The 144,179-nt window shown below is 44.4% G+C and overlaps 2 protein-coding genes and 1 long non-coding RNA gene across 3 annotated transcripts in view; all 3 read right to left on the bottom strand.

The window, feature by feature from the left end:
* Positions 1–3,239: 3,239 nt before the first annotated feature.
* On the bottom strand, positions 3,240–5,934 carry LOC123727835 (uncharacterized). Its single transcript, XR_006759763.2, has 2 exons — positions 5,715–5,934; positions 3,240–5,312 (listed from the first exon to the last, which is right to left on the bottom strand). It is a non-coding gene; the product is annotated as an uncharacterized LOC123727835 (long non-coding RNA).
* Positions 5,935–6,102: 168 nt separating this feature from the next.
* Positions 6,103–113,309, bottom strand: LOC106605879 (rap guanine nucleotide exchange factor 5). The gene is made up of 18 exons (XM_082959700.1): positions 112,791–113,309; positions 95,781–95,920; positions 94,770–94,882; positions 57,404–57,477; positions 51,666–51,818; positions 51,150–51,247; positions 46,491–46,521; positions 44,600–44,678; positions 43,836–43,985; positions 40,444–40,541; positions 40,075–40,197; positions 39,590–39,768; positions 39,191–39,281; positions 31,727–31,777; positions 31,227–31,314; positions 8,585–8,649; positions 8,380–8,434; positions 6,103–6,412 (listed from the first exon to the last, which is right to left on the bottom strand). The coding sequence occupies exons 1-18, from the start codon at positions 112,986–112,988 to the stop codon at positions 6,294–6,296; spliced, it is 1,905 nt and encodes a 634-aa protein (XP_082815826.1). The 5' UTR covers positions 112,989–113,309; the 3' UTR covers positions 6,103–6,293.
* A 16,193-nt stretch (positions 113,310–129,502) lies between these two features.
* Positions 129,503–144,179, bottom strand: part of si:ch211-254p10.2 (ferroportin) — a 14,706-nt gene continuing 29 nt past the window's right edge. The window contains exons 1-7 of the mRNA XM_082959701.1: positions 144,125–144,179; positions 143,736–143,895; positions 143,016–143,131; positions 142,466–142,592; positions 140,386–140,664; positions 133,739–134,431; positions 129,503–132,414 (exon numbers count right to left, since the gene is read on the bottom strand). The exon at positions 144,125–144,179 is cut by the window's right edge and continues 29 nt beyond it. Of these exons, the coding sequence (XP_082815827.1) occupies positions 132,149–132,414; positions 133,739–134,431; positions 140,386–140,664; positions 142,466–142,592; positions 143,016–143,131; positions 143,736–143,895; positions 144,125–144,130 (1,647 nt within the window). The 5' untranslated portion in view covers positions 144,131–144,179 and the 3' untranslated portion in view covers positions 129,503–132,148. The remainder of the gene's footprint in view (positions 132,415–133,738; positions 134,432–140,385; positions 140,665–142,465; positions 142,593–143,015; positions 143,132–143,735; positions 143,896–144,124) is intronic.

The following is a 144,179-nucleotide window of genomic DNA, read 5'->3' on the forward strand; positions in this document are numbered from 1 at the left end:
GGCTTGGGTGTAGAAGCTGTTAAGGAGTCTTTTGGACCTAGACTTGGCACTCCGGTACCGCTTGGTGTGCGGTAGCAGAAAGAACAGTCTATGAAATGGGTGCTTGGAGTCTTTGACAATTTTTTGGGCCTTCCTTTGACACCGCCTGGCATATAGATCCTAGATGGCAGGAAGCTTGGCCCTTGTTTAGTTGGGGTACACGCCATCTGGGGTAAAACGCGTTGTCGTGCCCTCTTCACGACTTTCTTGGTGTGTTCGGACCATGATAGTTTGTTGGTGATTGTTGGTGATAACAAGCTAGGATTTGAAAAAGTACTAATTTCTATGTTATATAAGCAATAACTGACATACTTTTCTCTGTATGTATTTTTGAATTACTTTCAGTATTACACCAATGAAAATTAAAATGTCAATATGAACAATGAAGAACTAAAGAAAACTTACTTGTTGGTGTACATAAATATGTTTGAATTACTACCCAAGAAGGAGCAGGATTTGTCGGGAACTTGTGCCTCTATTTGGACCATGTAATTCAGTATGGAGAGCATATTTCATTGGAAGGTCAGCTAACTGAATGATACACAATAGCGTCTGGAGCAGAGTCCCAGGCCTGGCATTCCCAGGAGATGTGTGCACGGCGCCTATTGACTTTTAAATGAGCTGCGTTTGACATTGACCTTTTTCTACACCAGAGACAGAATACTAACAGACTGCTGTAATTCATTCAGGGCATGGTGATGTAGAGGAACTTATTCACAGAGATCCTACTGATATCTCTCTATGAAGAGCAGCTTCAGATTAGACCAGCCCTCCTTTATTTCTCTATGCTCTGTGTTATAGAGTCTGGTTATCAAGCCCTCTGGACTGAATTAAACCACACACAGAATGAGCAGACAACAACAGGATCATGTGATCCAGAGAAGAGGGGAAATGTAGCAAGTGAAGTTGACTTTCAGGATGAGCTAGATTAACTAGATGAACAAAACAAAACAACCCATAACCTAAATATTCTAAACGTGGGGTCAGTAGTTTGATTGTACTGTCATTGAGTCATAGCCAGTGTCCCAAATGGCACCCTATTCCCTATACAGTGCACTTATTTTGATCAGGGCCCATATGGGGCTTATATAGAGAATAGTGTGCCCTTTGGGGTGCACCAAAGCCCCCAGGCGGGAGGTATAATGTCAGTGTTGGTGATGGATCTCTCTGGAGCTCTACTGTACGTCAGCGTTATGAGGAAATATCACCCAGGGTTCACAGTCAAGGTTCTGATCGTATTCTCACCCAGAGAGGAATCTATTTTTTTTTAAATCTTCACAGAGAAAAGAGCATGCAGCACCTCAGAGATTAAACTAGTAGCCTATGCAATAATGATAATTAACCCTATATACAACTAACCATTTCATAATGTTCAGTTTAAACAGTGTACATTTAAATATGATCAATTTTATTGTTTGACATTGCTGATGTACACGGGGTGTTGTGGCTTGGGAAGGTGGGAGGTGGTGGTAAAATCACAAAGACGCCTCAAGCTGATGAGATGACAGTTGCCTGCTGGTGATAAAGGCTACGTCGCCGTCTGTTGGTCTTGTTCCATAGTACTCAGAGGGGAAAGACGTGACTCCTCTTTAAAGGTCCAATGCAGCCATTTGTATCTCAATGTCAAATCATTTCCCGGTAACAATTATGTACCTTATTAAAATGGTCAAAAATAAACAAAAATTTGTCTTACCATCTTAGCAAAATGCAATTTCTCAAGCAATAATTTTGCTAGGACTGTCTGGGAGTGGTCTTAGAGACGGTCATAATTGGAGGAGCCTAATGGGAGGGATGTGTAACCTGAAAATGTCCTGTTATTGGCAGAGAAGAGGGCAAACTCTTTGTTATTGGTCTATTAACTTATACAGCATGGTGATGTCACCAGGCGGTTCAAAAACCCCACCCAGCCACACAAGCTGAAATTCCACACAAGCTGACATTTCAGGAGGCCTTTTCAAACAGCTCTTACACTAAAAGTTCATTATCATAATTCTCCCAATTTCACAGTATTATTCCAACCTCATAGTGTGGAAATATATAAAAAACACAGGACCACATTTCTAACTGCACTGCCCCTTTAAAACCACACACCTGTGTGAAACGGATATGACTGATGCACATTTTGTGTTGTTAAACTCATTAAATTACACACTTCTATGAGCACATTCACCAATTAACGTCACCACGGTAATCTTTAGTTGGAGTCCCACATAGAAGGATTCTGTCTTCTCACCCGGTAACCAACGCACTCCGACGCAAATAGCTGTTGTCTTGCACTTAATTCCTTCCTGGGAGCCAAAGTGGCTTCTACACTGTCAGGCTACAACAGCAGAACAGCCAGCAGATGGAAGATTGATTCTGTGGGTTTGTTGTATCCTCCACGGGGAAATGAAGCCTTCCCTTCGCTCTCTAGGGTTGTGTCCCAAATTGACAACCTATTCCCTCCCTACATAGTGCACTACTTTGGACCAGATGTAGTCCAAAAGTAGTGCACTATATAGGGAATAGGGTGCCATTTGGGACACAGCCTAGGTCTTCATCTGCCTCCTCTCTTCCCCCCATTAGCGTGCGGCGGCGGCAGCTAGGCAGTGATTATGTGACGGGTAAATGAGGGGGTGCCCAGGATGTTGGGGAGGAAATGGCAGGGTGTACAGCCTGGCCCAGCAGGGGGAATGTTAGCAGAGGCATGTTAAAGGCCACACAGGGCACCTGGTTAAGGCCAATGAGGGCATCGGGCTGGGGCACAGATGCTTCTAGGGAACTGGAGGAAAGCTGGTCTTGTTTGTTGTTGTACTAGGCTGTATGCAAAGTGTGCAGATAGTAATATTTGATAGATTTTTGTTTGGTGAATAGCAACCTTGAGGATGAAGACTGAATATTTAAGGCATTATTTCTGAGAGAGCATGTTGTATTTTAGTTACGAAACCTGAAACCAAAAAAAGTTATTTAAAAAAAAATCTGAGTTAAGTGTTAACGTCAATGTCTGTGTTCATCGCTTGACCATATAGTGATAGTAGTTTCAGATTATGAATCAGCGTGAAGCGAACCCGCGCACATGCGCAGACGCTGTGCGACTGTGAGAACCAAGTCTTGCATCTCGCTCATCTCAATTCTGCGGTGCTGCTCGTGGCTGCGTCATTTCACTGAGTCTACCTAAATATGCATCCGCACTTCTTTCCAAAGAAACTCAACACACTGTATTCATAAAACAAAACATTTGATTTATTATTTAACATCTCAAAATAATTGTAAAAAATGAAAAGCATAAAGAAAATAGTGATGAGAGAGAAGAGCAGTGACTTTGTATTGCTTTTGTTGCCCTTTTGGAAATAATATTTGTTAGTACATGCTGATTTGGGCATTGTAGCGACATGTAGAATACAACTACTTCACAAGGAAATGTTTTTTGTTACATGCATATTTTACTTGGTGGTCAATCCATGGCTTTACCACATCATGCAGACCAGTTCCTAACCCATTGTAACCCCACGGCAGGTAAAAAACAGCAAAATTATACCCTATTCCCTACATAGTACACTACCTGGTCAAAAGTAGTGCACAACGAGCAAATAAATAAGTATATTATTATAATAATAAATAATTCTCCACTCTCCATGTCCAACCAGGGAATGCACAACATACTACAGTATATAGATGGAATCTATAGTACATGACCAGCCTCTAAACACTATACACACCATAGATATAGAACTGTTCCATCTCTGTGATACACACGTTACATATCAGGGGAAACCACAACAGGAAAGCTGATGGTGCTATTGATGGTCTATATCATGGTCTAATTTCTTTTCAAAACCAGTGAAACATTCACAAAGACGATTCTCTAGAATAGGATACAACATCCTGTAGGTGGATACATGTACAGTTTATTACAATGTTGGGAAGCCATTTCTATAAGATGAACTAATACTGAAAGAAAAAGGCAAAGGCATTTTAACTGGACAAGAATGTTCAAAGGCAAAAGTGTTGACTTGGTGTATTGCTGTTTCTTTATAGTGCCAGATACAGAGACATGACAGGCAATGTAAGGATCTGATGCCTCAAGCTATGTCTCTGATTGTCCACAGCTAAGACCATAACTGTGACATAACCCTTCTACTACTGTTGAGGATGGTTTTATTACATTATCTGTAACATAACCTTTCTGCTGTTGAGGATGGTTTAATTACATTATCTATAACTGTGACATAACCCTTCTACTACTGTTGAGGATGGTTTATTACATTATCTATAACTGTAACATAACCCTTCTGCTGTTGAGGCTGGTTTTATTACATTATCTATAGCTGTAACATAACCCTTCTACTGTTGGGGATGGTGTATTACATTATCTATAACTGTAAAATAACCCTTCTGCTGTTCAGGATGGTTTATTACATTATCTATAACTGTAACATAACCCTTCTGCTGTTGAGGCTGGTTTTATTACATTATCTATAACTGTGACATAACCCTTCTACTACTGTTGAGGATGGTTTATTACATTATCTATAACTGTAACATAACCCTTCTGCTGTTGAGGCTGGTTTTATTACATTATCTATAGCTGTAACATAACCCTTCTACTGTTGAGGCTGGTTTTATTACATTATCTATAGCTGTAACATAACCCTTCTGCTGTTGAGGCTGGTTTTATTACATTATCTATAGCTGTAACATAACCCTTTTACTGTTGGGGATGGTGTATTACATTATCTATAACTGTAAAATAACCCTTCTGCTGTTCAGGATGGTTTATTACATTATCTATAACTGTAACATAACACTTCTACTGTTGAGGATGGTTTATTACATTATCTGTAGCTGTAAGGTTTATTACATTATCTATAACTGTAACAAAACCCTTCTGCTGTTGAGGATGGTTTTATTACCTCTCACTTTACTCAGAAAAAACATATACAAGAAACAGAATTTCAGTCATTGAGCCTATTTTGAATGCTAATTTTTTTCAGCATTTGGAAGTGATATTTATGCAATAATGACACACACACACACACACACACACACACACACACACACACACACACACACACACACACACACACACACACACACACACACACACACACACACACACACACACACACACGTTTCAATATAGTTGTTTAAACCCATTTAGCTTAATAACAGCAGTCTAGTGTGTGGTGGTCCTGCACTGGAGGTCTGTCAAGTGTAGTGTCTTGGTGTTCAGGTCCACAGAAGGTTGATGCTTTCATTCATTGTGTGTAGATAGATAATCAAGGTGTGGTCACCTGTTTGGAAGCAGATAACAACAACCTGAAGCTATCAATACAGAGTGACTGAAGCAGGGTCCGTATTCATAAAGCATCTCAGAGTAGGATCATTGGTGTAGTGGAGGGTAAACGCAATGTACCCATTTTTTTGGGGGAGGGCCCCAACAATGTACCCACCTTTCACAGAAAAATGCATTGAAAGAATAGGAAGCGTTACTTTTTTCACTGTGACCAGCGATCCAAGTTTATCCACCTATTTATCTACCAGGACATCACTGAGTAGGAGTGCTGATCTAGGTCTCTGTCCATTCATTATGATCCAAAAGGCTAAACTGATCCTAGATCAGCACTCCTATTCTGGGATCCTTTGATCAATACGGGTCCAGATCTATTTGTTAAACTGAGAAGCTCTTTGGTTACCTCTGCTCCATCGTTGCTCAGTATTCCAGTATGCCTTTTGGCGCCATCTTGTGGTTGGCCAGCACCACACAGTCATCGCTCTGTCGGCTCTGGCCAACCCTTTACCTCGGGCTTTCGTTCCAGCCCTGCATTAACCAACCTAATTCAACTCATCAAAGTCCTGCTGTGTGTGCAGCTGATTAATAGAATCCGGTGTGTGTGTGTGTGTGTGTGTGTGTGTGGGGGGGGGGGGGGGGGGTGGTGTGTGTGTGTGTGCGTGTGTGTGTGGGGGGGGGGGTGGTGTGTGTGTGTGTGTGTGTGTGTGTGTGTGTGTGTGGGGGGGGGGGTGGTGTGTGTGTGTGTGTGTGTGTGTGTGTGTGTGGGGGGGGGGTGGTGTGTGTGGTGTGTGTGTGGGGGGGGGGGGGGGGGTCTGTTAGAGCTGGGCTCTATAGGGTTGGCCAACACATGTTTCTCTAAGTTGATAACAGAGTCCTGAGGGGTGTTTCCAGAGACTAGCTGGTACCCTTCTCCTTGGTGGTCTGACGTTGAGGGGTGGAGAGAGGGAGGGAGGCAGGCTCAGAGAGTGTATGTGTGGTCTATCTATACACGGGGCTCCAGTCTGTGGGACAGCTCAAACAGAGTCTGCTGATTGTCAATGATGTGAAGGTAGTCGACATAGGCCTGCACCTCCGGACTGCTCTTCTGGGGCATCCCGTTCCCTAGGAGGTAAACCACAAAGTAAATATACACACACACTTACAGACACACACACACACACACACACACACACACACACACACACACACACACACACACTTACACACACTTACACACATGCTAGCTGAGCATTATCCATGACAGGAGATAGTTGTTGGTACACAGTCTTCATTACTGTAAGTGACTGTGTACCGTAGGGGGTTCTCAGCATTAATGACTCAATCAATTTACTATAGTAACACATAATGCTGTTATTGATGAACTGATGATCTAATTGGATACTGTTATTCTGCTGACTGCTGTAGTTGAGTCGTCTTTACTGTACAACAACTGTAGAAAGTCAACACTGTGACCTGTCTACTGTGTTATAGTGGATGACTGTAGAAAGTCAACACTGTGACCTGTCTACTGTGTTATAGTGGATGACTGTAGAAAGTCAACACTGTGACCTGTTTACTGTGTTATAGTGGATGACTGTAGAAAGTCGACACTGTAGAAAGTCAACACTGTGACCTGTCTACTGTGTTATAGTGGATGACTGTAGAAAGTCAACACTGTGACCTGTTTACTGTGTTATAGTGGATGACTGTAGAAAGTCAACACTGTGACCTGTTTACTGTGTTATAGTGGATGACTGTAGAAAGTCAACACTGTGACCTGTCTACTGTGTTATAGTGGATGACTGTAGAAAGTCAACACTGTGACCTGTTTACTGTGTTATAGTGGCTGACTGTAGAAAGTCAACACTGTGACCTGTTTACTGTGTTATAGTGGCTGACTGTAGAAAGTCAACACTGTGACCTGTCTACTGTGTTATAGTGGATGACTGTAGAAAGTCAACACTGTGACCTGTCTACTGTGTTATAGTGGATGACTGTCGAAAGTCAACACTGTGACCTGTTTACTGTGTTATAGTGTATGACTGTAGAAAGTCAACACTGTGACCTGTCTACTGTGTTATAGTGGATGACTGTAGAAAGTCAACACTGTGACCTGTCTACTGTGTTATAGTGGATGACTGTAGAAAGTCAACACTGTGACCTGTTTACTGTGTTATAGTGGCTGACTGTAGAAAGTCAACACTGTGACCTGTTTACTGTGTTATAGTGGATGACTGTAGAAAGTCAACACTGTGACCTGTTTACTGTGTTATAGTGGATGACTGTAGAAAGTCAACACTGTGACCTGTCTACTGTGTTATAGTGGCTGACTGTAGAAAGTCAACACTGTGACCTGTTTACTGTGTTATAGTGGATGACTGTAGAAAGTCAACACTGTGACCTGTTTACTGTGTTATAGTGGATGACTGTAGAAAGTCAACACTGTGACCTGTTTACTGTGTTATAGTGGCTGACTGTAGAAAGTCAACACTGTGACCTGTCTACTGTGTTATAGTGGCTGACTGTAGAAAGTCAACACTGTGACCTGTTTACTGTGTTATAGTGACTGACTGTAGAAAGTCAACACTGTGACCTGTTTACTGTGTTATAGTGGATGACTGTAGAAAGTCAACACTGTGACCTGTCTACTGTGATATAGTGGATGACTGTAGAAAGTCAACACTGTGACCTGTTTACTGTGTTATAGTGGATGACTGTAGAAAGTCAACACTGTGACCTGTCTACTGTGTTATAGTGGCTGACTGTAGAAAGTCAACACTGTGACCTGTTTACTGTGTTATAGTGGATGACTGTAGAAAGTCAACACTGTGACCTGTTTACTGTGTTATAGTGGATGACTGTAGAAAGTCAACACTGTGACCTGTTTACTGTGTTATAGTGGATGACTGTAGAAAGTCAACACTGTGACCTGTTTACTGTGTGTAAGTAATGACATGAGTATGGAGGTTCAAGGATAGCTCATCAAAGTTGATTGTCATTTCTGATCAAAGACTGTGTGAGAGTAAGACGCCACACACACACACACACACACACACACACACACACACACACACACACACTTCACCCACCCATGTGATCCTCCTGACAGTGTCTGATGAGACGCACCGTGTCGGCTATCATGTGCTGCAAGAGGAGATGGACACCATACACATCAAATACACATCCATCACATATTTTAGATGACCTGGTTCTGCGTTATAGACTGTCTATAGTTGAGGAAACATTGGGTACACTGACATGTTCAACCCCCTCCGTCATACTTGAGCAACTTACCAGCTTTTCAAAATTGACCAGGTTTTCGAGAAACGTTTTGTTGCCCTCGTGAATGAAGGTGATATCTAAGAGAAAGGGAACAATATAGCAGGGTTAAAATATTGAGTGCTAGATAATCGATCCTGATTTAGTTTAGCTCACAATATTTCTGTCTGCATTACAGACCACTGCAGGGTTCAGGAGGTGTGATGACAGTAACGTTACAGACCACTGCAGGGTTCAGGAGGGAGTGATGACAGTAACATTACAGACCACTGCAGGGTTCAGGAGGGAGTGATGACAGTAACATTACAGTAACATTACAGACCCCTGCAGGGTTCAGGAGGGAGTGATGACAGTAACATTACAGTAACATTACAGACCCCTGCAGGGTTCAGGAGGTAGTGATGACAGTAACATTACAGTAACATTACAGACCCCTGCAGGGTTCAGGAGGGAGTGATGACAGTAACAGTACAGACAACTGCAGGGTTCAGGAGGGAGTGATGACAGTAACATTACAGTAACATTACAGACCCCTGCAGGGTTCAGGAGGTAGTGATGACAGTAACATTACAGTAACATTACAGACCCCTGCAGGGTTCAGGAGGGAGTGATGACAGTAACATTACAGACCACTGCAGGGTTCAGGAGGGAGTGATGACAGTAACATTACAGTAACATTACAGACCCCTGCAGGGTTCAGGAGGTAGTGATGACAGTAACATTACAGACCACTGCAGGGTTCAGGAGGCAGTGATGACAGTAACATTACAGACCACTGCAGGGTTCAGGAGGGAGTGTTGACAGTAACATTACAGTAACATTACAGACCACTGCAGGGTTCAGGAGGGAGTGATGACAGTAACATTACAGTAACATTACAGACCACTGCAGGGTTCAGGAGGCAGTGATGACAGTAACATTACAGACCACTGCAGGTTTCAGGAGGCAGTGATGACAGTAACATTACAGTAACATTACAGACCACTGCAGGGTTCAGGAGGTCAGTGATGACAGTAACATGACAGTAACATTACAGTAACATTACAAGCCCCTGCAGGGTTCAGGAGGCAGTAATGACAGTAACATTACAGAAACATTAGACCACTGCAGGGTTCAGGAGGCAGTGATGACAGTAACATTACAGACCACTGCAGGGTTCAGGAGGCAGTGATGACAGTAACATGACAGTAACATTACAGACCACTGCAGGGTTCAGGAGGCAGTGATGACAGTAACATTACAGTAACATTACAGACCACTGCAGGGTTCAGGAGGGAGTGATGACAGTAACATGACAGTAACATTACAGGCCACTGCAGGGTTCAGGAGGCAGTGATGACAGTAACATTACAGTAACATTACAGACCACTGCAGGGTTCAGGAGGCAGTGATGACAGTAACATTACAGTAACATTACAGACCACTGCAGGGTTCAGGAGGGAGTGATGACAGTAACATGACAGTAACATTACAGACCACTGCAGGGTTCAGGAGGCAGTGATGACAGTAACATTACAGTAACATTACAGACCACTGCAGGGTTCAGCAGGCAGTGATGACAGTAACATTACAGTAACATTACAGACCACTGCAGGGTCCAGGAGACAGTGATGACAGTAACATTACAGACCCCTGCAGGGTTCAGAAGGTAGTGATGACAGTAACATTACAGACCACTGCAGGGTTCAGGAGGCAGTGATGACAGTAGCATTACAGACCCCTGCAGGGTTCAGGAGGCAGTGATGACAGTAACATTACAGTAACATTACAGACCACTGCAGGGTTCAGGAGGCAGTGATGACAGTAACATTACAGACCCCTACAGGGTTCAGGAGGGAGTGAAGACAGTAACATTACAGTAACATTACAGACCACTGCAGGGTTCAGGAGGTAGTGATGACAGTAACATTACAGACCCCTGCAGGGTTCAGGAGGGAGTGATGACAGTAACATTACAGACCACTGAAGGGTTCAGGAGGGAGTGATGACAGTAACATTACAGACCACTGCAGGGTTCAGGAGATAGTGATGACAGTAACATTACAGTAACATTACAGACCACTGCAGGGTTCAGGAGGCAGTGATGACAGTAACATTACAGAAACATTAGACCACTGCAGGGTTCAGGAGGCAGTGATGACAGTAACGTTACAGACCACTGCAGGGTTCAGGAGGCAGTGATGACAGTAACATGACAGTAACATTACAGACCACTGCAGGGTTCAGGAGGCAGTGATGACAGTAACATTACAGTAACATTACAGACCACTGCAGGGTTCAGGAGATAGTGATGACAGTAACATTACAGACCACTGCAGGGTTCAGGAGGTAGTGATGACAGTAACATTACAGTAACATTACAAACCCATGCAGGGTTCAGGAGGCAGTGATGACAGTAACATTACAGTAACATTACAGACCACTGCAGGGTCCAGGAGACAGTGATGACAGTAACATTACAGACCCCTGCAAGGTTCAGGAGGCAGTGATGACAGTAACATTACAGTAACATTACAGACCACTGCAGGGTTCAGGAGGCAGTGATGACAGTAACATTACAGACCACTGCAGGGTCCAGGAGACAGTGATGACAGTAACATTACAGACCCCTGCAGGGTTCAGGAGGCAGTGATGACAGTAACATTACAGTAACATTACAGACCACTGCAGGGTTCAGGAGGGAGTGATGACAGTAACATGACAGTAACATTACAGTAACATTACAAACCCCTGCAGGGTTCAGGAGGCAGTGATGACAGTAACATTACAGAAACATTAGACCACTGCAGGGTTCAGGAGGCAGTGATGACAGTAACATTACAGACCACTGCAGGGTTCAGGAGGCAGTGATGACAGTAACATGACAGTAACATTACAGACCACTGCAGGGTTCAGGAGGCAGTGATGACAGTAACATTACAGTAACATTACAGACCACTGCAGGGTTCAGGAGGGAGTGATGACAGTAACATGACAGTAACATTACAGACCACTGCAGGGTTCAGGAGGCAGTGATGACAGTAACATTACAGTAACATTACAGACCACTGCAGGGTTCAGGAGGCAGTGATGACAGTAACATTACAGACCCCTGCAGGGTTCAGGAGGTAGTGATGACAGTAACAATACAGACCACTGCAGGGTTCAGGAGGCAGTGATGACAGTAGCATTACAGACCCCTGCAGGGTTCAGGAGGCAGTGATGACAGTAACATTACAGTAACATTACAGACCACTGCAGGGTTCAGGAGGGAGTGATGATAGTAACATGACAGTAACATTACAGACCACTGCAGGGTTCAGGAGGCAGTGATGACAGTAACATTACAGTAACATTACAGACCACTGCAGGGTTCAGGAGGCAGTGATGACAGTAACATTACCGTAACATTACAGACCACTGCAGGGTCCAGGAGACAGTGATGACAGTAACATTACAGACCCCTGCAGGGTTCAGGAGGCAGTGATGACAGTAACATTACAGTGACATTACAGACCACTGCAGGGTTCAGGAGGGAGTGATGACAGTAACATGACAGTAACATTACAGTAACATTACAAACCCCTGCAGGGTTCAGGAGGCAGTGAAGACAGTAACATTACAGAAACATTAGACCACTGCAGGGTTCAGGAGGCAGTGATGACAGTAACATTACAGACCACTGCAGGGTTCAGGAGGCAGTGATGACAGTAACATGACAGTAACATTACAGACCACTGCAGGGTTCAGGAGGCAGTGATGACAGTAACATTACAGTAACATTACAGACCACTGCAGGGTTCAGGAGGCAGTGATGACAGTAACATGACAGTAACATTACAGACCACTGCAGGGTTCAGGAGGCAGTGATGACAGTAACATTACAGTAACATTACAGACCACTGCAGGGTCCAGGAGACAGTGATGACAGTAACATTACAGACCCCTGCAGGGTTCAGAAGGTAGTGATGACAGTAACATTACAGACCACTGCAGGGTTCAGGAGGCAGTGATGACAGTAACGTTACAGACCACTGCAGGGTTCAGGAGGCAGTGATGACAGTAACATTACAGTAACATTACAGACCACTGCAGGGTTCAGGAGGCAGTGATGACAGTAACATTACAGACCCCTGCAGGGTTCAGGAGGGAGTGAAGACAGTAACATTACAGTAACATTACAGACCACTGCAGGGTTCAGGAGGTAGTGATGACAGTAACATTACAGTAACATTACAGACCCCTGCAGGGTTCAGGAGGGAGTGATGACAGTAACATTACAGACCACTGCAGGGTTCAGGAGGGAGTGATGACAGTAACATTACAGACCACTGCAGGGTTCATGAGATAGTGATGACAGTAACATTACAGTAACATTACAGACCACTGCAGGGTTCAGGAGATAGTGATGACAGTAACATTACAGACCACTGCAGGGTTCAGGAGGTAGTGATGACAGTAACATTACAGTAACATTACAAACCCCTGCAGGGTTCAGGAGGCAGTGATGACAGTAACATTACAGAAACATTAGACCACTGCAGGGTTCAGGAGGCAGTGATGACAGTAACATTACAGACCACTGCAGGGTTCAGGAGGCAGTGATGACAGTAACATGACAGTAACATTACAGACCACTGCAGGGTTCAGGAGGCAGTGATGACAGTAACATTACAGTAACATTACAGACCACTGCAGGGTTCAGGAGGGAGTGATGACAGTAACATGACAGTAACATTACAGACCACTGCAGGGTTCAGGAGGCAGTGATGACAGTAACATTACAGTAACGTTACAGACCACTGCAGGGTTCAGGAGGCAGTGATGACAGTAACATTACAGACCCCTGCAGGGTTCAGGAGGTAGTGATGACAGTAACAATACAGACCACTGCAGGGTTCAGGAGGCAGTGATGACAGTAGCATTACAGACCCCTGCAGGGTTCAGGAGGCAGTGATGACAGTAACATTACAGTAACATTACAGACCACTGCAGGGTTCAGGAGGGAGTGATGATAGTAACATGACAGTAACATTACAGACCACTGCAGGGTTCAGGAGGCAGTGATGACAGTAACATTACAGTAACATTACAGACCACTGCAGGGTTCAGGAGGCAGTGATGACAGTAACATTACAGTAACATTACAGACCACTGCAGGGTTCAGGAGGGAGTGATGACAGTAACATGACAGTAACATTACAGTAACATTACAAACCCCTGCAGGGTTCAGGAGGCAGTGATGACAGTAACATTACAGAAATATTAGACCACTGCAGGGTTCAGGAGGCAGTGATGACAGTAACATTACAGACCACTGCAGGGTTCAGGAGGCAGTGATGACAGTAACATGACAGTAACATTACAGACCCCTGCAGGGTTCAGGAGGCAGTGATGACAGTAACATTACAGTGACATTACAGACCACTGCAGGGTTCAGGAGGGAGTGATGACAGTAACATGACAGTAACATTACAGTAACATTACAAACCCCTGCAGGGTTCAGGAGGCAGTGAAGACAGTAACATTACAGAAACATTAGACCACTGCAGGGTTCAGGAGGCAGTGATGACAGTAACATTACAGACCACTGCAGGGTTCAGGAGGCAGTGATGACAGTAACATGACAGTAACATTACAGACCACTGCAGGGTTCAGGAGGCAGTGATGACAGTAACATTACAGTAACATTACAGACCACTGCAGGGTTCAGGAGGCAGTGATGACAGTAACATGACAGTAACATTACAGACCACTGCAGGGTTCAGGAGGCAGTGATGACAGTAACATTACAGTAACATTACAGACCACTGCAGGGTCCAGGAGACAGTGATGACAGTAACATTACAGACCCCTGCAGGGTTCAGAAGGTAGTGATGACAGTAACATTACAGACCACTGCAGGGTTCAGGAGGCAGTGATGACAGTAACGTTACAGACCACTGCAGGGTTCAGGAGGCAGTGATGACAGTAACATTACAGTAACATTACAGACCACTGCAGGGTTCAGGAGGCAGTGATGACAGTAACATTACAGACCCCTGCAGGGTTCAGGAGGGAGTGAAGACAGTAACATTACAGTAACATTACAGACCACTGCAGGGTTCAGGAGGTAGTGATGACAGTAACATTACAGTAACATTACAGACCCCTGCAGGGTTCAGGAGGGAGTGATGACAGTAACATTACAGACCACTGCAGGGTTCAGGAGGGAGTGATGACAGTAACATTACAGACCACTGCAGGGTTCATGAGATAGTGATGACAGTAACATTACAGTAACATTACAGACCACTGCAGGGTTCAGGAGATAGTGATGACAGTAACATTACAGACCACTGCAGGGTTCAGGAGGTAGTGATGACAGTAACATTACAGTAACATTACAAACCCCTGCAGGGTTCAGGAGGCAGTGATGACAGTAACATTACAGAAACATTAGACCACTGCAGGGTTCAGGAGGCAGTGATGACAGTAACATTACAGACCACTGCAGGGTTCAGGAGGCAGTGATGACAGTAACATGACAGTAACATTACAGACCACTGCAGGGTTCAGGAGGCAGTGATGACAGTAACATTACAGTAACATTACAGACCACTGCAGGGTTCCGGAGGCAGTGATGACAGTAACATTACAGTAACATTACAGACCACTGCAGGGTCCAGGAGACAGTGATGACAGTAACATTACAGACCACTGCAGGGTTCAGGAGGCAGTGATGACAGTAACATTACAGTAACATTACAGACCACTGCAGGGTTCAGGAGGGAGTGATGACAGTAACATGACAGTAACATTACAGTAACATTACAAACCGCTGCAGGGTTCAGGAGGCAGTGATGACAGTAACATTACAGAAATATTAGACCACTGCAGGGTTCAGGAGGCAGTGATGACAGTAACATTACAGACCACTGCAGGGTTCAGGAGGCAGTGATGACAGTAACATGACAGTAACATTACAGACCACTGCAGGGTTCAGGAGGCAGTGATGACAGTAACATTACAGTAACATTACAGACCACTGCAGGGTCCAGGAGACAGTGATGACAGTAACATTACAGACCCCTGCAGGGTTCAGAAGGTAGTGATGACAGTAACATTACAGACCACTGCAGGGTTCAGGAGGCAGTGATGACAGTAGCATTACAGACCCCTGCAGGGTTCAGGAGGCAGTGATGACAGTAACATTACAGTAACATTACAGACCACTGCAGGGTTCAGGAGGCAGTGATGACAGTAACATTACAGACCCCTACAGGGTTCAGGAGGGAGTGAAGACAGTAACATTACAGTAACATTACAGACCACTGCAGGGTTCAGGAGGTAGTGATGACAGTAACATTACAGACCCCTGCAGGGTTCAGGAGGGAGTGATGACAGTAACATTACAGACCACTGAAGGGTTCAGGAGGGAGTGATGACAGTAACATTACAGACCACTGCAGGGTTCAGGAGATAGTGATGACAGTAACATTACAGTAACATTACAGACCACTGCAGGGTTCAGGAGGTAGTGATGACAGTAACATTACAGTAACATTACAAACCCCTGCAGGGTTCAGGAGGCAGTGATGACAGTAACATTACAGAAACATTAGACCACTGCAGGGTTCAGGAGGCAGTGATGACAGTAACGTTACAGACCACTGCAGGGTTCAGGAGGCAGTGATGACAGTAACATGACAGTAACATTACAGACCACTGCAGGGTTCAGGAGGCAGTGATGACAGTAACATTACAGTAACATTACAGACCACTGCAGGGTTCAGGAGATAGTGATGACAGTAACATTACAGACCACTGCAGGGTTCAGGAGGTAGTGATGACAGTAACATTACAGTAACATTACAAACCCATGCAGGGTTCAGGAGGCAGTGATGACAGTAACATTACAGTAACATTACAGACCACTGCAGGGTCCAGGAGACAGTGATGACAGTAACATTACAGACCCCTGCAAGGTTCAGGAGGCAGTGATGACAGTAACATTACAGTAACATTACAGACCACTGCAGGGTTCAGGAGGCAGTGATGACAGTAACATTACAGACCACTGCAGGGTCCAGGAGACAGTGATGACAGTAACATTACAGACCCCTGCAGGGTTCAGGAGGCAGTGATGACAGTAACATTACAGTAACATTACAGACCACTGCAGGGTTCAGGAGGGAGTGATGACAGTAACATGACAGTAACATTACAGTAACATTACAAACCCCTGCAGGGTTCAGGAGGCAGTGATGACAGTAACATTACAGAAACATTAGACCACTGCAGGGTTCAGGAGGCAGTGATGACAGTAACATTACAGACCACTGCAGGGTTCAGGAGGCAGTGATGACAGTAACATGACAGTAACATTACAGACCACTGCAGGGTTCAGGAGGCAGTGATGACAGTAACATTACAGTAACATTACAGACCACTGCAGGGTTCAGGAGGGAGTGATGACAGTAACATGACAGTAACATTACAGACCACTGCAGGGTTCAGGAGGCAGTGATGACAGTAACATTACAGTAACGTTACAGACCACTGCAGGGTTCAGGAGGCAGTGATGACAGTAACATTACAGACCCCTGCAGGGTTCAGGAGGTAGTGATGACAGTAACAATACAGACCACTGCAGGGTTCAGGAGGCAGTGATGACAGTAGCATTACAGACCCCTGCAGGGTTCAGGAGGCAGTGATGACAGTAACATTACAGTAACATTACAGACCACTGCAGGGTTCAGGAGGGAGTGATGATAGAAACATGACAGTAACATTACAGACCACTGCAGGGTTCAGGAGGCAGTGATGACAGTAACATTACAGTAACATTACAGACCACTGCAGGGTTCAGGAGGCAGTGATGACAGTAACATTACCGTAACATTACAGACCACTGCAGGGTCCAGGAGACAGTGATGACAGTAACATTACAGACCCCTGCAGGGTTCAGGAGGCAGTGATGACAGTAACATTACAGTGACATTACAGACCACTGCAGGGTTCAGGAGGGAGTGATGACAGTAACATGACAGTAACATTACAGTAACATTACAAACCCCTGCAGGGTTCAGGAGGCAGTGAAGACAGTAACATTACAGAAACATTAGACCACTGCAGGGTTCAGGAGGCAGTGATGACAGTAACATTACAGACCACTGCAGGGTTCAGGAGGCAGTGATGACAGTAACATGACAGTAACATTACAGACCACTGCAGGGTTCAGGAGGCAGTGATGACAGTAACATTACAGTAACATTACAGACCACTGCAGGGTTCAGGAGGCAGTGATGACAGTAACATGACAGTAACATTACAGACCACTGCAGGGTTCAGGAGGCAGTGATGACAGTAACATTACAGTAACATTACAGACCACTGCAGGGTCCAGGAGACAGTGATGACAGTAACATTACAGACCCCTGCAGGGTTCAGAAGGTAGTGATGACAGTAACATTACAGACCACTGCAGGGTTCAGGAGGCAGTGATGACAGTAACGTTACAGACCACTGCAGGGTTCAGGAGGCAGTGATGACAGTAACATTACAGTAACATTACAGACCACTGCAGGGTTCAGGAGGCAGTGATGACAGTAACATTACAGCCCCTGCAGGGTTCAGGAGGGAGTGAAGACAGTAACATTACAGTAACATTACAGACCACTGCAGGGTTCAGGAGGTAGTGATGACAGTAACATTACAGTAACATTACAGACCCCTGCAGGGTTCAGGAGGGAGTGATGACAGTAACATTACAGACCACTGCAGGGTTCAGGAGGGAGTGATGACAGTAACATTACAGACCACTGCAGGGTTCATGAGATAGTGATGACAGTAACATTACAGTAACATTACAGACCACTGCAGGGTTCAGGAGATAGTGATGACAGTAACATTACAGACCACTGCAGGGTTCAGGAGGTAGTGATGACAGTAACATTACAGTAACATTACAAACCCCTGCAGGGTTCAGGAGGCAGTGATGACAGTAACATTACAGAAACATTAGACCACTGCAGGGTTCAGGAGGCAGTGATGACAGTAACATTACAGACCACTGCAGGGTTCAGGAGGCAGTGATGACAGTAACATGACAGTAACATTACAGACCACTGCAGGGTTCAGGAGGCAGTGATGACAGTAACATTACAGTAACATTACAGACCACTGCAGGGTTCCGGAGGCAGTGATGACAGTAACATTACAGTAACATTACAGACCACTGCAGGGTCCAGGAGACAGTGATGACAGTAACATTACAGACCACTGCAGGGTTCAGGAGGCAGTGATGACAGTAACATTACAGTAACATTACAGACCACTGCAGGGTTCAGGAGGGAGTGATGACAGTAACATGACAGTAACATTACAGTAACATTACAAACCCCTGCAGGGTTCAGGAGGCAGTGATGACAGTAACATTACAGAAATATTAGACCACTGCAGGGTTCAGGAGGCAGTGATGACAGTAACATTACAGACCACTGCAGGGTTCAGGAGGCAGTGATGACAGTAACATGACAGTAACATTACAGACCACTGCAGGGTTCAGGAGGCAGTGATGACAGTAACATTACAGTAACATTACAGACCACTGCAGGGTTCAGCAGGGAGTGATGACAGTAACATGACAGTAACATTACAGACCACTGCAGGGTTCAGGAGGCAGTGATGACAGTAACATTACAGTAACGTTACAGACCACTGCAGGGTTCAGGAGGCAGTGATGACAGTAACATTACAGTAACATTACAGACCACTGCAGGGTCCAGGAGACAGTGATGACAGTAACATTACAGACCCCTGCAGGGTTCAGGAGGTAGTGATGACAGTAACATTACAGACCACTGCAGGGTTCAGGAGGCAGTGATGACAGTAGCATTACAGACCCCTGCAGGGTTCAGGAGGCAGTGATGACAGTAACATTACAGACCACTGCAGGTTTCAGGAGGCAGTGATGACAGTAACATTACAGTAACATTACAGACCACTGCAGGGTTCAGGAGGGAGTGATGACAGTAACATTACAGTAACATTACAGACCCCTGCAGGGTTCAGGAGGGAGTGATGACAGTAACATTACAGACCACTGCATGGTTCAGGCGGGCGTGATGACAGTAACATTACAGACCCCTGCAGGGTTCAGGAGGCAGTGATGACAGTAACATTACAGACCACTGCAGGGTTCAGGAGGCAGTGATGACAGTAACATTACAGTAACATTACAGACCACTGCAGGGTTCAGGAGGGAGTGATGACAGTAACATTACAGTAAAATTACAGACCCCTGCAGGGTTCAGGAGGGAGTGATGACAGTAACATTACAGACCACTGCATGGTTCAGGCGGGCGTGATGACAGTAACATTACAGACCACTGCAGGGTTCAGGAGATAGTGATGACAGTAACATTACAGTAACATTACAGACCACTGCAGGGTTCAGGAGGGAGTGATGACAGTAACATTACAGTAACATTACAAACCCCTGCAGGGTTCAGGAGGCAGTGATGACAGTAACATTACAGAAACATTAGACCACTGCAGGGTTCAGGAGGCAGTGATGACAGTAACATTACAGACCACTGCAGGGTTCAGGAGGCAGTGATGACAGTAACATTACAGACCCCTGCAGGGTTCAGGAGGGAGTGAAGACAGTAACATTACAGTAACATTACAGACCACTGCAGGGTTCAGGAGGTAGTGATGACAGTAACATTACAGTAACATTACAGACCCCTGCAGGGTTCAGGAGGGAGTGATGACAGTAACATTACAGACCACTGCAGGGTTCAAGAGGGAGTGATGACAGTAACATTACAGACCACTGCAGGGTTCATGAGATAGTGATGACAGTAACATTACAGTAACATTACAGACCACTGCAGGGTTCAGGAGATAGTGATGACAGTAACATTACAGACCACTGCAGGGTTCAGGAGGTAGTGATGACAGTAACATTACAGTAACATTACAAACCCCTGCAGGGTTCAGGAGGCAGTGATGACAGTAACATTACAGAAACATTAGACCACTGCAGGGTTCAGGAGGCAGTGATGACAGTAACATTACAGACCACTGCAGGGTTCAGGAGGCAGTGATGACAGTAACATTACAGACCACTGCAGGGTTCAGGAGGCAGTGATGACAGTAACATTACAGTAACATTACAGACCACTGCAGGGTTCAGGAGGGAGTGATGACAGTAACATGACAGTAACATTACAGTAACATTACAAACCCCTGCAGGGTTCAGGAGGCAGTGATGACAGTAACATTACAGAAATATTAGACCACTGCAGGGTTCAGGAGGCAGTGATGACAGTAACATTACAGACCACTGCAGGGTTCAGGAGGCAGTGATGACAGTAACATGACAGTAACATTACAGACCACTGCAGGGTTCAGGAGGCAGTGATGACAGTAACATTACAGTAACATTACAGACCACTGCAGGGTTCAGGAGGGAGTGATGACAGTAACATGACAGTAACATTACAGACCACTGCAGGGTTCAGGAGGCAGTGATGACAGTAACATTACAGTAACGTTACAGACCACTGCAGGGTTCCGGAGGCAGTGATGACAGTAACATTACAGTAACATTACAGACCACTGCAGGGTTCAGGAGGCAGTGATGACAGTAGCATTACAGACCCCTGCAGGGTTCAGGAGGCAGTGATGACAGTAACATTACAGACCACTGCAGGTTTCAGGAGGCAGTGATGACAGTAACATTACAGTAACATTACAGACCACTGCAGGGTTCAGGAGGGAGTGATGACAGTAACATGACAGTAACATTACAGTAACATTACAAGCCCCTGCAGGGTTCAGGAGGCAGTGATGACAGTAACATGACAGTAACATTACAGACCACTGCAGGGTTCAGGAGAAAGTGATGACAGTAACATTACAGTAACATTACAGACCACTGCAGGGTTCAGGAGGGAGTGATGACAGTAACATGACAGTAACATTACAGGCCACTGCAGGGTTCAGGAGGCAGTGATGACAGTAACATTACAGTAACATTACAGACCACTGCAAGGTTCAGGAGGCAGTGATGACAGTAACATTACAGACCACTGCAGGGTTCAGGAGGCAGTGATGACAGTAACATGACAGTAACATTACAGACCACTGCAGGGTTCAGGAGGCAGTGATGACAGTAACATTACAGTAACATTACAGACCACTGCAGGGTTCAGGAGGCAGTGATGACAGTAACATTACAGTAACATTACAGACCACTGCAGGGTCCAGGAGACAGTGATGACAGTAACATTACAGACCACTGCAGGGTTCAGGAGGCAGTGATGACAGTAACATTACAGTAACATTACAGACCACTGCAGGGTTCAGGAGGGAGTGATGACAGTAACATGACAGTAACATTACAGTAACATTACAAACCCCTGCAGGGTTCAGGAGGCAGTGATGACAGTAACATTACAGAAATATTAGACCACTGCAGGGTTCAGGATGCAGTGATGACAGTAACATTACAGACCACTGCAGGGTTCAGGAGGCAGTGATGACAGTAACATGACAGTAACATTACAGACCACTGCAGGGTTCAGGAGGCAGTGATGACAGTAACATTACAGTAACATTACAGACCACTGCAGGGTTCAGGAGGGAGTGATGACAGTAACATGACAGTAACATTACAGACCACTGCAGGGTTCAGGAGGCAGTGATGACAGTAACATTACAGTAACGTTACAGACCACTGCAGGGTTCAGGAGGCAGTGATGACAGTAACATTACAGTAACATTACAGACCACTGCAGGGTCCAGGAGACAGTGATGACAGTAACATTACAGACCCCTGCAGGGTTCAGGAGGTAGTGATGACAGTAACATTACAGACCACTGCAGGGTTCAGGAGGCAGTGATGACAGTAGCATTACAGACCCCTGCAGGGTTCAGGAGGCAGTGATGACAGTAACATTACAGACCACTGCAGGTTTCAGGAGGCAGTGATGACAGTAACATTACAGTAACAGTACAGACCACTGCAGGGTTCAGGAGGGAGTGATGACAGTAACATTACAGTAACATTACAGACCCCTGCAGGGTTCAGGAGGGAGTGATGACAGTAACATTACAGACCACTGCATGGTTCAGGCGGGCGTGATGACAGTAACATTACAGACCCCTGCAGGGTTCAGGAGGCAGTGATGACAGTAACATTACAGACCACTGCAGGGTTCAGGAGGCAGTGATGACAGTAACATTACAGTAACATTACAGACCACTGCAGGGTTCAGGAGGGAGTGATGACAGTAACATTACAGTAAAATTACAGACCCCTGCAGGGTTCAGGAGGGAGTGATGACAGTAACATTACAGACCACTGCATGGTTCAGGCGGGCGTGATGACAGTAACATTACAGACCACTGCAGGGTTCAGGAGATAGTGATGACAGTAACATTACAGTAACATTACAGACCACTGCAGGGTTCAGGAGGGAGTGATGACAGTAACATTACAGTAACATTACAAACCCCTGCAGGGTTCAGGAGGCAGTGATGACAGTAACATTACAGAAACATTAGACCACTGCAGGGTTCAGGAGGCAGTGATGACAGTAACATTACAGACCACTGCAGGGTTCCGGAGGCAGTGATGACAGTAACATTACAGACCCCTGCAGGGTTCAGGAGGGAGTGAAGACAGTAACATTACAGTAACATTACAGACCACTGCAGGGTTCAGGAGGTAGTGATGACAGTAACATTACAGTAACATTACAGACCCCTGCAGGGTTCAGGAGGGAGTGATGACAGTAACATTACAGACCACTGCAGGGTTCAGGAGGGAGTGATGACAGTAACATTACAGACCACTGCAGGGTTCATGAGATAGTGATGACAGTAACATTACAGTAACATTACAGACCACTGCAGGGTTCAGGAGATAGTGATGACAGTAACATTACAGACCACTGCAGGGTTCAGGAGGTAGTGATGACAGTAACATTACAGTAACATTACAAACCCCTGCAGGGTTCAGGAGGCAGTGATGACAGTAACATTACAGAAACATTAGACCACTGCAGGGTTCAGGAGGCAGTGATGACAGTAACATTACAGACCACTGCAGGGTTCAGGAGGCAGTGATGACAGTAACATGACAGTAACATTACAGAAAACTGCAGGGTTCAGGAGGCAGTGATGACAGTAACATTACAGTAACATTACAGACCACTGCAGGGTTCAGGAGGCAGTGATGACAGTAACATTACAGTAACATTACAGAACACTGCAGGGTCAAGGAGACAGTGATGACAGTAACATTACAGACCACTGCAGGGTTCAGGAGGTAGTGATGACAGTAACATTACAGTAACATTACAGACCACTGCAGGGTTCAGGAGGGAGTGATGACAGTAACATGACAGTAACATTACAGTAAAATTACAAACCCCAGCAGGGTTCAGGAGGCAGTGATGACAGTAACATTACAGAAATATTAGACCACTGCAGGGTTCAGGAGGCAGTGATGACAGTAACATTACAGACCACTGCAGGGTTCAGGAGGCAGTGATGACAGTAACATGACAGTAACATTACAGACCACTGCAGGGTTCAGGAGGCAGTGATGACAGTAACATTACAGTAACATTACAGACCACTGCAGGGTTCAGGAGGGAGTGATGACAGTAACATGACAGTAACATTACAGACCACTGCAGGGTTCAGGAGGCAGTGATGACAGTAACATTACAGTAACATTACAGACCACTGCAGGGTTCAGGAGGCAGTGATGACAGTAACATTACAGTAACATTACAGAACACTGCAGGGTCCAGGAGACAGTGATGACAGTAACATTACAGACCCCTGCAGGGTTCAGGAGGTAGTGATGACAGTAACATTACAGACCACTGCAGGGTTCAGGAGGCAGTGATGACAGTAGCATTACAGACCCCTGCAGGGTTCAGGAGGCAGTGATGACAGTAACATTACAGACCACTGCAGGTTTCAGGAGGCAGTGATGACAGTAACATTACAGTAACATTACAGACCACTGCAGGGTTCAGGAGGGAGTGATGACAGTAACATGACAGTAACATTACAGTAACATTACAAGCCCCTGCAGGGTTCAGGAGGCAGTAATGACAGTAACATTACAGAAACATTAGACCACTGCAGGGTTCAGGAGGCAGTGATGACAGTAACATTACAGACCACTGCAGGGTTCAGGAGGCAGTGATGACAGTAACATGACAGTAACATTACAGACCACTGCAGGGTTCAGGAGAAAGTGATGACAGTAACATTACAGTAACATTACAGACCACTGCAGGGTTCAGGAGGGAGTGATGACAGTAACATGACAGTAACATTACAGGCCACTGCAGGGTTCAGGAGGCAGTGATGACAGTAACATTACAGTAACATTACAGACCACTGCAAGGTTCAGGAGGCAGTGATGACAGTAACATTACAGTAACATTACAGACCACTGCAGGGTCCAGGAGACAGTGATGACAGTAACATTACAGACCCCTGCAAGGTTCAGGAGGCAGTGATGACAGTAACATGACAGTAACATTACAGACCACTGCAGGGTTCAGGAGGCAGTGATGACAGTAACATTACAGTAACATTACAGACCACTGCAAGGTTCAGGAGGGAGTGATGACGGTAACATGACAGTAACATTACAGACCACTGCAGGGTTCAGGAGGCAGTGATGACAGTAACATTACAGTGACATTACAGACCACTGCAGGGTTCAGGAGGCAGTGATGACAGTAACATTACAGTAACATTACAGACCACTGCAGGGTCCAGGAGACAGTGATGGCAGTAGCATTACAGACCCCTGCAGGGTTCAGGAGGCAGTGATGACAGTAACATTACAGTAACATTACAGACCACTGCAGGGTTCAGGAGGCAGTGATGACAGTAACATTACAGACCCCTGCAGGGTTCAGGAGGGAGTGAAGACAGTAACATTACAGTAACATTACAGACCACTGCAGGGTTCAGGAGGTAGTGATGACAGTAACATTACAGTAACATTACAGACCCCTGCAGGGTTCAGGAGGGAGTGATGACAGTAACATTACAGACCACTGCAGGGTTCAGGAGGGAGTGATGACAGTAACATTACAGTAACGTTACAGACCACTGCAGGGTTCAGGAGATAGTGATGACAGTAACATTACAGACTACTGCAGGGTTCAGGAGTTAGTGATGACAGTAACATTACAGTAACATTACAAACCCCTGCAGGGTTCAGGAGGCAGTGATGACAGTAACATTACAGAAACATTAGACCACTGCAGGGTTCAGGAGGCAGTGATGACAGTAACATTACAGACCACTGCAGGGTTCAGGAGGCAGTGATGACAGTAACATGACAGTAACATTACAGACCACTGCAGGGTTCAGGAGGCAGTGATGACAGTAACATTAAAGTAACATTACAGACCACTGCAGGGTTCAGGAGGCAGTGATGACAGTAACATTACAGTAACATTACAGACCACTGCAGGGTCCAGGAGACAGTGATGACAGTAGCATTACAGACCCCTGCAGGGTTCAGGAGGCAGTGATGACAGTAACATTACAGTAACATTACAGACCACTGCAGGGTTCAGGAGGCAGTGATGACAGTAACATTACAGACCCCTGCAGGGTTCAGGAGGGAGTGAAGACAGTAACATTACAGTAACATTACAGACCACTGCAGGGTTCAGGAGGTAGTGATGACAGTAACATTACAGTAACATTACAGACCCCTGCAGGGTTCAGGAGGGAGTGATGACAGTAACATTACAGACCACTGCAGGGTTCAGGAGGGAGTGATGACAGTAACATTACAGACCACTGCAGGGTTCAGGAGATAGTGATGACAGTAACATTACAGTAACATTACAGACCACTGCAGGGTTCAGGAGATAGTGATGACAGTAACATTACAGACTACTGCAGGGTTCAGGAGTTAGTGATGACAGTAACATTACAGTAACATTACAAACCCCTGCAGGGTTCAGGAGGCAGTGATGACAGTAACATTACAGAAACATTAGACCACTGCAGGGTTCAGGAGGCAGTGATGACAGTAACATTACAGTAACATTACAGACCACTGCAGGGTCCAGGAGACAGTGATGACAGTAGCATTACAGACCCCTGCAGGGTTCAGGAGGCAGTGATGACAGTAACATTACAGTAACATTACAGACCACTGCAGGGTTCAGGAGGCAGTGATGACAGTAACATTACAGACCCCTGCAGGGTTCAGGAGGGAGTGAAGACAGTAACATTACAGTAACATTACAGACCACTGCAGGGTTCAGGAGGTAGTGATGACAGTAACATTACAGTAACATTACAGACCCCTGCAGGGTTCAGGAGGGAGTGATGACAGTAACATTACAGACCACTGCAGGGTTCAGGAGGGAGTGATGACAGTAACATTACAGACCACTGCAGGGTTCAGGAGATAGTGATGACAGTAACATTACAGTAACATTACAGACCACTGCAGGGTTCAGGAGATAGTGATGACAGTAACATTACAGACTACTGCAGGGTTCAGGAGTTAGTGATGACAGTAACATTACAGTAACATTACAAACCCCTGCAGGGTTCAGGAGGCAGTGATGACAGTAACATTACAGAAACATTAGACCACTGCAGGGTTCAGGAGGCAGTGATGACAGTAACATTACAGACCACTGCAGGGTTCAGGAGTCAGTGATGACAGTAACATGACAGTAACATTACAGACCACTGCAGGGTTCAGGAGGCAGTGATGACAGTAACATTACAGTAACATTACAGACCACTGCAGGGTTCAGGAGATAGTGATGACAGTAACATTACAGACCACTGCAGGGTTCAGGAGGTAGTGATGACAGTAACATTACAGTAAAATTACAAACCCCTGCAGGGTTCAGGAGGCAGTGATGACAGTAACATTACAGAAACATTAGACCACTGCAGGGTTCAGGAGGCAGTGATGACAGTAACATTACAGACCACTGCAGGGTTCAGGAGGCAGTGATGACAGTAACATGACAGTAACATTACAGACCACTGCAGGGTTCAGGAGGCAGTGATGACAGTAACATGACAGTAACATTACAGACCACTGCAGGGTTCAGGAGGCAGTGATGACAGTAACATTACAGTAACATTACAGACCACTGCAGGGTTCAGGAGATAGTGATGACAGTAACATTACAGACCACTGCAGGGTTCAGGAGGTAGTGATGACAGTAACATTACAGTAAAATTACAAACCCCTGCAGGGTTCAGGAGGCAGTGATGACAGTAACATTACAGAAACATTAGACCACTGCAGGGTTCAGGAGGCAGTGATGACAGTAACATTACAGACCACTGCAGGGTTCAGGAGGCAGTGATGACAGTAACATGACAGTAACATTACAGACCACTGCAGGGTTCAGGAGGCAGTGATGACAGTAACATTACAGTAACATTACAGACCACTGCAGGGTCCAGGAGACAGTGATGACAGTAACATTACAGACCCCTGCAGGGTTCAGGAGGCAGTGATGACAGTAACATTACAGTAACATTACAGACTACTGCAGGGTTCAGGAGGCAGTGATGACAGTAACATTACAGACCCCTGCAGGGTTCAGGAGGGAGTGAAGACAGTAACATTACAGTAACATTACAGACCACTGCAGGGTTCAGGAGGTAGTGATGACAGTAACATTACAGTAACATTACAGACCCCTGCAGGGTTCAGGAGGGAGTGATGACAGTAACATTACAGACCACTGCAGGGTTCAGGAGGGAGTGATGACAGTAACATTACAGACCACTGCAGGGTTCATGAGATAGTGATGACAGTAACATTACAGTAACATTACAGACCACTGCAGGGTTCAGCAGATAGTGATGACAGTAACATTACAGACCACTGCAGGGTTCAGGAGGTAGTGACGACAGTAACATTACAGTAACATTACAAACCCCTGCAGGGTTCAGGAGGCAGTGATGACAGTAACATTACAGAAACATTAGACCACTGCAGGGTTCAGGAGGCAGTGATGACAGTAACATTACAGACCACTGCAGGGTTCAGGAGGCAGTGATGACAGTAACATGACAGTAACATTACAGACCACTGCAGGGTTCAGGAGGCAGTGATGACACTAACATTACAGTAACATTACATACCACTGCAGGGTTCAGGAGGGAGTGATGACAGTAACATGACAGTAATATTACAGACCACTGCAGGGTTCAGGAGGCAGTGATGACAGTAACATTACAGTAACATTACAGACCACTGCAGGGTTCAGGAGGCAGTGATGACAGTAACATTACAGTAACATTACAGACCACTGCAGGGTCCAGGAGACAGTGATGACAGTAACATTACAGACCCCTGCAGGGTTCAGAAGGTAGTGATGACAGTAACATTACAGACCACTGCAGGGTTCAGGAGGCAGTGATGACAGTAACGTTACAGACCACTGCAGGGTTCAGGAGGCAGTGATGACAGTAACATTACAGACCACTGCAGGGTTCAGGAGGCAGTGATGACAGTAGCATTACAGACCCCTGCAGGGTTCAGGAGGCAGTGATGACAGTAACATTACAGTAACATTACAGACCACTGCAGGGTTCAGGAGGCAGTGATGACAGTAACATTACAGACCCCTGCAGGGTTCAGGAGGGTGTGAAGACAGTAACATTACAGTAACATTACAGACCACTGCAGGGTTCAGGAGGTAGTGATGACAGTAACATTACAGTAACATTACAGACCCCTGCAGGGTTCAGGAGGGAGTGATGACAGTAACATTACAGACCACTGCATGGTTCAGGCGGGAGTGATGACAGTAACATTACAGACCACTGCAGGGTTCAGGAGATAGTGATGACAGTAACATTACAGACCACTGCAGGGTTCAGGAGGGAGTGATGACAGTAACATGACAGTAACATTACAGTAACATTACAAACCCCTGCAGGGTTCAGGAGGCAGTGATGACAGTAACATTAAAGAAACATTAGACCACTGCAGGGTTCAGGAGGCAGTGATGACAGTAACATTACAGACCACTGCAGGGTTCAGGAGGCAGTGATGACAGTAACATTACAGACCACTGCAGGGTTCAGGAGGCAGTGATGACAGTAGCATTACAGACCCCTGCAGGGTTCAGGAGGCAGTGATGACAGTAACATTACAGTAACATTACAGACCACTGCAGGGTTCAGGAGGCAGTGATGACAGTAACATTACAGACCCCTGCAGGGTTTAGGAGGGAGTGAAGACAGTAACATTACAGTAACATTACAGACCACTGCAGGGTTCAGGAGGTAGTGATGACAGTAACATTACAGTAACATTACAGACCCCTGCAGGGTTCAGGAGGGAGTGATGACAGTAACATTACAGACCACTGCAGGGTTCAGGAGGGAGTGATGACAGTAACATTACAGACCACTGCAGGGTTCATGAGATAGTGATGACAGTAACATTACAGTAACATTACAGACCACTGCAGGGTTCAGCAGATAGTGATGACAGTAACATTACAGACCACTGCAGGGTTCAGGAGGTAGTGATGACAGTAACATTACAGTAACATTACAAACCCCTGCAGGGTTCAGGAGGCAGTGATGACAGTAACATTACAGAAACATTAGACCACTGCAGGGTTCAGGAGGCAGTGATGACAGTAACATTACAGACCACTGCAGGGTTCAGGAGGCAGTGATGACAGTAACATTACAGACCACTGCAGGGTTCAGGAGGCAGTGATGACAGTAACATTACAGTAACATTACAGACCACTGCAGGGTTCAGGAGGCAGTGATGACAGTAACATTACAGTAACATTACAGACCACTGCAGGGTCCAGGAGACAGTGATGACAGTAACATTACAGACCCCTGCAGGGTTCAGGAGGCAGTGATGACAGTAACATTACAGTAACATTACAGACCACTGCAGGGTTCAGGAGGGAGTGATGACAGTAACATGACAGTAACATTACAGTAACATTATAAACCCCTGCAGGGTTCAGGAGGCAGTGATGACAGTAACATTACAGAAATATTAGACCACTGCAGGGTTCAGGAGGCAGTGATGACTGTAACATTACAGACCACTGCAGGGTTCAGGAGGCAGTGATGACAGTAACATGACAGTAACATTACAGACCACTGCAGGGTTCAGGAGGCAGTGATGACAGTAACATTACAGTAACATTACAGACCACTGCAGGGTTCAGGAGGGAGTGATGACAGTAACATGACAGTAACATTACAGACCACTGCAGGGTTCAGGAGGCAGTGATGACAGTAACATTACAGTAACGTTACAGACCACTGCAGGGTTCAGGAGGTAGTGATGACAGTAACATTACAGTAATATTACAGACCCCTGCAGGGTTCAGGAGGGAGTGATGACAGTAACATTACAGACCACTGCAGTGTTCAGGAGGGAGTGATGACAGTAACATTACAGACCACTGCAGGGTTCAGGAGATAGTGATGACAGTAACATTACAGTAACATTACAGACCACTGCAGGGTTCAGGAGATAGTGATGACAGTAACATTACAGACCACTGCAGGGTTCAGCAGGTAGTGATGACAGTAACATTACAGACCACTGCAGGTTTCAGGAGGGAGTGATGACAGTAACATGCTGTGTTTTCTGAGGCACCTTTCAGTAGCAGAGGAAGGAAAGGGATCTTCGGCGTCTTGGTCTTCCTGAAAGTGTCCCTGTAGGCTTTGTGGTTGAGAGACGGGTCCTGTGAAGACATGTTGAGACAGATGTGATGCTTGTCTTTGGGGAGAAACGCGGTCTTCTGCGTCCCAAATGGCAACATATTCCCTATATAGTGAATACTTATGATCAGGGCCCATAGGGATCTGGTCAAAAGTAGGACACTATGTAAGGCATAGGATGCCATTTGGGACTCAAACATGTACACTGCAGAAGCCCTCACAACCCCTAACATCTGTTACTGTGTCCCAAGAGACCAGACCTAGTGATAATTATCAAGCCTCCTGCTTTTATTAACTCAACAGTGAAAACATATAGCCTATTTAATGACCAGATGACCCAATATGTTCCTAGTACTATACATACAACCCAGAATTCCATGGATAGTCCCATTCATTATTATAGGATCTCTACACAATACAAAATCATGAACTTACCGTCAACATCTCCAGCTCCAAAAACACTTTTTTCAATTTTCCTGGAACTTTCTGATGGAAAGAAAAACAGGTTGAGTTGCCACAACATTTACTGGATCTCCTCAGACCTCCTCCTTGTCCTGTGAAAAGATTTGCACACCCTCCTCCCTCATACAATATTATTACCACCATAAATAACAATGACTGTGGCAACCCTGTGTTTATAAACGTAGATATCAACTTTGCTACTTCAGCATGGTTTGTTGGTACAGTTGATGCCACGCAGGGATATGGGCCAGAAGGTTGAGGGTTCGTCGACCACCACAGACGAGCTCACTCTCCCTGCTTGTCTCATTACACTACGATCAGAGCCGGCAGCAGACAATGATCAGCTAAGAGGAAATCAGATTTTTAACAGTTTGATGCTATATTTATAATTATATAAAATATTTGCAGTGAATTTTCCACCAGTGGAGGCTGCTGATGGGAGGACGGCTCATAATAATGGCCAGAACGGAGAAAATGGAATGTCGTCAAACACCTGGAAACCATGCATTTCATGTATTTGATACCATCCCACTAATTCTGCTCAGGCCATTACCACAAGCCCGTCCTCCCCAATTAAGGTACCACCAACCTCCTGTGTTTTCCACCAACAGGTTTCTGTGCCAATGCACCACACACAACCAATATGAAATGCATAAATGCATACTGCTTACTGACTGAGCGCTTATCATCATGGTTTGTGTTTTCAACTCCACAAGTAGAGAATGTCTATCTGACAGAGAACATCCCCCCTACCTTATAGACTTACTCAGTATCGAAGGCTTGGCTTCACAATCTACGAATGTCATTCAACTTTTTGCTGTTTTGTAACAGATGTCTCTTTCCATTGATCGAATGGCCGTTGCTCAGTTAAGATGCTGGAATTACACTGAGTGTACAAAACATTAGGAACTGCTCTTCCCATGATATAGACTGACCAGGTGAATCCAGGTGAAAGCTATGATCCCTTATTGATATCACTGTTAAATCCACTACAATCAGTATAGATGAAGGGGAGGAAACAGGTTAAAGAAGGATTTCTAAGCTTTGAGACAATTGAGATATGGATTGTGTATGTGTTCCATTCAGAGGGTGAATGGGCAAGACAAAGATTTAAGTGCCTTTGAACAGGGTATTGTAGTAGGTGCCAGGCACACCAGTTCGTGTGTCAAGAACTGCAATGCTGCTGGGTTTTCACAATCAACAGATTCCTGTGTGTATCAAGAATGGTCTACCTTCCAAAGGACATCCAGCCAACTTGACACAACTGTGGGAAACATTGGAGTCAACATGGGCCAGCATCCCTGTGGAACGCTTTGGACACCTTGTAGTGTCCATGCCCCGACGAATTGAGGCTGTTCTGAGGGCAAAATGGGGTGCAACTCAATATTAGGAAGGTGTTCCTAATGTTTTGTACACTCAGTGTATAGTGGGGGGGTGCAACTCAATATTAGGAAGGTGTTCCTAATGTTTTGTACACTCAGTGTATAGTGGGGTGGGGGGGTGCAACTCAATATTAGGAAGGTGTTCCTAATGTTTTGTACACTCAGTGTATAGTGGGGGGGTGCAACTCAATATTAGGAAGGTGTGCCTAATGTTTTGTACACTCAGTGTATAGTGGGGGGGGTGCAACTCAATATTAGGAAGGTGTGCCTAATGTTTTGTACACTCAGTGTATAGTGGGGGATGCAACTCAATATTAGGAAGGTGTGCCTAATGTTTTGTACACTCAGTGTATAGTGGGGGGGGTGCAACTCAATATTAGGAAGGTGTGCCTAATGTTTTGTACACTCAGTGTATAGTGGGGGATGCAACTCAATATTAGGAAGGTGTTCCTAATGTTTTGTACACTCAGTGTATAGTGGGGGGGTGCAACTCAATATTAGGAAGGTGTTCCTAATGTTTTGTACACTCAGTGTATAGTGGGGGGGTGCAACTCAATATTAGGAAGGTGTTCCTAATGTTTTGTACACTTGGTGTATATTCGAGTGGAGTGGATGAATGTGAGCAGGTAGCCTACAGGAGACTTTTGAAGTAGCGTTATCAGGCTGAAACATTGTGACTATATTTAGGCGTTAGGTTCTAGGTCTAGAAATAGATGGGAAAGGAGGCAGAACGCATGAACCTGTTAGGGCTAGGGGTCAGTATTTGCACGGCTGGATAAAAAAAATGTACCCGATTTAATCTGGTTACTAATCCTACCCAGTAACTAGAATATGCATATACTTATTATATATGGATAGAAAACACTCTAAAGTTTCTAAAACTGTTTGAATGGTGTCTGTGAGTATAACAGAACTCATTTGGCAAGCAAAACCCTGAGACATTTTCTGACAGGAAGTGGATACCTGATGTGTTGTATTACCTTTAAACCTATGCCATTGAAAAACACAGGGGCTGAGGAATATTTTGGCACTTCCTATTGCTTCCACTAGATGTCACCAGCCTTTACAAAGTGTTTTGAGTCTTCTGGAGGGAGATCTGACCGAACAAGAGCCATGGAACGATGATGGCCCATTAGACACCTGGCGCGCGAGTTCATGTTGGGTACCCTCGTTCCAATACGTTATAAAAGAGAATGCATTCGTCCACCTTGAATATTATTCATGTTCTGGTTAAAAAAGGCCCTAATGATTTATGCTATACAACGTTTGACATGTTTGAACGAACGTAAATATATTTTTTCCCCACGTTCATGACGAGAAGTCCGGCTGGCTTAGATCATGTGCTAACAAGACAGAGATTTTTGGACATAAATGATGAGCTTTTTTGAACAAAACTACATTCGTTATGGACCTGTGATACCTGGAAGTGACATCTGATGAAGAGAATCAAAGGTAATGGATTATTTACATAGTATTTTCGATTTTAGATCTCCCCAACATGACGTCTAGTCTGTATCGCAACGCGTATTTTTCTGGGCGCAGTGCTCAGATTATTGCAAAGTGTGATTTCCCAGTAAGGTTATTTTTAAATCTGGCAAGTTGATTGCGTTCAAGAGATGTAAATCTATAATTCTTTAAATGACAATATAATATTTTACCAATGTTTTCTCATTTTAATTATTTAATTTGTGGTACTGACTTGACTGCCGGTTATTGGAGGGAAACGATTTCCTCAACATCAATGCCATAGTAAAACGCTGTTTTTGGATATAAATATGAACTTGATAGAACTAAAAATGCATGCATTGTCTAACATAATGTCCTAGGAGTGTCATCTGATGGAGATTGTAAAAGGTTAGTGCATCATTTTAGCTGGTTTTATGGTTTTGGTGACCCTGTCTTTGAATTGACAAAACATTACACACAACTCTTGTAAATGTACTGTCCTAACATACTCTAAATTTATGCTTTCGCCGTAAAACCTTTTTGAAATCGTAAAACGTGGTTAGATTAAGGAGATGTTTATCTTTCAAAGGGTGTAAAATAGTTGTATGTTTGAAAAATTTGAATTTTGACATTTATTTGGATTCAAATTTGCCGCTCTTGAAATGCACCTGCTGTTGATGGAGTGCACCACGGGTGGGACGCTTGCGTCCCACCTAGCCCATAGAGGTTAAGTTCCCTGAATAACTGGGCCTGCTGGGAGCACAGGCCTACGTGGAGAAGACTTAGGAGAATGATGATCCGTATCAGAAGTAAAAATCCAGCCAGACTGGCCTGCTACTGTGCTTTTCTAGAATCTGTCCAGAGTCGACCCACAACTGATCCATGGAATGAAACATTCAATTAACAAGGCTATTGCGCCATTATTCAAATGGGATTTTCACTGCCGATTACAGCCTAGAGTAGAATTGTACTCAATTGAAAACAGTAATGCACTTTTTCATTGCATTGTGGTGTTGTACTGTACTATAATCTAGGTAAGATAACTGTATTGTCCCTAAACAAGATCAACAGGGAAGTTTTTTGAGCCGCATGTTTCAGGTCTTCACTGTTCTTTGATGATGTAATGATGCCTCTCAGCTACTCTTCTATCGAGTGGATTTACATTGAACATTGGTGAAGATTTGAATGATTTTATGTGTGGTATGATTGCTAATTAGCATTTTGCAGATCTGGATAAACATCCACCCACCGCTATTGTCGCTATGAATAGAGGACAGGATAGACAGTTGACTGGTAGACTATATATGATTCATCTACTACTGTAGTCACTATGAATAGAGGACAGGATAGACAGTTGACTAGTAGACTATATATGATTCATCTACTACTGTAGTCACTATGAATAGAGGACAGGATAGACAGTTGACTGGTAGACTACATTGACCTATGGTTTAGTAAGAGTGTAGAAAAGCATAGTGCATAAGGGATGTACCAAAACACCTCCTCTGTGCCCAATAAAAACACACTACCCTCCTCTGTGCCCAATAAAAACACACTACCCTCCTCTGTGCCCAATAAAAACACACTACCTTGCTCTGTGCCCAATAAAAACACACTACCCTCCTCTGTGCCCAATAAAAACACACTACCCTCCTCTGTGCCCAATAAAAACACACTACCCTCCTCTGTGCCCAATAAAAACACACTACCCTCCTCTGTGCCCAATAAAAACACACCACCCTCCTCTGTGCCCAATAAAAACACACTACCCTCCTCTGTGCCCAATAAAAACACACTACCCTCCTCTGTGCCCAAAAAAAACACACTACCCTCCCCTCTGCCCTCCCCTCTGCCCAATAAAAACACACCACCCTCCTCTGTGCCCAATAAAAACACACTACCCTCCTCAATGCCCAATAAAAACACACTACCCTGCTCTGTGCCCAATAAAAACACACTACCCTCCCCTCTGCCCAATAAAAACACACTACCCTCCCCTCTGCCCAATAAAACCACACTACCCTCCACTCTGCCCAATAAAACCACACCACCCTCCACTCTGCCCAATAAAACCACACTACCCTCCACTCTGCCCAATAAAACCACACTACCCTCCCCTCTGCCCAATAAAAACACACCTACCCTCCTCTGTGCCCAATAAAAACACATTACCCTCCCCTCTGCCCAATAAAAACACACTACCCTCCTCTGTGCCCAATAAAAACACACTTCCCCCCTCTATGCCCAATAAAAACACACTACCCTCCCCTCTGCCCAATAAAACCACACTACCCTCCCCTCTGCCCAATAAAACCACACTACCCTCCACTCTGCCCAATAAAAACACACTACCCTCCTCTGTGCCCAATAAAAACACACTACCCTCCCCTCTGCCCAATAAAAACACACTACCCTCCTCTGTGCCCAATAAAAACACACTTCCCTCCCCTGTGCCCAATAAAAACACACTACCCTGCTCTGTGCCCAATAAAAACACACTACCCTTCTCTATCAAATTTCAAATCAAATTTATTTTTATATAGCCCTTCGTACATCAGCTGATATTCTCAAAGTGCTGTACAGAAACCCAGCCTAAAACCCCAAACAGCAAGCAAAGCATGTGAAAGAAGCACGGTGGCTAGGAAAAACTCCCTAGGAAAAACTCCCTAGAAAGGCCAAAAACCTAGGAAGAAACCTAGAGAGGAATCAGGCTATGAGTTGTGCAAGTTGTGACCGGCTATGCCCAATAAAAACACACTACCCTGCTCTGTGCCCAATAAAAACACACTACCCTGCTCTGTGCCCAATAAAAACACACTACCCTGCTCTGTGCCCAATAAAAACACACTACCCTGCTCTGTGACCTATAAAAACACACTACCCTGCTCTGTGACCTATAAAAACACACTACCCTCCTCTGTGCCCAATAAAAACACACTACCCTCCTCTGTGCCCAATAAAAACACACTACCCTCCTCTGTGCCCAATAAAAACACACTACCCTCCTCTGTGCCCAATAAAAACACACTACCCTGCTCTGTGACCTTTAAAAACACACTACCCTGCTCTGTGACCTTTAAAAACACACTACCCTCCTCTGTGCCCAATAAAAACACACTACCCTGCTCTGTGCCCAATAAAAACACACTACCCTCCTCTGTGCCCAATAAAAACACACTACCCTCCTCTGTGCCCAATAAAAACACGCTACCCTCCTCTGTGCCCAATAAAAACACACTACCATGCTCTGTGCCCAATAAAAACACACTACCATGCTCTGTGCCCAATAAAAACACACTACCATGCTCTGTGCCCAATAAAAACACACTACCCTCCTCTGTGCCCAATAAAAACACACTACCCTCCTCTGTGCCCAATAAAAACACACTACCCTGCTCTGTGCCCAATAAAAACACACTACCCTGCTCTGTGCCCATAAAAACACACTACCCTGCTCTGTGACCTATAAAACACACTACCCTGCTCTGTGACCTATAAAAACACACTACCCTGCTCTGTGACCTATAAAAACACACTACCCTCCTCTGTGCCCAATAAAAACACACTACCCTCCTCTGTGCCCAATAAAAACACACTACCCTCCTCTGTGCCCAATAAAAACACACTTCCCTCCTCTGTGCCCAATAAAAACACACTTCCCTCCTCTGTGCCCAATAAAAACACACTTCCCTCCTCTGTGCCCAATAAAAACACACTACCCTGCTCTGTGCCCAATAAAAACACACTACCCTCCTATGTGCCCAATAAAAACACACTACCCTGCTCTTTGCCCAATAAAAACACACTACCCTCCTCTGTGCCCAATAAAAACACACTACCCTGCTCTGTGCCCAATAAAAACACACTACCCTCCTCTGTGCCCAATAAAAACACACTACCCTCCTCTGTGCCCAATAAAAACACACTACCCTCCTCTGTGCCCAATAAAAACACACTACCATGCTCTGTGCCCAATAAAAACACACTACCATGCTCTGTGCCCAATAAAAACACACTACCATGCTCTGTGCCCAATAAAAAAACACTACCCTCCTCTGTGCCCAATAAAAACACACTACCCTCCTCTGTGCCCAATAAAAACACACTACCCTGCTCTGTGCCCAATAAAAACACACTACCCTGCTCTGTGCCCAATAAAAACACACTACCCTCCTCTGTGCCCTATAAAAACACACTACCCTCCTCTGTGCCCAATAAAAACACACTACCCTCCTCTGTGCCCAATAAAAACACACTACCCTGCTCTGTGCCCAATAAAAACACACTACCCTGCTCTGTGCCCAATAAAAACACACTACCCTGCTCTGTGCCCAATAAAAACACACTACCCTCCCCTCTGCCCAATAAAAACACACTACCCTCCCCTCTGCCCAATAAAAACACACTACCCTCCCCTCTGCCCAATAAAATCTCAAATAAAATAATCCTCAAAGCAACAACAAAACGTTAGACAACTCTCTCCTATTTTGAACTAACCAGTACATTTCAAACTGTCCCTTGGCAAAAGACAATCAAGACTAGTTTATTTGAAAAGCTTAAAAGACATCCCATCACAAATAGTCACATACAGAAGCAGACAAACACTGACCTCCCAGGTCTGACTTAGGCGGCTAACTGCTGCTGTGTTCAGACCCATAACGATGGCAAAGAAAGAGTTGAGGTTCCTCTGGGCTTTACAGCTGAAGAAACAAAGAGTGACACTGTTAACACCAGCTTCATACAGTAATGATACAGGAATACAAACTGTAATTCCTCACTAAACCACAGGAGGGGGCATCCTGTCCATGCATACCTCACTATAATAGAGTATTGTGCAGAGTTCTGTAGTTGAAGTATTGGGCCCTTAGTGAAATGGACCAGTCATACTGCTCTACTTCTGTAGAAGAAAACTTTAGCACATTTTGAGGATGTAACAACTCTGCTCTAAATGCTGGATCCCACTATGTTGTGGTCAGAGAGGAGAGGAGAGGAGAGGATAGGAGCTCACTGGGCAGCGATCTTGATGAACTTCTTGATGAGTTGGACTCTGTTGCAGAGCGTAGGACACATCAGGACTTCTGTCATCACCCACAGCTGTACCTCATTGCAGCGCTGCAGCAGCAGCTCCAGCGCCACCGTGTGGCCACCGCTGGCATGACGGCTGAACGTGAAGTACACCAGCTCTTGCTGTAGTGGAGAGGGGCAGGACAGGGCAGGGCAGGACAGGGCAGGGCAGGGCAGGACAGGACAGTACAGGACAGAGCAGGACAGGGCAGGACAGGACAGTACAGGACAGGGGTGAGCTTGTAGAAAGCTTTGAATCACTAATATATTTAATTGTGTCCTAAATGGCACCCTATTCCCTTTATAGCGCACTACTTTTGACCAGAGCTCTATTGGCCTGGTAAAAACAAAAGGTGCACTATAGTGAATCGGGTGCCAATTGGGACGCATGCATAGTGTAGGTGATGGACAAAAGATGATGTCACGGACCTCATGTATTGAGTTGAAGACACTCCAGTCAAAGTTTGTAAGGGTGACAGCCACGTCCCATGTGTTCATACTCAGCATGCGAGCTGACCTCTGTTGTAGCTCTGCGTTGTCTGTGAACGGGTTCTGAGAGGAGAAATGAATATGATATATGTTCTGTCGGGTTATGTAAGAACATGTTCTTTTCTGGTGTGATATGACCCTGTGGGATATAGGCTGGAAGCATATCCAGTAGGAATCAGGTATATAATGTGATAAACCAAATGCAGAAGTAGCTTGATAGGAGGCCTGAGGACTGTCACCTCTGCTAGATTCATTCACATTGTAGCCTGCTGAGGAACTGCATTGAAGTGGACTCATTGTGATTCCTACCATGACTTCACTCAGATCCTTTCTGCACACATGCAGCCTCCCCACTGCTGTCAGCGAATCAGAGTAGAGCCTGTCCTGAGGCTTCAGGAGGAGTTTCTCTGGAGAGAGGAAGCATCACACACAGCACAGCCATTATAAATATGTCAGCCAGCGTGTCACCTGCTATCTGGGGTAGATAAGTGTCCCAGTGCCGGGTTGGTTCTGTTCTGCAGGACTCAGTCAGTGTAGGGTTGGTTCTGTTCTACAGTAGTCAGTCAGTGTAGGGTTGGTTCTGTTCTACAGTAGTCAGTCAGTGTAGGGTTGGTTCTGTTCCACAGTAGTCAGTCAGTGTAGGGTTGGTTCTCTTCTACAGGACTCAGTCAGTGTAGGGTTGGTTCTGTTCTGCAGTAGTCAGTCAGTGTAGGGTTGGTTCTGTTCTGCAGTAGTCAGTCAGTGTAGGGTTGGTTCTGTTCTACAGGACTCAGTCAGTGTAGGGTTGGTTCTGTTCTACAGTAGTCAGTCAGTGTAGGGTCGGTTCTGTTCTACAGTAGTCAGTCAGTGTAGGGTTGGTTCTGTTCTGCAGGACTCAGTCAGTGTAGGGTTGGTTCTGTTCTACAGTAGTCAGTCAGTGTAGGGTCGGTTCTGTTCTACAGTAGTCAGTCAGTGTAGGGTCGGTTCTGTTCTACAGTAGTCAGTCAGTGTAGGGTTGGATCTGTTCTGCAGGACTCAGTCAGTGTAGGGTTGGTTCTGTTCTGCAGGACTCAGTCAGTGTAGGGTTGGTTCTGTTCTGCAGGAGTCAGTCAGTGTAGGGTTGGTTCTGTTCTGCAGTAGTCAGTCAGTGTAGGGTTGGTTCTGTTATACAGGAGTCAGTCAGTGCAGGGTCGGTTCTGTTATACAGTAGTCAGTCAGTGTAGGGTTGGTTCTGTTCTGCAGTAGTCAGTCAGTGTAGGGTTGGTTCTGTTATACAGGAGTCAGTCAGTGCAGGGTCGGTTCTGTTATACAGTAGTCAGTCAGTGTAGGGTTGGTTCTGTTCTGCAGTAGTCAGTCAGTGTAGGGTTGGTTCTGTTATACAGTAGTCAGTCAGTGTAGGGTTGGTTCTGTTCTGCAGGACTCAGTCAGTGTAGGGTTGGTTCTGTTCTGCAGGACTCAGTCAGTGTAGGGTTGGTTCTGTTCTGCAGGACTCAGTCAGTGTAGGGTTGGTTCTGTTCTACAGTAGTCAGTCAGTGTAGGGTTGGTTCTGTTCTACAGTAGTCAGTCAGTGTAGGGTTGGTTCTGTTCCACAGTAGTCAGTCAGTGTAGGGTTGGTTCTGTTCCACAGTAGTCAGTCAGTGTAGGGTTGGTTCTGTTCTACAGTAGTCAGTCAGTGTAGGGTTGGTTCTGTTCTACAGTAGTCAGTCAGTGTAGCCACAGCGGCTGACAACAGAAAACGACTACATGTCAGGACAGCAGGACTTTGTTCATTCCTGCTCGCTTTAGGTGGACAGACTTTATATGTGTATACTGTATCCTAGTCCAGGCTCATCCTATATAACTACTGCTGTACACACCTTTTCTATTCATATACTGTCTTTACACATCATTATATGTACATAATATACATGCACAGTATCAGTCAGAAGTTTGGACACAACTACTCATTCAAGGGATTATCTTTATTTGACTATTTTGTATATTGTAGAATAACAGTTAAAACATCAAACTATCAAATTACACATATGGAATCATGTAGTAACCAAAAATGTATTTTATACTTGAGATTATTCAAAGTAGCCACCCTTTGCCGCCTTGATGACAGCTTTGAACACTCTTGGCATTCTCTCAAACAGCTTCATGAGGAATGTTTTTCCAACAGTCTTGAAGGAGTTCCCACAGATGCTGAGCACTTGCTGGTTGCTTATAATTTACTCTGCGGTCCAACTCATCCCAAACCATCTCAATTGGGTTGAGGTTGGGTGATTGTGGAGGCCAGGTCATCTGATGCAGCACTCCATCACTCCCCTTCTTGGTCAATTAGCCCAAATGGGCATTGTCCTATTAAAAAACAAATGATAGTCTCACTAAGCACAATCCAGATGGGATGGTGTATCGCTGCAGAATGCTGTGGTAGCCATGCTGGTTAAGTGTGCCTTGAATTCTAAATAAATCACAGACAGTGTCACCAGCAATGCAGCCCCACACCATCACACCTCCTCCTCCATGCTTCACGGTGGGAACCACACATGCTGAAATCATCCATTCACCTACTCTGCATCTCACAAAGACATGGCAGATGGAAGCATAAAATCTCAAAGGACAGATTTCCACTGGTCTAATGTCCATTGCTCGTGTTTCTTGGCCCACACAAGTCTCTTCTTCTTATTGGTGTCCTTTAGTAGGGGTTTCTTTGCAGCAATTCGCCCATGAAGACCTGATTCACTCAGTCTCATCTGAACAGTTGATGTTGACATGTCTGTTACTTGAACTCTGTGAAGTATTTATTTGGGCTGCAATCTGAGGTGCAGTTAACTCTAATGAACTCTAATGAATCTTCTGCAGCAGAGGTAACTCTGGGTCTTCCTTTCCTGTGGCGGTCCTCATGGGGGCCAGTTTCTTCATAGCGCTTGATGGTTTTTGCGACTGCACTTGAAGAAACTTTCTTGAAGTTCTTGAAATGTTCCGCATTGACTGACCTTCATGTCTTAAGGTAATGATGGACTGTCATTTCTCTTTGCTTATTTGAGTTGTTCTTGCCATAATATGGACTTGGTCTTTTACCAAATAGGACTATCTTCTGTATACCACCCCTACCTTGTCACAACACAACTAATTGGCTCAAACGCATTAAGAAGGAAAGAAATTCCAGAAATTAACTTTTAACAAAGCACACCTGTTAATTGAAATACATTCCAGGTGACTACCTCATGAATCTGGTTGAGAGAATGCCAAGAGTGTGCAAAGCTGTCATCAAGGCAAAGGGTGGCTACTTTGAAGAATCTCAAATATAACATTGCTTGTTCTGATATTTCCTGAGTTCTCTGTATTTTTTGGGATTCTGTGTGTGTGTGTATTGTGTTTTTATTTATATTATGTTTTGTATTGCTAGGTATTACTGCACTGTTGGAGCTAGAAACACAAGCATTTCGCTGCACTTGTGGTAACATCTGCAAATCTGTGTACGCGACCAATAAACTTTTGATTTGATAGGATTTCAACAAGCAGGCAGTCAGACAGACAGACCATTGGAACTCTGGTGAATCCCTGTGTGTGTTATGTTGTGGTTAGTTACCTCAACGGTAAATGACAACCAACAGGACCAGCTACTCCAGGTATGGTTAGGTTAGGGTAAGATTAGATACCTCCAGGGTAGGTGACAGTCAGTAGGATCATTTCCTCCAGTGTGTTGTGTATGGTTAGGTTAGGGTTAGATTAGATACCTCCAGGGTAGGTGACAGCCAGCAGGACCAGCTCCTCCAGGGGGACATCCAGTCTCTCAGCCACCTCCTGCAGCAGCCCCTGGGCCACAACACTGGCCAGGCTCCTCACACTCAGATATGAGTCCATGCTCACGTACACATGACACAACACTGAGGAGGGAGGGAGGGAGAGGGAGAGGAAGGAAGGAAGGAACGAGAGACAGAGCGAGAAAGAGAACACTGTTTATCCCATAGAAGTAGAACGAATGGAGTTCGAACTACTGACCATAGCAATTTGAATGGTCAACTTATCGGTGTTCTCAAATGGCTAACCTGCTACATAAAGTGGTACATGAGGTGATGTGTGTGAAGAGGCTGGACCGACTGACACTTTTCTGAACAATGAAATTCTCAATGCTTTCATGTTCAATGATGTCATAATTCACATGCATCACCTCATGTACTGACATCATTGAACATGAAACCATTGGGATTTTCATTGTTCAGAAAAGTCTCATTCTGCCCAGCCTCAAGGATTTCCATTGTTACTCTGTCTACTCACAGTGCTTGCTACCTTAAAAAGAATGGCTCTGAGATGCTCTATACAGAACGTCATCAGCCGACACAAACTTTGGAAACAATGCATGTTGGGAGGAATGTAGGAAGAAGAAATAGAAAGACAGGGGCTGCATCCCAAATGGCCATAGGGCCCTGCTCAAAAGTAGTGCACTATATAGGGAATAGGGTGCCATTTGAGACGCAGGCAGATTTTAGGACCGACTCACCTTCCCTGGTCTCCCTTTGTGTTCTTCTGGTCGGGAGCCCGTTCTCTTTCAGGCTCAGTTGGTGGGAAAGAGCTTTGCTCTAAATAGAAGGACATACAGGGAATTCAGAACACATTCATACTGTGTGAGTAAACATTCTAACTCTTCTGGACTCTTGTGGTTTCTGCAGGAAACAAGAGGACAATAGTATTTAATGACCCAAACGGTTGCAAATAGGCCATAAGGAAACCTGGCTGTTCAAAAGTAAACACATCCCTACAACAGGGATCTCAACTAGATTCAGCCGCGGGCCCATTTTTTTCTTGAGCGGATGATCAGGAGGCCAGAACATAATTACAAATAATTTGTAGACTGTAAATTGACCGCAAGAAGCCCAAACTGTCACATCCTGACCAGAAAAGGGGCTGTTTGTTATTGCAGGTTGGTCAGGGCGTGGCAGGGGTTGTTTGTTTAGGGTGTTTCGGGGTTGTTTGGGTTATGTTCTATGTTAGTGTATTTCTATGTTATTTCTAGTTGGTATATTTCTATGTGGTGTTTATTGGGTTGACCTTCAATTGGAGGCAGCTGCTTTTCGTTGCCTCTGATTGAAGGTCCTATTTATAGGGGTGTTTGTTCTATGGGGGTTTGTGGGTAGTTATTTCCTAGTTTAGTGTTTGTTGCACCTGACGGGACTGTTTGGAGTTGTTTGTTTTTGTATACGTGTTTATTTAGTTTTTCCTTCTTCAAATAAAGATGAGTATACATTTTCCCGCTACGTTTTGGTCTACTCACTACGACGGCCGTGACACAAACAGACATAATATTTTACTAAAACATTATTTCAAACCTTGCTTACATTTGTATTCAATCACATATGTATATCTCTGTATTATGCGTGGAAATACTTTCTAACTGTCACGACACCGACGGAAGGTGGCGCCCCTCCTCGCCCGGGCGGCGCTCGGCGGTCGTCGTCGCCGGCCTACTAGCTGCCACCGATCCTCTGTTTCACTTTCTGTTGGTTAGGTCTAGGTTAGGCACGCACCTGTTTTGTATTAGTTGTTAGGGGGGGGGGTATTTAGTCTAGCTAGGTAGGATTGTTTTTTTGTGCGTGATTGTTCTATGTCAGGACGTATGTTGTTTGAGGAACAAGTGTTACCCTCTGCCTGTGATTTCCGCAGAGGTTATTGTGGGCTGCGTCCCTGCATTGTGTTGGGCTGGGTTTTTGAGCATTTGTTTTATGCGGCCTGCCCTACCTAGTTTTCGGTCTGAGTGGATACCCATTAAAAGTGTGTTTACAGATTTTTCTGTCTCCTGCGCTTGACTTCACCTCTCCTGCTTCCTTGAGCCACCCCCTGACACTAACAGATTTCCAGAATGAAAAACCACGGTGCTGATTTGCTGGAGTTTTAACTCAGAAAACTTGGGGGCCAACTCTTACCACAGGGGGTTGGTGGAACCTTAATTAGGGAGGATGGGCTCGTGGTAATGGCTGGAGTGGAATAGTATCAAGTACATCCAACACATGGTTTCCATGGTTTCCATGTGTTTGATGCTATTCCATTCACTGTCCTCCCCTCAGCAGCCTCCTGTGACTCATACAATAGCTCCATTACCTCTCATGCAGTTTAGCCTCTTGCCTTTCTGTGGGGTGAATACTCATATCATGCAGTTTGACCTCTTACCTTTCTGTGGGGTGAATACTCATCTCATGCAGTTTTGGCCTCTTACCTTTCTGTGGGGTGAATACTCATCTCATGCAGTTTTGGCCTCTTACCTTTCTGTGGGGTGAATACTCATCTCATGCAGTTTGGCCTCTTACCTTTCTGTGGGGTGAATACTCATCTCATGCAGTTTGGCCTCTTACCTTTCTGTGGGGTGAATACTCATCTCATGCAGTTTGGCCTCTTACCTTTCTGTGGGGTGAATACTCCTCCGCTGTACTGGAGAGAGAAACAAAATCAAACAATTAGACCATGAGACAAGAACGACAAAAAAAAACATACACACACTCGTTTTGAACCGTTTCAATCAACTCTTTTTTTTTTTTTTTTTTTTTTTTTCACCTTTATTTAACCAGGTAGGCAAGTTGAGAACAAGTTTTCATTTACAATTGTGACCTGGGCAAGATAAAGCAAAGCAGTTTGACACATACAACAACACAGAGTTACACATGGAGTAAAAACAAACCTACAGTCAATAATAGTAGTAGAAAAATACGTCTATATACAAAGTGAGCAAATGAGGTGAGATAAGGGAGGTAAAGGCCATGGTGGCAAAGTAAATACAATATAGCAAGTAAAACACTGGAATGGTAGATTTGCAGTGGAAGAAAGTGCAAAGTAGAAATAGAAATAATGGGGTGCAATGGAGCTAAATAAATAAATAAATAAATACAGTAGGGGGAAGAGGTAGTTGTTTGGACTAAATTATAGCTGGGCAAAGTACAGGTGCAGTGATCTGTGAGCTGCTCTGACAGCTGGTGCTTAAAGCTAGTGAGGGAGATAAGTGTTTCCAGTTTTAGAGATTTTTGATGTTCGTACCTGTCATTGGCAGCAGAGAACTGGAAGGAGAGGCGGACGAAGGAGGAATTGGCTTTGGGGGTGACCAGAGAGATATACCTGCTGGAGCGCGTGCTACAGGTGGGTGCTGCTATGGTGACCAGCGAGCTGAGATAAGGGGGAACTTTACCTAGCAGAGTCTTGTAGATGACCTGGAGCCAGTGGGTTTGGCGACGAGTATGAAGTGAGGGCCAGCCAACGAGAGCGTACAGGTCGCAGTGGTGGGTAGTATATGGGGCTTTGGTGACAAAACGGATGGCACTGTGATAGACTGCATCCAATTTATTGAGTAGGGTATTGGAGACTATTTTGTAAATGATGTCGTCGAGGATCGGTAGGATGGTCAGTTATATGAGGGTATGTTTGGCAGCATGAGTGAAAGATGCTTTGTTGCGAAATAGGAAGCCAATTCTAGATTTAACTTTGGATTGGAGATGTTTGATGTGAGTCTGGAAGGAGAGTTTACAGTCTAACCAGACACCTAGGTATTTGTAGTTGTCCACATATTCTAAGTTAGAACCGTCCAGAGTAGTGATGCTGGACGGGCGGTAGTACTGTGATTTTAACCTGGTAGTACTGTGATTTTCTATTTATCAACTACTAACCTGGTAGTACTGTGATTTTCCATTTATTAACTAGTAACCTGGTAGTACTGTGATTTTCCATTTATCAACTAGTAACCTGGTAGTACTGTGATTTTCCATCAATCAACTAGTAACCTGGTAGTACTGTGATTTTCCATCAATCAACTAGTAACCTGGTAGTACTGTGATTTTCCATTTATCAACTAGTAACCTGGTAGTACTGTGATTTTCCATTTATTAACTAGTAACCTGGTAGTACTGTGATTTTCCATCAATCAACTAGATTAGTCAAGGCTAGGTGACATGAGTCACGGTCCTGATTAGAAAAGTCAAGGTTAGGTGACATGGGTCATGGTCCTGATTAAAGGTGCAATATGTAGAAAACGGTCCACCATTTCCTGGTTGCTAACATTCAAATAGGTTGCCTAATTTCAGTTTGACAAAACAAGCAATGTATAGTGTAGAGAATCATTGTACCATCTAAACCGCTGTGAAATATATTTTCAATAACCAAAAATATTGTATTTTCAGCTGTTTGAAGCTGGTGTACAAAACCCAAAGTAATCTCAAAAACAGGAAGCACAGAAATAGCACACATAGAACAGATTTACCACTCCTTAGACTTGCTTTCAATTACAATAACAGATCTATAACTCACATTTCTATGTGAATTTGGTAGGGAGGGAGTAGGTGAGGAGAAGGAACGTAGGAGGGATGAGGGGAGGGTTGACATGGGATGTGTCCCACTCAATGGACACATGTTCTATATTCTGGGTGTTCTTGGATGTGTGCGTTTGTCAGCAAGGAAGGAATCCTCAATGCTATTGGCAATATTAGAACCAACAGTAGAAATGGAACAACAGGCCTCTCTGTCACAGGTTGTGCTTTCCCAGATATTCTTCCTACATGTCTTAGACCCCTGATACAGAAGGAGAGGAACTCAGAGACCCCAACAGCACAACAACACAGCCCCAAACAGCACAACAACACAGCCTCAAACAGTACAACAACACAGCCCCAAACGAGACGACAACACAGCCCCAAACGGGACGACAACACAGCCCCAAACGGGACGACAACACAGCCCCAAACGGGACGACAACACAGCCCCAAACGGGACGACAACACAGCCCCAAACGGGACGACAACACAGCCCCAAACGGGACGACAACACAGCCCCAAACGGGACGACAACACACTCCCCAAACGGGACGACAACACAGCCCCAAACGGGACGACAACACACTCCCCAAACGGGACGACAACACAGCCCCAAACGGGACGACAACACACTCCCCAAACGGGACGACAACACACTCCCCAAACGGGACGACAACACACTCCCCAAACGGGACGACAACACACTCCCCAAACGGGACGACAACACACTCCCCAAACGGGACGACAACACACTCCCCAAACGGGACGACAACACACTCCCCAAACGGGACGACAACACAGCCCCAAACGGGACGACAACACAGCCCCAAACGGGACGACAACACAGCCCCAAACAGTACAACACAGCTCCAAACAGCACAACAGCACAGCCACAAACAGCACAACAACAACAGCCCAAATTAGCACAACAGCCCCAAACAGAGCAACAACACAGGCCCAAACACTGCAACTACTCTTAATTTATCAATGGATTAATTTAGTATGAATACAGTTGAGATCATAAAAACAGCCCTCTACAGTACATGTTTCCATTCATGGGTGGTGGTGTTGGAGGACACATGACTCTCTCTGCCTCTAGGACAGTTGATCTATATTCATAAGTGTTTTCAGTTTTGACTCACTCTTTTAGTACAAAAAAACGCATCTCAAATGTCACCCTATTCTCTTTACAGGCCAATAGGGAGTAGTGTGATAGGCCTATAGGGCTCTGGTCAGAATTAGTGCACTATACAGGGAAAAGTGTGCCATTTGACATGCACACAAAGTCACATTTCCTGTTTACCAGCTACATGTTCGGAATTCACACTTAGGAGAAATAATCCACGCATACATTACACATAAACACACTATATATCCAAAAGTGTGTGGACACCCCTTGAAATTAGTGCATTCGGCTATTTCAGCTATTTCAGCCACACCTGAAATAGCCAGTGTATAAAATCAAGCACATAGCCATTTCCATAGACAAACATTGGCAATAGAATGGCCTTACTGAAGAGCTCAACATGGGGCTGTCATAGGATGCCACCATTCTAACAAGTCAGTTAGTAAAAATGTGTGCCCTGCAAGAGCTGCCCTGGTCAACTGTAATTGCTGTTATTGTGAAGTGGAAATATCTAGGATCAACAACGGCTCAGCCGCGAAGTGGTAGGCCACACAAGCTCACAGAACGCATAGCTCTTCTGTCCTCGGTTGCATCACTCACCACTGATTTCCGAACTGCCTCCGGAAGCAATGTCAGCACAAGAACTGGTCATCGGGAGCTTCATGAAATGGGTTATTGTGGCCGAGCAGCTGCGTACAAGCCTAAGATCACCATGCGCAATGCCAAGCATCGGCTGGAGTGGTATAAAGCTCGCCGCCATTGTAATCTGGAGAAGTGGAAACTGGAGTTCTCTGGAGTGATGAATCACGCTTCACCATCTGGCAGTCCGACAGACTAATCTGGATTTGGCGGATTCCAGGAGAACGCTACCTGCACGAATGCATAGTGCCAACTGTAAAGTTTGGTGGAGGATGAATAATGGTCTGGGGCTGTTTTGCATGGTTTGGGCTAGGCCACTTATTTCCAATGAAGGGAAATCTTAACGCTACATTATACAATGACATTCTAGACGATACTGTGCTTCCAACTTTCAAATCAAATAAAATCAAATGTATTTATTAAGCCCTTCTTACATCAGCTGATATCTCAAAGTGCTGTACAGAAACCCAGCCTAAAACCCCAAACAGCAAGCAATGCAGGTGTAGAAGCACGGTGGCTAGGAAAAACTCCCTAGAAAGGCCAGAACCTAGGAAGAAACCTAGAGAGGAACCAGGCTATGAGGGGTGGCCAGTCCTCTTCTAGCTGTGCCGGGTGGAGATTTGTGGCAACAGTTTGGGGAAGGCCCTTTCCTGTTTCAGCATGACAATAACCCCCTGCACCTCAACCCATCAAACACCTTTCAGAAGAATTTGAACGCCGACTGTGAGCCAGGACTAATTGCTCAACATCAGTGCCCGACCTCACTAATGATCGTGTGGCTGAATGGAAGCAAGTCCCTGCAGCTATGTTCCAACATCTAGTGGAAAGCCTGGAGGCTGTTATAGCAGCGGGGGGGGGGGGGGGGGGGGCAACTCCATATTAATGTCAATGATTTTGTAATGAGATGTTCGACGAGCAGGTGTCCACATACTTTTGGTCATGCAGTGTAACTAATTCATCATATAAAATGTTTCCATTATTCAATTCCTATGGCCACTCACTGTCTGCGATGCAGCCGCAAGAGTTTCTGTAGGTCCTTCTGCTCCTTCTCTAGAGTTGGATACTCATAAAGGTCATCCAGGAGGAAACGATACAATGTCTGAAACACAAAGACAACATCTAATGTCTGTTTTCAATGTCTGATACACAAAGACAACATATGTCTGTTTTCAATGTTTGAAACACAAAGACAACATCTAATGTCTGTTTTCAATGTCTAAAACACAAAGACAACATCTAATGTCTGTTTTCAATGTCTGATACACAAAGACAACATCTAATGTCTGTTTTCAGCCTCCCATATACAAAGACAACATCTAATGTATGTTTTCACCCTCCCATATCATCATGATATCACTTATTTTAAGGTCATCTCACAGTCCCATATCCTTAGCCTGGCCCCACATTTGTCTTGCCAACTCCTTATAAATGACTAGAGGAGTTTGAAAGAAAGCACAAACAAATCTGGAAACAGGCTATAATATCCCTTCTTCTTCTCCTCCCTCGCTCTGTCATACCTTCATGAAGAGTTTAACATGCTCGTCTTCTCGTAGGAAGTCTCTGTACAGTGTTGTCCACTGTGTCACCAGGTGCAGGACCTGACGTTTCCTGTCCAGAACCTCCTTCCCTTTGTCTTTCCCCTGGTGGTGTCTCCTTGAACAATAGGTGGGCTCCATGAGTTAAGGCATCAGCACAGCAGGAGAGCGGGCTCACAGTAGGCGTTGTGTGTATTGACATTAGCTAGGCCAACAGGATCAACACCGCTATTTTTAATGTAGTCTAGAGGTAAGGGTGGTATACTGTAGTCTAGAGGTAAGGGTGGTGTACTGTAGTCTAGAGGTAATGTACTGTAGTCTAGAGGTAAGGGTGGTATACTGTAGTCTAGAGGTAACGTACTGTAGCAGGAGAGCGTTGTGTGTATTGACATTAGCTAGGCCAACAGGATGAACACTGCTATTTTTAATTGTTCCAAGCTGTGAGGTGTATGTGTGTAGTGGGTTTAAGGGTGAGGTGTTTGTGTGTGTGTGTGTGTGTGTGTGTGTGTGTGGTACAGAACAGTCGGTAACTTTAGAGGTAAGGGTAATGTACTGTAGTCTAAAGGTAAGGTACTGTAGTCTAGAGGTAAGGGTGGTGTACTGTAGTCTAGAGGTAAGGGTGGTGTACTGTAGTCTAGAGGTAAGGGTGGTGTACTGTAGTCTAGAGGTAAGGGTGGTATACTGTAGTCTAGAGGTAAGGGTGGTATACTGTAGTCTAGAGGTAAGGGTGGTATACTGTAGTCCAGAGGTAAGAGTTGTGTACTGTAGTCTAGAGGTAAGGGTGGTATACTGTAGTCCAGAGTTAAGGGTGATATACTGTAGCCTAGAGGTAAGTTACTGTAGCCTAGAGATACGGTACTCTAGTCTAGAGATAAGGTACTGTAGTCTAGAGGTGAAGTACTGTAGTGTAGAGGTAAGGTACTGTAGTCTAGAGATAAGGTACTGTAGTCTAGAGGTAAGGGTGGTGTACTGTAGTCTAGAGGTAATGTACTGTAGTCTAGAGGTAAGGGTGGTATACTGTAGTCTAGAGGTAACGTACTGTAGCAGGAGAGCGTTGTGTGTATTGACATTAGCTAGGCCAACAGGATGAACACTGCTATTTTTAATTGTTCCAAGTTGTGAGGTGTATGTGTGTAGTGGGTTTAAGGGTGAGGTGTGTGTGTGTGTGTGTGTGTGTGTGTGTGTGTGTAGTACAGAACAGTCGGTAACTTTAGAGGTAAGGGTAATGTACTGTAGTCTAAAGGTAAGGTAATGTAGTCTAGAGGTAAGGTACTGTAGTCTAGAGGTAAGGGTTGTGTACTGTAGTCTAGAGGTAAGGGTGGTATACTGTAGTCTAGAGATAAGGGTTGTGTACTGTAGTCTAGAGATAAGGGTTGTGTACTGTAGTCTAGAGGTAAGGGTGGTATACTGTAGTCTAGAGGTAAGAGTTGTGTACTGTAGTCTAGAGGTAAGGGTTGTGTACTGTAGTCTAGAGGTAAGGTACTGTAGTCTAGAGGTAAGGTACTGTAGTCTAGAGGTAAGGTACTGTAGTCTAGAGGTAAGGTACTGTAGTCTAGAGGTAAGGTACTGTAGTCTAGAGGTAAGGTACTGTAGCCTAGAGGTAAGGTACTGTAGCCTAGAGGTAAGGTACTGTAGCCTAGAGGTAAGGTACTGTAGCCTAGAGGTACGGTACTGTAGCCTAGAGGTAAGGTACTGTATTCTAGAGGTAAGGGTGGTATACTGTAGTCTAGAGATAAGGGTGATGTACTGTAGTCTAGAGATAAGGGTGATGTACTGTAGTCTAGAGGTAAGGGTTGTGTACTGTAGTCTAAAGGTAAGGTAATGTAGTCTAGAGGTAAGGTACTGTAGTCTAGAGGTAAGGGTTGTGTACTGTAGTCTAGAGTTAAGGGTGGTATACTGTAGTTTAGAGAAGGATTGTGTACTGTAGTCTAGAGGCAAGGTACTGTAGTCTAGAGGTAAGGTACTGTAGTCTAGAGGTAAGGTACTGTAGTCTAGAGGTAAGGTACTGTAGTCTAGAGGTAAGGTACTGTAGTCTAGAGATAAGGTACTGTAGTATAGAGGTAAGGTACTGTAGTCTAGAGGCAAGGTACTGTAGTCTAGAGGTAAGGGTGGTATACTGTAGTCTAGAGATAAGGGTTGTGTACTGTAGTCTAGAGATAAGGGTTGTGTACTGTAGTCTAGAGGTAAGGGTTGTGTACTGTAGTCTAGAGGTAAGAGTTGTGTACTGTAGTCTAGAGGTAAGGGTTGTGTACTGTAGTCTAGAGGTAAGGTACTGTAGTCTAGAGGTAAGGTACTGTAGTCTAGAGGTAAGGTACTGTAGTCTAGAGGTAAGGTACTGTAGTCTAGAGGTAAGGTACTGTAGCCTAGAGGTAAGGTACTGTAGCCTAGAGGTAAGGTACTGTAGCCTAGAGGTAAGGTACTGTAGCCTAGAGGTAAGGTACTGTAGCCTAGAGGTACGGTACTGTAGCCTAGAGGTAAGGTACTGTATTATAGAGGTAAGGTACTGTATTCTAGAGGTAAGGGTGGTGTACTGTAGTCTAGAGATAAAGGTGATGTACTGTAGTCTAGAGATAAGGGTGATGTACTGTAGTCTAGAGGTAAGGGTTGTGTACTGTAGTCTAGAGGTAAGGGTGATATACTGTAGTCTAGAGGTAAGGGTGGTATACTGTAGTCTAGAGATAAGGGTTGTGTACTGTAGTCTATAGATAAGGGTGATATACTGTAGTCTAGAGGTAAGGGTGGTATACTGTAGTCTAGAGGTAAGAGTTGTGTACTGTAGTCTAGAGGTAAGGGTTGTGTATTGTAGTCTAGAGAAAAGGTACTATAGTCTAGAGGTAAGGGTTGTGTACTGTAGTCTAGAGGTAAGGGTTGTTTACTGTAGTCTAGAGGTAAGGGTGGTGTACTGTAGTCTAGAGGTAAGGGTGGTGTACTGTAGTCTAGAGGTAAGGGTGATATACTGTAGTCTAGAGGTAAGGGTGGTATACTGTAGTCTAGAGATAAGGGTGGTGTACTGTAGTCTATAGATAAGGGTGATATACTGTAGTCTAGAGGTAAGGGTGGTATACTGTAGTCTAGAGGTAAGAGTTGTGTACTGTAGTCTAGAGGTAAGGGTTGTGTATTGTAGTCTAGAGAAAAGGTACTATAGTCTAGAGGTAAGGGTTGTGTACTGTAGTCTAGAGGTAAGGGTTGTTTACTGTAGTCTAGAGGTAAGGGTTGTATACTGTAGTCTAGAGGTAAGGGTGGTGTACTGTAGTCTAGAGGTAAGGGTGGTGTACTGTAGTCTAGAGGTAAGGGTTGTATACTATAGTCTAGAGGTAAGGGTTGTGTACTGTAGTCTAGAGGTAAGAGTTTCGTACTGTAGTCTAGAGGTAAGGGTGGTATACTGTAGTCTAGAGGTCAGGTACTGTAGTCTAGAGGTAAGGGTGGTATACTGTAGTCTAGAGGTAAGGGTTGTATACTGTAGTCTAGAGGTAAGGGTGGTATACTGTAGTCTAGAGATAAGGGTTGTGTACTGTAGTCTAGAGATAAGGGTTGTGTACTGTAGTCTAGAGGTAAGGGTTGTGTACTGTAGTCTAGAGGTAAGAGTTGTGTACTGTAGTCTAGAGGTAAGGGTTGTGTACTGTAGTCTAGAGGTAAGGTACTGTAGTCTAGAGGTAAGGTACTGTAGCCTAGAGGTAAGGTACTGTAGCCTAGAGGTAAGGTACTGTAGCCTAGAGGTAAGGTACTGTAGCCTAGAGGTAAGGTACTGTAGCCTAGAGGTAAGGTACTGTATTCTAGAGGTAAGGTACTGTATTCTAGAGGTAACGGTGGTATACTGTAGTCTAGAGATAAGGGTGATGTACTGTAGTCTAGAGGTAAGGGTTGTGTACTGTAGTCTAGAGGTAAGGGTGATATACTGTAGTCTAGAGGTAAGGGTGGTATACTGTAGTCTAGAGATAAGGGTTGTGTACTGTAGTCTATAGATAAGGGTGATATACTGTAGTCTAGAGGTAAGGGTGGTATACTGTAGTCTAGAGGTAAGAGTTGTGTACTGTAGTCTAGAGGTAAGGGTTGTGTATTGTAGTCTAGAGAAAAGGTACTATAGTCTAGAGGTAAGGGTTGTGTACTGTAGTCTAGAGGTAAGGGTTGTTTACTGTAGTCTAGAGGTAAGGGTGGTGTACTGTAGTCTAGAGGTAAGGGTGGTGTACTGTAGTCTAGAGGTAAGGGTGATATACTGTAGTCTAGAGGTAAGGGTGGTATACTGTAGTCTAGAGATAAGGGTGGTGTACTGTAGTCTATAGATAAGGGTGATATACTGTAGTCTAGAGGTAAGGGTGGTATACTGTAGTCTAGAGGTAAGAGTTGTGTACTGTAGTCTAGAGGTAAGGGTTGTGTATTGTAGTCTAGAGAAAAGGTACTATAGTCTAGAGGTAAGGGTTGTGTACTGTAGTCTAGAGGTAAGGGTTGTTTACTGTAGTCTAGAGGTAAGGGTTGTATACTGTAGTCTAGAGGTAAGGGTGGTGTACTGTAGTCTAGAGGTAAGGGTGGTGTACTGTAGTCTAGAGGTAAGGGTTGTATACTATAGTCTAGAGGTAAGGGTTGTGTACTGTAGTCTAGAGGTAAGAGTTTCGTACTGTAGTCTAGAGGTAAGGGTGGTATACTGTAGTCTAGAGGTCAGGTACTGTAGTCTAGAGGTAAGGGTGGTATACTGTAGTCTAGAGGTAAGGGTTGTATACTGTAGTCTAGAGGTAAGGGTTGTGTACTGTAGTCTAGAGGTAAGGGTTGTGTACTGTAGTCTAGAGGTAAGGGTTGTGTACTGTAGTCTAGAGGTAAGAGTTTCGTACTGTAGTCTAGAGGTAAGGGTGGTATACTGTAGTCTAGAGTTAAGGGTGGTATACTGTAGTTTAGAGATAAGGATTGTGTACTGTAGTCTAGAGGCAAGGTACTGTAGTCTAGAGGTAAGGTACTGTAGCCTAGAGATACGTTACTCTAGTCTAGAGATTAGGTACTGTAGTCTAGAGGTGAAGTACTGTAGTGTAGAGGTAAGGTACTGTAGTCTAGAGATAAGGTACTGTAGTCTAGAGATAAGGTACTGTAGTCTAGAGATAAGGTACTGTAGTCTAGAGGTAAGGTACTGTAGTCTAGATGTAAGGTACTGTAGTCTAGAGATAAGGTACTGTAGTCTAGAGGTAAGGTACTGTAGTATAGAGGTAAGGTACTGTAGTCTAGAGGCAAGGTACTGTAGTCTAGAGGTAAGGGTTGTGTACTGTAGTCTAGAGGTAAGGGTGATATACTGTAGTCTAGCGATAAGGGTTGTGTACTGTAGTCTAGAGGTAAGAGTTGTGTACTGTAGTCTAGAGGTAAGGGTTGTGTATTGTAGTCTAGAGAAAAGGTACTATAGTCTAGAGGTAAGGGTTGTGTACTGTAGTCTAGAGGTAAGGGTGGTGTACTGTAGTCTAGAGGTAAGGGTGGTATACTGTAGTCTAGAGGTAAGGGTGGTATACTGTAGTCTAGAGGTAAGGGTGGTATACTGTAGTCTAGAGGTAAGAGTTGTGTACTGTAGTCTAGAGGTAAGGGTGGTATACTGTAGTCTAGAGGTAAGGGTTGTATACTGTAGTCTAGAGGTAAGGGTTGTGTACTTTAGTCTAGAGGTAAGGGTTGTATACTCTAGTCTAGTGATAAGGGTGGTGTACTATATTCTAGAGGTGACCACCACAGCCTGAAGTAGAAGGATATTGTACCAGAAGAGCTTGACACAGATCACTGGTTGACATGAACACCAGGTATGTCAACAGGAAGTCATCCAGGAGGGGCTCTGTAAAACAGGAAACACATAATTTACAACAGCATCCAATAGAATTGGCTAAAACTCAGTAGTGGAAAAAGTACTCAATAGTAATACTTAAGTAAAAGTAAAGACACCTTCATAGAAATGACTCAAGTAAAAGTGAAGTCACCCAGTAAAATACTACTTGTGTAAAAGGCTAAAAGTATTTGGTATTAAATATACTTAAGAGTCAAAAGTAAATGGAATTGCTAAAATGTACTTAAGTATCAAAAGTAAAAGTATAAATAATTTCAAATTCCTTATATTAAGCAAACCAGACAGAACAAATAGCCAGGGGTACACTACAACACTCAGATATAATTTACAAACGAAGCATTTGTGTTTAGTGAGTCCACCAGATCAGAGGCAATAGGGATGACCAGGGATATTCTCTTGATAAGTGTGTGAATTGGACAATTTTTGGGTGTCAGGCTAAATGTATGGAGTAAAAATTATATTATTTTCTTTAGGAATGTAAAAGTAAAAAAAAATATAAATAGTAAATTACACATACTCAAAAAAACAACTAAAGAAGTACTTTAAAGTATTTTTACTTAAGTATACTGCTCAAAAAATAAAGGGAACACTTAAACAACACAATGTAACTCCAAGTCAATCACACTTCTGTGAAATCAAACTGTCCACTTAGGAAGCAACACTGATTGACAATACATTTCACATGCTGTTGTGCAAATGGAATAGACAACAGGTGGAAATTATAGGCAATTAGCAAGACACCCCCAATAAAGGAGTGGTTCTGCAGGTGGTAACCACAGACCACTTCTCAGTTCCTATGCTTCCTGGCTGATGTTTTGGTCACTTTTGAATGCTGGCGGTGCTTTCACTCTAGTGGTAGCATTAGACGGAGTCTACAACCCACACAAGTGGCTCAGGTAGTGCAGCTCATCCAGGATGGCACATCAATGCGAGCTGTGGCAAGAAGGTTTGCTGTGTCTGTCAGCGTAGTGTCCAGAGCAGGAGGCGCTACCAGGAGACAGGCCAGTACATCAGGAGACGTGGAGGAGGCCAACAACCCAGCAGCAGGACCGCTACCTCCGCCTTTGTGCAAGGAGGAGCAGGAGGAGCACTGCCAGAGCTCTGCAAAACGACCTCCAGCAGGCCACAAATGTGCATGTGTCTGCTCAAACGGTCAGAAACAGACTCCTTGAGGGTGGTATGAGGGCCCGACGTCCACAGGTGGGGGTTGTGCTTACAGCCCAACACCGTGCAGGACGTTTGGCATTTGCCAGAGAACACCAAGATTGGCAAATTCGCCACTGGCGCCCTGTGCTCTTCACAGATGAAAGCAGGTTCACACTGAGCACATGTGACAGACGTGACAGTCTGGAGACGCCGTGGAGAACGTTCTGCTGCCTGCAACATCCTCCAGCATGACCGGTTTGGCGGTGGGTCAGTCATGGTGTGGGGTGGCATTTCTTTGGGGGGCCGCACAGCCCTCCATGTGCTCGCCAGAGGTAGCCTGACTGCCATTAGGTACCGAGATGAGATCCTCAGACCCCTTGTGAGACCATATGCTGGTGTGGTTGGCCCTGGGTCCCTCCTAATGCAAGACAATGCTAGACCTCATGTGGCTGGAGTGTGTCAGCAGTTCCTGCAAGAGGAAGGCATTGATGCTATGGACTGGCCCGCCCGTTCCCCAGACCTGAATCCAATTGAGCACATCTGGGACATCATGTCTCGCTCCATCCACCAACGCCACGTTGGACCACAGACTGTCCAGGAGTTGGCGGATGCTTTAGTCCAGGTCTGGGAGGAGATCCCTCAGGAGATCATCCGCCACCTCATCAGGAGCATGCCCAGGCGTTGTAGGGAGGCCATACAGGCACGTGGAGGCCACACACACTACTGAGCCTCATTTTGACTTGTTTTAAGGACATTACATCAAAGTTGGATCAGCCTGTAGTGTGGTTTTCCACTTTAATTTTGAGTGTGACTCCAAATCCAGACCACCATGTGTTGATAAATTGGATTTCCATTGATTATTTTTGTGTGATTTTGTTGTCAGCACATTCAACTATGTAAAGAAAAAAGTATTTAATAAGATTATTTCATTCATTCAGATCTAGGATGTGTTATTTTAGTGTTCCCTTTATTTTTTTGAGCAGTGTAGTTTACACCACTGCTAAAACTTATTCAAATCCAATGTAATTGGATAGAATTGAATGAATTGAATACATTTATTAAACATTTTAAATTTAAAGCTTGTATGATCATTAAAGCTACCTTCAAGTATCAGTAGGTTTCTTCAAAGATGCAGACCATCCAAAAATGTGCTCATAAATAAATATATATATATATATATATATATATATATATATATATTTATTTATTTATTTCTGTTCTCTGAAAAGTGAATTCCACCCTCTGACCTCTTTTGTAACGTTGATCTTTTCCCATATGAATCTAAACTCCTCCCACCGCCTGTTACGGTTGGCTCCAACGCCATCCAGCTCTCTGCTCCACCTACAGCCTCTCTATGTTCCCACTGTGTCCAGCTCTCCTTCCACCTACAGCCTCTCTATGTTCCCACTGTGTCCAGCTCTCCTTCCACCTACAGCCTTTGTGTTCACACTGTGTCCAGCTCTCCTTCCACCTACAGCCTCTCTATGTTCACACTGTGTCCAGCTCTCCTTCCACCTACAGCCTCTCTATGTTCCCACTGTGTCCAGCTCTCCTTCCACCTACAGCCTTTGTGTTCACACTGTGTCCAGCTCTCCTTCCACCTACAGCCTCTCTATGTTCACACTGTATCCAGCTCTCTGCTCCACCTACAGCCTCTCTATGTTCACACTGTGTCCAGCTCTCCTCCCACCTACAGCCTCTCTATGTTCCCACTGTGTCCAGCTCTCTGCTCCACCTACAGCCTCTCTATGTTCACACTGTGTCCAGCTCTCCTTCCACCTACAGCCTCTCTGTGTTCCCACTGTGTCCAGCTCTCTGCTCCACCTACAGCCTCTCTATGTTCACACTGTGTCCAGCTCTCCTTCCACCTACAGCCTCTCTATGTTCCCACTGTGTCCAGCTCTCCTCCCACCTACAGCCTCTCTATGTTCACACTGTGTCCAGCTCTCTGCTCCACCTACAGCCTCTCTATGTTCCCACTGTGTCCAGCTCTCCTTCCACCTACATCCTCTCTATGTTCCCACTGTGTCCAGCTCTCCTTCCACCTACAGCCTCTCTATGTTCCCACTGTGTCCAGCTCTCCTTCCACCTACAGCCTCTCTATGTTCCCACTGTGTCCAGCTCTCCTCCCACCTACAGCCTCTCTATGTTCCCACTGTGTCCAGCTCTCTGCTCCACCTACAGCCTCTCTATGTTCCCACAGTGTCCAGCTCTCCTCCCACCTACAGCCTCTCTATGTTCCCACTGTGTCCAGCTCTCTGCTCCACCTACAGCCTCTCTATGTTCCCACTGTGTCCAGCTCTCTGCTCCACCTACAGCCTCTCTGTGTTCCCACTGTGTCCAGCTCTCCTTCCACCTACAGCCTCTCTATGTTCCCACTGTGTCCAGCTCTCCTTCCACCTACAGCCTCTCTGTGTTCACACTGTGTCCAGCTCTCTGCTCCACCTACAGCCTCTCTATGTTCCCACTGTGTCCAGCTCTCCTTCAAACTTCAGCCTCTCTGTGTTCCCACTGTGTCCAGCTCTCTGCTCCACCTACAGCCTCTCTATGTTCCCACTGTGTCCAGCTCTCCTTCCACCTACAGCCTCTCTATGTTCCCACTGTGTCCAGCTCTCTGCTCCACCTACAGCCTCTCTATGTTCATACTGTGTCCAGCTCTCCTCCCACCTACAGCCTCTCTATGTTCACACTGTGTCCAGCTCTCCTTCCACCTACAGCCTCTCTATGTTCCCACTGTGTCCAGCTCTCCTCCCACCTACAGCCTCTCTATGTTCCCACTGTGTCCAGCTCTCTGCTCCACCTACAGCCTCTCTATGTTCATACTGTGTCCAGCTCTCTGCTCCACCTACAGCCTCTCTGTGTTCCCACAGTGTCCAGCTCTCTGCTCCACCTACAGCCTCTCTGTGTTCACACTGTATCCAGCTCTCCTTCCACCTACAGCCTCTCTATGTTCCCACTGTGTCCAGCTCTCCTTCCACCTACAGCCTCTCTGTGTTCCCACTGTGTCCAGCTCTCCTTCCACCTACAGCCTCTCTATGTTCCCACTGTGTCCAGCTCTCTGCTCCACCTACAGCCTCTCTATGTTCCCACTGTGTCCAGCTCTCCTCCCACCTACAGCCTCTCTATGTTCCCACTGTGTCCAGCTCTCCTCCCACCTACAGCCTCTCTGTGTTCCCACTGTGTCCAGCTCTCCTTCCACCTACAGCCTCTCTATGTTCCCACTGTGTCCAGCTCTCTGCTCCACCTACAGCCTCTCTATGTTCATACTGTGTCCAGCTCATTTAGTACTGACCTGGAAGAACACCATGGAGTTTTTCAACCACTACACTATTGAAAGTATTGAAAGTAATGTCTATTGAAATTAATTTCTTCATTGAGCAATGTGTAAAACGTATTAGCAAACCTGTGGACGGACACAAAATAAGAACCAATCTGGCAACCCCAATGCATTGTGGGGAAAAAAGTTACATATGAAAATATTAATACCATCATTAAGAAAAGCATCCCACATGCAGAGAATTTATGAATATTTATCCCCTACACAATGTCTAAGTGTTGTGATAGCAATATGCAAAAGCACATTAGCTTAAAAAAATCATTAAGGAAAAAGGATTTTAATTAGATAAGGGTGACAGGTCTCAACCAGTGAAAGTAATGACTCCTAATAATCAGTGAAAGATCCTCGTGCAATGTGAAAATGACTCTGGAACACATATAGAGCCCGTCCCGATTGGCAACTTATTCCCTTGTGTTCCACTTTTGACCAGGGCCCATCTAGGGAATTGGGTCCTATTTGGGACACAGCTTATAGACTTTGGAAATGAGAATGTTAATTAATGAACACGGGAATTTAACACAGGTTGACAGAGAGAGAGAGAGATTGAGAGGGGATCTGAATGTGTGTGAGTTGATCTTTCTACTGGTCCTGACCTAGTCGACTCATCATTATTCTAAGTTACTCAGGTAATGACTCACACGCTTTCCAATGATTGTTCCATTTTCATTTGCTCCCTGGATACTTAAGCTGTGTCCAATGACTTTCTCCTTCCCCTGTAGCCTGACGTTACTGGACTGTTCTGTCTGCTACAGGAAGTACCAGGGAAGATAAGGCAATAGGTTGTCAAGCTGCTGCTTGACTCTCTAACCGCCGGTGCAGTCGATGCTCTAAATCAAATTAGATTTGTTGTGGCAATCTGATGTTTGCCTAGCCTTAACCCATTCCTTTTATGTGTTTTCAAGCATCATTGACGTCGCTGCGTCCTTGTGTGCAGACATCTCAAGGTTACAGGACATGTCATTCCTAGATATTGGCTTTGATTTCATTCTTAACAACGTCTCTGAACGTGGGTTCAGGTGAGGATGATCTAATCAACAGATTTGTCAATGTGAATATACCAACTCAGCTGGAAAATCTATTCATTTTAGTTTTTTTAAAATAATTTGTAGTGTGTTTCTTTGGTGAAAGTGCACCATTGTGAAAATAAACCGTTCCATTTGAGAGGAATTTCAAGGGATCTCATCAGAGAACTAGTCTGTGATTATTTGCTGTGTTTGTCAGTGGCATTAAGAGGTTTGTTGTTTGTAACTGCATATTTATGTCTTGAGCGTCCCGGAAACTATTATTACGTAGGAAACAGGAGAAGAAGACATTTGGAAGTCCAAAAGCTTGGGGTGGGTTGACATTCTGTGTCGTGCAGGGCCAGAACTGATCGTCCAAGTTATGCAAGTCATTGAGAGGAAGGAGAGTGCCTGTGCCTGTGAGTGTGTGTGTGTGTTTGTGCATGCCTGTGAGTGTGTGTGTGTCGGTGCATATGCTTGTGAGCGTGTGTGAGTTTGTCTGTGCATGCCTGTGAGTGTGTGTGTGTCTGTGCATGCATGTCAGTGTGTGTGTGTGTCTGTGTGTGTCTGTGCATGCCTGTGAGTGCGTGTGTGTCTGTGGATGCATGTCAGTGTGTGTATGTCTGTGCATGCCTGTGAGTGCGTGTGTGTCTGTGCATGCCTGTGAGTGTATGTGTGTCTGTGCATGCCTGTGAGCATGTGTGTGTGTTTCCAGAAAGGGTGCCATGCCGCCAGGCCACAGAGTAAAGACAAGCTGTTCAAATCCTATTAGTCAGAATGTATTCCCTCCTCAGCTCTGTGTAAGTGTGCCTCACAGCCCAGTATTGTACATTCTCCCCTTTAATTTCACACTTACTTCCCAGGGCTTTGTGTGCTGCGTTCAGCTCCACAGAACACTACTCCCACCCTCACGTCATTATGTTAATCCACAGCACAGCATACAGCTGTAGACACATCAGTCACTCAGCTCTTTATGAGGAGAAACATGCCCACAGAGCTACATTCAACACACACACTAAAACACTGCATACTGGTACTGGCTACTACAGCAGACAACTCCCAAGACCCAGACACACATCTTGTATGATGTGCAAGAACACACACACACACACACACACACACACACACACACACACACACACACACACACACACACACACACACACACACACACACACACACACACACACACACACACACACACACACACACACACACACACACACACACACTTCTTGTACAGTTGTGAATAAAATGACATTAAATTAAATCTCTTGTGCCTGTTCTTTCCAGATAACCCTGACCTGACTCGTCTGAGAAGTATCCATAATAAACACTACTATCCACTGACCTGACCCGTCTGAGCAGTATCCATAATGAACACTACTATCCACTGAGCTGACCCGTCTGAGCAGTATCCATAATAAACACTACTATCCACTGACCTGACCCGTCTGAGCAGTATCCATAATAAACACTACTATACACTGACCTGACCCGTCTGAGCAGTATCCATAATAAACACTACTATCCACTGAGCTGTAGGATGGACCAGCAGTATCCATAATAAACACTACTATCCACTGAGCTGTAGGATGGGAAAGCAGTATCCATAATAAACACGACTATCCACTGAGCTGTAGGATGGACCAGCAGTATCCATAATAAACACGACTATCCACTGAGCTGTAGGATGGACCAGCAGTATCCATCATAAACACTACTATCCACTGAGCTGTAGGATGGACCAGCAGTATCCATAATAAACACTACTATCCACTGAGCTGTAGGATGGACCAGCAGTATCCATAATAAACACTACTACCCACTGAGCTGTAGGATGGACCAGCAGTATCCATAATAAACACTACTATCCACTGAGGTGTAGGATGGGCCAGCAGTATCCATAATAAACACTACTATCCACTGAGCTGTAGGATGGACCAGCAGTATCCATAATAAACACTACTATCCACTGAGCTGTAGGATGGACCAGCAGTATCCATAATAAACACTAATACCCACTGAGCTGTAGGATGGGCCAGCAGTATCAGTAATAAACACTACTACCCACTGAGCTGTAGGATGGGCCTGCAGTATCCATAACAAACACCACAGTGTCTTCTGATCCCTCCTGTCTCAGCCTCCAGTATTTATGCTGCAGTAGTTTATGTGTCGGGGGGCTAGGGTCAGTCTGTTACATCTGGAGTATTTCTCTTGTCTTATCCGGTGTCCTGTGTGTATTTAAATATGCTCTCTCTAATTCTCTCTTTCTCTCTTTCTGTCTTTCTCTCGGAGGACCTGAGCCCTAGGACCATGCCTCAGGACTACCTGGTATGATGACTCCTTGCTGTCCCCAGTCCACCTGGCCGTGCTGCTGCTCCAGTTTCAACTGTTCTGCCTGCGGCTATGGAACCCTGACCTGTTCACCGGACGTGCTTGTTGCACCCTCGACAACTACTATGATTATTATTATTTGACCATGCTGGTCATTTATGAACATTTTAACATTTTAACATTTTGACCATGTTCTGTTATAATATCCACCCTGCACAGCCAGAAGAGGACTGGCCACCCCTCATAGCCTGGTTCCTCTCTAGGTTTCTTCCTAGGTTTTTGGCCTTTCTAGGGAGTTTTTCCTAGGGAGTTTTTCCTAGCCACCGTGCTTCTTTCACATGCTTTGCTTGCTGTTTGGGGTTTTAGGCTGGGTTTCTGTACAGCACTTTGAGAATATCAGCTGATGTACGAAGGGCTATATAAAAATAAATTTGATTTGATTTGATTTTGATTAATAACCACTGAGCTGTAGGATGGACCAGCAGTATCCATAATAAACACTACTATCCACTGAGCTGTAGGATGGGCCAGCAGTATCCATAATAAACAATACTATCCACTGAGCTGTAGGATGGACCAGCAGTATCCATAATAAACACTAATACCCACTGAGCTGTAGGATGGGTCAGCAGTATCCATAATAAACACTACTATCCACTGAGCTGTAGGATGGACCAGCAGTATCCATAATAAACACTACTATCCACTGACCTGACCCGTCTGAGCAGTATCGATAATAAACACTACTATCCACTGACCTGACCCGTCTGAGCAGTATCCATAATAAACACTACTATCCACTGACCTGACCCGTCTGAGCAGTATTCATAATAAACACTGCTATCCACTGACCTGACCCGTCTGAGCAGTATCCATAATAAACACTACTATCCACTGACCTGACCCGTCTGAGCAGTATCCATAATAAACACTACTATCCACTGAGCTGACCCGTCTGAGCAGTATCCATAATAAACACTGCTATCCACTGACCTGACCCGTCTGAGCAGTATCCATAATAAACACTACTATCCACTGACCTGACCCGTCTGAGCAGGATCCATAATAAACACTACTATCCACTGAGCTGACCCGTCTGAGCAGTATCCATAATAAACTCTACTATCCACTGAACTGACCCGTCTGAGCAGTATCCATAATAAACACTACTATCCACTGACCTGACCCGTCTGAGCAGTAGCCATAATAAACACTACTATCCACTGAGCTGACCCGTCTGAGCAGTATCCATAATAAACACTACTATCCACTGAGCTGACCCGTCTGAGCAGTATCCATAAAAAAACACTACTATCCACTGAGCTGTAGGATGGACCAGCAGTATCCATAATAAACACTACTATCCACTGAGCTGTAGGATGGACCAGCAGTATCCATAATAAACACTACTATCCACTGAGCTGTAAGATGGACCAGCAGTATCCATCATAAACACTACTATCCACTGAGCTGTAGGATGGACCAGCAGTATCCATAATAAACACTACTATCCACTGAGCTGTAGGATGGACCAGCAGTATCCATAATAAACACTACTACCCACTGAGCTGTATGATGGACCAGCAGTATCCATAATAAACACTACTATCCACTGAGGTTTAGGATGGGCCAGCAGTATCCATAATAAACACTACTATCCACTGAGCTGTAGGATGGACCAGCAGTATCCATAATAAACACTAATACCCACTGAGCTGTAGGATGGACCAGCAGTATCCATAATAAACACTAATACCCACTGAGCTGTAGGATGAGCCAGCAGTATCCATAATAAACACTACTATCCACTGAGCTGTAGGATGGACCAGCAGTATCCATAATAAACACTACTATCCACTGAGCTGTAGGATGGGCCAGCAGTATCCATAATAAACACTAATACCCACTGAGCTGTAGGATGGACCAGCAGTATCCATAATAAACACAACTATCCACTGAGCTGTAGGATGGGCCAGCAGTATCCATAATAAACACTAATACCCACTGAGCTGTAGGATGGGCCAGCAGTATCCATAATAAACACTACTACCCACTGAGCTGTAGGATGGGCCTGCAGTATTCATAATAAACACTACTATCCACTGAGCTGTAGGATGAGCCAGCAGTATCCATAATAAACACTACTATCCACTGAGCTGTAGGATGGACCAGCAGTATCCATAATAAACACTAATACCCACTGAGCTGTAGGATGGGCCAGCAATATCCATAATAAACACTAATACCCACTGAGCTGTAGGATGGGCCAGCAGTATCCATAATAAACACTACTATCCACTGAGCTGTAGGATGGACCAGCAGTATCCATAATAAACACTACTATCCACTGAGCTGTAGGATGGACCAGCAGTATCCATAATAAACACTACTACCCACTGAGCTGTAGGATGGACCAGCAGTATCCATAATAAACACTACTATCCACTGAGGTGTAGGATGGGCCAGCAGTATCCATAATAAACACTACTATCCACTGAGCTGTAGGATGGACCAGCAGTATCCATAATAAACACTAATACCCACTGAGCTGTAGGATGGGCCAGCAGTATCCATAATAAACACTAATACCCACTGAGCTGTAGGATGGACCAGCAGTATCCATAATAAACACTACTATCCACTGAGCTGTAGGATGGACCAGCAGTATCCATAATAAACACTACTATCCACTGAGCTGTAGGATGGACCAGCAGTATCCATAATAAACACTAATACCCACTGAGCTGTAGGATGGGCCAGCAGTATCAGTAATAAACACTACTACCCACTGAGCTGTAGGATGGGCCTGCAGTATCCATAACAAACACTAATAACCACTGAGCTGTAGGATGGACCAGCAGTATCCATAATAAACACTACTATCCACTGAGCTGTAGGATGGGCCAGCAGTATCCATAATAAACACTACTATCCACTGAGCTGTAGGATGGACCAGCAGTATCCATAATAAACACTAATACCCACTGAGCTGTAGGATGGGTCAGCAGTATCCATAATAAACACTACTATCCACTGAGCTGTAGGATGGACCAGCAGTATCCATAATAAACACTACTATCCACTGACCTGACCCGTCTGAGCAGTATCCATAATAAACACTACTATCCACTGACCTGACCCGTCTGAGCAGTATCCATAATAAACACTACTATCCACTGACCTGACCCGTCTGAGCAGTATTCATAATAAACACTGCTATCCACTGACCTGACCCGTCTGAGCAGTATCCATAATAAACACTACTATCCACTGACCTGACCCGTCTGAGCAGTATCCATAATAAACACTACTATCCACTGAGCTGACCCGTCTGAGCAGTATCCATAATAAACACTGCTATCCACTGACCTGACCCGTCTGAGCAGTATCCATAATAAACACTACTATCCACTGACCTGACCCGTCTGAGCAGTATCCATAATAAACACTACTATCCACTGAGCTGACCCGTCTGAGCAGTATCCATAATAAACTCTACTATCCACTGAGCTGACCCATCTGAGCAGTATCCATAATAAACACTACTATCCACTGAGCTGACCCGTCTGAGCAGTATCCATAAAAAACACTACTATCCACTGAGCTGACCCGTCTGAGCAGTATCCATAATAAACACTACTATCCCCTGAGCTGTAGGATGGGCCAGCACTATCCATAATAAACACTAATACCCACAGAGCTGTAGGATGGGCCAGCAGTATCCATAATAAACACTAATACCCACTGAGCTGTAGGATGGGCCAGCAGTATCAGTAATAAACACTACTACCCACTGAGCTGTAGGATGGGCCTGCAGTATCCATAACAAACACTAATAACCACTGAGCTGTAGGATGGACCAGCAGTATCCATAATAAACACTACTATCCACTGAGCTGTAGGATGGGCCAGCAGTATCCATAATAAACACTACTATCCACTGAGCTGTAGGATGGACCAGCAGTATCCATAATAAACACTAATACCCACTGAGCTGTAGGATGGGTCAGCAGTATCCATAATAAACACTACTATCCACTGAGCTGTAGGATGGACCAGCAGTATCCATAATAAACACTACTATCCACTGACCTGACCCGTCTGAGCAGTATCCATAATAAACACTACTATCCACTGACCTGACCCGTCTGAGCAGTATCCATAATAAACACTACTATCCACTATGCTGACCCGTCTTTGCAGTATCCATAATAAACACTACTATCCACTGACCTCGACCCGTCTGAGCAATATCCATAATAAACACTACTATCCACTGAGCTGACCCGTCTGAGCAGTATCCATAATAAACACTACTATCCACTGACCTGACCCGTCTGAGCAGTATCCATAATAAACACTACTATCCACTGACCTGACCCGTCTGAGCAGTATCCATAATAAACACTACTATCCACTGACCTGACCTGTCTGAGCAGTATCCATAATAAACACTACTATCCCCTGAGCTGTAGGATGGGCCAGCACTATCCATAATAAACACTAATACCCACAGAGCTGTAGGATGGGCCAGCAGTATCCATAATAATCACTACTACCCACTGAGCTGTAGGATGGGCCTGCAGTATCCATAATAAACACTACTATCCACTGAGATGTAGGATGGGCCAGCAGTATCCATAATAAACACTACTATCCACTGAGCTGTAGGATGGACCAGCAGTATCCATAATAAACACTAATACCCACTGAGCTGTAGGATGGGCCAGCTGTATCCATAATAAACACTAATACCCACTGAGCTGTAGGATGGGCCAGCAGTATCCATAACAAACACTACTATCCACTGAGCTGTAGGATGGACCAGCAGTATCCATAATAAACACTAATACCCACTGAGCTGTAGGATGGGCCAGCAGTATCCATAATAAACACTAATACCCACTGAGCTGTAGGATGGGCCAGCAGTATCCATAATAAACAGTACTATCCACTGAGCTGTAGGATGGACCAGCAGTATCCATAATAAACACTAATACCCGCTGAGCTGTAGGATGGGCCAGCAGTATCCATAATAAACACTACTATCCACTGAGCTGCAGGATGGGCCTGCAGTATCCATAATAAACAATACTATCCACTGAGCTGTAGGATGGGCCAGCAGTATCCATAATAAACACCACTATCCACTGAGCTGTAGGATGGGCCAGCAGTATCTATAATAAACACTACTACCCACTGAGCTGTAGGATGGGCCTGCAGTATCCATAATAAACACTACTATCCACTGAGCTGTAGGATGGGCCAGCAGTATCCATAATAAACACTAATACCCACTGAGCTGTAGGATGGACCAGCAGTATCCATAATAAACACTACTATCCACTGAGCTGTAGGATGGGCCAGCAGTATCCATAATAAACACTACTATCCACTGAGCTGTAGGATGGACCAGCAGTATCCATAATAAACACTAATACCCGCTGAGCTGTAGGATGGGCCAGCAGTATCCATAATAAACACTACTATCCACTGAGCTGCAGGATGGGCCTGCAGTATCCATAATAAACACTACTATCCACTGAGCTGTAGGATGGGCCAGCAGTATCCATAATAAACACTACTATCCACTGAGCTGTAGGATGGGCCAGCAGTATCCATAATAAACACTAGTATCCACTGAGCTGTAGGATGGGCCAGCAGTATCCATAATAAAGGATGGGCCAGCAGCATCCATAATAAACACTAATACCCACTGAGCTGTAGGATGGGTCAGCAGTATCCATAATACATACTACTATCCACTGAGCTGTAGGATGGACCAGCAGTATCCATAATAAACACTAATACCCACTGACCTGTAGGATGGGCCAGCAGTATCCATAATAAACACTACTATCCACTGAGCTGTAGGATGGGCCAGCAGTATCCATAATAAACACTACTATCCACTGAGCTGTAGGATGGGCCAGCAGTATCCATAATAAACACTAATACCCACTGAGCTGTAGGATGGGCCAGCAGTATCCATAATAAACACTACTATCCACTGAGCTGTAGGATGGACCAGCAGTATCCATAATAAACACTACTATCCACTGAGCTGTAGAATGGGTCAGCAGTATCCATAATAAACACTACTATCCACTGAGCTGTAGGATGGACCGGCAGTATCCATAATAAACACTACTATCCACTGACCTGACCCGTCTGAGCAGTATCCATAATAAACACTACTATCCACTGACCTGACCCGTCTGAGCAGTATCCATAATAAACACTACAATCCACTGACCTGACCCGTCTGAGCAGTATCCATAATAAACACTACTATCCACTGACCTGACCCGTCTGAGCAGTATCCATAATAAACACTACTATCCACTGACCTGACCTGTCTGAGCAGTATCCATAATAAACACTACTATCCACTGAGCTGTAGGATGGGCCAGCAGTATCCATAATAAACACTACTACCCACTGAGCTGTAGGATGGACCAGCAGTATCCATAATAAACACTACTATCCACTGAGCTGTAGGATGGGTCAGCAGTATCCATAATAAACACTACTATCCACTGAGCTGTAGGATGGGCCAGCAGTATCCATAATAAACACCACTATCCACTGAGCTGTAGGATGGGCCATCAGTATCCATAATAAACACTACTACCCACTGAGCTGTACGATGGGCCTGCGGTATCCATAATAAACACTACTATCCACTGAGCTGTAGGATGGGCCAGCAGTATCCATAATAAACACTTATACCCACTGAGCTGTAGGATGGACCAGCAGTATCCATAATAAACACTACTATCAACTGAGCTGTAGGATGGACCGGCAGTATCCATAATAAACACTACTATCCACTGAGCTGTAGGATGGGCCAGCAGTATCCATAATAAACACTACTATCCACTGAGCTGTAGGATGGACCAGCAGTATCCATAATAAACACTAATACCCGCTGAGCTGTAGGATGGGCCAGCAGTATCCATAATAAACACTACTATCCACTGAGCTGCAGGATGGGCCTGCAGTATCCATAATAAACACTACTATCCACTGAGCTGTAGGATGGGCCAGCAGTATCCATAATAAACACTACTATCCACTGAGCTGTAGGATGGGCCAGCAGTATCCATAATAAACACCACTATCCACTGAGCTGTAGGATGGGCCAGCAGTATCCATAATAAACACTACTATCCACTGAGCTGTAGGATGGGCCAGCAGTATCCATAATAAACACTACTATCCACTGAGCTGTAGGATGGGCCAGCAGTATCCATAATAAAGGATGGGCCAGCAGCATCCATAATAAACACTAATACCCACTGAGCTGTAGGATGGGTCAGCAGTATCCATAATACATACTACTATCCACTGAGCTGTAGGATGGACCAGCAGTATCCATAATAAACACTAATACCCACTGACCTGTAGGATGGGCCAGCAGTATCCATAATAAACACTACTATCCACTGAGCTGTAGGATGGGCCAGCAGTATCCATAATAAACACTAATACCCACTGAGCTGTAGTATGGGCCAGCAGTATCCATAATAAACACTACTATCCACTGAGCTGTAGGATGGACCAGCAGTATCCATAATAAACACTACTATCCACTGAGCTGTAGGATGGGTCAGCAGTATCCATAATAAACACTACTATCCACTGAGCTGTAGGATGGACCGGCAGTATCCATAATAAACACTACTATCCACTGACCTGACCCGTCTGAGCAGTATCCATAATAAACACTACTATCCACTGACCTGACCCGTCTGAGCAGTATCCATAATAAACACTACAATCCACTGACATGACCCGTCTGAGCAGTATCCATAATAAACACTACAATCCACTGACCTGACCCGTCTGAGCAGTATCCATAATAAACACTACTATCCACTGACCTGACCCGTCTGAGCAGTATCCATAATAAACACTACTATCCACTGACCTGACCTGTCTGAGCAGTATCCATAATAAACACTACTATCCACTGAGCTGTAGGATGGGCCAGCAGTATCCATAATAAACACTACTATCCACTGAGCTGTAGGATGGGTCAGCAGTATCCATAATAAACACTACTATCCACTGAGCTGCAGGATGGGCCTGCAGTATCCATAATAAACACTACTATCCACTGAGCTGTAGGATGGGTCAGCAGTATCCATAATAAACACTACTATCCACTGAGCTGCAGGATGGGCCTGCGGTATCCATAATAAACACTACTATCCACTGAGCTGTAGGATGGGCCAGCAGTATCCATAATAAACACTAATACCCACTGAGCTGTAGGATGGACCAGCAGTATCCATAATAAACACTACTATCCACTGAGCTGTAGGATGGACCGGCAGTATCCATAATAAACACTACTATCCACTGAGCTGTAGGATGGGCCAGCAGTATCCATAATTAACACTACTATCCACTGAGCTGTAGGATGGACCAGCAGTATCCATAATAAACACTAATACCCGCTGAGCTGTAGGATGGGCCAGCAGTATCCATAATAAACACCACTATCCACTGACCTGACCGTCTGAGCAGTATCCATAATAAACACTACAATCCACTGACCTGACCCGTCTGAGCAGTATCCATAATAAACACTACAATCCACTGACCTGACCCGTCTGAGCAGTATCCATAATAAACACTACTATCCACTGACCTGACCTGTCTGAGCAGTATCCATAATAAACACTACTATCCACTGAGCTGTAGGATGGGCCAGCAGTATCCATAATAAACACTACTATCCACTGAGCTGTAGGATGGGTCAGCAGTATCCATAATAAACACTACTATCCACTGAGCTGTAGGATGGACCGGCAGTATCCATAATAAACACTACTATCCACTGACCTGACCCGTCTGAGCAGTATCCATAATAAACACTACTATCCACTGACCTGACCCGTCTGAGCAGTATCCATAATAAACACTACTATCCACTGACCTGACCCGTCTGAGCAGTATCCATAATAAACACTACTATCCACTGAGCTGTAGGATGGACCAGCAGTATCCATAATAAACACTAATACCCACTGAGCTGTAGGATGGGCCAGCAGTATCCATAATAAACACTAATACCCACTGAGCTGTAGGATGGGTCAGCAGTATCCTTAATAAACACTACTATCCACTGAGCTGCAGGATGGGCCTGCAGTATCCATAATAAACACTACTATCCACTGAGCTGTAGGATTGGCCAGCAGTATCCATAATAAACACTACTATCCACTGAGCTGTAGTATGGGCCAGCAGTATCCATAATAAACACCACTATCCACTGAGCTGACCCGTCTGAGCAGTATCCATAATAAACACTACTATCCACTGACCTGACCCGTCTGAGCAGTATCCATAATAAACACTACTATCCACTGACCTGACCCGTCTGAGCAGTATCCATAATAAACACTACTATCCACTGAGCTGTAGGATGGACCAGCAGTATCCATAATTAACACTAATACCCACTGAGCTGTAGGATGGGCCAGCAGTATCCATAATAAACACTAATACCCACTGAGCTGTAGGATGGGCCAGCAGTATCCATAATAAACACTAATACCCACTGAGCTGTAGGATGGGTCAGCAGTATCCATAATAAACACTACTATGCACTGAACTGTAGGATGGACCAGCAGTATCCATAATAAACACTACTATCCACTGACCTGATCCGTCTGAGCAGTATCCATAATAAACACTACTATCCACTGACCTGACCCGTCTGAGCAGTATCCATAATAAACACTACTATGCACTGACCTGACCCGTCTGAGCAGTATCCATAATAAACACTGCTATCCACTGACCTGACCCGTCTGAGCAGTATCCATAATAAACACTACTATCCACTGACCTGACCCGTCTGAGCAGTATCCATAATAAACTACTATCCACTGAGCTGACCCGTCTGAGAAGTATCAATAATAAACACTGCTATCCACTGACCTGACCCGTCTGAGCAGTATCCATAATAAACACTACTATCCACTGACCTGACCCGTCTGAGCAGTATCCATAATAAACACTACTATCCACTGACCTGACCTGTCTGAGCAGTATCCATAATAAACACTACTATCCACTGAGCTGTAGGATGGGCCAGCAGTATCCATAATAAACACTACTACCCACTGAGCTGTAGGATGGACCAGCAGTATCCATAATAAACACTACTATCCACTGAGCTGTAGGATGGGTCAGCAGTATCCATAATAAACACTACTATCCACTGAGCTGTAGGATGGGCCAGCAGTATCCATAATAAACACCACTATCCACTGAGCTGTAGGATGGGCCATCAGTATCCATAATAAACACTACTACCCACTGAGCTGTACGATGGGCCTGCGGTATCCATAATAAACACTACTATCCACTGAGCTGTAGGATGGGCCAGCAGTATCCATAATAAACACTTATACCCACTGAGCTGTAGGATGGACCAGCAGTATCCATAATAAACACTACTATCAACTGAGCTGTAGGATGGACCGGCAGTATCCATAATAAACACTACTATCCACTGAGCTGTAGGATGGGCCAGCAGTATCCATAATAAACACTACTATCCACTGAGCTGTAGGATGGACCAGCAGTATCCATAATAAACACTAATACCCGCTGAGCTGTAGGATGGGCCAGCAGTATCCATAATAAACACTACTATCCACTGAGCTGCAGGATGGGCCTGCAGTATCCATAATAAACACTACTATCCACTGAGCTGTAGGATGGGCCAGCAGTATCCATAATAAACACTACTATCCACTGAGCTGTAGGATGGGCCAGCAGTATCCATAATAAACACCACTATCCACTGAGCTGTAGGACGGGCCAGCAGTATCCATAATAAACACTACTATCCACTGAGCTGTAGGATGGGCCAGCAGTATCCATAATAAACACTACTATCCACTGAGCTGTAGGATGGGCCAGCAGTATCCATAATAAAGGATGGGCCAGCAGCATCCATAATAAACACTAATACCCACTGAGCTGTAGGATGGGTCAGCAGTATCCATAATACATACTACTATCCACTGAGCTGTAGGATGGACCAGCAGTATCCATAATAAACACTAATACCCACTGACCTGTAGGATGGGCCAGCAGTATCCATAATAAACACTACTATCCACTGAGCTGTAGGATGGGCCAGCAGTATCCATAATAAACACTAATACCCACTGAGCTGTAGTATGGGCCAGCAGTATCCATAATAAACACTACTATCCACTGAGCTGTAGGATGGACCAGCAGTATCCATAATAAACACTACTATCCACTGAGCTGTAGGATGGGTCAGCAGTATCCATAATAAACACTACTATCCACTGAGCTGTAGGATGGACCGGCAGTATCCATAATAAACACTACTATCCACTGACCTGACCCGTCTGAGCAGTATCCATAATAAACACTACGATCCACTGACCTGACCCGTCTGAGCAGTATCCATAATAAACACTACAATCCACTGACATGACCCGTCTGAGCAGTATCCATAATAAACACTACAATCCACTGACCTGACCCGTCTGAGCAGTATCCATAATAAACACTACTATCCACTGACCTGACCCGTCTGAGCAGTATCCATAATAAACACTACTATCCACTGACCTGACCTGTCTGAGCAGTATCCATAATAAACACTACTATCCACTGAGCTGTAGGATGGGCCAGCAGTATCCATAATAAACACTACTATCCACTGAGCTGTAGGATGGGTCAGCAGTATCCATAATAAACACTACTATCCACTGAGCTGCAGGATGGGCCTGCAGTATCCATAATAAACACTACTATCCACTGAGCTGTAGGATGGGTCAGCAGTATCCATAATAAACACTACTATCCACTGAGCTGCAGGATGGGCCTGCGGTATCCATAATAAACACTACTATCCACTGAGCTGTAGGATGGGCCAGCAGTATCCATAATAAACACTAATACCCACTGAGCTGTAGGATGGACCAGCAGTATCCATAATAAACACTACTATCCACTGAGCTGTAGGATGGACCGGCAGTATCCATAATAAACACTACTATCCACTGAGCTGTAGGATGGGCCAGCAGTATCCATAATTAACACTACTATCCACTGAGCTGTAGGATGGACCAGCAGTATCCATAATAAACACTAATACCCGCTGAGCTGTAGGATGGGCCAGCAGTATCCATAATAAACACCACTATCCACTGACCTGACCGTCTGAGCAGTATCCATAATAAACACTACAATCCACTGACCTGACCCGTCTGAGCAGTATCCATAATAAACACTACAATCCACTTACCTGACCCGTCTGAGCAGTATCCATAATAAACACTACTATCCACTGACCTGACCTGTCTGAGCAGTATCCATAATAAACACTACTATCCACTGAGCTGTAGGATGGGCCAGCAGTATCCATAATAAACACTACTACCCACTGAGCTGTAAGATGGACCAGCAGTATCCATAATAAACACTACTATCCACTGAGCTGTAGGATGGGTCAGCAGTATCCATAATAAACACTACTATCCACTGAGCTGTAGGATGGACCGGCAGTATCCATAATAAACACTACTATCCACTGACCTGACCCGTCTGAGCAGTATCCATAATAAACACTACTATCCACTGACCTGACCCGTCTGAGCAGTATCCATAATAAACACTACTATCCACTGACCTGACCCGTCTGAGCAGTATCCATAATAAACACTACTATCCACTGAGCTGTAGGATGGACCAGCAGTATCCATAATAAACACTAATACCCACTGAGCTGTAGGATGGGCCAGCAGTATCCATAATAAACACTAATACCCACTGAGCTGTAGGATGGGTCAGCAGTATCCTTAATAAACACTACTATCCACTGAGCTGCAGGATGGGCCTGCAGTATCCATAATAAACACTACTATCCACTGAGCTGTAGGATTGGCCAGCAGTATCCATAATAAACACTACTATCCACTGAGCTGTAGGATGGGCCAGCAGTATCCATAATAAACACCACTATCCACTGAGCTGACCCGTCTGAGCAGTATCCATAATAAACACTACTATCCACTGACCTGACCCGTCTGAGCAGTATCCATAATAAACACTACTATCCACTGACCTGACCCGTCTGAGCAGTATCCATAATAAACACTACTATCCACTGAGCTGTAGGATGGACCAGCAGTATCCATAATTAACACTAATACCCACTGAGCTGTAGGATGGGCCAGCAGTATCCATAATAAACACTAATACCCACTGAGCTGTAGGATGGGCCAGCAGTATCCATAATAAACACTAATACCCACTGAGCTGTAGGATGGGTCAGCAGTATCCATAATAAACACTACTATGCACTGAACTGTAGGATGGACCAGCAGTATCCATAATAAACACTACTATCCACTGACCTGATCCGTCTGAGCAGTATCCATAATAAACACTACTATCCACTGACCTGACCCGTCTGAGCAGTATCCATAATAAACACTACTATGCACTGACCTGACCCGTCTGAGCAGTATCCATAATAAACACTGCTATCCACTGACCTGACCCGTCTGAGCAGTATCCATAATAAACACTACTATCCACTGACCTGACCCGTCTGAGCAGTATCCATAATAAACTACTATCCACTGAGCTGACCCGTCTGAGAAGTATCAATAATAAACACTGCTATCCACTGACCTGACCCGTCTGAGCAGTATCCATAATAAACACTACTATCCACTGACCTGACCCGTCTGAGCAGTATACATAATAAACACAACTATCCACTGACCTGACCCGTCTGAGCAGTATCCATAATAAACACTACTATCCACTGACCTGACCATTCTGAGCAGTATCCATAATAAACACTACTATCCACTGAGCTGTAGGATGGACCAGCAGTATCCATAATAAACACTAATACCCACTGAGCTGTAGGATGGACCAGCAGTATCCGTAATAAACACTACTATCCACTGAGCTGTAGGATGGGCCAGCAGTATCCATAATAAACACTACTATCCATTGAGCTGTAGGATGGGCCAGCAGTATCCATAATAAACACTACTATCCAGTGAGCTGTAGGATGGGCCAGCATTATCCATAATAAACACTACTATCCACTGAGCTGTAGGATGGGCCAGCAGTTTCCATAATAAAGGATGGGCCAGCAGCATCCATAATAAACACTAATACCCACTGAGCTGTAGGATGGGTCAGCAGTATCCATAATACATACTACTATCCACTGAGCTGTAGGATGGACCAGCAGTATCCATAATAAACACTAATACCCACTGAGCTGTAGGATGGGCCAGCAGTAACCATAATAAACACTACTATCCACTGAGCTGTAGGATGGGCCAGCAGTATCCATAATAAACACTACTATCCACTGAGCTGTAGGATGGGCCAGCAGTATCCATAATAAACACTAATACCCACTGAGCTGTAGGATGGGCCAGCAGTATCCATAATAAACACTACTATCCACTGAGCTGTAGGATGGACCAGCAGTATCCATAATAAACACTACTATCCACTGAGCTGTAGGATGGGCCAGCAGTATCCATAATAAACACTACTATCCACTGAGCTGTAGGATGGGCCAGCAGTATCCATAATAAACACTACTATCCACTGAGCTGTAGGATGGGCCAGCAGTATCCATAATAAACACTACTATCCACTGAGCTGTAGGATGGGCCAGCAGTATCCATAATAAACACTACTATCCACTGAGCTGTAGGATGGGCCAGCAGTATCCATAATAAACACTACTATCCACTGAGCTGTAGGATGGGCCAGCAGTATCCATAATAAACACTACTATGCACTGAGCTTTAGGATGGACCAGCACTATCCATAATAAATACTAATACCCACTGAGCTGTAGGATGGGCCAGCAGTATCCATAATAAACACTAATACCCACTGAGCTGTAGGATGGGCCAGCAGTATCCATAATAAACACTACTATCCACTGAGCTGTAGGATGGACCAGAAGTATCCATAATAAACACTAATACCCGCTGAGCTGTAGGATGGGCCAGCAGTATCCATAATAAACACTACTATCCACTGAGCTGCAGGATGGGCCTGCAGTATCCATAATAAACACCACTATCCACTGAGCTGTAGAATGGGCCAGCAGTATCCATAATAAACACTACTATCCACTGAGCTGTAGGATGGGCCAGCAGTATCCATAATAAACACTACTATCCACTGAGCTGTAGGATGGGCCAGCAGTATCCATAATAAAGGATGGGCCAGCAGCATCCATAATAAACACTAATACCCACTGAGCTGTAGGATGGGTCAGCAGTATCCATAATACATACTACTATCCACTGAGCTGTAGGATGGACCAGCAGTATCCATAATAAACACTAATACCCACTGACCTGTAGGATGGGCCAGCAGTATCCATAATAAACACTACTATCCACTGAGCTGTAGGATGGGCCAGCAGTATCCATAATAAACACTAATACCCACTGAGCTGTAGTATGGGCCAGCAGTATCCATAATAAACACTACTATCCACTGAGCTGTAGGATGGACCAGCAGTATCCATAATAAACACTACTATCCACTGAGCTGTAGGATGGGTCAGCAGTATCCATAATAAACACTACTATCCACTGAGCTGTAGGATGGACCGGCAGTATCCATAATAAACACTACTATCCACTGACCTGACCCGTCTGAGCAGTATCCATAATAAACACTACTATCCACTGACCTGACCCGTCTGAGCAGTATCCATAATAAACACTACAATCCACTGACCTGACCCGTCTGAGCAGTTTCCATAATAAACACTACAATCCACTGACCTGACCCGTCTGAGAAGTATCCATAATAAACACTACTATCCACTGACCTGACCCGTCTGAGCAGTATCCATAATAAACACTACTATCCACTGACCTGACCTGTCTGAGCAGTATCCATAATAAACACTACTATCCACTGAGCTGTAGGATGGGCCAGCAGTATCCATAATAAACACTACTATCCACTGAGCTGTAGGATGGGCCAGCAGTATCCATAATAAACACTACTATCCACTGAGCTGTAGGATGGGCCAGCAGTATCCATAATAAACACTACTATCCACTGAGCTGTAGGATGGGCCAGCAGTATCCATAATAAACACTACTATCCACTGAGCTGTAGGATGGGCCAGCAGTATCCATAATAAACACTACTATCCACTGAGCTGTAGGATGGGCCAGCAGTATCCATAATAAACACTACTATCCACTGAGCTGTAGGATGGGCCAGCAGTATCCATAATAAACACTACTATCCACTGAGCTGTAGGATGGGCCAGCAGTATCCATAATAAACACTACTATGCACTGAGCTTTAGGATGGACCAGCACTATCCATAATAAATACTAATACCCACTGAGCTGTAGGATGGGCCAGCAGTATCCATAATAAACACTAATACCCACTGAGCTGTAGGATGGGCCAGCAGTATCCATAATAAACACTACTATCCACTGAGCTGTAGGATGGACCAGCAGTATCCATAATAAACACTAATACCCGCTGAGCTGTAGGATGGGCCAGCAGTATCCATAATAAACACTACTATCCACTGAGCTGCAGGATGGGCCTGCAGTATCCATAATAAACACCACTATCCACTGAGCTGTAGAATGGGCCAGCAGTATCCATAATAAACACTACTATCCACTGAGCTGTAGGATGGGCCAGCAGTATCCATAATAAACACTACTATCCACTGAGCTGTAGGATGGGCCAGCAGTATCCATAATAAAGGATGGGCCAGCAGCATCCATAATAAACACTAATACCCACTGAGCTGTAGGATGGGTCAGCAGTATCCATAATACATACTACTATCCACTGAGCTGTAGGATGGACCAGCAGTATCCATAATAAACACTAATACCCACTGAGCTGTAGTATGGGCCAGCAGTATCCATAATAAACACTACTATCCACTGAGCTGTAGGATGGACCAGCAGTATCCATAATAAACACTACTATCCACTGAGCTGTAGGATGGGTCAGCAGTATCCATAATAAACACTACTATCCACTGACCTGACCCGTCTGAGCAGTATCCATAATAAACACTAATATCCACTGACCTGACCCGTCTGAGCAGTATCCATAATAAACACTACAATCCACTGACCTGACCCGTCTGAGCAGTTTCCATAATAAACACTACAATCCACTGACCTGACCCGTCTGAGCAGTATCCATAATAAACACTACTATCCACTGACCTGACCCGTCTGAGCAGTATCCATAATAAACACTACTATCCACTGACCTGACCTGTCTGAGCAGTATCCATAATAAACACTACTATCCACTGAGCTGTAGGATGGGCCAGCAGTATCCATAATAAACACTACTATCCACTGAGCTGTAGGATGGGTCAGCAGTATCCATAATAAACACTACTATCCACTGAGCTGCAGGATGGGCCTGCAGTATCCATAATAAACACTACTATCCACTGAGCTGTAGGATTGGCCAGCAGTATCCATAATAAACACTACTATCCACTGAGCTGTAGGATGGGCCAGCAGTATCCATAATAAACACCACTATCCACTGAGCTGTAGGATGGGCCAGCAGTATCCATAATAAACACTACTACCCACTGAGCTGTACGATGGGCCTGCGGTATCCATAATAAACACTACTATCCACTGAGCTGTAGGATGGGCCAGCAGTATCCATAATAAACACTAATACCCACTGAGCTGTAGGATGGACCAGCAGTATCCATAATAAACACTACTATCCACTGAGCTGTAGGATGGACCGGCAGTATCCATAATAAACACTACTATCCACTGAGCTGTAGGATGGGCCAGCAGTATCCATAATTAACACTACTATCCACTGAGCTGTAGGATGGACCAGCAGTATCCATAATAAACACTAATACCCGCTGAGCTGTAGGATGGGCCAGCAGTATCCATAATAAACACCACTATCCACTGACCTGACCGTCTGAGCAGTATCCATAATAAACACTACAATCCACTGACCTGACCCGTCTGAGCAGTATCCATAATAAACACTACAATCCACTGACCTGACCCGTCTGAGCAGTATCCATAATAAACACTACTATCCACTGACCTGACCCGTCTGAGCAGTATCCATAATAAACTACTATCCACTGAGCTGACCCGTCTGAGAAGTATCAATAATAAACACTGCTATCCACTGACCTGACCCGTCTGAGCAGTATCCATAATAAACACTACTATCCACTGACCTGACCCGTCTGAGCAGTATACATAATAAACACAACTATCCACTGACCTGACCCGTCTGAGCAGTATCCATAATAAACACTACTATCCACTGACCTGACCCGTCTGAGCAGTATCCATAATAAACACTACTATCCACTGAGCTGTAGGATGGACCAGCAGTATCCATAATAAACACTAATACCCACTGAGCTGTAGGATGGACCAGCAGTATCCGTAATAAACACTACTATCCACTGAGCTGTAGGATGGTCCAGCAGTATCCATAATAAACACTACTATCCACTGAGCTGTAGGATGGGCCAGCAGTATCCATAATAAACACTACTATCCACTGAGCTGTAGGATGGGCCAGCAGTATCCATAATAAACACTACTATCCACTGAGCTGTAGGATGGGCCAGCAGTTTCCATAATAAAGGATGGGCCAGCAGCATCCATAATAAACACTAATACCCACTGAGCTGTAGGATGGGTCAGCAGTATCCATAATACATACTACTATCCACTGAGCTGTAGGATGGACCAGCAGTATCCATAATAAACACTAATACCCACTGAGCTGTAGGATGGGCCAGCAGTAACCATAATAAACACTACTATCCACTGAGCTCTAGGATGGGCCAGCAGTATCCATAATAAACACTACTATCCACTGAGCTGTAGGATGGGCCAGCAGTATCCATAATAAACACTAATACCCACTGAGCTGTAGGATGGGCCAGCAGTATCCATAATAAACACTACTATCCACTGAGCTGTATGATGGACCAGCAGTATCCATAATAAACACTACTATCCACTGAGCTGTAGGATGGGCCAGCAGTATCCATAATAAACACTACTATCCACTGAGCTCTAGGATGGGCCAGCAGTATCCATAATAAACACTACTATCCACTGAGCTGTAGGATGGGCCAGCAGTATCCATAATAAACACTACTATCCACTGAGCTGTAGGATGGGCCAGCAGTATCCATAATAAACACTACTATCCACTGAGCTGTAGGATGGGCCAGCAGTATCCATAATAAACACTACTATCCACTGAGCTGTAGGATGGGCCAGCAGTATCCATAATAAACACTACTATGCACTGAGCTTTAGGATGGACCAGCACTATCCATAATAAATACTAATACCCACTGAGCTGTAGGATGGGCCAGCAGTATCCATAATAAACACTAATACCCACTGAGCTGTAGGATTGGCCAGCAGTATCCAAAATAAACACTACTATCCACTGAGCTGTAGGATGGGCCAGCAGTATCCATAATAAACACTACTATCCACTGAGATGTAGGATGGACCAGCAGTATCCATAATAAACACTAACACCCACTGAGCTGTAGGATGGTCCAGCAGTATCCATAATAAACACTACTATCCACTGAGCTGTAGGATGGACCAGCAGTATCCATAATAAACACTAATATCCACTGAGCTGTAGGATGGGCCAGCAGTATCCATAATAAACACTAATACCCACTGAGCTGTAGGATGGGCCAGCAGTATCCATAATAAACACTACTACCCACTGAGCTGTAGGATGGGCCTGCAGTATCCATAATAAACAGTAATACCCACTGAGCTGTAGGATGGACCAGCAGTATCCATAATAAACACTACTATCCACTGAGCTGTAGGATGGGCCAGCAGTATCCAAAATAAACACTACTATCCACTGTGCTGTAGGATGGACCAGCAGTATCCATAATAAACACTAATACCCAATGAGCTGTAGGATGGGTCAGCAGTATCCATAATAAACACTACTATCCACTGAGCTGTAGGATCGACCGGCAGTATCCATAATAAACACTACTATCCACTGACCTGACCCGTCTGAGCAGTATCCATAATAAACACTACTATCCACTGACCTGATCCGTCTGAGCAGTATCCATAATAAACACTACTATCCACTGACCTGACCCGTCTGAGCAGTATCCATAATAAACACTACTATCCACTGAGCTGACCCGTCTGAGCAGTATACATAATAAACACTGCTATCCACTGACCTGACCCGTCTGAGCAGTATCCATAATAAAAGCACCTATCCACTGACCTGACCCGTCTGAGCAGTATACATAATAAACACAACTATCCACTGACCTGACCCGTCTGAGCAGTATCCATAAGAAACACTATTATCCACTGACCTGACCTGTCTGAGCAGTATCCATAATAAACACTACTATCCACTGAGCTGTAGGATGGGCCAGCAGTATCCATAATAAACACTAATACCCACTGAGCTGTAGGATGGGCCAGCAGTATCCATAATAAACACTACTACCCACTGAGCTGTAGGATGGGCCTGCAGTATCCATAATAAACACTACTATCCACTGAGCTGTAGGATGGGCCAGCAGTATCCATAATAAACACTACTATCCACTGAGCTGTAGGATGGACCAGCAGTATCCATAATAAACACTAATACCCACTGAGCTGTAGGATGGGCCAGCAGTATCCATAATAAACACTACTATCCACCGAGCTGTAGGATGGGCCAGCAGTATCCATAATAAACACTAATACCCACTGAGCTGTAGGATGGGCCAGCAGTATCCATAATAAACACTACTATCCACTGAGCTGTAGGATGGACCAGCAGTATCCATAATAAACACTACTATCCACTGAGCTGTAGGATGGGCCAGCAGTATCCATAATAAACACTACTATCCACTGAGCTGTAGGATGGGCCAGCAGTATCCATAATAAACACTACTATCCACTGAGCTGTAGGATGGGCCAGCAGTATCCATAATAAACACTACTATCCACTGAGCTGTAGGATGGGCCAGCAGTATCCATAATAAACACCACTATCCACTGAGCTGTAGGATGGGCCAGCAGTATCCATAATAAACACTAATACCCACTGAGCTGTAGGATGGGCCAGCAGTATCCATAATAAACACTACTATCCACTGAGCTGTAGGATGGGCCAGCAGTATCCATAATAAACACTACTATCCACTGAGCTGTAGGATGGGCCAGCAGTATCCATAATAAACACTACTATCCACTGAGCTGTAGGATGGGCCAGCAGTATCCATAATAAACACTACTATCCACTGAGCTGTAGGATGGACCAGCAGTATCCATAATAAACACTACTATCCACTGAGCTGTAGGATGGGCCAGCAGTATCCATAATAAACACTACTATCCACTGAGCTGTAGGATGGGCCAGCAGTGTCCATAATAAACACTACTATCCACTGAGCTGTAGGATGGGCCAGCAGTATCCATAATAAACACTACTATCCACTGAGCTGTAGGATGGGCCAGCAGTATCCATAATAAACACCACTATCCACTGAGCTGTTGGATGGACCAGCAGTATCCATAATAAACACTACTATACACTGACCTGACCCGTCTGAGCAGTATCCATAATAAACACTACTATCCACTGACCTGACCCGTCTGAGCAGTATCCATAATAAACACTACTATCCACTGACCTGACCCGTCTGAGCAGTATCCATAATAAACACTACTATCCACTGAGCTGACCCGTCTGAGCAGTATCCATAATAAACACTACTATCCACTGACCTGACCCGTCTGAGCAGTATCCATAATAAACACTACTATCCACTGACCTGACCCGTCTGAGCAGTATCCATAATAAACACTACTATCCACTGACCTGACCCGTCTGAGCAGTATCCATAATAAACACTACTATCCACTGACCTGACCTGTCTGAGCAGTATCCATAATAAACACTACTATCCACTGACCTGACCCGTCTGAGCAGTATCCATAATAAACACTACTATCCACTGACCTGACCCGTCTGAGCAGTATCCATAATAAACACTACTATCCACTGAGCTGTAGGATGGACCAGCAGTATCCATAATAAACACTACTATCCACTGAGCTGTAGGATGGACCAGCAGTATCCATAATAAACACTACTATCCACTGAGCTGTAGGATGGGCCAGCAGTATCCATAATAAACACTAATACCCACTGAGCTGTAAGATGGGCCAGCAGTATCCATAATAAACACTAATACCCACTGAGCTGTAGGATGGACAAGCAGTATCCATAATAAACACTACTATCCACTGAGCTGTAGGATGGACCAGCAGTATCCATAATAATCACTACTACCCACTGAGCTGTAGGATGGGCCAGCAGTATCCATAATAAACACTAATACCCACTGAGCTGTAGGATGGACCAGCAGTATCCATAATAAACACTACTATCCACTGAGCTGTAGGATGGACCAGCAGTATCCATAATAAATACTCATACCCGCTGAGCAGGCCAAGCCGTCTTCTATGAGTTAATAAAACTATTGCGTCTTAATTGGCGCCTGGCCAAAACAGTTGCACTATAGGGAATAGGATGCCTAAACCAGCCAATGAATATTTAATCATGGGATGGGGCTAGACTCTGCAAGAGGCTTAGCTCATTAGCAGGTTCTGCTTCCCATCATGTACTTCTCTACAGTATGAAGCACTCTGCTCTAGTGGCATATTTAGGTCAATAGTACCATGGCATCCTGAAATGAGTCTTCCTGCTTATACAAAAAATATTACATTAAAAAGAGAAACATACACACATACACACCTCTTGTGCTGCTGGTACGACATTACATCTCTTGTGTCTGTTCATTCCAGATAACCCTGAACTGACCCCAGTCTGAGGAGTATCCATAAAAACACTCTATTTTTTATGTAACCTTTATTTAACTGGCAAGTCAGTTAAGAACTAATTCTTATTTACAATGACGGCGTACACCGGTGAAACCCAGACGACACTGGGCCAATTGTGCGCCGCCCTATGGGTCTCCCAATCACGGCCAGTTGTGATAAAGCCTGGATTTGAACCAGGGCAAGTTATCTTCTATGAGAAGATGGCTACAATAGTACCATGACATCCTAAAATGAGTCTCCCTGCTTGTACAAAAAATATTACATTAAAAAGAGAAAATCCAACTCGTATGTATGGTGAGGTCCAACGGCAATAACTACTGTAATCCTGCAATGTTAGAAATAGGAGTCCCACTAGCGGTGAAACTGGAGGGCGCGCAATTCAAATAAATAATCTTAAATATTATAGATTTTAAACATTTATGTACATATAAGTGTCTTATATCGGCTGAAAGCTTAAATTCCTGTTAATATAACTGCACTGTCCGATTTACAGTAACTATTACAGCGAAAACATGCCGTGCGATTGTTTGAGGATGGCGCCACACATCAAAATATCTTTCCACGGGCACAGGTTTCATACATTCACAAATAACGATTAAATATTCATTTACTTTTTGAAAATCTTCCTCTGATCTGTCATCCAAATGGTCCCAGCTATAACATGTTGTGTTGTTTTGTTAGTTAAAATCCTTCTTTATATCCCAAAAAGTTTGTTTAGTTGGCGCCATCGATTTGAGTAATCCACTCGTTCAACATTTTCTCCTACCATATCTATTGTGTTATATTCTCTTACATTATTTTAACATTATATGCATATCCTGGCTTCAGGGCCTGAGCTACAGGCAGTTTACTTCGGGCACGTCATTCAGACAGGATGTGGAGAAAAAAGGGGCCTAGCCCTAAGACGCTTTAGGAAACCACAGCAAATGAAAGAATAGGCTATGGGCTGAGCAATGCTTGGGCTTGTAAAATTCTCAGGTTTTCCTGAAATCCCAGTTTGAAAGATCCTGGATTCAGGAGGATAGAAGCAGGAAGTCCAGAATCCTCCAAACAGAATTCCTAGGAATATTAGGAAAGTTACCATCATTTTGCAAGTCTAGCCATGCTGGAAATATCTCTTACATTATAAATATTACTCACAGCTAACTACAATAAGAGCCCAGGTCTTCCTCCTTACTGTTTTCATGCTGAAGCAGTCTGCAGGATCAGTGAATGGCCTGGGGACATAGACTCTATTCTATTAACCAACGGTCAGTCAATCTCTCTGTGTCCCAAATGGCACCCTTTTCCCTTTATAGTGCATTACTTCTGACCAGTGTCCATAGGGCTTTGGTCAGAAGTAGTACGCTACATAGGGTATAGGGTGCCATTTGGGACACAGACTCTGTTCTGCCTTTACTTCACTGAACACAGCACAGATAGGCCCACAGCCCCTGTTACTACCACTAGAACTTGACCAGGGAGAGATTAGTTGAGGACACAGTCCATATCTTCCACTTAATCAAGGAAGGAGAGAAAGAAGCAAATGGATTTGCATGCAAATTGCATGAGAAATTGTACATTGATGTTATTCATCTATATCTCTATGTACTATGGGCATTGATATCTATTCATATTCTCCCTACAAGTAAAGTTACTTGGAAGAGAAAGCTAACGTGGAATGAATATGTAAGTAAAATTGTAAGTGTGCGATTATTATATTACTGTAGCATGTGCATGCAAATCTATCATACAATAGCCATGACTTCATCCAAACACTCACGTCAAACCAGATTTACTTTCCCATTACACAACAAGCATCCCAGCTATGCATTTCAATAAGCAGTCATCTCTGAAATTATACCAGTAGTCATCTCTGACAATACACCAGCAGTCATCTCTGATAATGTACCAGTAGTCATCTCTGATATTATACCAGCAGTCATCTCTGACAATACACCAGTAGTCATCGCTGATATTATACCAGTAGTCATCTCTGATAATACACCAGTAGTCATCTCTGATATTATACCAGTAGTCATCTCTGATATTATACCAGTAGTCATCTCTGACAATACACCAGTAGTCATCTCTGATATTATACCAGTAGTCATCTCTGACAATACACCAGAGAGCAATTACATACAGTGGGGGAAAAAAGTATTTGATCCCCTGCTGATTTTGTATGTTTGCCCACTGACAAAGAAACAAAAAAATCCAGAAAAACGCATGTTAAAAATGTTATAAATTGATTTGCATTTTAATGAGGGAAATAAGTATTTGACCCCCTCTCAATCAGAAAGATTTCTGGCTCCCAGGTGTCTTTAATACCTGTAATGAGCTGAGATCAGGAGCACACTCTTAAAGGGAGTGCTCCTAACCGCAGCTTGTTACCTGTATAAAAGACACCTGTCCACAGAAGCAATCAATCAGATTCCAAACTCTCCACCATGGCCAAGACCAAAGAGCTCTCCAAGGATGTCTGGGACAAGATTGTAGACCTACACAAAGCTGGAATGGGCTACAAGACCATCGCCAAGCAGCTTGGTGAGAAGGTGACAACATTTGGTGCGATTATTCGCAAATGGAAGAAACACAAAAGAACTGTCAATCTCCCTCGGCCTGGGGCTCCATGCAAGATCTCACCTCGTGGAGTTGCAATGATCATGAGAACGGTGAGGAATCAGCCCAGAACTACACGGGAGGATCTTGTCAATGATCTCAAGGCAGCTGGGACCATAGTCACCAAGAAAACAATTATTAACACACTACGCAGTGAAGGACTGAAATCCTGCAGCGCCCGCAAGGTCCCCCTGCTCAAGAATACATATACATGCCGGTTTGAAGTTTGCCAATGAACATCTGAATGATTCAGAGGACAACTGGTGAAATTGTTGTGGTCAGATGAGACCAAAATAGAGCTCTTTGGCATCAACTCAACTCGCCGTGTTTGGAGGTGGAGGAATGCTGCCTATGACCCCAAGAACACCATCTCCACCATCAAACATGGAGGTGGAAACATTATGCTTTGGGGGTGTTTTTCTGCTAAGGGGACAGGACAACTTCACCACATCATTTGACGGGGCCATGTACTGTCAAATCTTGGGTGAGAACCTCCTTCCCTCAGCCAGGGCATTGAAAATGGGTCATGGATGGGTATTCCAGCATGACAATGACCCAAAACACATGGCCAAGGCAACAAAGGAGTGGCTCAAGAAGAAGCACATTAAGGTCCTGGAGTGGCCTAGCCAGTCTCCAGACCTTAATCCCATAGAAAATCTGTGGAGGGAGCTGAAGGTTCAAGTTGCCAAACGTCAGCCTTGAAACCTTAATGACTTGGAGAAGATCTGCAAAGAGGAGTGGGACAAAATCCCTCCTGAGATGTGTGCAAACCTGGTGGCCAACTACAAGAAACGGCTGAACTCTGTGATTGCCAACAAGGGTTTTGCCACCAAGTACTAAGTCATGTTTTGCAGAGGGGTCAAATACTTATTTCCCTCATTAAAATGCAAATCATTTTATAACATTTTTGACATGCGTTTTTCTGGATTTTTTTGTTGTTATTCTGTCTCTCACTGTTCATATAAACCTACCATTATAATTATAGACTGATAATTTCTTTGTAAGTGGGCAAACGTACAAAATCAGCAGGGGATCAAATACTTTTTCCCCCCACTGTAGATTCATAATGAAGGCATTGAATCACATACAACAACGTGTGCATAATGCAGTGGTCTGATTATTAAAAATAACACATTAAAAAGAATGTAGGCCTACCATGTGTGTGTCCTAAATGTTCCCCTATTCCTTTTGTAGTGCACTACTTTTAAAGAGAGCTCGGGTCAACAGTAGTGCACTATAGGGACTAGGATGCCATTTAGGACACATTCCACAGAAGCAGAATTGCAATGCCTTATGGGTTAAGAATCAGTCTGCTCGTTAGTGAACAGTACAGACCTCAAACCAAAACATCAATCTTCTTTGTTGACAATCTCTTCTCTCGTTAAGTAGATGGTAACACAATGTTCCAGTTGGACTTTGTTTGTTTTGTGATGTGTACTTTCTGGTAATGAATGAATCTGTGCTGAGGGGGAATCTATAGCAGCACTCAGAGGTTTGGCTCAGGGAGAGAAGGCAAGTGCGAACACTACCCAACACTGAGCGATGGTTGCATCCCACATGGTACCCTATTCCCTTTATAGTGTACTACATTTGACAAGAGCAGTGGTATTCAAACTGTTTCAGTTGGGATCCCGTAACTTCTCGAGACCCCACCCCAAATCCAATGACGCAAGCTTGAAATCGGTACATTTAGGTTTTACATCAAAAAATGATCTTCAAAATGAAAAGAAACCAATAGATACATTTACTCAATAAAATTAAGTGTCATTATCTTTCTCAAAAACATGTGTATATTGTCCCATACAGTAATCTGTACTCTTATTTCTTTGTTCCCCCTAAAAAACAGTTCATTTTTTTGGTGGGTGGGGGGGGGGGGGGTTCCCCCGTGACCCCACTAAGGGTCATGACCCCAACTTTGAATAACACTGGGATAAGGTATATAGTAGAATACAATGATGTGTAGAGCTGTACATTACATTATCGGCTTATGGTGATCACATCTTCCTCAAACATGCCTGTGGTGTTCTTTAAAAAAAGTGCTCTCTGGCAGAAAGATATCTTTTGCATTCTTTATAATGTCTGGGTTAGCCTGGGTATCTGGGAACTAACCCTCAACAGCTATAGCAGCTTGCATATTATATTTGTAAAGATTGTTCTTTTCACTTCATTGAGATATCAATTATATATGAGGAGATTTATATTAGCTCTGCTTATCATCAACCCCCAACACATTGACTACAACGTCCTAAATGGCATCCTATTCCCTAAGTAGTGCACTACTTAGAGAACAGGGTACCATTTGGAACATAGCCATATGTCTTCACATGGCCGGCTGCCTGCGTGAAGCTAATGACTTCTCATCAGAACATCACCATTTATAGTTGCATGGTTTTTAGTGAAGCTGAGGTTCCATATTATCCCGTATGATCTCCCCCCCTTGTTATTCTGGAGGGAGCAGTGAGAGCCGCCCAGGGCCCCAACAGTAGCATTAGCAGGGTTGCAGAATGAACAGAGAGAGAGCGAGGGTAGGGGGAGAAAACAGGGAGGGAGAGGAGAGAGTGATGACTAGTTTAGAGGAGCCAGGACTGAATGGACTCTGGAGTTACTGTATGAAGGATCTTTGTCAGGCGATCAGTGTCTCATTGGGACGTACAGAGCTGAGTCCCTATCCCCTGCTTATAGAACACCGATCTGAACATCAAATTGACTCAAAAATCACAATTTCCTGATACGTCCTCTACACTGCTTCTTGCATTTGCTCGTGATTCTCGTGACCTCTAGAGAAGGTCTAAGTGTTCAGATAAGTTCAGTGACGCCACAAACACACACTTACTCATCAGAATGAGCAATGATGTGGTCTGGCAGGAGCAAGGCATGGAGCAGGCAGCCTGATAGGGAACTAATCTTGGACCGGCTGCATCTATCTCCCATCTCCCACTGCTCTATATATCAGCCTCCCATCTCCCTTCTCCCATCTCCTACTGCTCCATATATCAGCCTCCCTTCTCCCATCTCCCACTGCTCTATATATCAGCCTCCCTTCTCCCATCTCCCACTGCTCTGTATATCAGCCTCCCTTCTTCCTTCTCCCATCTCCCACTGCTCTGTATATCAGCCTCCCTTCGTCCTTCTCCCATCTCCCACTGCTCTGTATATCAGCCTCCCTTCTTCCTTCTCCCATCTCCCACTGCTCTGTATATCAGCCTCCCTTCTTCCTTCTCCCATCTCCCACTGCTCTATATATCAGCCTCCCATCTCCCATTTCCCACTGCTCTATATATCAGCCTCCCTTCTCCCTTCTCCCATCTCCCACTGCTCTGTATATCAGCGCTCTATATATCAGCCTCCCTTCTCCCTTCTCCCATTTCCCACTGCTCTATATATCAGTCTCCCATCTCCCTTCTTTCATCTCCCACTGCTCTATATATCAGCCTCCCACCTCTCTTCTCCCATTTACCAACGCTCTATATATCACTCTCCCAGGAGCAGCCTGCATCTCTCACTTTATCTCTCTCAATCTATTCTCTCTCTTTCTCTATCACCCTATTTCCTCATCACCATACATAGTCATCTATCCCTCTTTAGTAAGAGACACTCCTCTCTCTCTCTCTCTCTCTCTCTCTCTCTCTCTCTCTCTCTCTCTTCAATTTAAGGGGCTTTATTGGCATGGGAAACATATGTTTACATTGCCAAAGCAAGTGAAATAGATAATAAACAAAAGTGAAATATACAATAAAATATGAACAGTCTCTCTATCTCTCTCACGCCTCTTTAAAAATATTCACATAGTTTAGCATAGATTAACATAGATTAACATAGATTAAAAGTAGTAGCCAGAGGCCAAGAAATATTGATTTGGGGGGGTAAGTGACTGACCTGACTCCTTAGTCTGCTGTGTGCTCTCCTGGTCATCACGGTGGTTGTCCAGCCTCAGGACAGACAGCAGGTGTTCTAGGATCTTCTCTGGGGTCCCTGACACCACCACGTACCTGTCAGAGACAACACTGTCACTGGATGAGTCGTCCTCGATGGAGGACAGAGAGCGACTGCTGCTCCACACCTCCTGTCCATCCCCCTCTCCCTCTGACTCCTCCTCGTCTATGTAGCGGAAGTAGGGGACATCGAAGGTGGGGACTTTGGTGGCCTTGGCCCCTTCCTCTGCCCAGCTGGCGCTGTCACTGCCCCCGCTTCCACTGCTGCCTTCCTCTGAGTCTTCCTCCTCATCCTCCTCCTGCTCCACCAGAGCCACCGCTGCTAGCAGCCTGCCCTCCTCCCGCTGCCGCAGGTCCGGGGGTGGCCGCGGCCGAGTGCCCATCCTCAGCATGTCCCTGTGCCCCTTACAGCCGGTACCACTGTTGCCGTGGTTACTGCTGCATGCCTTCCCTCAGCCACCCATTGGCCCATCCGCCTAGCTGTCCACCTGCTGCAGCTGCTATAGAGCCCTGGGAGAACCCTGGTCCTGTGGTCTCCCTACCCCAGAGAGAGTTCTCCACACCCAGCCTGAGACGGTGACACTCTCCCCTGTGTCTACACAGCCAGTCAGCCAGTCAGCCAGTCAGCCAGTCAGCCAGTCAGCCAGTCAGCCAGTCAGCCAGTCAGCCAGTCAGCCAGCTACGGCTCACTCCCGGCTTACTCACTCTCTCTCACACACACACGCTAGCTCCATCCATCTGTGTGCTGTGAGCTGCAATGCAAGCACACGCCGCCTGTGTTTAGAAGTGTATGTGTGTGTGTGTGTGTGTGTGTGTGTGTGTGTGTGTGTGTGTGTGTGTGTGTGTGTGTTGTGTGTGTGTGTGTGTGGAGACTGAGGAGGAGAACGACTAGAAGGAGGGCGGAAAGAGAGAGAGTGAGAGGGAGGGGTGAAAGCGGAGAGACAGAGAGGCTTACCTCCTGTCCCCCTCCTCTGGTCTCCCCCCTCCCCTGGCCGATGCAGAGGGGGCTGGCTGCTGTGACGACACTCTCTGGAGCACCAGCACCTCCTGGCCCCGCTCCCGCAGACACACACGGACTGCCTCGTCACTGTGGGCCTGGAGGGAGGGAGGGAGGGAGGGAGGGAGGGAGGGAGGGAGGGAGGGAGGGAGGGAGGGAGGGAGGGAGGGAGGGAGGGAGGGAGGGAGGGAGGGAGGGGAAGAGAGAGGGAAGGAGGGAGGAGCATAATCACTAAGGAGATTCCCTGTCTTTTCTTTTCCTCTCACCGCATCCCATTGATTTCCATCACAATAGCCCTGTCACATCCAGTCCTCTGAATGAAAGACCCTCTCCATAGATTACAATAATCATTCATTTTTATCAGTAAACCCCAGTCAGGAATTGTATTTACATTCACATAATCAAACGAATGCATATTTTAATGAACAATTGTTCTTTAGAGGATATGAATGCTGTTTAGACCGTGATTTATCTATCTTCCTTCCGTAACACTTTGGATGTGTTTTATGTGAGGAGCAGGTCTTAGTGTGTTGTAAAAGGCTGTTGGCCTCAGATGAGACAGCTCTGGGTTTTCTAATGTCACCCCTGTGTGCTCTGTGTGAGGGTTTCATAAGAAAGAGAGATAGGGACTGGTGCAGAACACACGTTCACACACAGGAACACACACACACACCGCGATGGCAATGTCACGTCATCACCAGAGTGTTATCAATCTTTCCCAGCCTTCAGGCACATAGGGAAAACACTTAACTGGTCATCTCTCTCTCACTCCATCCCCCCTTCACTGTTTCTCCCTCCCCCCCTCCCTCCCACCCACACAGGAACAACAGAGTCCTCTGCTGTGAATGCCTCTCTTCTGGTCACCCAGTCTCATGTAGTCATGGGTCAAGGATAGCAGTTTAACCCACTGAGACAATTACCACAACAACAACTACAACTTATGACTGTTCCTCACATGCAGTAGAGCAGAATAAATTGTGAAGCAAAATCTATACAGTTCCTCCATGTATATTCAGTAGTAGTCACATTATGCAGTCCACTCTCTCTGTGGGAATACCCAGGGGTTGAGTTGGGATATTGTAGTAGTAACTGTCCCAGATAATGGTGTTAAATATTATTGCTAGGTTATGACTAGGTTATTAAAAACTAAGAGGCAATGAAAGGTGTGTGTGTGTGTGTGTGTGTGTGTGTGTGTGTGTGTGTGTGTGTGTGTGTGTGTGTGTGTGTGTGTGTGTGTGTGTGTGTGTGTGTGTGTCGAACTGTGATGTTTTTTCCCCTTAAGTCCTAATCAAGAGTTCATTATCTTTATCAATACGATTGGTTCAATAAGACAATAATGTCTTGAAGGGTGTGTAAATTAGAAAGAGAGTTCCATCACCACTATAATCTGCATGGAGGGTTAACACCGGCACCAATGCAGACAAAGGGGAAGAAACAAATTGAACCAATTAGGCCGGGGGATATTGGCTGCAGTGGAAACCAAGGGACACATGAAGGCCCTTTTAGGAATCGAGGTTGGGATGATGTGCAAGAGAAGTGTAGTGGGGGGTTGTGGGAACTGGGAAAAGGAAGTCACATTCAACCATTTGTAGCTGTTTGGCTCATAACTGAACAAACACAAACACACATACCAGATGGAAATCACTATTCAGTTACCTCAGAGAGCATTAGGGATTAGTAGAGGGAGTGGATGAATACTGGAAAACATTAATACATAAGCACAAAAAAAATAGTATTCTTCAACAAAATAGCCTGTAATGGTGATTGTAATGGACCTGTAATGGTGATTGTAATTGACTGGTTGAACCAGGACTAGTGATTCTACATCTCTCTTCCATTCCATCTCATTATTTCTCTCATCGGATGCCTGAACATGTCAGCTTTGCAAGTAGCCATGCATGATGATTTCTGCCAAGTATACAGTTTGCATAATAAACCAATTAAATGAATGGTTGAAGCATTTGACATTCAGTAAAGTCAGTGATATTTAGGCAGTAGATACAGAGCCAGAATAGTACCCTATTCCCTGTATAGTGCACTACTTTTGGTAGGGGGATGGGAATAGGGTGCCATTTCGGATGCACATTATTAATAGGTGGTAGAGTACAGTAGATTAATCGATGGTAGAGTACAGTAGATTACTAGATGGTAGATTACAGTAGATGAATAGATGGTAGAGTACATTAGATTACTAGATGGTAGAGTACAGTAGATTAATAGGTGGTAGATTACAGTAGATTACTAGATGGTAGAGTACAGTAGATTAATAGGTGGTAGATTACAGTAGATTAATAGGTGGTAGAGTACAGTAGATTAATAGGTGGTAGAATACAGTAGATTAATAGATGGTAGAGTACAGTAGATTAATAGATGGTAGAGTACAGTAGATTAATAGGTTCTAGAGTACAGTAGATTAATCGATGGTAGAGTACAGTAGATTAATAGATGGTAGATTACAGTAGATTACTAGATGGTAGATTCCAGTAGGTTAATAGATGGTAGAGTACAGTAGATGAATAGGTGGTAGATTACAGTAGATTAATAGGTGGTGGAGTATAGTAGATTAATAGGTGGTGGAGTACAGTAGATTAATAGATGGTAGGGTATAGTATGTTAATAGGTGGTAGAGTACTGTAGATTACTAGATGGTAGAGTACAGTAGATTACTAGGTGGTAGAGAACAGTAGATTAATATATGGTAGAGTACAGTAGATTAATAGATGGTAGACGTACAGTATGATTAATAGATGGTAGAGTACAGTAGATTAATAGATGTGGTAGAGTTACAGTAGATTAATAGATGGTAGAGTACAGTAGATTAATAGGTGGTGAGACTATAGGTAGATTAATAGGTGGTAGATTCAGTAGATTAATAGGTGGTGAGTACAGTATATTAATAGGTGGTGGAGTATAGTAGATTAATAGGTGGTAGATTAGTAGATTATAGTGGTAGATTACAGTAGATTAATAGATGGTAGAGTACAGTAGATTAATAGATGGTAGATTACAGTAGATGAATAGGTGGTAGATTACAGTAGATTAATAGATGGTAGAGTACAGTAGATTAATAGGGGGTGAGTATAGGAGATTAATAGGTGGTGGAGTATAGTAGATTAATAGGTGGTGGAGTACAGTAGATTAATAGGTGGTAGATTACAGTAGATTAATAGGTGGTGGAGTATAGTAGATTAATAGGTGGTGGAGTACAGTAGATTAATAGGTGGTGGAGTACAGTAGATTAATAGATGGTAGAGTACAGTAGATTAATAGATGGTAGATTACAGTAGATTAATAGGTGGTAGATTACAGTAGATTAATAGATGGTAGAGTACAGTAGATTAATAGGTGGTGAGTATAGGATATTAATAGGTGGTGGAGTATAGTAGATTAATAGGTGGTGAGTACAGTATATTAATAGGTGGTAGAGTACAGTAGATTAATAGATGGTAGATTACAGTAGATTAATAGGTGGTAGATTACAGTAGATTAATAGATGGTAGAGTACAGTAGAATAATAGATGGTAGATTACAGTAGATTAATAGGTGGTAGATTACAGTAGATTCATACATGGTAGAGTACAGTAGATTAATAGGTGGTGAGTATAGGAGATTAATAGGTGGTGGAGTATAGTAGATTAATAGGTAGTGGAGTACAGTAGATTAATAGGTGGTAGATTACAGTAGATTAATAGGTGGTGGAGTATAGTAGATTAATAGGTGGTGGAGTACAGTAGATTAATAGGTGGTGGAGTATAGTAGATTAATAGGTGGTAGATTACAGTAGATTACTAGGTGGTGGAGTATAGTAGATTAATAGGTGGTAGATTACAGTAGATTAATAGGTGGTGGAGTATAGTAGATTAATAGGTGGTGGAGTATAGTAGATTAATAGGTGGTACATTACAGTAGATGAATAGGTGGTGGAGTATAGTAGATTAATAGGTGGTGAGTACAGTAGCCATGCACATTCTAATCATGTCTGTTGCTGGTGTAATTGGTGCCTGTTGAATGACTGACACTGCTGGGTCTAGACTGGAGTACTTAGTGTTTCATAATGAGGAGTCTACTGCATGCTACACGCACGCAGACACACACACATCACACACACACACACACGCACACACACGCACACACACACACACACACACACCACACACACACACACACACACACACACACACACACACACACACACACACACACACACACACACACACACACACACACACACACACACACACACACACACACACCAGTCAACACAAGCCTCTGCATGCCATTAGGCAGGCAGACAGGCTGGTAGTGGCTGCAGTTTTCTGCTCTAATTGACTATTGCACTGAGGCATCCAGGGACCTTCAGCACAGCACCACTTCCTGACACACTTCAACTGATCCCAAAGCATGGCCACACACACATACATACACAAACTAATGCACATCCACACAAGTAAAAAGCTGTCCATCAATGAGCAGAGCACTTTCCCCAACACAGGCAGTACAATCAGATCTGGTCTGCATCCCAAATGGCAGCCTATCTCCCTGGTCAAAGGGAGTGCACTGTATAGGGAAAAGGGTGCCGTCTCTGATGCAGATCTTACAGGGAGGGATTTTTTCATGCGTATCCAAAAAGACCATTAATGGTAATGTTATTGGCAGTTCCTTACACAGTACAGTGGCTGTGTCCCAAATGGCACCCTATTACCTACATAGTGCATTGCTTTTGATCAGGACCCATAGGGGCTTTGGTGACAAGCAGTGCACTATGTAGGTAATAGGGTGCCATTTGGGATGTAGGCAGTGAGTCAAGGTGGGATTTGCAGAACATAACAGTTTCCCAGAATCTGAGGGCTGTGCTTCTCGGCATCCTGCTTCACACCATAACGAAAACTTAACAACACAGCTGCTTTCTATGAACCCAGTGACAGGCGCTGTGACAGACTAGTGCCCTGTCCAGGGGGTTTACTTGTACATCAAGGTGCTGCACGCTACAGAAACAGGGGCTAGGCTCCTGTCCCTATGGGGCATTCTGGCTCGGACAAGGCTTACTTAATCTGAAACCTACATGGGGATGTCACCTCATGTACGTTTCCAACCATAGGTTGTACAGTATTTAACATCATCAGATTATCCACTGATCCACAGCAATCAACAGCTTGGCAGTGCATGATGTGTAATGTCACTGTGGACTGATGGACGGATGAGCATCAAGGCTTTTAGAGATACTTGTAACCCTTTCCAGCTGCATGCAAGTCAACAATTCTTAATCTTACGTCTTCTGAGATCTCTTTTGTTCGAGGCATGGTTCACATCAGGCAATGCTTCTTGAAGAATTTGCTATCACAAAAGGGGTCCCTGGCCCCAAAACGTTTGAGAACCCCTTCTCTAAAAAAACAACCTTAAGGACAGACACTGTATTTTGTGCTATGGCACCTTGAACAGTAAACCTAACTCGGGTGTAGAATCAGAGAGTGCCTTTGACCGGTCAACCAGCTGCTGTGCTATTCTGTGGATGGGCTGGCCTCTGTGATCACAAGTGTCCATCTATAAACAATGGCACTGGCCTCCACTCCAGAATGGATGCTTTTAATGAGGCAGAGTGCAACTCTCTCTTCTCTCCTCTCTCTCCTCTCTCTCTCTTCTCTCTCTCCACCTCTCTTTCTCTCCTCTCTCTCTCCTCTCTCTCTCCTCTCTCTCCTCTCTTTCTCTCTTCTCTCTCTCTCCTCTCTCTCTCTCTCTCTCTCTCTTCTCTCTCTCCTCTCTCTCTCTCCTCTCTCCTCTCTCTCTCTCTCTCTCCTCTCTCTCTCTCTCTCTCTCTCTCTCTCTCCTCTCTCTCTCTCTCTTCTCTCCTCTCTCTCCTCTCTCTCTCTTCTCTCTCCACCTCTCTTTCTCTCCTCTCTCTCCTCTCTCTCTCCTCTCTCTCCTCTCTCTCTCCTCTCTCTCCTCTCTTTCTCTCTCCTCTCTCTCTCCTCTCTCTCTCTCTCTTCTCTCTCTCCTCTCTCTCTCTCCTCTCTCCTCTCTCTCTCTCTCTCTCTCCTCTCTCTCTCTCTCTCTCTCTCCTCTCTCTCTCTCCTCTCTCTCTCTCTGGGACACAGTGTTCCTGTAGAAGTGGTGGAGGTGACCTCCAGTACCACTAGAATGTTTCCTAACATAAACACTGTGGAGGAGAAACACTATCTGTCCAGTTTGGCTGAACTCCTAACCCACTACTGTGGCTAACCAGTAAAGCTCCCTCTGTTGGCTTGCTTTAGTTATTTCAAATTTCAAAATTGACTGCTTAGAAATGTTAAGTTATGTGAAATCCGAAGAAATCAAGTTGAGCTGACAAAACGTACGTGTGATAGGTTGATACCACTTAACATTTTAAGTCAGGGTAGTAACAGCTTTCTAAATGGAAACACTCCAGACGGTATTTTCCCGTCCAGAGGCACCATGCAGGCTTAAGGGATGCTGAGTGTCGGCATTCTCTGTGTAACCACGGCTGAGGCAGCTCAAACATGTTCGCTATGAAGTCCTCAGCAGGACCTCCAGGGTCTTGATAGAACACAGATACACATATAATTCTCTCTCTCACTGAGAAGACTTTACATCAGAGGACTGTGGAAGAAGACCTTAAGGTGCACATCGTTAGAGTATGTGGTTTTTACTGAAGTAATGTGACGCAAGTCTGTCTGGGTTACTATCCAGAAGTGAGTTACTCAAATTCCTGCTTAGGCCGTTAACCTCCAGTCCGTCTCTAGGAATTGGCACTGTGATGAAAATAGATAAACATGACATCTGCACATTATCTCAAACTGTTCTATTCTGCAAGTGGACAAACATGTTTTTTTAAATGAACAAGAAAACAAAGAAGACTGTCTGACGATCAAAACATTGATCCACTGTTACAGAATCCTTTAGGAAAACATAGCAGCTATCTAAGATAGGGAAACATAAGCTTGTGGAATATTTATGACCTGGCAGCAATAACCTTCCATATCAACACAGGCTTCCCAGTAAGAAGACAAGTCTCATAATCAGTACCATACATTATGCTGTGCTGGCAGACTTGAAAAATCACCAATTCACAACAACATGTAGGACACTGGCTTTAGTGCTAAGATACTGTATGTACTGTACTGTGGAGAGTTATCTCTGTGTTCAAAATGGATTTGTCCTGTGTTAGACTAGGAATGAAAAATGCTCAGCAAGTGCATTTTCTATGGAGGTGCTATAGATTACAACGGCGTTAGAGGGAGCAATACGAGTATGCACAGAGATAAGTACACAGCTGCCCCTGAAAATGCAAGGCATAGAACTACAACGGTAACAGACTAGAATAGGTGTAGAATACATGGAATGCATTATTATTCTTCATGAAGGAAATGTTTTTCTAACTGCATTTCAGAACATGTTGCTTTAGCATTCAGACTACGTTCAAGCCAGATCCTGTAATAAAAACATATTTTTGAGTGGTATTTTCCTTAAGAATTAGTCAAGCTGTAAAGATGAAGGATTTTCAAGGAGCAACATGTCACTTTTTCATACCTTTGTTTAACTAGGCAACTCAGTTAAGAATGAATTCTTATTTTCAATGATAGCCTACCAGGGAACAGTGGGTTAACTGTCTTGTTCAGGGGCAGAACAACAGATTTTTACTTTGTCAGCTCAAGGATTTGAACTTGCAACCTTTCAGTGACTGGCCTAACGCTCAAACCACTAGGCTACCTGCTGCCCCACTAGCCACATCATCATCATGATGATGCATTTTGCATTACTATGATGACATGGCAAGTGACACTGCTTCTTGAGAGTCCAACCGACTTCCTTCCTATATACAGTAATTCAACTCCCCAACAGGTCGATGTAAACAGAACATCTATCAGAGCAAGAACTGCACCACTTTCCAGGTTTAGTAGGACACTGCTAGGATGTTTTCATGAGGGTAGAGGTCAGTGTATGTTACAGAGAGTACTGTATACTGTAAAGAGTACTGTATACTGTATGTGCTGTAGCGTCTTTTCATAATTCCTTTCCTTTAAACTGGAACTCTTCATATTTCAAAGCCATGCCCTGCCTGCAATCTTATCTATTATAAACCAACTCAAATCCCACCAACAAAACATGTTCTCCTTTCTTTTCATGTGGGCTATATTAAAAAGGTTGAGAATAAAAATAGGTTTGAGGGCACAGCCCTACTTGAGACACCCACTTGACGTAGAAGAGTTAGTCCTATTGAATAAGAAGGTGACATTTACTGAAAGAACACACAACGACAAGGAGATGTTATCACATCTAAGATGGCATTTAAGGCCATGCTACGGTGTACAGTAGAGTCACGTTCATTGTGGTGAATTATGACAGGCAGGGCAACAGTAACCAACCCTGCTCCAGGCTGCGTCCCAAATGGATCCCTATATAGTGACCTACAGTACTTTGACCAGGGTCCATAGGGCTCTGGTCAATCGTAATGCACTATATAGGGAAAAATGTGCAGTTTGGGACTCATCTCCAGTGTTTTGGAGAAAAGGTCAGGGACCTGCAGCATTGAAATCCACCCTGAAACCAACTCAATGTCTTTGCATGGTGGGGAGACTGAGGGGCCAGCCCACGGTGGGGCCAGCCAGGGGCCTGTGGAACTTACGTCAGCTCTTCCTGCCATTGTTGTTGTGCCGTTCTGCTGCACAGATAGACACAGCTGGCCAGGCAGGAAGGGAAGAACTGAGGCCATCATGGACTCAGCGCTCCAGGGTGGTTCTAGGTACAGACCTAGGATCAGCTTCCCTCCCGCAGTCCTGACCTTAACCATTAGTGGGCAAAATGCTACATTTTCCTGAGATCAGCATCTAGGGGCAACTTCACCCTACACCGAGCTAGCCAATCAGGACACCACCTCCTCTCAAGCGTTCCAATAGGCTGTTGGATTTTGACACAAAATTGAGTGAGCGCTCTTAACCACCCAATAACACTGATAAATCACAGATTGGATTCAGTTAACGGTATTGACATTATGCTGGTTCTAAGTATACGGTTGTTAGGAACAAAATGAATCTCATTTGTTTTTAACAGGTTAATAAGGCAGTCACAGTAGCTAGCTAGAGGTTTGTCAATCATTGCCATATAGCTCTTACAGTAGGTGTATTCCAAGGTAACTGAATGGAGTGTTACGTAGGACTTAATAATACTCCCCTCACAGATCCTTCTAGTTCTCAGAATAACAAGTGAGTGGGCAGGCAGTAGGCTTGGTTCACTAGGGCAGGGTTCTCCAAACCTGTTCCTGGAGATGCCCTCCTGGAGGTTTTCACTCTAACCCTGTTCCTGGAGAGATACCCTCCTGGAGGTTTTCACTATAACCCTGTTCCTGGAGAGATACCCTCCTGGAGGTTTTCACTATAACCCTGTTCCTGGAGAGATACCCTCCTGGAGGTTTTCACTCCAACCCTGTTCCTGGAGGGATCCTCCTGGCAGAGGCATTACCGGATATGAGCCATCCAATAATACCAGATGACAAGTTAAGATCATTTGGATGAATGGTTGGCTCTAGAGGGAGTGGTGCTCTAGAGGGAGTGGTGCTCTAGATGGAGTGGTGCTTATAGAGGGAGTGGCGCTCTAGAGGGAGTGGTGCTCTAGCGGGAGTGGTGCTCTAGGGGGAGTGGTGCTCTAGATGGAGTGGTGCTTATAGAGGGAGTGGTGCTCTAGGGGGAGTGGTGCTCTAGAGGGAGTGGTGCTCTAGGGGGAGTGGTGCTCTAGGGGGAGTGGTGCTCTAGATGGAGTGGTGCTTATAGAGGGAGTGGTGCTCTAGGGGGAGTGGTGCTCTAGAGGGAGTGGTGCTCTAGGGGGAGTGGTGCTCTAGGGGGAGTGGTGCTCTAGGGGGAGTGGTGCTCTAGGGGGAGTGGTGCTTATAGAGGGAGTGGTGCTCTAGAGGGAGTGGTGCTCTAGAGGGAGTGGTGCTCTAGGGGGAGTGGTGCTCTAGAGGGAGTGGTGCTTCTAGAGGGAGTGGTGCTTCTAGAGGGAGTGGTGCTTATAGAGGGAGTGGTGCTCTAGAGGGAGTGGTGCTTATAGAGGGAGTGATGCTTATAGAGGGAGTGGTGCTCTAGGGGGAGTGGTGCTCTAGAGGGAGTGGTGCTCTAGAGGGAGTGGTGCTCTAGGGGGAGTGGTGCTCTAGGGGGAGTGGTGCTCTAGAGGGAGTGGTGCTCTAGGGGGAGTGGTGCTCTAGGGGGAGTGGTGCTCTAGGGGGAGTGGTGCTCTAGAGGGAGTGGTGCTTCTAGAGGGAGTGGTGCTTATAGAGGGAGTGATGCTTATAGAGGGAGTGGTGCTCTAGAGGGAGTGGTGCTTATAGAGGGAGTGGTGCTTATAGAGGGAGTGGTGCTCTAGAGGGAGTGGTGCTTATAGAGGGAGTGGTGCTTATAGAGGGAGTGGTGCTTATAGAGGGAGTGGTGCTTTAGAGGGAGTGGTGCTCTAGGGGGAGTGGTGCTTATAGAGGGAGTGGTGCTCTAGAGGGAGTGGTGCTTATAGAGGGAGTGATGTTTATAGAGGGAGTGGTGCTCTAGAGGGAGTGGTGCTCTAGAGGGAGTGGTGCTTATAGAGGGAGTGGTGCTCTAGAGAGGGTGATCTAGAGGGAGTGGTGCTCTAGAGAAGGTGATCTAGAGGGAGTGGTGCTCTAGAGAGGGTGCTCTAGAGGGAGTGGTGCTCTAGAGGGAGTGGTGCTCTAGAGGGAGTGGCGCTTATAGAGGGAGTGGTGCTCTAGAGGGAGGGGTGCTTATAGAGGGAGTTGTGCTCTAGAGGGAGTGATGCTTATAGAGGGAGTGATGTTTATAGAGGGAGTGGTGCTCTAGGGGGAGTGGTGCTCTAGAGGGAGTGGTGCTTATAGAGGGAGTGGTGCTCTAGAGAGGGTGATCTAGAGGGAGTGGTGCTCAAGAGAGGGTGATCTAGAGGGAGTGGTGCTCTAGAGAGGGTGATCTAGATGGAGTGGTGCTCTAGAGGGAGTGGTGCTCTAGAGGGAGTGGTGCTTATAGAGGGAGTGGTGCTCTAGAGGGAGTGGTGCTCTAGAGGGAGTGGTGCTTATAGAGGGAGTGGTGCTCTAGAGGGAGTGATGCTCTAGAGGGAGTGGTGCTCTAGAGGGAGTGGTGCTTATAGAAGGAGTGGTGCTTATAGAGGGAGTGGTGCTTATAGAGGGAGTGATGCTTATAGAGGGAGTGGTGCTCTAGAGGGAGTGGTGCTTATAGAGGGAGTGATGTTTATAGAGGGAGTGGTGCTCTAGAGGGAGTGGTGCTCTAGAGGGAGTGGTGCTTATAGAGGGAGTGGTGTTCTAGAGAGGGTGATCTAGAGGGAGTGGTGCTCTAGAGAGGGAGATCTAGAGCGAGTGGTACTGTAGAGGGAGTGGTGCTCTAGAGGGAGTGGTGCTCTAGAGGTAGTGGTGCTCTAGAGGTAGTGGTGCTTATAGAGGGAGTGGTGCTCTAGAGGGAGTGAGGCTTATAGAGGGAGTGGTGCTTATAAGCATTATGAATCAACAGACAGTACAGCATACACTCATGCAACACACACATGCAACACACATACATGTACAAGCACACACACGGTACTGTACAGGAACTGTATGCCCCAGAGTCAGACATCTAATGTATCTAATGTAGTGGGACTGTGCATTGAGAATGTCAGACATCTGATGTATCTAATGTAGTGGGACTGTGTGTTAGAGAATGTCAGACATTTAATGTATCTAATGTCGTGGGACTGTGTGTTAGAGAATGTCAGACATCTAATGTATCTAATGTAGTGGGACTGTGTGTTAGAGAATGTCAGACATCTAATGTATCTAATGTAGTGGGACTGTGTGTTAGAGAATGTCAGACATCTAATGCATCTAATGTAGTGGGACTGTGTGTTAGAGAATGTCAGACATCTAATGTATCTAATGTAGTGGGACTGTGTGTTAGAGAATGTCAGACATGGTATCTAATGTAGTGGGACTGTGTGTGTTAGAGAATAGTATGCTAATTGGGATAGATACAATTAGAATACAAGATAAGAGTATCATTTGAATTAGAGACTTATTGATGCACCCACTCAGCATCAGGCAGCTGATACTGTCCTGATAAAATAATGCTTTGTGCAATTTAGCGTGAGATAAACTGGGACTATGTTTCTTCATTAAGATTGTGCTTTCATCTCCTACATTATTGAATTACAGTAGTAACAAAGCCAATAGTCACAACTTCTGTATGAGGAATACCCACTCTCCAAAACATTTTGTCCCCACATGCTTTTACTTTCATTCATATGAAATAGATGCACTGACTAAATGACTTGTCGAATGATGTACATGTGTCATCTCAGGACGGCTCACAATCATAAAACAGACACTTTTGTGTATTGTTCAAACTGATAACTAGTTTTGCTACAGTACACACATCCCTTTTCCTTCCCCCTCGTTCAGTCATACAGAACACTCTTAGAGAAAAAGCTGCTAAATAGAACCATGCAGGGTTCTTCGGTTTGTCCCCATATGGGAACCTTTTTTAGTGCTGGGTAGAATCCTCTATGAAGGGTTCTGCTTAGAACCGTTTATGAAGGGTTTTTCAGAGAACCCTTTTATCTTTGGACGGTTCTTCCTAGGATCCTCTATAAATGGTTTAACCAGACAATTGTATTATTTTTGACAATACATAACATATATCATAAGGCCTTTATTTGAGGGCCTAGTTATATCCTAACACAGTGGTGTTAGGATAATTCCTACTGGAACCCAGACAGTGTTAGGATATCCAACATTGTTAATCACCTGCAACCTGTATTCAAAATGACTGCCAGGATAGGGAAGACTGAATACTGAGGTTACCTCATTCATCTAAACTGGAACAACCATTTCAGTAACGGGTGCAATAAATCCAACAGAAAGGATATGTTATTTATCATTGTATAGCATAAAGTTAATCCAAATTAATAAATGTACATGCAAAACAAAGATATTACAGTAAAACCAAACATCTGAAAATCTCCCTGCAATAGAGCTGGGAAATATTATATCTGGTTCTATGTAAAACCCTACTTGCCTTCCAAAGAACCCTTTCTTCCAAAAACGGTTCTTAGGATGTTAAAGGTTCTAGGTAGAACCCTTTGCCTTACAAAGAACACTGGTTTTCCAAAACGGTTCTTCTGATCAAAACGGTTCTTGGTAGAACCCTATCCCTCCGCAAAGAACCCTTTTGGAACCCTTTTTTCTAAGACTGTAGTGTTTGAGTGTCTGGTGATTTCTCTAGACTAACTCTGTCACAGTGTTAGAGCGTGTGATGATTTCTCTAGACTAACTCTGTCACAGTGTTTGAGCGTGTGATGATTTCTCTAGACTAACTCTGTCACAGTGTTAGAGCGTGTGATGATTTCTCTAGACTAACTCTGTCACAGTGTTAGAGCGTGTGATGATTTCTCTAGACTAACTCTGTCACAGTGTTTTAGTGTCTGGTGATTTCTCTAGACTAACTCTGTCACAGTGTTAGAGCGTGTGATGATTTCTCTAGACTAACTCTGTCACAGTGTTAGAGCGTGTGATGATTTCTCTAGACTAACTCTGTCACAGTGTTTGAGTGTCTGGTGATTTCTCTAGACTAACTCTGTCACAGTGTTAGAGCGTGTGATGATTTCTCTAGACTAACTCTGTCACAGTGTTTTAGTGTCTGGTGATTTCTCTAGACTAACTCTGTCACAGTGTTTGAGCGTGTGATGATTTCTCTAGACTAACTCTGTCACAGTGTTTGAGCGTGTGATGATTTCTCTAGACTAACTCTGTCACAGTGTTTGAGCATGTGATGATTTCTCTAGACTAACTCTGTCACAGTGTTTGAGCATGTGATGATTTCTCTAGACTAACTCTGTCACAGTGTTTGAGTGGCTGGTGATTTCTCTAGACTAACTCTGTTACAGTGTTTGAGCATGTGATGATTTCTCTAGACTAACTCTGTCACAGTATTTGAGCATGTGATGATTTCTCTAGACTAACTCTGTCACAGTGTTTGAGTGGCTGGTGATTTCTCTAGACTAACTCTGTCACAGTGTTTTAGTGTCTGGTGATTTCTCGAGACTAACTCTGTCACAGTGTTTGAGCGTGTGATGATTTCTCTAGACTAACTCTGTTACAGTGTTTGAGCATGTGATGATTTCTCTAGACTAACTCTGTCACAGTATTTGAGCATGTGATGATTTCTCTAGACTAACTCTGTCACAGTGTTTTAGTGTCTGGTGATTTCTCTAGACTCTGTCACAGTGTTTGAGCGTGTGATGATTTCTCTAGACTAACTCTGTCACAGTGTTTGAGCGTGTGATGATTTCTCTAGACTAACTCTGTCACAGTGTTTGAGCGTGTGATGATTTCTCTAGACTAACTCTGTCACAGTGTTTGAGCGTGTGATGATTTCTCTAGACTAACTCTGTCACAGTATTTGAGCATGTGATGATTTCTCTAGACTAACTCTGTCACAGTGTTTGAGCATGTGATGATTTCTCTAGACTAACTCTGTCACAGTGTTTGAGAGTGTGATGATTTCTCTAGACTAACTGTCAAAGTGTTTGAGCGTGTGATGATTTCTCTAGACTAACTCTGTCACAGTATTTGAGCATGTGATGATTTCTCTAGACTAACTCTGTCACAGTGTTTGAGCGTGTGATGATTTCTCTAGACTAACTCTGTCACAGTGTTTGAGAGTGTGACGATTTCTCTAGACTAACTCTGTCACAGTGTTTGAGCGTGTGATGATTTCTCTAGACTAACTCTGTCACAGTGTTTGAGCATGTGATGATTTTTCTAGACTAACTGTCAAAGTGTTTGAGCGTGTGATGATTTCTCTAGACTAACTCTGTCACAGTGTTTGAGTGTCTGGTGATTTCTCTAGACTAACTCTGTCACAGTGTTTGAGCGTGTGATGATTTCTCTAGACTAACTCTGTCACAGTGTTTGAGCGTGTGATGATTTCTCTAGACTAACTCTGTCACAGTGTTAGAGCGTGTGATGATTTCTCTAGACTAACTCTGTCACAGTGTTAGAGCGTGTGATGATTTCTCTAGACTAACTCTGTCACAGTGTTTTAGTGTCTGGTGATTTCTCTAGACTAACTCTGTCACAGTGTTAGAGCGTGTGATGATTTCTCTAGACTAACTCTGTCACAGTGTTAGAGCGTGTGATGATTTCTCTAGACTAACTCTGTCACAGTGTTTGAGTGTCTGGTGATTTCTCTAGACTAACTCTGTCACAGTGTTTGAGTGGCTGGTGATTTCTCTAGACTAACTCTGTCACAGTGTTTGAGTGGCTGGTGATTTCTCTAGACTAACTCTGTCACAGTGTTTGAGTGGCTGGTGATTTCTCTAGACTAACTCTGTTACAGTGTTTGAGCATGTGATGATTTCTCTAGACTAACTCTGTCACAGTATTTGAGCATGTGATGATTTCTCTAGACTAACTCTGTCACAGTGTTTGAGTGGCTGGTGATTTCTCTAGACTAACTCTGTCACAGTGTTTTAGTGTCTGGTGATTTCTCGAGACTAACTCTGTCACAGTGTTTGAGCGTGTGATGATTTCTCTAGACTAACTCTGTTACAGTGTTTGAGCATGTGATGATTTCTCTAGACTAACTCTGTCACAGTATTTGAGCATGTGATGATTTCTCTAGACTAACTCTGTCACAGTGTTTTAGTGTCTGGTGATTTCTCTAGACTCTGTCACAGTGTTTGAGCGTGTGATGATTTCTCTAGACTAACTCTGTCACAGTGTTTGAGCGTGTGATGATTTCTCTAGACTAACTCTGTCACAGTGTTTGAGCGTGTGATGATTTCTCTAGACTAACTCTGTCACAGTGTTTGAGCGTGTGATGATTTCTCTAGACTAACTCTGTCACAGTATTTGAGCATGTGATGATTTCTCTAGACTAACTCTGTCACAGTGTTTGAGCATGTGATGATTTCTCTAGACTAACTCTGTCACAGTGTTTGAGAGTGTGATGATTTCTCTAGACTAACTGTCAAAGTGTTTGAGCGTGTGATGATTTCTCTAGACTAACTCTGTCACAGTATTTGAGCATGTGATGATTTCTCTAGACTAACTCTGTCACAGTGTTTGAGCGTGTGATGATTTCTCTAGACTAACTCTGTCACAGTGTTTGAGAGTGTGACGATTTCTCTAGACTAACTCTGTCACAGTGTTTGAGCGTGTGATGATTTCTCTAGACTAACTCTGTCACAGTGTTTGAGCATGTGATGATTTTTCTAGACTAACTGTCAAAGTGTTTGAGCGTGTGATGATTTCTCTAGACTAACTCTGTCACAGTGTTTGAGTGTCTGGTGATTTCTCTAGACTAACTCTGTCACAGTGTTTGAGCGTGTGATGATTTCTCTAGACTAACTCTGTCACAGTGTTTGAGCGTGTGATGATTTCTCTAGACTAACTCTGTCACAGTATTTGAGCATGTGATGATTTCTCTAGACTAACTCTGTCACAGTATTTGAGCATGTGATGATTTCTCTAGACTAACTCTGTCACAGTGTTTGAGCGTGTGATGATTTCTCTAGACTAACTCTGTCACAGTGTTTGAGCATGTGATGATTTCTCTAGACTAACTCTGTCACAGTGTTTGAGCGTGTGATGATTTCTCTAGACTAACTCTGTCACAGTATTTGAGCATGTGATGATTTCTCTAGACTAACTCTGTCACAGTATTTGAGCATGTGATGATTTCTCTAGACTAACTCTGTCACAGTGTTTGAGCGTGTGATGATTTCTCTAGACTAACTCTGTCACAGTGTTTGAGCATGTGATGATTTCTCTAGACTAACTCTGTCACAGTGTTTGAGCATGTGATGATTTCTCTAGACTAACTCTGTCACAGTGTTTGAGTGTCTTTTGATTTCTCTAGACTAACTCTGTCACAGTGTTTGAGAGTGTGATGATTTCTCCAGCTCTGTCACAGTGTTAATATTCTGTGAATGCAGCGTGATGTTGTCTCTCACCTCTGCTGTCCTCTCCGGGGTGGCCTTGCTGCTGTTGTTGTGGTTCTGGAGGAAGCGGCATCCGTCCTTGGCCAGTCTCTGGACCATCTCCAAACGGGACAGGTCCTCCTTGTCGTGCAAGGCACACACACCCCCACCCCCCGGCTGCAGCGCCGGGGACACAGAGAACATGTACTTCAGTCCACAGTCCCACGACATTACTATAGAGTAGAACCAGCACGGTGTACTCCTCTCCTCCTCTCTCACAGTGTACTCCAAAGGTGTGTGTGAGGGGGATGGGCCGGGCAACCTTGAGTGTGTTTAGTTGTCTGGCTGTTTGTCTGTGAGCGCAGGTGAGTTACGGCCTCTTCTCACTGAGCTAAAGCAGATCCCTGTAGAAGCACCAACAACAGCTCCGGCTGGCTCTCTGGTTGGCCTGCAGAGGCAGAAATAGAGGGATAAGAGGGCTATGAAGCAGCAAGGACTCCAGGTGCCTCTGTTCTATATGACTAGATCCAGAGGGAGAGAGAGACTGACTGTTACTCCCTCCTTCCCTTCCCTTTCACTGCTGGGGAAGGAGGAAGGGAGGCGAGAGAGGGAGGGAAAGAGAGAGGGAGGGGAGGGAAGGAAGGAAGAGAGGGAGGGAGGGAGGGAGGGAGGGAGGGAGGGAGGGAGGGAGGGAGGGAGGGAGGGAGGGAGGGAGGGAGGGAGGGAGGGAGGGAGGGAGGGAGAGGGTGAGAGAGAGAGGGGGAGAGAGGGGATCAGGAAACATCTGGTAAAGCACTCAAGACCAGCGCCTGCAGAGGAAGTTCCACTATCTCTACCTCCCCCTGTCCATGCTGGCTGAGGTGGGCTGGGCCTGGGTGGGTGAACACTGGGGGTGTGGTAGACAGGGGGAGGTAGGGGGGGGGGGGGGGGGGGGTTGGACCCCCTGAGAGAACACAGAGGAAGTGGAAGAATCTGGGTTCACAGAGGAACACAGTGGAAGAATCTGGGTTCACTTTCCAACAATGACCGACACAACAAGATATTTTAGTTGTTAGATATTTTCAGAAGAACATTCAGTGCTGCTGTCACAGGGTGGTCTGTCACAGAGTGGTCTGTCACAGGTTGGTCTGCTGTTGTGCTCGTCCTATCCTTGCTCCGTTCTGTACTTTCTGTTATTGAATAGGTGGGCCAGACTGAAGAGTTGGGTCTAAGGGACATTGAAAGTCCTTTACACACCCTAGCTCCTACAGAACCCCATCGGGATGCATGTGATGATGGCTGGGTAGGTCTCATTTGTAAATAGATTAAAAAATATATTGCCTTAGAATCTCTACAGGATCCACCACTTTTTTTCAAATTTTCGCCTAAAATTACATACCCAAATCCAACTGCCTGTAGCTCAGGCCCTGAAGCAAGGATATGCATATTCGTGGTACCATTTGAAAGGAAACCCTTTGAAGTTTGTGGAAATGTGAAAGGGATGTAGGAGAATATAACACAATAGATCTGATAAAAAAATAATACAAAGAAAAAAAACAACCGTTCTTTTGTATTTTTTGTACCATCATCTTTGAAATGCAAGAGAAAGGCCATAATGTATTATTCCAGCCAAGGTGCAATTTAGAATTTGGCCACTAGATGGCAGCAGTGTATGCGCAATGTTTTAGGCTGATCCAATGAACCATTGCATTTCTGTTCAACATTTTTTATCAAGACTGGCCAAATGTGCCTAATTTGTTTATTAATAACTTTTGATGTTCAAAATTAGGCACTCTCCTCAAACAATAGCATGGTATTCCTTCACTGTAATAGCTACTGTAAATTGGACACTGCAGTTAGATTAACAAGAATTTAAGCTTTCTGCCAATATCGAATATGTCTATGTCCTGAGAAATGTTCTTGTTACTTACAACCTCATGCTAATCGCATTAGCCTATGTTAGCTCAACCGTCCCGTGGAAGGGACACCGATCCCGAAGAAGATGGGTCACTTCTTTAGTGCCCACATAATAATCATATAAGCCAATTACAATATCACTCACACTCTATGACATACAGATGTAGGATCTTAATTTGATCACTCTGTTGCAGGAGAACTAAACATATAGTGTATTTGAGGTTAAAAAAAGCTTCTTTCACTTGATTTTCCCTTACGAAAAATGTATCAACCCCTACAAAAATGTTAATTCATTATAATCCACATAATAATTCACATTTTCTGTTGCTGCAGGATTCTTTTCCTGCTGTAGCAAACTGGCTCAAATTAAGATCCTTCATCTGTACTGCTGCTATGTGGAATATTTTGATAAGGAAACTATGCAAAAAATAAATAGGAAATCCTATTTCTCCAGAATTACATTTCCTCTTTAATGCACTTTGTCCAATTAAACATGTATTTTCTGGGCAGAAATTATAGTCATACAATGAATGACCTTTGTGACCTTCTCCTCTCTAATCCACTTAATAATAATAGTTGATAACGTTTACATCCCAAAGGGCTCCATATTTCCTATGTAGTGCACTACTTTTGACCAGAGCACATAGGTCTATGGTTAAAAGAAGTGTACTATATCGGAAACAGGGTGCCATTTGGGACGAAGGTAACGTCTGCCAAAGAAAGCCAGGGCTTTAACTACCGTACATCATGCATTTACCACTATGGTCTATATATCATTTGACCCCTCTTCCTCTTATTATAGAAAACCTCTCAACCCTGTCTCAAACGATGTACTTACACATTTTGTATGATGAACGGAAACACATAGCAAGTTAATGAGGTCATGAATCTAAACAACCAAGCCTTGACATTATAGATGTCATGCATTGAGCTACAGTAGTGTACTGATATCTCTGCCTCTGTTGGCTGTGCTACACAACCTAGGGTGTGTATTAAACAAACAATTCTCTGGTACCAGCACAGTCTATTCCTGGTCTGAATAGCTGACCACCACCACCCACTGACTGTACAGTACAAGACAAAAGGGAGATGTGGGTCCAGTCACCTGGGCAATGCCAGGTGCGCTCTCATTCCTAATGTGAACAAACCAAAGCATAGACCACATCAGAGAGATTCCCCCTCGAGTCTTCTTAGCCTCCTTGGCTCTCTACCATCCACTCAGTCCAAAAGATGTAGCTGTTGACAATGCCCTATCCCAGCTGTTGGTGGGTATGTACTATACAGGCAACAGGGTGCCATTTGGGACACAGTCATGGTCTTTCTTGTGTTGAACTGCAAATCTCTCCAGAGATGTTTGATCGGGTTCCAGTCCGGGCTCTGCCTCGGTCACTCAAGGACATTCAGAGACTTGTCACGAAGCCACTCCTGCCTTGTCCTGGCTGTGTGCATAGGGTCGTTGTCCTGTTGGAAGGTGAACCTTCGCCCCAGTCTGAGGTCCTGGGCACCCTGGAGCAAGTTTTCATCAAAGAGCTCTCTGTACTTTGCTCCGTTCATCTTTCCCTCGATCCTAGTCTCCCAGTCCCTGCCGCTGAAAAACATCCCCACATCATGGTACTGCCACCACCATGCTTCATCATAGGGATGGTGTCAGGTTTCCTCCAGACATGATGCTTGGCATTCAGGCCAAAGAGTTCAATCTTGTTTTCATCAGACCAGAAAATCTTGTTTCTAATGGTCTAAGAGTCTTTTGGTGTCTTTTGGCAAAATCCAAGCGTGCTGTCATGTGCTTTTTACTGAGGAGTGGCTTCTGTCTGGCCACACTACCATAAAGGCCTGATTGGTGGAGTGCTGCAGGGATGGTTGTCCTTCTGGAAAGTTCTCCCATCTCCACAGAGGAACTCTGGAGCTCTGTCAGAGTGACCATCGGGTTCTTGGTCACCTCCCTGACCAATTCCCTTCTCCCCAGGTTGCTCAGTTTGGCCGGGCAGCCAGCTCTAGGAAGAGTCTTGGTGATTCAAACTTCTTCCATTTATCAATGATGGAGGCCACTATGTTCTTGGGGACCTTCAATGCTGCAGAAATATTTTGGTACCCTTCCCCAGATCTGTGCCTCGACACAATCCTGTCTTAGAGCTCTACGGACAATTCCTTCGACCTCATGGTTTGATTTTTGCTCTGACATGCACTGTCCACTGTGGGACCTTATATAGACAGGTGTGTGCCTTTCCAAATCATGTCCAATCAATTGAATTCATCACAGGTGGACTCCCATCAAGTTGTAAAAACTTCTCAGGGATGATCAATGGAAACAGGATGCACCTGAGTTCAATATCGAGTCTCATAGCAAAGGGTCTGAATACTTATGTAAATAAGAAATTGTAGTTTTTTTACTTTCAATACGTTTGCAAAAATGTCAAAAAAACTATTTTCGCTTTGTCATTATGGGGTATTGTGTGTAGATTGATGAATAAATAATTTTATAATAAGGCTGTAAGGTAACAAAACGTGGAAAAAGTCTGAATACTTTCCAAATGAACTGTACATAGGACATTTGAAAACCAAAAGTGACAGGACAGATGATAGTTTGATCGTAGCAGGAACAGAGAAACACGTGCTCCTCGGTAGAGTGTGGTAGGATATATGGACATATTTCCCTTTTTAAAAGACCGTGACATTTCTTAATAAACTTCATTTGAATGTCCTTGGTTACTGCTCCTATTACCAGACATTATATAATTATATAGGGCTCTATTCAATCTGCATCGCGGGACTTCAGCTTTAGAGCGTGAATGAAATTGAAAGGCAACGCTCACACTTTTTAGCGGAGGCTGCATTCAGGTTAAACGGAAATTCAATAGTCAATAGGAAATTACCTTAACGTTTTCTATTGCGGAATCCTTAATCCTTCAGCTTTATGATTGAATAGAGCCCCTAGTCTCAGATTCATGGACATGTCAAATCAGATATTAACTGCTCAAATTAAGCTTGTCTGGAGCCCTATGTAATTACATATAGACTGACGCGCACATATGTGCTAGAGCAGGCTAAAACAAGGACATTCATTCTCAGTATGAACGCTTTATCTATCGCTCTAATATTTTTTTTTTACTCTGTCAGCAATGTGCTGCTTGACTGGGTCTTAGCAAAGCCCTTCAACTGTACTGTGATAGTTGATTGGGTCTTAGCAAAACCCTTCAACTGTACAGGAAAAGAAACTGCTGATGCACACGAAAGCTAAATGAGAAATACCCCTCTTCTCTTCTCTGGTCTCCAGTATGGGAAGGGGTATCCCCCCTGTATCCTCCACCATGTGAGCTTCAGTTGAGTTCCATGAGGACATGTTCCTTTTTGTTCTTCCAAAGCCACGAGGAATTGGCAGGTGTCCTCCCATCCTTCTCTTTGAGAATCCATAACTGGCCATTTCTACTACATTTATAGCCTGCGTCTCAAATTGTACCCTATTCCCTATGTAGTGCACTACTTTTGATCAGGGTCCATAGTGCTATGTATATGGAGTAGGGTGCCATTTGGGACGCACACATAGATAGACTACACAGCACATTCATCTCTTCTCTTTTTAAAAAATGTGATACTGTATATTTTTTGTTAGTTATACTATTTTGATTTTGAATACTGCAGGACTTGCAAGTTAAGCATTTCCCTGAACTGGTGCTTGTGACAAATAAAAACTTGAAACATTCATCTATCTGTTTTTTACTGGAGGAACAAAACAAGGACTTCATCGCTAGAGCCTTGGTTTAAAGTCTCCTTCTTAACCAGACAGATCAGCTAGTCTTTAGAAGGGCTGTCCCTCAGCGGTTATGGGCTGAGGAGGAACGTCAGCTGCACAATGAATACAAATGCATCTGATACAGATGGGAAGGCAGATAGGCTGTCACTACAGTCAGGCCGGAGTAACCAAGGGGAATGGAAGGGGAACGGGGGTGTTTAGGGATCCTCAAGCAGCAGACACCTGTCATAACTCCTACATCCCCATAGGTATTGGCTTGCTGTTGTGGCCCTTTATGCCAAAGGTGATGGTGTGTGTCGGGTTGGCTGCATCACCGGTTGCTGAGAGTAACAAATGGCTATTGTCATAAGCAGATAAATTGCTAAAATCCCATAAAATGACAACATTACTAAAGCAGAGGATAACATCTGATGCATGCTAAGTGTACTGGTCTCACTATGAATCAAGAAAGGTGTGTTTACCACAGTTTTGACAAGGCATTATGTTATTACATAATTCATATTATTTGTGACAAAAACAAGTGGGTTTATGTGAATTAAACTGTTAAGGGCTCTCTGAGTCTCTCAGCAAGATCTAGTGCTATGGGAAACACTACCCACCCGATAGTTTGTCTGAGGAAACACTACCCACCCGATAGTTTGTCTGAGGAAACAATACCCACCCGATAGTGTGTCTGAGGAAACACTACCCACCCGATAGTTTGTCTGAGGAAACACTACCCACCCGATAGTTTGTCTGAGGAAACACTACCCACCCGATAGTGTCTGAGGAAACACTACCCACCCGATAGTTTGTCTAAGGAAACACTACCCACCCAATAGTTTGTCTGAGGAAACACTACCCACCCGATAGTTTGTCTGAGGAAACACTACCCACCCGATAGTTTGTCTGAGGAAACAATACCCACCCGATAGTTTGTCTGAGGAAACACTACCCACCCGATAGTTTGTCTGAGGAAACACTACCCACCCGATAGTTTGTCTGAGGAAACACTACCCACCCGATAGTTTGTCTGAGGAAACACTACCCACCCGATAGTTTGTCTGAGGAAACACTACCCACCCGATAGTTTGTCTGAGGAAACACTTTGCTCATCAAGTGTTTCCTCAGTAAAACAATGTTCTACAATGTTGTAGGTAGTCTGGGAGCAGACTCAGCGGAGGAAGAGGAGGAGTAGTCTGGGAGCAGACTCAGCGGAGGAAGAGGAGGAGTAGTCTGGGAGCAGACTCAGTGGAGGATGATGAAAGAACTATGCCACATCCCCCAGGTATTCATGCAAATGCAGAGCTCTGTGTCTCAAATGGCAGCCTATTCCCTACATAGTGCACTCATTTTGACCAGTCTAACTATAGAGCCACAAGGATATCATTACTATCATTTTAATAAACACAATCTAACTAAAGAGTCACAAGGATATGCTTACTACCTCTTAATTAACCTCTACGGGATCGGTGTCCCGGGATCGGTTGAGCTAACGTAGGCTAATGTGATTAAAATGGGGTTGAAAGTAACAACAAAAAAATCCCAGGACATAGACATATCTGATATGGGCAGAAAGCTTAAATTCTTGTTAATCTAACTGCACTGTCCAATTTACAGTAGCTATTACATTGAAAGAACACCATGCTATTGTTTGAGGAGAGTGCACAATTATGAACTTGAAAATGTATTAATTAACCAGTTAGGCACATTTGGGCAGTCTTGTTACAACATTTTGAACAGATATGCAATGGTTCATTGGATCAGTCTTAAACTTTCCACATACACTGCTGCCATCTAGTGGCCAAATTCTAAATTATGCCTGGGCTGGAATAATACATTATGGCCTTTCTCTTGCATTTCAAAGATGATGGTACAACAAAAAAATCTTTGTATTACCTTCACCAGATCTATTGTGTTATATTCTCCTACATCAATTTCACATTTACACAAACTTCAAAGTGTTTCCTTTTAAATATGGATATATGCATATCCTTGCTTCAGGGCCTGAGCTACAGGCAGTTAGATTTGTGTATGTCATTTTAGGCGAAGATTGAAAAAAAGGGTTGGATCCTTACCAAGTCTAACTATAGAGCCACAAGGATATCATTACTACCCTCTTAATTAACACAGTCTAACTATAGAGCCACAATGATATCATAACTACCCTCTTAATTAACACAGTCTAACTATAGAGCCACAAGGATGTCATAACTACCCTCTTAATTAACACAGTGTAACTATAGAGCCACAAGGATGTCATAACTACCCTCTTAATTAACACAGTCTAACTATAGAGCCACAAGGATGTCATAACTACCCTCTTAATTAACACAGTCTAACTATAGAGCCACAATGATATCACAACTACCCTCTTAATTAACACAGTCTAACTATAGAGCCACAAGGATATTATAATTACCCTCTTAACACAGTCTAACTATAGAGCCACAAGGATATTATAATTACCCTCTTAATTAACACAGTCTAACTATAGAGCCACAAGGATATCACAACTACCCTCTTAATTAACACAGTCTAACTATAGAGCCACAAGGATATCACAACTACCCTCTTAATTAACACAGTCTAACTATAGAGCCACAAGGATATCACAACTACCCTCTTAATTAACACAGTCTAACTATAGAGCCACAATGATATTATAATTACCCTCTTAATTAACACAGTCTAACTATAGAGCCACAAGGATGTCATAACTACCCTCTTAATTTACACAGTCTAATTTGTATGTCTTGGATGTGGTAGAACATGTGCTGACTTAATCAATTACCAAAAGTACACTTAGTGTATAAAACATTAAGAACACCTTCCTAATATTGAGTTGTGCCCTCAGAACAGCCTCAATTCATCGGGGCATGGACTCTACACGGTGTCGAAAGCGTTCCACAGGGATGCTGGCCCATGTTGACTCCATTGCTTCCCACATAGTTTGTCTGAGGAAACACTACCCACCCGATAGTGTGTCTGAGGAAACACTACCCACCCGATAGTGTGTCTGAGGAAACACTACCCACCCGATAGTGTGTCTGAGGAAACACTACCCACCCGATAGTGTGTCTGAGGAAACACTACCCACCCGATAGTTTGTCTGAGGAAACACTACCCACCCAGTAGTTTGTTTGGCTGAATGTCTTTTGGGTGGTGGACGATTCTTGATACTGTTGGGAAACTGTTGAGTGTGAAAAAACCCAGCAGCGTTGTAGTTCTTGACACAAACCAGTGCACCTGGCACCTACTGTACTACCATACCCCGTTCAAAGGCACATATATATTTTGTCTTGCCCATTTACCCTCTGAATGGCACACATACGGTACACAATCCATGTCTCAATTGTCTCAAGGCTTAAAAATCCATATTTAACTTGTCTCCTCCCCTTCATCTACACTGATTGAAGTGGATTTAACAAGTGACATCAATAAGGGATCATGGCTCACCTGGATTCACCTGGTCAGTCTATATCATGGGAAGAGCAGGTGTTCATACTGTTTTGTATATTTAGCCTATACCATAACTGTGTGTTAAAATGGCAGTGAGGATGATTGAATCAAATATCAGATTAGGGAGTTAAAATAGATTTCTGTGTGTGTCAGGGATTTCTTCGTCGGAGGACGATATGGCGAAATCATCATCGGAAACTGAGGACCAATATGCAGCAGAGTTGAGATGGTTCATTTTGAACTTTTAATAAATTCCAAAACGAACATACAAAATAACAAAAGAACGAACGCACGATACACTGACAGTCCTGTTAGGTTTACACACACTAAACCCTAAACACGGAACAATCCCCCACCAATACACAGACAAACACACCCAACTAATAACCCCACACAGCTGCCTTCAATTGGATGTCCACCCCAATTAACTCAACATAGAAACAGATCAACCAGACTACACATAGAAATACATCAACATAGACCATAACTCAAAACCCGGAAATCATAAATCAAACGCCCTCCTAACTAATACACCACCCTGAACCACATAAAACAAATACCCTCTGCCACGCCCTGACCAAACTAAAATGACAATTAACCCTTATACTGGCCAGGACGTGACAGTGTGAACATATTTGGGTGTAAAAATTCCATCTTGGATACATGTTCCTAAAATTACGTAAGTGTTCATCCCTGCAACGCCATGAGTCTAGATAAGCCAAGCCATTCCTCAACAGTTAGTACTGGAGTGAATGTGAGACTGTATCTTTTCTCCAGTGAATAATTACATCTCAGTTAAAGACATGCTGCGGTACTGTTACAACTACTAAGCATTTTTTAACCTCCCGCTTTGGGCTGGATGTGTCAATTTGTAGCTCATACATGCATAATCTATGAGCAAAAGTAATGTTTTAGGGTCAATTAGCCAGAAATCCATAGTTTGAAAGTGACATTTTGTGGAGGCTGTGCGGCATCATTTTCACTACATTTACCCACATGTGAGCCAGCCTCCTAGCAATTTGAGTTTCAGCCAATGAGCTCCAGCCCCTCAGCATTTAAGTGACAGCTAGCAAGATGCACACACAGTAGACTGAGAGAGAAAACAATGACATGGTGCACATATCTGCACATTTGTGATGTAGTACACCATTTTCAGAGATTACTTATGTCTCGTGGGCACTACGTTCAGAATTACTGGCTAAAAAGTATTAAAAAGTAGCGGAGAATATCTTTACAGAGTTCAACAGTAGAAACAGGCCCAGAAAGTGACAGGCTACAGTACATAAATCCAAGCACACCCATCTTTCACTGTGGATGGGAGTCTCTACAGGACCTTCATGTGAAGTATCTCCCTGTACACACTCTCCCTCCCTGTGGAGCTTCTTCTTAGGCCTGTCTGGAGACAAACACAATCTAAAGAGACAGACACTATGTCTCTAATGACACTCTATTCCCTATGTAGTGCACTTCTTTTGACCATAGGTCTATGTCTTTGGTCTTTGTATTGCGTTTATACTGGGGTGCCATTCACATCTACAAATTGGGGGTCCATTGGTGATGAGTTGAGGTTTGAGAATGAAACACATTACAGTCTGTCTGTCTGTACAGTAGCTTACCACTTTGAACTTTTCCTGACACTTGCTGTACTCTGACATGAATATTGAGGCAACACCAGATTCCAGAAAGTACTAATTTATGATTTAAAATGATTGTTTATAATTTATGATTTAAAACAGAAAGCAAAGCATAGAACAGGTGGAGACATGTTGGGGTGATCATGTGACGTGGGTGCAGGCTAGTCAGGGCTGGTGAAGTCACTCAGAGGGAAAATAATCTAAAACCAAACTGACTTCCCTATCCCTTCTCTTCACCTTCCCTTCCTTGTCCCTCCTGGTGAAGGTTTCCTCCGTGAGACAAAGCACCAAGGACAGCAACCTGTGCATTCCAAATGGCACCCTATTCCCTATAAAGTGCACTACTATATAAGGAATAGGGTGCCATTTGGAACGTACCCACTGACTTCATATTCTGATACTGACACAGTATCTAAGGCAGGGGAGAGAGAGAGAGAGAAACCAAAACCATAATCCTCCAGATCATTAAATAAACTACACAAAGTACAAAAGTGCAGTTTCAAGTTCACTGGTTACAGTACATCATTGGTCTAAAACCGTAATCTAACCCTTCTGAGTTCACTGGTTACAGTACATCATTGGTCTAAAACTGTAATCTAATCCTTCTGAGTTCACTGGTTACAGTACATCACTGGTCTAAAACTGTAATCTAATCCTTCTGAGTTCACTGGTTACAGTACATCACTGGTCTAAGACCGTAATCTAACCCTGCTGTGTTCACTGGTTACAGTACATCATTGGTCTAAGACCGTAATCTAACCCTGCTGTGTTTACTGGTTACAGTACATCATTGGTCTAAAACCGTAATCTAACCCTGCTGTGTTCACTGGTTACAGTACATCATTGGTCTAAAACCGTAATCTAACCTTTCTGAGTTCACTGGTTACAGTACATCATTGGTCTAAAACCGTAATCTAACCCTTCTGAGTTCACTGGTTACAGTACATCATTGGTCTAAAACTGTAATCTAATCCTTCTGAGTTCACTGGTTACAGTACATCACTGGTCTAAGACCGTAATCTAACCCTGCTGTGTTCACTGGTTACAGTACATCATTGGTCTAAGACCGTAATCTAACCCTGCTGTGTTTACTGGTTACAGTACATCATTGGTCTAAAACCGTAATCTAACCCTGCTGTGTTCACTGGTTACAGTACATCATTGGTCTAAAACCGTAATCTAACCTTTCTGAGTTCACTGGTTACAGTACATCACTGGTCTAAGACCATAATCTAACCCTGCTGTGTTCACTGGTTACAGTACATCATTGGTCTAAAACCGTAATCTAACCCTGCTGTGTTCACTGGTTACAGTACATCACTGGTCTAAGACCATAATCTAACCCTGCTGTGTTCACTGGTTACAGTACATCATTGGTCTAAGACTGTAATCTAACCCTGCTGTGTTCACTGGTTACAGTACATCACTGGTCTAAAACCGTAATCTAACCCTGCTGTGTTCACTGGTTACAGTACATCACTGGTCTAAAACCGTAATCTAACCCTGCTGTGTTCACTGGTTACAGTACATCACTGGTCTAAGACCGTAATCTAACCCTGCTGTGTTCACTGGTTACAGTACATCACTGGTCTAAGACCGTAATCTAACCCTGCTGTGTTCACTGGTTACAGTACATCACTGGTCTAAAACCGTAATCTAACCCTGCTGTGTTCACTGGTAACAGTACATCACTGGTCTAAAACCGTAATCTAACCCTGCATCTCGGTTATAGAAGGTTGTAGCTTGGTCTCTGAATGTCAAAGAAAGTAAACAATGATATCCCCATATGCATCGGAGTCACGTTGTCACGTCCTGACCAGTATAAGGGTTATTTCTTATTGTTGTTTGGTCAGGACGTGGCAGAGGGTATTTGTTTTATGTGGTTCGGGGTGGTGGTTTGTTTAGTAGGGTATTTGATTTATGTATTCCAGGGGTTTTTGGGCACTGTTCTATGTTAGTGTATTTCTATGTTCTGTCTAGTCTTTTGTATTTCTATGTTTTGTTAATTGGGGTTGGACTCTCAATTGGAGGCAGGTGTTTTCTCGTTGCCTCTGATTGAGAGTCCTATATATGGGTATGTGTTTGGTTTAGTGTTTGTGGGAGATTGTTCCATGTATAGTTTATGGCCTTACAGGGACTGTCGATTTGTCGGTGTGGTCATTTGGTGTACATGTTTATTTTGGTTTTTCCTTCTTTCATAATACTACTCAAATTTGCCAACTTTCAGCACCATGAGCTGTCCATTTCTGATTGTGCCACGGCTGCTGCTTCAAGTTTCAGCACCACAATGTAAATGACTTGAATCTGTCTTATTGTGAGGTCAATAACTCTAAATACATCATGGTGTCATGACGTTGGCCTCTTTTGGTACAGGGAGGACAGTTGACCCCCTCCCTTTTGCAAACATCCATTCTATGACCCCCCCAATCCACCCTGTGTGTAAAGGGTCGTAAAAACTCTAAAATTCCAGGAGAGTCTCTGGCCACATGGCCCATAGAGAGACACAGGAAATTCTTCCAACTCATAGAATTGGAGAGCCAAGCGACATTTTGTGTTCTGGAGAAGGTATGGAAGATTGGTGAAGAATCCAGCTACGAACTGATCCGCTTGGTACAATTTTGTGATACTCAGAAGAGACAATATAGCCATATTACCATAAAACTCTTTATATAATAGCATCATAATGGTTGTATAGAATGTATTAATAAGGATAAAGCTTTTGTAAGACATTGAGATGCTATGTACTGATGTAATGGGATAGAATTGTATTTCTGTAACCAAATCTAACTCAGTCATAGGCACGCCCCCAGGGACCCATACAGGACCAGGCGTCATTTGACAAGCCTGTTCTATGGGCACTATAAAACACCCCCTGATTTACATTTCTTCAGAGCAGGCCTTCACTCTATGGCCAGAGGTTTGACCATCCAATTCCTCTACTGAAAGTGAACCATACCACGTGGTTAACTTTTAGACTATCGAGACCGACAGAATAAGAACAAGTCTTTGATATTAATTATTAGTCTGCAGCTAAGTAAATTATATCATCGAACGCGAAGACCAACGAAACAACCATTCTATGACGACATTAATGAATGTCGCTCTGAAAGATCCATTCTAACCGAGAGAGAGAGAGAGAGAGAGAGAGAACGCGGACAAAACTCCCCAACAGAACAGAACTCTCGAACAAGGATCACGACGACACACTGAGCGTAAATATATATTGATTGCAATTGTTCCCGAATGAGTGAGCCTTCAATTGTCAATTGTTAATATTAATGAACTCTGTGCAACTTCTCAGCTGACCGTTTATGACCCATTGTTCAACAGGCCGACCTGCCTGTTTAGCCCACAAGGGCACATTCCTCTACCAATCCTTTGTGACGATAATTACTGTTTGTATGTTTTTCTGTTAATTACTTAGTGTAGTAAATAAATGATTTTAAGACAATTGATGTATGGATGATTTTAGTAAAGACTGGGTTCGTGCAGATACAACAATTTACGACGTTTGGAATGAGACTGGACTAGAGGTAAAATACACCATTTAAACCAGAAGATAATCGGCCTATACTATAATAGAATATAATATTATAGTACAGGAAAGTTATATTAGGAAAATTATAGCTTTGTAATCTGAATATTCTCCTTGGTGCCCCGATCTCCTAGTTAATAACAATTAAACGATTAATCAGTTTAATCGCGTGATAATAATTACAGGGAGCTAATTGATAAACATATCTTCAGTGTAATAGTACCCCAAAGACACGACAATGGGTAAGAAACATATTGTTTTTAATTCAATCATTTATAGTAGTGGCAAGCTATCAAAGTTGACCTCCGGTCCTCATGATTTTCACACTCTCCTTCTCAAACTGAACAGAACATAGGCTATTGGCTAGTCCACATGCAAGGCCTAATCCAAAATGCTTTTCAGAAGAAGCCTTTGATTCTCCACCTGAAATGCCACCATAGGCCTACACAGCACAGCCATTGGTTAGGCAGCACACAAAACATTTTGTTGATCAGCAAGAGCAGGCTGGGGCTCAGGGTTGGAATATCCATTGCAGTGTGTAATGCAGCCTAGTTTTATTGACACAATCCCAGCAGTTAACTTAGAGAGAACTTTGCTCTGTGCTTCTCCCAGCATGCACTTCATAGCCTATAGGCTATGGGTCATGTGATTGAGACCACACTAAATAGCCAATAGGTACATTTGATATTGCACGCCCAGTGGAGAATCAGAGGTGAGGGGCGGCATCAGGCACACATCGACATATAGCTTAGTAAGCAACTAATTCTAAAACACTGAGAAATATAGACATTTTTTCAATTACAAATTACATGACCCTCCCCTGGACTGGATTTAAAAAAAGACTAAACCCTCCCCTTGACTGAAATTGAAAATGCATGAACCTCCCCCATTTTCCTCCAGGTATCCATTATGTAAATGTGGATCCATCCCTAAGAAGAGAGAGTGATCAGACTCACTCCAACTCCACCATCTCTCTGTCAAGCTAGACCACCTCTGTCTCATGTCATTTTAAATTCCCTTCAATAACTGAACTGATGATATTTGATATTGTACAATATCATACATGGATTCATACGATTAGTATAATGTCATAATACAATGAAGACACTGTAACAGTAATATCAAGACGATGGTATGTTATTGTGATCATAAGCGTTGACACTTTATTAATAGGGACAGAATAAAGTTGAGATATCAGTCCATTTTGACATTTGTTGGATTAAATCCAGATTGATAGTGAGTTGGACTGCCTCATTAGTCTGTGTTGGTCCCGAAGATAAACCCATCCCTCGTGACAGCCCCTGAGAGTTTAGCACCTTTGAGGATCCACTCCAGCTTTACATTTGGTATATTGTTGGGTAATATTGCACACTGCCTGAAGCAATCCCAATTGACAGCTTCACTTGGAGATTTTTTGTACTTGACATCCCAGAGTGACATTGACCTCTGCTGGCCATGAGAGTTATTGCAGGTGAATTTGCCTCAGGCAATTATATTTAAAAAAAAAAGAGTGTTGAGATAATTGCCACAGCCTGATCTCCTCCTGTTCTTCCTCCTTCCTCTTCATCTCTCCCTCTCTCTCTGTCTCTCTATCTCACTCTTCATCTCTCTCTTTCTTTCTCTTCATCTCTCTCTCTCTCTCTCTCTCTCGCTCTGTGATAGTGCTGGTGGCAGCACTAGGCCTATTTCCTACTTCCTGATTAATTGGGGACGGGGCTTCACCTGTGGTTCTATTTCTGAACATCCTGTCTTCTCTCCAGCGGTCAAAATGCAAGCTCAGTAAGATCCGCTCTGCGAGCCCGTCAGAAGAATCTCTAATGCCTTATGCCAGTATGGGAGCCAAGATCTGGGAAATGTCGCCATTATATATGCACAAGATCCACAAGGGACAGGCAGTATTAATATTGTTAGAGTCATGAGGTAGCCTATTCTCTGGGAAAGGGTCCTACTAGAACATTAACTCAGGAAGGTTGAAATGGTGTCTTTATTGATATTGTTAGAGTCATGAGGTAGCCTATACTCTGGGAAAGGGTCCTACTAGAACATTAACTCAGGAAGGTTGAAATGGTGCCTTTATTAATATTGTTAGAGTCATGAGGTAGCCTATTCTCTGGGAAAGGGTCCTACTAGAACATTAACTCAGGAAGGTTGAAATGGTGCCTTTATTTATGGATGGGATTAACTGGGACTGGGTAGGGTCAGAGGCAGACCTGTTTGGTGCTTGGCATGCAGCGAGGGGTGTTTTGGAGCCTCCTCCTGGATGAAAGAATGTGCAGTACATGAACTGTATACTGACTGTCATTTATGATGCTGCGTTCATGTGCTCTCATAATTATTGGACATTTATGGAACTCGTGACTGAACAACTCCCAGAAACCCCCTGGACTCATCATAACTATGACTTTTAGACATCCAAATCAGTTCGTAATGAGCTTTGGTGAATAGAGGTAAATGTTGGTAACAAAACATTTCAAGTCAAAATACAAAGACATCTTAATCCGTGTTTATTGTCATCATAAATAACAGTCTGAAACAGAAAAGGACAACAAATTATAGATGTAAGTGAACAATACGTCACAGGAAAATATGATATAAAAACAATTAAATTGTAATGTGGTGCTGTTTGCATGACAACGAGTTCAACTTTGATGGTATTGCCACTGTACAGAAAGGAGATGGCCGTACATAGCTGAGAGACATGTCCAAGTTAGTTTTTCAAACACAGATTTCTTGTACTGTACTGAGGTAAGGTTTTAGTTCATGAGAACAACAAGGAAACAGGATGCGTAGGTGTTCTAGTGTAATACAACACTGCCTTAATCCAGAATCATATAGACCTATCAATCTACTAAACACTGATCTCAAAACAGGTCACAAAATGAAAGAGGAAGTAAAAATCTGTTTGCTATAAATTTGTCAAACTGCATTAATATCACTCTGTTTCTATGTGAAGGAAAAGCATTTACAATTTGGAAGCTATTTTCAGTTATCTAAGTATACAAGCAATTATGGTCATTTTGGTTTCCTCTGATTTCAATGCATGTTTTTTTTTTCTTACTATCTTTATGTTCTTATGATATGTTCCTGTGATCCGGTTAAAATTATATATATTTTTAATGATATAATGTGTTAATCAATAGACACTGAAATGCGTCTTAGTGATTGATTTGAAAGCTAGGCACATGTCTGCCTGATTCATCCACAGAGAAACAGACCAGGAGAAGATGACACTACAGCCTTCCTCTTCTGTCCATCAAGGGGGGCTCCTTTATAATCTTCAATATCTCACAATCTGACACCAACTTCCCTTTAGTTTTCCTTTTGGACTTCCTGGATTATTTCCAAGTGGACGGAGCAGTAACATGTTTGCCACTTGTTAAAGTTGTTAAGTCTCATTTCTTCTTCTTTTTGTTACTGTCACCTGCTTCACCATGCCCAGTTCTTTCCTGTGTGAAGGTTAGAAAAATACATCAATCCATCCATCCATCCAACTCCCATCCAAACTCTGAGTAGGTTAACAGACTGCCATAATGAAGCTCTTGCAGTAATCCAAAAATTGCTGGAAAGGCGTCTTCTGCTGCTGCTGCTGCCTCAGCCTGCCCTCTGTGCCCTTTTCCTGAGGTGGGAGAACCTACTACAGTGGGAGACCAACACTGAGGTGGGAGAACCTACCATGGTGAGGGACCAACACTGAGGTGGGAGAACCTACTACAGTGGGAGACCAACACTGAGGTGAGAGAACCTACCACGGTGAGGGACCAACACTGAGGTGGGAGAACCTACTACAGTGGGAGACCAACACTGAGGTGGGAGAACCTACTACGGTGGGAGACCAACACTGAGGTGGGAGAACCTACTACGGTGGGAGACCAACACTGAGGTGGGAGAACCTACTACAGTGGGAGACCAACACTGAGGTGGGAGAACCTACTACAGTGGGAGACCAACACTGAGGTGGGAGAACCTACTACGGTGGGAGACCAACACTGAGGTGAGAGAACCTACTACGGTGAGGGACCAACACTGAGGTGGGAGAACCTACTACGGTGAGGGACCAACACTGAGGTGGGAGAACCTACCACGGTGAGGGACCAACACTGAGGTGAGAGAACCTACTACGGTGAGGGACCAACACTGAGGTGGGAGAACCTACCATGGTGAGGGACCAACACTGAGGTGGGAGAACCTACTACGGTGAGGGACCAACACTGAGGTAGGAGAACCTACCATGGTGAGGGACCAACACTGAGGTGGGAGAACCTACTACAGTGGGAGACCAACACTGAGGTAGGAGAACCTACCATGGTGAGGGACCAACACTGAGGTAGGAGAACCTACTACAGTGGGAGACCAACACTGAGGTGGGAGAACCTACCATGGTGAGGGACCAACACTGAGGTGGGAGAACCTACTACGGTGGGAGACCAACACTGAGGTAGGAGAACCTACCATGGTGAGGGACCAACACTGAGGTGGGAGAACCTACTACGGTGGGAGACCAACACTGAGGTGAGAGAACCTACCACGGTGAGGGACCAACACTGAGGTGAGAGAACCTACTACGGTGAGGGATCAACACTGAGGTGAGAGAACCTACTACGGTGGGAGACCAACACTGAGGTGGGAGAACCTACCACGGTGAGGGACCAACACTGAGGTGAGAGAACCTACCACAGTGAGGGATCAACACTGAGGTGAGAGAACCTACTACGGTGAGGGACCAATACTGAGGTGGGAGAACCTACTACGGTGAGGGACCAACACAGAGGTGAGATAACCTTCCACGGTAGGGGACCAACACCGCATCTGTTGAGACCACATCAACCTATGTACAGAAGGGAAAGGTGGATCCTACTCTAGTTAACCTGAGTTCTAGTTTGTTCCTGTACCTTAGCACTTGGCCATACTACACCTGGCCATGCAGGGAGATAGCAACCAGGTTGGGGAGGACACGACACTTGCTGAAATGAATGAATGGCTGGATGGGGGTGAAGGTGTGTTACGGTATTGTATTGTTGCCTAGCAATGAGAGCGCAGAGGGAAAAAGAGAGAAGAGACATTCATTTCACAGGCAGGCGCAGGCAGAGTGGAGTCTTTGGGCACATGCTTTGTCGCGGAAAGCCGCACGGCCTCCCTACGTGTCCAGGCGTCCAGCAGGTTTTCTCTTGGCTTTGCGTGCATATAGGAAGTACATGGTGTGTCCCGTGGTGATGAACAGTACAGAGATGATGACCAGGATGCCAAAGTGCTGGGGCTGCGGAGCAGAGATGACCATGATGAAGTGGAGAAGGTCCATCAGGTAGTTCATGGAGCTCTGGACCCCGTTGACCACACCACGTTCCGACTCACAGATGTTCTCCTGAAGCAGCTGGGTCACGGTCAGGTCAAAGGACCACAGACCTGGAAAACACAGGATAAACAGACAACAGTCAGTGGTTGCTTTGGTCTGTACAGATATACTGCTACACAATGATCTACACAGATAGACTACTAGACTATGGTCTATACAGATAGACTAGTACACTATGGTCTGTACAGATAGACCACTACACTATGATCTATACAGATAGACCACTACACTATGGTCTGTACAGATAGACTACTACACTATGATCTATACAGATAGACTACTACACTATGGTCTATACATATAGACTACTACACTATGATCTATACAGATAGACCACTACACTATGGTCTATACAGATAGACTACTACACTATGATCTATACAGATAGACTACTACACTATAGTCTATACAGATAGACTACTACACTATGATCTACACAGATAGACCACTAGACTATGGTCTATACAGATAGACTACTACACTATGACCTATGCAGATAGACTTTCACACTATGGTCTATACAGATAGACTACTACACTATGATATATACAGATGGACTACTACACTATGATCTATACAGGTGGACTACTACACTATGGTCTATACAGATAGACTACTACACTATGATATATACAGATGGACTACTACACTATGATCTATACAGGTGGACTACTACACTATGGTCTATACAGATAGACCACTAGACTATGGTCTATACAGATTGACCACTATACCATAGTCTATATAGATAGACCACTAGACTATAGTCTATACAGATTGACCCCTATACTATAGTCTATATGGATAGACCACTATACTATAGTCTATATAGATAGACCCCTATACTATAGTCTATATAGATAGACCCCTATACTATAGTCTATATGGATAGACCCCTATACTATAGTCTATATAGATAGACCCCTATACTATAGTCTATATAGATAGACCCCTATACTATAGTCTATATAGATAGACCCCTATACTATAGTCTATATAGATAGACCCCTATACTATAGTCTATATAGATAGACCCCTATACTATAGTCTATATAGATAGACCCCTATACTATAGTCTATATTGATAGACCCCTATACTATAGTCTATATAGATAGACCCCTATACTATAGTCTATATGGATAGACCACTAGACTATGGATCCATTTCAGTAGTCTCTTTTCAGTCAGGCACTGGTATAATACAAAAATGATTATCTTCCAACGCTATTTGAACTCATTTACTGAGTCTCATAAGAACTGAATACCCACAGCCTATGTTAGAAACATGCATAATACAGTTGCTATTGTTAAGCTGTGGATCAGCAACTCAATCCAATTGTGAAGGGCCTGGGCCTGGTCGTCCCTCTTACTCACCGATGCGTGCTGTGATGACCCCCAAGAACAGCAGGATTATAGAGATGTAGGAGTCTGGCTCCATGCCTGATGGCATATTCTCAAACAGCACCGTGTTGTTGGTCCAGTGGATGGACGAGCGGTCGGGCAGCAGCGGCTGATTAATGCCACCCCGCATCGGGTAGGTGTGTTTCTGCCTCTGGCCCTCCACCATCCCCCCGGCCTCCACCAACGTCGAGTTGGCGTTGGCGTCCAGGAAGGGCATGAGCAGGCGGAGGTCCATAGGGCTGCCGGGGGCGAACACAGAACACACACACAGCAGCAGACAGCAAAGATGGAGACAGCTGGAGATGATGCCTGTGTTGACTAAACCGTAGGCCTTCCTCAGCTTGGTGAACATGACGGTGCCCATGAGGCCTGTTATAGCCGAGACCCCCATCAGCAGACTGAGCAGGGAGCCACTGATGCCCTGGGTGTAGGCGTAGCCCGTGGTGATGCAGTCGAAGCCCAGGACAGTTGTGTAGAGGAAGGCCAGGCCCATCCCAGCCAGGAAGACATCCTGGCGGTAGTAGGCCCTCCAGCCGTCCTTACAGGTGCTCAGCAGCCAGCGGAAACGTCCGAAACACAGAGGCAGATTGGTGATCTCCTTGAGGTTCAGGCTCATGTCGTCATCACTGAGGCCCGGGGCTGATGTCACCACCTCACTTTGCTCTACTGAGAGGGAGAGGACAAGCATCAGTCAAGCTACTAACAATGATCTACTGAGAGGACAAGCATCAGTCAAGCTACTAACAATGATCTTCTGAGAGGACAAGCATCAGTCAAGCTACTAACAATGATCTACTGAGAGGACAAGCATCAGTCAAGCTACTAACAATGATCTACTGAGAGGACAAGCATCAGTCAAGCTACTAACAATGATCTACTGAGAGGACAAGCATCAGTCAAGCTACTAACATCATCCATCAACTAACTTAGGGCAACAGTGTTTCAAGTAATACTTCGTTTCCATAGAGATGAATAAGCATGTACACTACCGTTCAAAAGTTTGGGGTCACTTAAAAATGTCCTTGTTTTTGAAAGAAAAGCACCTTTTTTGTCCATTTAAAATAACATAAAATTGATCAGAAATACAGTGTAGACATTGTTAATGTTGTAAATGACTATTGTAGCTGGAAATGGCAGATTTTTTAAAGAATATCTACATAGGCGTACAGAGGCCCATTATCAGCAACCATCACTCCTGTGTTCCAATGGTATGTTATGTTAGCTAATCCAAGTTTAGCATTTTAAAAGGCTAATTGATCATTAGATCATGATCTAAAGTGTTTCCAAGATGGCGTAGCAGTCAGACGTCTTTGTCCTCATCTTGTCGTGTCCCGTGTATATATCTTTTTATATCTTATTTCTTCACATATATTTTTAAAAATATTTCTCTTAACCTCAACTTCAACATACTCTCCTGCAATCCGCCTCACCCAATGTGGTGTGGATCTGCTATTTTCTTTACTTTTGAACCGGCACCCCCAACAAAAGCTAGCCAGCTAACTAGCTACTAGCTAGTAGTCGGCTAGCCACTGCTAGTGGTCATCAGCTAACCTTTAGCCCGGACAACTCTTGCCAGTCTGCACAGCGCTTCTCAAACCACAGCAAATCGGACATATTTTTCTCCATATCTCCGGATTCCTACCGCAAGCTCTGAGCCTTTTCACCTGGATCATCGCAGCTAGCTAGCTGCTATTTCGAGTGGCCACTCCTGGCTAACGTCTCTGTCCCGAAGCAAGAACCAATTAGCCTGGAGCAAGCCTTTGCTAGGCCCATCTCCCGGCTAGCTGAAGAGGTCCATCAGCCACTCCTTGGGCTTCAATACCTATTTTGCCAATTGGCCTGGACCCCTTTTACTGCCGACACGGAGCCCCGCCGATTCCATCACGACTGGACTGCCAACGTAATCTACCCAAGTTTTTTTTATAACTGGCTCCTCCGTCGCGATGTCCCCTGAATGTCCATCTGCTAGCCTGCTAGCCGCGGCCCGCTAGCTGTCTAGAGCATATCGGACTGTTAGCTGAAGAGGCCCATCAGACTAATTCTTTGGCCACTATACCTATTTTGCCAATTGGCCTGGACCCTTTTACCACACGGAGCCTTGCGGATCCATCACAACTAGTCTGCCAACGTAACAGCACGAGGGGGCTACAACAGACTTCTTCCATTGTGACGTCCATCTAAGGCCCTTCTGCTAGCTTGCTAGCCCCGGCCCGCTAGCTGTCTGAATCGCTGTGTCTCCAGCCCACCGAGCTACTCTCTGGACCCCTATGATCACTCGGCTATGCATGCCTCTCCCTAATGTCAATATGCCTTGTCCATCGCTGTTTTGGTTAGTGATTATTGCCTTATTTCACTGTAGAGCCTCTAGCCCTGCTCAATACGCCTTAGCCAACCCTTTAGTCCCACCTTCCACACATGCGGTGACCTCACCTGGTTTAAATGATGTTTCTAAAGACAATATCTCTCTCATCGTCACTCAATGCATAGGTTTACCTCCACTGTACTCACATCCTACCATACCTTTGTCTGTACATTATGCCTTGAATCAATTCTACCGTGCCCAGAAACCTGCTAGTTTTACACTCTGTTCCGAACGTACTAGAAGACCAGTTCTTATAGCCTTTAGCCATACCCTTATCCTACTCCTCCTCTGGTCCTCTAGTGATGTAGAGGTTAATCCAGGCCCTGCAGTGCCTAGCTCCACTCCTATTCCTCAGGCGCTCTCATTTGTTGACTTCTGTAACCGTAATAGCCTTGGTTTCATGAATGTTCACATTAGAAGCCTACTCCCTAAGTTTGTTTTATTCACTGCTTTGGCACACTCTGCCAACTTGGATGTCCTAGCCGTGTCTGAATCCTGGCTTAGGAAGACCCCCAAAACCCCTGAAATTTCAATCCCTAACTATAACATTTTCCGACAAGATAGAACTGCCAAAGGGAGCGGAGTTGCAATCTACTGCAGAGATAGCCTGCAGAGTTCTGTCTTACTATCCAGGTCTGTACCCAAACAATTAGAGCTTCTACTTTTAAAAATCCACCTTTCCAGAAACAAGTCTCTCACCGTTGCCGCTTGCTATGGAGCACCTTCTGCCCCCAGCTGTGCCCTGGACACCATATGTGAATTGATTGCCCCCCATCTATCTTCAGAGCTCGTGCTGCTAGGTGACCTAAACTGGGACCTAAACAACACCATGGCCATCCTACATTCTAAAGTTTCTAAATTTAGAACCAGGAACAGATATAGGCCTTGGTTCACTCCAGACCTGACTGACCTTGACCAGCACAAAAAAAGCATTGAAAAGCCCCCGCAATATGCAACTTTTCAGGGAAGTTAGGAACCAATATACACAGGCAGTTAGGAAAGCAAAGGCTAGCTTTTTCAAACAGAAAATTGCATCCTGTAGCACAAACTCCAAAAAGTTCTGGGACACTGTAAAGTCCATGGAGAATAAGAGCACCTCCTCTCAGCTGCCCACTAAACTGAGGCTAGGAAACATTGTCACCAGTGATAAATCCACGATAATTGAGAATTTCAATAAGCATTTTTCTACAGCTGGCCATGCTTTCCATCTGGCTACCCCTACCCCGGTCAACAGCCCTGCACCCCCCACAGCAACTTGCCCAAACCTCCCCCATTTCTCCTTCACCAAAATCCAGATAGCTGATGTTCTGAAAGAGCTGCAAAATCTGGACCCCGACAAATCAGCCGGGCTAGACAATCTGGACTGTCACGTCCTGACCAGTAAAGGGGTTATTTGTTATTATAGTTTGGTCAGGACGTGGCAGGGGATATTTGTTTTATATGGTTCGGGGTGTGTGTGTATGTAGAGAGGTGTTTGATTTATGTATTCTGGGGTTTTGGTCATTGTTCTATGTTTGTATATTTCTATGTCTGTTCTAGGGTGTTTAGATCTGTGTTTAGGTAATTGGGATTGGGGCCTTCAATTGGAGGCAGCTGTCTATCGTTGCCTCTGATTGAAGGTCCTATAATTAGGAATGTGTTTGTCATGGGAATTGTGGGAGGTTGTTCTTTGCATAGCTGTGTGTTGCCTGCAAGACTGTTTGTCGGCCGGTCTTTGTTTTCGTGTTTTATTTTGTAGAATAAACATGAGCATTCACGTAACCGCTGCGCCTTGGTCCATTCACTACGACGACCGTTACATGGACCCTCTCTTTCTAAAATTATCCGCCGAAATTGTTGCAAACCCTATTACTAGCCTGTTCAACCTCTCTTTCGTATCGTCTGAGATCCCCAAAGATTGGAAAGCAGCTGCGGTCCCCCTCTTCAAAGGGGGAGACACTCTAGACCCAAACTGCTACAGACCTATATCTATCCTACCCTGCCTTTCTAAGTTCTTCGAAAGCCAAGTTAACAAACAGATTACCGACCATTTCGAATCCTACTGTACCTTCTCCGCTATACAATATGGCTTCCGAGCTGGTCATGGGTGCACCTCAGCCACGCTCAAGGTCCTAAACGATATCATAACTGCCATCGATAAGAGACAATACTGTGCAGCTGTATTCATCGACCTGGCCAAGGCTTTCGACTCTGTCAATCACCACATTCTTATCGGCAGACTCAACAGCCTTGGTTTCTCAAATGACTGCCTCGCCTGGTTCACCAACTACTTTTCAGACAGAGTTCAGTGTGTAAAATCGGAGGGCCTGTTGTCCGGACCACTGGCAGTCTCTATGGGGGTGCCACAGGGTTCAATCCTCGGGCTGACTCTTTTCTCTGTATACATCAATAATGTCGCTCTTGCTGCTGGTGATTCTCTGATCCACCTCTACGCAGACGACACCATTTTGTATACTTCTGGCCCTTCTTTGGACACTGTGTTAACTAACCTCCAGACGAGCTTCAATGCCATACAACTCTCCTTCCATGGCCTCCAACTGCTCTTAAATGCAAGTAAAACTTAATACATGCTCTTCAACCGATCACTGCCCACACCCGCCCGCCTGTCCAGCATCACTACTCTGGACGGTTCAGACTTAGAATATGTGGACAACTACAAATACCTAGGTGTCTGGTTAGACTGTAAACTCTCCTTCCAGACTCACATTAAGCATCTCCAATCCAAAATTAAATCTAGAATCGGCTTCCTATTTCACAACAAAGCATCCTTCACTCATGCTGCCAAACATACCCTCGTAAAACTGACTTTCCTACCGATCCTTGACTTCGGCGATGTCATTTACAAAAAAGCCTCTAACACTCTACTCAGCAAATTGGATGCAGCCTATCACAGTGCCATCCATTTTGTCACCAAAGCTTCATACACTACCCACCACTGCGACCTGTACGCTCTCGTTGGCTGGCCATCGCTTCATATTCGTCGCCAAACCCACTGGCTCCAGGTCATCTATAAGTCTTTGCTAGGTAAAGCCCCGCCTTATCTCAGCTCACAGGTCACCATAGCAGCACCCACCTGGGGCACGCGCTCCAGCAGGTATATTTCACTGATCACCCCCAAAGCCAATTCCTCGTTTGGCCGTCTTTCCTTCCAGTTCTCTGCTGCCAATGACTGGAACAAACTGCAAATATCACTGAAGCTGGAGACCCATATCTCCCTCACTAACTTTAAGCATCAGCTGTCAGAGCAGCTCACAGATCTCTGCACCTGTACGTAGCCAATCTGTAAATAGCCCATCCAACTACCTCATCCCCATACTGTTATTTATTTTATTTATTTTGTTCCTTTGCACCCCAATATCTCTACTTGCACACTCATCTTCTGCACATCTGTCACTCCAGTGTTTAATTGCTATATTGTAATTATTTAGCCATTATGGCCTATTGATTGCCTTACCTCCCTTATCCTACCTCATTTGCACACACTTTATATATACTTTTTTCTATTTTATTATTGACTGTATGTTTGTTTATTCCATGTGTAACTCTGTGTTGTTGTTTTTGTCACACTGCTTTGCTTTATCTTGGCCAGGTTGGTTTGCGCAGTTCTGTGAAGGGAGTAGTACACAGCATTGTTTCAGAAGAAAGGTCTTTTCTTCTGGCCATTTTGAGCCTGTAATCGAACCCACAAATGCTGATGCTTCAGATGCTCAAATAGTCTAAAGAAGGCCAGTTTTATTGCGTCTATAAGTAGGACAACTGTTTTCAGCTGTGCTAAAATAATTGCAAAAGGGTTTTCTAATGATCAATTAGCCTTTTAAAATGATAAACATGGATTAGCTAACACAACGTGCCATTGGAACACAGGAGTGATGATTGCTGATAATGGGCCTCTGTACGCCCATGATGATATTCCATAAAAAATCTGCCGTTTCCAGCTACAATAGTCATTTACAACATTAACAATGTCTACACTGTATGTCTGATCAATTTGATGTTATTTTAATGGACACAAAGTTGGCTTTTCTTTCAAAAACAAGGACATTTTTAAGTGACACCAAACTTAGTGTATGTGCTGTGCGTGTTGTGGAATAATGTTTCTTGACCTCATGTATCTTTCAATTGATTTCATCCATTTTTACTGTAAAGTAAAGCTATACTTCACTGTAAAGTTGGATGAAATAGCTCGGAAGATCCACTATGCTTTACCAACTCAACTGCTGAAGCAGTCACACAGTGACCAGGACACCAGGACACTGACCTTGTGACCCCCTCCTCTCCACCAGTCCCTCCGTCCTCTCTGCTGGTCTCTCCAGGGAGGCCTGGCCGTCCTCGGGCACGGGGGGTTTGACGGACAGCGCTGGGACAATGCGGTAGACCCGGGAAAGGAAGATAAACTCCACTATGAGGGACACCAGGTTCCAGCCCAGGATGAAGCCGCAGCCAATCACGTTGGAGGCCAGGGTCATGACCTGTCCCACCGCCAGCGGTGCCAGGATGTTGGTCACCTGATCGATGCGCCGCATGGTAGCATTCATCCCTTCAGATCAGAATCAAACCAAAAGGTACAGGGTTTAGTTGTGGTGATATGGTATCTGTGTTACCAGCTTTACTAATGCCTACATTATCAAACTATTCTGCCTCTATGGTAATGCATGTGATACATCCTAGAAAAACGAAATACACTGCTCAAAAACATAAAGGGAACACTTAAACAACACAATGTAACTCCAAGTCAATCACACTTCTGTGAAATCAAACTGTCCACCTAGGAAGCAACACTGATTGGCAATAAATTTCACATGCTGTTGTGCAAATGGAATAGACAACAGGTGGAAATTATAGGCAATTAGCAAGACACCCCCAATAAAGGAGTGGTTCTGCAGGTGGTGACCACAGACCACTTCTCAGTTCCTATGCTTCCTGGTTGATGTTTTGGTCACTTTTGAATGCTGGCGGTGCTTTCACTCTAGTGGTAGCATGAGACAGAGTCTACAACCCACACAAGTGGCTCAGGTAGTGCAGCTCATCCAGGATGGCACATCAATGTCTGTCAGCGTAGTGTCCAGAGCATGGAGGCGCTACCAGGAGACAGGCCAGTACATCAGGAGACGTGGAGGAGGCCGTAGGAGGGCAACAACCCAGCAGCAGGACCGCTACCTCCGCCTTTGTGCAAGGAGGAGCAGGAGCAGCACTGCCAGAGCCCTGCAAAATGACCTCCAGCAGGCCACAAATGTACATGTGTCTGCTCAAACGGTCAGAAACAGACTCCATGAGGGTGGTATGAGGGTCCAACGTCCACAGGTGGGGGTTGTGCTTACAGCCCAACACCGTGCAGGACGTTTGGCATTTGCCAGAGAACACCAAGATTGGCAAATTCGCCACTGGCGCCCTGTGCTCTTCACAGATGAAAGCAGGTTCACACTGAGCACATGTGACAGAGTCTGGAGACGCCGTGGAGAACGTTCTGCTGCCTGCAACATCCTCCAGCATGACCGGTTTGGCGGTGGGTCAGTCATGGTGTGGGGTGGCATTTCTTTGGGGGGCCGCACAGCCCTCCATGTGCTCGCCAGAGGTAGCCTGACTGCCATTGGGTACCGAGATGAGATCCTCAGACCCCTTGTGAGACCATATGCTGGTGCAGTTGGCCCTGGGTTCCTCCTAATGCAAGACAATGCTAGACCTCATGTGGCTGGAGTGTGTCAGCAGTTCCTGCAAGAGGAAGGCATTGATGCTATGGACTGGCCCGCCCGTTCCCCAGACCTGAATCCAATTGAGCACATCTGGGACATCATGTCTTGCTCCATCCACCAATGCCACGTTGCATCACAGACTGTCCAGGAGTTGGCGGATGCTTTAGTCCAGGTCTGGGAGGAGATCCCTCAGGAGACCATCCGCCACCTCATCAGGAGCATGCCCAGGCGTTGTAGGGAGGTCATACAGGCACGTGGAGGCCACACACACTACTGATCCTCATTTTGACTTGTTTTAAGGACATTACATCAAAGTTGGATCAGCCTGTAGTGTGGTTTTCCACTTTAATTTTGAGTGTGACTCCAAATCCAGATCTCCATGGGTTGATAAATTGGATTTCCATTGATTATTTTTGTGTGATTTTGTTGTCAGCACATTCAACTATGTAAAGAAAAAAGTATTTAATAAGATTATTTTATTCATTCAGATCTAGGATGTGTTATTTTAGTGTTCCCTTAATTTTTTTGAGCAGTGTACATAGTGTCTGATAACCTTGAAGTGCTTTAACCAGCAGCCAGTTTAGCAGCTGAAACAGAAACAACAATCCCTCGTGATGTAATAGCGTGTGGCAGGTCTGCCAGTCTCACCGGCGAGGTGACCCCGGTTGTATCCAGTGATAACCACAATCCAGTCCCTCTGGATGGCGATGGTCAGCGCTGTGCTTGCTAGGTTAGCCACATCTGCCAGGACGATCACCACCGTATAACAAACCACCTTGTGTAAGTTTTGTGATGCAACACGTTACTACGCATGACAGCACAGAGCAGCAGGAGGCTCAGAACAGCAGCAGCAACAACATGGACACAGAACAGTGCAGGAGAAACAGCAACCGTCACAGCAGTTTGCAATAATATATCTAGCCTGATTCTCAACAGACCTGGGTTTAAGTAGTATTCATTTTCTTACAAATACATTGAGAGTTTGATTGAGCATGTTTGGAGCACTGGATGGGTGGAGTTTGTCATTTTAGGACTATTCCATTGGTTCCATTGCACCAGGCAAACTCAATCAAGTGCAAATAAAGTCTTTGAAATGATACAAATGCTATTTGAATCCATATCTGATTCCAAAACATACTGTTGGTTCACATCATGAGAGTTTAGACAGTGTGGGAGAGAAAATGAAAAATATACTCACAGTTAACCAGCCATCCCAAATGCTCTCAATCCACTGTTTATATAAGAAGACCAACATCAGCACAATGCTACACACCGTCACTGAAATGTTCTGAACCAACAACGATGCATGCGCCACTAAAACCAAGGAGGGAGAAGAAACTAAGATTCTAAAATATTCTGGGACAATGCATTTCAGAGAACCATAAAGACTTCTACAGAACCATAAATGTGTCATTGGTCTTAAAGGGGCATTCTGCAGTTGCTATAGAACATTCATTTTTGGACTTTTAGTAATGATATATAGCTATTGATTGTAAAAGAATATAACTTAGAAATGACTCATGAGCTTAGTTCATCTGTTGTACCCCATTAGATCCCCAAATATATGCTTGTTTTACTTTGTAATTGTAAACTAACTCTGTATATCTTCAAAACATGATTAAAACTATAATGTCCGTCTCATGGATGCTCAGTACTTGCATCCATAGCTCCATCTATGAATTTGTGAGTGGTTACATTTATCCAGCCAAATCCCTCAGCAATTTACCAAAATAGTGGTGGGGTGCAACTTTGTTACTGTTTGAACTGCAGAATGCCCATGTGAGGCAGACAGGCAGGAAATTAGGACTGCGTCTCAAATAGCATCCTATTCCCTATTGTATTACAGTACCTTTAGGGCGCCATTTGGGACTAGATGTCAGTCCCTATAGCTGTAAATAGAAATGATTGTTGGTCTAACCTTTGTTCCTGGGGTTGCGGTCAACCCAGTCCCCAATCAACGCCCCTAGCAGCAGCACTGACCCCGCCACCACCAAGCCGAATATTGCGGTCAGCAGCAGGTTACGTCCATACAGCTCGATCAGGAACACCGAAATGGCAAAGTGCCACATACGGTCACCCTATTAGAAAGACAAATAGTCATCATGACGGAGAAGAACGTTTTTAGCCTTTGGCTTTTAGCTTTTTACTCTTTCTAGGGGTAAAGGGCATAAAGAGAAATGTAAAGTATGTCCATCTTTCATTGATTTGCAAGACACTACTTGGTTGATGACATAAACCTTATAGTGTCCAGCCAGTATGGCTTTGTAGCTCCCTTACCCATTGTTGTTACATGAAAAGGCTTCTTACCCACATGGACAGTGCCCCACTGACGTAGATCAGGAATTTAGGGCCCCTGAGGTAG

Source organism: Salmo salar, chromosome 02 (genome assembly GCF_965601325.2).
Source record: "Salmo salar chromosome 02, fSalSal1, whole genome shotgun sequence".
Taxonomy (NCBI): Eukaryota; Metazoa; Chordata; class Actinopteri; order Salmoniformes; family Salmonidae; genus Salmo; species Salmo salar.

Excerpts from the sequence above, each read along its gene's own strand:
- LOC106605879 (XM_082959700.1), bottom strand. The coding sequence starts at position 112,988 with ATGTCGTGGGACTGTGGACTGAAGTACATGTTCTCTGTGTCCCCGGCG. Across the intron at positions 94,883-95,780 it reads CCAGAGGAGGGGGACAGGAG|GTACGTGGTGGTGTCAGGGA; the intron begins GTAAGCCTCTCT and ends TGTCTCTGACAG. Across the intron at positions 31,778-39,190 it reads GCCTAAGTCAGACCTGGGAG|AAAGTTCCAGGAAAATTGAA; the intron begins GTCAGTGTTTGT and ends TCTTTCCATCAG.